Source organism: Somniosus microcephalus, chromosome 3 (genome assembly GCF_052327205.1).
Source record: "Somniosus microcephalus isolate GS21.2 chromosome 3, FLI_Smic_1.0, whole genome shotgun sequence".
NCBI classification, from domain to species: Eukaryota; Metazoa; Chordata; class Chondrichthyes; order Squaliformes; family Somniosidae; genus Somniosus; species Somniosus microcephalus.
Window position 1 is genome coordinate 90855205 of NC_140989.1, and position 144179 is coordinate 90999383.

Consider the following 144179-nt stretch of genomic DNA (forward strand, 5'->3'; position numbering starts at 1 on the left):
CCCACTCCCAGAGGGCATTACTTTAATTTAAATATTGTAATGAGGCTGGCACACTCTTTTTTCACCTCCATTTTGTTTTTAACTTCATGTGATTGTATTTCACACAATTTGGGAAACCCGACAGTTAAACCGAGGTGGGGCTGCTGCATCCAGGAGGTAAGTGGCTTTATACCTACCCCCTGGATCCAGGGTCCCTACCTCACCCACCCCTGTGAGCGGAAACCCCCCACGAGGCCTCCGATCGCCTTCCCAGGCCCCCCATCCCCACCGGGAGGCCTCCCACCCCCCACCACGAATGATGCTGAGGCCGGCCACAATCTTCCGGTGGCCGGCCTGATCCTCTTTCTCCCCCTGCCGACCACCCCACCCCCATCAACCCCCCCACAATCCCCGAACCCCCCCCCCACGATTCCCGACCTAGCCTATGCAAATCCCCAACGTCTCCCCCTGCCAATCCCCGATCCCCGACCAACACCCTCCCGATCCCCTGCCGATCCTCCAAACCCCTCCCGATCCCCGACCCCTTGCTGATCCTCCGGCTGAGCCCACCCCCCATCGGCGCCCCCCCGATCCCCGACCCTCCCCCGATTCTCGACCATGCCTCCCCCCTCCCAACGACCCTCCCCCCGATTCCCAACCATGCCTCCTCCGACCCCCGATTCCCGACCATGCCGACTCCCAACCCTCCCCCCAACCCCTGACCATGCCAACCTCCGACCCTCCCCCGACCCCACCCCCGATTCCCGACCATGCCTCCCCCCGACCCTCCCCCCAACCCCCAACCATGCCAACCTCCGACCCTCCCCCCGACCATGCCTCCACCGACCCTCCCCCGACCCCGACCCGACCCCCGATTCCCGACCATGCCGACCCCCGACCCTCCCCCCGACCCCCGACCATGCCAACCTCCGACCCTCCCCCCGACCATGCCTCCACCGACCCTCCCCTGACCCCGACCCGACCCCCGATTCCCGACCATGCCGACCCCCGACTCTCCCACCAAGCTCCCGACCATGCCGACCCCCGACCAGGCTGACCTCCGACCCTCCCCCCAACCCCCGACCATACCTCCCCCCTCCCCATCCCCTCCCCCCCAACCCCAGACCATGCCGAACCCCGACACTCCCCCGAACCCCCGAACATGCCGACCACCGACCCTCCCCGCAACCCCTGACCATGCCGACCTCCGACCCTCCCCCCCGACCATGCCGACCCCCGACCCTCCCCCCAAACCCCCGACCATGCCGACCCCCGGCCCGATTCCCCCTGATCCCCGATCCTCCCCCCAACCCCAGACCATGCCGACCTCCGAACCTTCCCCCGACCATGCTGACCCCTGACCCTCCCCCCAACCCCCGACCATGCCGATCCCAACCCAATTCCCCCTGATCCCCGACCCTCCCCCTGACCCCTGACCACGTCGACCTCCGACCCCCCCAATTCCTGACCATGCCGACCTCCGACCTTCCCCCCTCCCCCCGACCATGCCGACCCCCGACACTCCCCCCCAGCCCCCAACCATGCCGACCCCCGACCCTCCCCCTGACGCCTGACCATACCGACCCCCGACCCTCCCCCCCACCGATTCCCGACCATGCCGACCCCTCGCACCTGAGGCCTAGCCGCCCGCAGCCAGCCAGCCTCTCAATCTGGCTGGCTGCAGGCGAGAATCTGAGGTCTCACATTCAGATCAGGCCCTGCCGTTAAAGCCTCCCGGGTTTCCTGCCGCCTCAGGTGCCCCACGCCCCACCCGCAACCCTTGAGAAAATTCTGGCTGCTGTCTTTCAGAAGAGAAATTAAACAGAGGCCCTATTTGCTCTTTCAGAATGATGTAAAAGTCCCATGGCACTCTTTGCAGAAGAGCAGGGGAGTTCTCCTGTTGTCCTGACTAATATTTATCCCTCAACCAACATCACAAAAAATAGATGATCTGGTCATTTATCTCATTGCTGTTTGTGAGAGCTTGCTGCGTGCAAAGTGGCTGCTGTGTTTCCTACATTACAACAGTGACAATACTTTATTGGTTGTAAAGCGCTTTGGAACACCGTGGAACAGGGGGCCATTCAAGAGGGGGGAGTAAATAGAAATGTTGTAGTGGTAGGGGATAGCATTATTAGGGGGATAGATAGAGTTCTCTGCAGCCGACAGCGAGAGTCCCGAAGGCTATGTTGCCTACCCGGTGCCAGGGTTAAGGACATCTCCTCTGGGCTGGAAAGAAACTTGCAGTGGGAGGGGGTGGATCCAGTTGTCGTGGTCCATGTTGGTACAAACGACGTAGATAGGACTAGGAAGCCGGTTCTGTTAAAGGAGTATGAGCAGCTAGGGGTCAAATTAAAAAACAGAACCTCAAGGGTAATAATCTCTGGATTATTACCTGAGCCACAAGCGAATTTGGCTAGGACAAATAAAATTAGAGAGTTAAATGCGTGGCTCAAAGACTGGTGTGGGAGAAATGGGTTTTGCTTCCTGGGACACTGGCACCAGTACTGGGGCAGGAGGGAGCAGTTCCGTTGGGACGGGCTTCACTTGGCCAGTGCTGGGACTAGAGTCCTGGCGGATCATATAACTAGGGCTGTAGAGAGGGCTTTAAACTAACTAGTGGGGGGGAGGCTCCTAGAGAGCAAATAATAAAAATGACAACAGAGAAGGTCATAGACTTAGGTAGCAGTGGGGAAATTAAAAACCAGAGCATGCCAGGAAGGGGCAGAAGGTATGGAGTAAAAGGTAAAGTAATAAAAAGGGCAAAAGCAGGAACTAAGTGTCACAAAACATATTTGAAAGTTCTCTATCTGAATGCACGTAGCATTCATAACAAAATAGACGAGTTAATGGCACAAATAACTGCATATGGGTATGATCTTGTGGCCTTACAGAAACATGGCTGCAGGGTGACAATGCCTGGGAATTAAACATACCAGGTTATTTAATGATCAGGAAGGACAGGCAGGAAGGAAGGGGAGGTGGGGTGGCTATGTTAATAAAGGAAGGAATCACTGTAATACAGAGAAATGATATTGGGTCAAAAGATCAGGATAATGAAACAGTTTGGGTGGAGGTAAGGAATAATAAGGGGAAAAAAACACTAGTGGGCGTAGTCTATAGGCCTCCGAACAGTTGCAACTCTGTTGGACAGAGTATCAATCAGGAAATAGTTGAGGCTTGTAATAAGGGAACATCTATAATTATGGGGGATTTTAACTATCATATTAATTGGACAAATCAAATTGGGCAGGACTGCCTTGAGGATGAGTTCATTGAGTGTATTAGGGATGGGTTTCTTGAGCAGTATGTAACTGAACCGACCAGGGGGCAAGCAACCTTAGATCTGGTCCTGTGTAACGAGACAGGATTAATTAAAAATGTCCTAGTAAAGGATCCCCTTGGAATGAGTGACCATAACATGGTTGAATTCCATATTCAATTAGAGGGTGAGAAGGTTGGATCTCAAACAAGCGTGCTAAGCTTGAATAAAGGAGACTATGAAGGTATGAGAGCGGAATTGAGTAGAGTGGATTGGGAAAATAAAGGGTAAGATGATACATGATCAGTGGTGTACATTTAAGGAGTTATTTTACAACTTCCAAAAAAAAAATATTCCACTGAGAAGAAAAGGGTGTAAAAGAAAAGACAGCCATCCGTGGCTAAGTAAAGAAATTAAGGATAGCATTCAACTAAAAACAAGGGCATATAAGGTAGCCAAATCTAGTGGGAGGATAGACGATTGGGAAAACTTTAAAAGACAGCAAAAAATAACAAAAAGATTGATTAAGAAAGGGAAGATAGATTATGAAAGTAAATTAGAAAAAAATATAAAAACAGATAGTAAGAGTTTTTATAGTTATATAAAAAGAAAAAGGGTGGCTAAAGTAAATGTTGGTCCCTTAGAGGATGAGACCGGGAAATTAATGGTGGGAAATATGGAGATGGCAAAAACACTGAATTAATATTTTGTATCAGTGTTTACAGTAGAGGACACTAAGAATATCCCAACACTGGACAAACAGGAGGCTATGGGGGGGAGGAGCTAAACACGATCAAAATCACTAAGGAAGTGGTACTCGGTAAAATAATGGGACTCAAGGCGGATAAATCACCTGGACCTGATGACTTACATCCTAGGGTCTTGAGGGAAGTGGCGGTAGGGATTGTGGATGCATTGGTAATAATTTTCCAAAACTCCCTGGACTCGGCAAAGGTCCCGGCAGACTGGAAAACTGTTAATGTAACATCCTTATTTAAAAAGGGCAGTAGACAGAAGGCTGAAAGCTATAGACCGGTTAGCCTAACATCTGTGGTAGGTAAAATTTTGGAGTCCATTATTAAGGAGACAGTAACAGGACATTTGGATAATCATAATTTAATAGGACAAAGTCAGCATGGTTTTATGAAGGGGAAGTCATGTTTGACAAATTTGCTGGAGTTCTTTGAGGAAGTAACATATAGGGTGGATAAAGGGGAAACAGTGGACGTAGTGTATTTAGACTTCCAAAAGGCATTTGACAAGGTGCCACGCAAAAGATTATTGCTTAAGATAAAAAATCACGGGATTGGGGGTAATATTCTGGCATGGATAGAGGATTGGCTATCTAACAGAAGGCAGAGAGTTGGGATAAATGGTTCATTCTCAGACTGGCAATCAGTAACTAGTGGTGTTCCGCAGGGGTCAGTGCTGGGTCCCCAACTCTTTACAATCTATATTAGCGATTTGGAGGAGGGGACCGAGTGTAACATATCAAAGTTTGCAGATGATACTAAGATGGGAGAGAAAGTAGTGAGTGAGGAGGACATAAAAAACCTGCAAGGGGACATAGACAGGCTAAGTAAGTGGGCAGAGATTTGGCAGATGGAATACAATACTGGAAAGTGTGAGGTTATGCACTTTGGCAGGAAAAATCGTAGAGCAACTTATTATCTTAATGGCAAGAAACTGGAAAGTACTGAAGTACAAAAGGATCTGGGGGTCCTGGTGCACGAAACTCAAAAGGTTAGTATGCAGGTGCAGCAAGTGATTAAGAAGGCCAATGGAATGTTGGCTTTCATTGCTAGGGGGATAGAATATAAAAATAGGGAGGTATTGCTTCAGTTGTACAAGGTATTGGTGAGACCGCACCTGGAATACTGCATACAGTTTTGGTGTCCATACTTAAGAAAAGACATACTTGCTCTCGAGTCAGTACAAAGAAGGTTCACTCGGTTAATCCCGGGGATGAGGGGATGGACATATGAGGAGAGGTTGAGTAGATTGGGACTCTGCTCATTGGAGTTCAGAAGAATGAGAGGCCATCTTATTGAAACATATAAGATTGTGAAGGGGTTGGACCGGGTGGATGCGGGGAGGATGTTCCCGATGATGGGTGAAACTAGAACTAGGGGGCATAGTCTTAGAATAAGGGGCTGCTCTTTCAAAACTGAGATGAGGAGGAGCTACTTCACTCAGAGGGTGGTAGGTCCATGGAATATGCTGCCCCAAAAAGCTGTAGAAGCTACATCATTACATAAATTTAAAACAGAAATAGACAGTTTCCTAGAAGTAAAGGGAATTAAGGGTTATGGGGAGCAGGCAGGAATTTGGACATGAGTCTATGTTCGGATCGGACATGGCCCTGTGGGTAGCGGAGCGGGCCCAGGGGCCGTGTAGCCTGATCCTGCTCCTATTTCGTGTGTCTAATTCTGTTAGATTCAGGAGATGGTTCTGTGATAGTAGATTGGCGGTTAGGATCAGATCAGCCATGATCTTATTGAATGGCGGAGCAGGCTCGAGGGGCCGATTGGCCTACTCCTGCTCCTATTTCTTATGTTCTTATGTTCCACGTGAAAACCCCGTATCTGAGGGATATGGCTTCATTCTGTTACCAAGGGGCATGAGAAGACTACTGTTCATGCTCACTATGCTAGTATCTATTATTTCAAGAGGCTTTTCTAACTGCTATAGAAGGATAAGTGAGAGGTCTAATGAATGATATGTTATAATTGCTGGTTATCTTGTACTCTGGTATGAATGTAATTTGCTGTATTTTTAACTGTACCTACTTTTGTCAATAAATTTGACTAGTTGCTTTAGTCAGTCTGTGTATAATAATTCTGCTTATCTGAGTGGACTGAAGCTATAATGTATTTAAATTCCACTACACAATTTGTTAACATTGGGATCATTGTTAATCCCAGTGTCATAGAAACATAGAAACATAGAAGATAGGAGCCTCGAGCTTGCTCCGCCATTCAATGAGATCATGGCTGATCATCCAAACTCAGTACCCTGTCCCTGCCTTCTCCCCATATCCCTTGATCCCTTTAGCTTTAAAAAATATATCTAACTCCTTCTTGAATATATTTAATGAACTGGCCTCAACTGCCTTCTGTGGTAGAGAATTCCACAGATTCACCACTCTCTGGGTGAAGAAATTCCTCCTCATCTCTGTCCTAAAGTGCTTACCGCTTATCTTTAGACTGTGACCCCTGGTTCTGGACTCCCGGCCATCGGGAACATCCTTCCTGCATCTAGTCTGTCTAGTCCTGTTAGAATTTTATAAGTTTCAATGAGATCCCCTCCCATTCTTCAAAACTCCAGCGAGTATAAGCCCAATCGACCCAATCTCTCCTCATACGTCATTCAGTCTGGTGAATCTTCGCTGCATTCCCTCCATGGCAAGAACATCCTTCCTCAGATAAGGCGACCAAAACTGCACACAATACTCAAGGTGTGGTCTCACCAAAGCCCTGTACAACTGCAGCAAGACATCCTTGTTCCTGTACTCGAATCCTCTCGCTACGAAGACCAATATACCATTTGCCTTCTTAACCACCTGCTGCACCTGCATGCTTATCTTCAGTGACTGGTGCACAAGGACACCCAGGTCTCATTGCACTTCCCCTTCTCCCAACCTATTGCCGTTCAGGTAATAATCTGCCTTCCTGTTTTTGCCACTGTAATGATATCAGCAAATAGTGATGATATTTGTCTGTGTTTGATTACTTATGCCTTACAGCATATTTGTCTGTGTTTTTAATTACTTGTGCCTGACCAGCAGAGGTCATGTGAGAGACAAGCAGTCCAGGGGAGTTTTACTTTCAGTTTCATTCTAGATGCATCACAGCATAGTGTGTTCTGTAAAAAGCTGTAGAAAGTCTTGAACAAGACTTTAGATTAAACAACATTCTCTTTCAGAAATGAGTCTTTATTGAACCCAAAAAGAAATCAAAACATGGTGTCAGAAGTGGCTGAAAGAGAAAATATCTGAAGTTAAATCAGCTCTCCACAGATTAGCAAGCCAGAAGAGAACATCGTTGCTTACCATTAGAGAATAGCTAACGAAGTGAAAAATGGAAGATTTACACCCACCGGCGACGCTTCAATTGACAGGTAATGTGGCTGAAAATTGGAGAAGGTTCAAACAACGTTTAGAGTTGTATTTAGCGGCAATCGGAGCTGACGAGAAAAGTGATAAACAAAAATCGTCCGTGTTCTTACATGTCGTGGGTGATGCAGCACTGGAGGTATATAATAATTTCATATTTGCTGTTGATGGAGACAAAATGAAGCTAGATAAAATAATGGAACAGTTTGAGGCCTACTGCATACCTAAACGCAACGTGACCTTTGAGAGGCACAAATTTTTCACGTGTACAGAAAATCGGCGAGACAATTGATCAGTATGTGACTGAACTGAGAAACCGAAGCAAATCGTGTGAATTTGGGGGACTGACAGACTCGCTGATAAAAGACAGACTGGTGTGTGGTATTCCAGATAATGGTCTAAGGGAAAGACTGCTAAGAGAGCAAGATCTAGACCTGGGAAAAGCCATAGCATTGTGTAGGGCTACAGAGACTGTGAAGTTGCAGGCAAAGGAGCTGTTCAGTGACAGTAGCTGCAACGTGGATGCAGTGAGAAAGAACGGATACAAACCGTTTAACAAAGAGAGCGCCAATGTGAAAAAAGAGACGTGGCCAGCAAACGAAAATGAAAGAGACAATCGGAAGTCATGTAGTCGATGCGGTACACAGCATCCACCAAGAAAGTGTCCAGCATATGGTAAAACATGCAATAGATGCAACAAAAACAACCATTATGCCCGTTGCTGTAAGAACCAAGCGCAACAAAGCAAGGTCCATACAGTAGATGAAAGCGAGATAGAGGAATTCAATGTAGATGTTGTGTCTGAAAACAAAAAAGAAAGAGACTGGATGTTGACACTAAAAGTGAATGACATACACATTCCATTTAAATTGGATACTGGAGCACAAGTTAATGTGATATCAGAGACCGATTTTAAGAGAATTAGACCCAGACCAAAGTTACATGGAATACAAGTGAAAGTGACCGGATACTCAGGTACTGATATACCAGTGAAAGGAAAATGCATTGTCAAAGTAACACACAAGGACAGAGAGCACACGCTAGCATTAATCGTGGTGCCAAAGGATGTGCAAGCCATACTAGGGTTAAAAGCCTGTGAGAGACTGAACCTGGTAAAGAGAGTCCTCGTTGTGGAAAGCGAAGGAGTGACAGTCTATGATGAACTCATGAAAGAGTACAAAGACCTATTTAAGGGTTTAGGCTGCATTCCAGGAGAACACACGATCAGAGTAGATAAAAGTATGACACCGGTCATACATCCATGCAGAAAAGTTCCGTTTGCTCTTCAAAAGCAACTGAAGGCAGAGTTGGACAGGATGGAAAGCCTGAACATGATTCAGAAGATAGATGAGCCAACTGAGTGGGTGAGTTCCCTCGTCGTAGTGGACAAAAAGAATGGAAAGCTCAGAATTTGCCTGGATCCAAGAGATCTAAACAGAGCAATAAAGAGAGAGCACTTCAAGCTTCCTACACGTGAGGAAATCATGGCACAGTTTGCAAATGCAAAATATTTCAGCAAGTTAGATGCGTCCTCAGGATTTTGGCAGATGAAGCTGGACGAAGCAAGTTCAAGGCTATGCACGTTCAACACTCCATTTGGCAGATACAGATTCCTAAGGTTACCATTTGGCATTGCCTCAGCTCCTGAAGTGTATCACAAGACTATCCATATGATCTATGAGCACCTGGAGGGAGTTGATACATCAATGGATGACATCATAGTATGGGGAACCACGAGAACTGAGCATGACGAGAGACTGAAAAAAGTGCTGGAAGCAACAAGGAAAGCAAACCTGAAGCTGAATAGAGAGAAATGCCAGCTCGGGGTGACAGAACTGACATTCGTAGGAGATATCCTTAGCAGTGAGGGCATCAGACCAGATCCCAGAAAGGTGTCCGCCATTGAGAATATGCCAAGGCCACAATGCAAAAAGGACATGCAGAGGTTTAATGGAATGATCAACTACATGGGTAAATTCATATCCAACCTCTCAGAAAAAATAGCGCCACTGAGAAGACTAACTGAAAAGAACATAGAATGGGAATGGAATCATGAGCATGAGAAGTCATGGAGTGATCTAAAGAAACTGCTCACAGAGGAACCAGTTCTGAGGTTTTATGACCCAGCGAGACCCATCAAGATATCATCAGATGCATCACAGAGTGGGCTCGGTGTCGTTCTTCTGCAACAATATGACTACTGGCAACCTATTGCATATGCATCGCGCTCAATGACAGACGCGGAGACGCGATATGCTCAAATAGAAAAGGAGCTGCTCAGCATCACATACGCCTGTGAAAGATTTCACCAGTTTGTGGCAGGACAAGCAATCAGTGTAGAGACTGACCATAAGCCCTTGATTGCATTGTTCCAAAAGCCACTGAATAGCTGTCCGCTTAGAATACAAAGAATGATGATCAGGCTGCAACGCTATACACTGAATGTTGCGTACACACCGGGTAAGCTGATGTATACAGCAGACACGTTGTCCAGAGCTGTTGACCCAAGTGAGCCCGCAAACACCACAATGGATGAAAAAGTGAACGCCTACGTGGACATGATCACAAGTGCACTGCCCATAGCAGATGCAAAAATGGAGCTCATAAAGACTGAGACAAACAAAGATGAAACAATGAGACGACTGAGAAAAAGCATCTTGGATGGATGGCCCAACATGAAGCAAGACTGCTCACCTGATGTAGCAGAGTACTGGAACTGCAGGGCGGAACTATCAGTGGTCGAAGACATCATCTACAAAGGAAGTAAAATAGTTATCCCAAAGAGTCTGAGAAGAGAGATGCTAAAAAAGATCCATGGAGGACATCTGGGAATTGAAAAGTGTAAGAAAAGAGCACGAGAGGTGATGTACTGGCCACGAACCAACCAAGATGTGACAAATGAGGTGTCAAACTGCACAATATGCCTGAAATATCGAGCAAGCAATCCGGTAGAACAACTAAAGCCACACCCAGCACCAGACAGACCTTACCAGAAGGTAGGCGCTGACCTATTTGTATGTCAAGGGAAGGACTATCTTGTCATCACAAACTATTACTCCCTGTATCCAAAGGTTTGTAGACTGTACACCACCACTGCAGAAGCTGTGATAAGAAGTATGAAAGCCATATTCTCCAGACATGGCGTGGCAAGCGAGGTCTTCACAGACAACGGACCCCAGTTTAACAATGCAAATTTCTGACACTTTGCCAAAGAGTGGGACTTTGTCCACACAACGTCAAGTCCTCACTATCCACAGTCCAATGGATTAGTGGAAAAATCGGTCCAGACAGTGAAAAGACTGATGTACAAGGCGAAAGACAGTGGAACTGACTTCTACCAAAGCATGCTTGTATACCGCACAACGCCGCTCGAGTGTGGTATGTCACCAGCCCAACTCCTGATGGGACGTCGGCTAAGGTCAAACCTACCGATCCCGGAGAACCTCCTGAAAACAAAAGAGGGAGAGAAAGTGAGGAAGTTCAAAGAGCAACAGAAAGAAAAGCAAAAGTACTACTATGACAGAGGAACACAAAACCTACCTGAACTCCACACTGGTGACCAAGTAAGGTTGAAAGACAAAACAAACACATGGACTCAGAAGGGAACTGTCCTGAGTGAAGTTCAACCAAGATCATACACCATTCAGACAGATGAGGGTGCTGTTCTGAGAAGAAATCGTCGAGATCTTCTCATGGGACCAGCCACAGCAGGTCAAGAGACTGATACTGGTGAACAACCTGATCACGCAGCTGAGAACCAATCATCTGAGGCAACAACTCAGATTCAAGGACAATCAATCAGAAAATCCTCAAGACACGTGAAGCCTCCTGAGAGACTCATTGAGCAAATTTAAGGACTATTGTTAAAGAAGGAAGTAATGTTATCTTATTCTTTCTTCAAGTTCTGGTGTATTGACATATTTCAGGTGAACACACAAAGCAAGGGTAAAAAACCTTGATCATGATAATGATAATGTAAGTTCATTAAATGTTGTTAGTTAAAAGTAAAATACTTTTGTTTTAAGAAAGGGAGATGTAATGATATCAGCAAATAGTGATGATATTTGTCTGTGTTTGATTACTTATGCCTTACAGCATATTTGTGTGTTTTTGATTACTTGTGCCTGACCAGCAGAGGTCATGTGAGAGACAAGCAGTCCAGAGGAGTTTTACTTTCAGTTTCATTCTAGATGCATCACAGCATAGTGTGTTCTGTAAAAAGCTGTAGAAAGTCTTGAACAAGACTTTAGATTAAACTACATTCTCTTTCAGAAATGAGTCTTTATTGAACCCAAAAAGAAATCAAAACAGCCACCAAATTGGATAACCTCGCATTTATCCACATTATACTGCATCTGCCATACATCTGCCCAATCACCCAACCTGTCCAAATCATAATGGAGTTTCTCGGCATCCTCCTCACATCACACACGCCCACCCAGCTTTGTGTCATCTGCAAACTTGGAGATATTACATCTAGTTCCCTCGTTTAAATCATTAATATATATTGTGAATAGCTGGGGTCCTAACACCGATTCCTGCGGTACCCCACTAGTCACTGCCTACTGCTCGGAAAAAGAGCTGTTTATTCCAACTCTTTGCTTCCTGTCTGCCAGCAGTTCTCTATCCAAGTCAGTACCTTGCCCCCAATCCCATATGCTTTAACTTTACACGCTAATCTCTTATGTGGGACCTTATCGAAAGCCTTCTGAAAGTCCAAATACACCACATCCACTGGTTCTCCCTTATCTATTCTACTAGTTACATCCTCAAAAAATTCCAGTAGATTAGTCAAGCACAATTTACATTTTGTAAATCCATGTTTAATTTTTCCGATCCTATCACTGTTTTCCAAGTGCTCTGCTATTACATCTTTTATAATGGACTCTAGCATTTTCCCCATTACCGATGTCAGGCTTACCGGTCTATAATTCCCAGTTTTCTCTCTACCACCTTTTTTGAATAGTGGGGTTACATTAGCTACCCTCCAATCCATGGGAACTGTTCCAGAATCTATAGAATTTTGGAAGATGACCAGCAATGCATCTACTATTTCTAGGGCCACTTCCTTAAGTACCCTAGGATGTAGATTATCAGGCCCTGGGGATTTATCAGCCTTCAATCCCATCAATTTCCTTAACACCATTTCCCTATAAATACTGATTTCTTTCAGTTCCGCCCTCTCACTAGACCCTATGTTCCCCGACATCTCTGTGAGGTTATTTGTGTCCTCCTTTGTGAAGACAGAACCAAAGTATGTATTTAATTGGTCTGCCATTTCTTTGTTCCGCATTATAAATCCCCCTGATTCTGACTGCAAGGGACCTACGCTTGACTTCACCAATCTTTTTCTCTTCACATATCTATAAAAGCTTTTACAGTCAGTTTTTATGTTCCCTGAAAGCTTACACTCATACTCTATTTTCCCCCTCTTAATTAATCCCTTTGTCCTCCTTTGCTGAATCTTAAACTGCTCCCAATCCTCAGGTTTGCTGCTTTTTCTGGCCAATTTATATGTCCTCTCCTTGGATCTTATGCTATCCCTGATTTCCCTTGTTAGCCATGGTTGAGTCACCTTTTTTGTTTTATTTTTATGCCAAACAGGGATGAACAAATTCTGTAGTTCATCCATGCGATCTTTAAATGTTTGCCATTGCCTATCCACCGTCAACCCTTTAAGTAACATTCCCCAATTCATCCTACCCAACTCGCACCTCATAACATCATAGTTTCCTTTATTTAAATTCAGGACTCTACTCTCTGAGTCAAATACTTCACTCTCCATCTTAATGAAGAATTGTATCATATTATGATCGTTCCGTCCCAAGGGGCCTCACACAAAAAGATTGCTAATTAATCCTTTCTCATTACATAATACCCAGCCTAAGATGGCCTGATCTCTAGTTGGTTCCTCGACATGTTGGCCCAGGAAACCATCCTGTATACACTCCAGGAATCCCTCCTCCACAGTATTGTTACTAATTTGGTTAGCCCAATCTATATGTAGATTAAAGTCACCCATGATAACTGCTGTGCCCTTATTGCACGCGTTTCTAATTTCCCGTTTAATGCCATCCCCCACCTCAGCATTACTGTTTGGTGGTCTGTATACAGATTCCACATCATCAGAGCTAATATCCTTCCTTACTATTATGTTAATCTCCTCTTTAACCAGCAATGCTACTCTACCTCCTTTTCCTTTTTGCCTGTCTTTCCTGAATATTGAATACCCCTTGATGTTGCGTTCCCAGCCTTGGTCACCAGTGTAGGATTCTCAAAATTCGCACATTTCCCAAGTTATTAATAAGGGAACCCTGAAGGGAATGGCTTTTGGACTTTATGGCAAAAACTGCAAGGTTAAAGTAGGACCCTGCAGACAGGATGTCAAGTTCAAAAGCTTAAAACTTGACATACCTGGGCCTGTGGGAGACAGCTTTGATTTGTTATTTCAAAACCAGACAATGGAGGAGACAGAACACGCATTCTTCCCCTTAAACAAATCAACCCAGGAAAAGACTTAGGGCTAGATTTTCAGTTGCTTGCGCCAGCAGTTAGCGCCTTAAGAGAAGTGATTTTCGGGCGCTATGCGTGTAGCGCCTGGGCGCAGTGCAGTTTGCGCCCCGCCCCAAATTAAGTTGCCCGTTAGCGCCGGCGCAAAGTTTAGCGGCCGCCCGGATGCGCGCGCAGAAAATGACGTCACATCCTCGTGCAACGCCCTTTGGCCGCCCCGAATCCAAACTTCAGTCGGACCGCCCCATTGTGCGCCTGGCGTCCAGAGCGTTTGTAAAATGGAACGCAACACACCCTGGGGAGCGCAAATTAAAGGGCACTCGTACAAAAGGCACTCTGCATGTGTTGTGTGGAAGTCTCCAGTGTGTTGTTGTGAACGGTGTATTTATGGTTCCGGCCACATCAGTAGTACTCCTCCTCCTCCTCCTCCTCCTCCTTCTCCTTCCGTTTCTCCCCAGACTTTGCATTTGAAAAACATACATGCACCCTTCCCCTTTAAGAGCTCACTGGCACCAGAGTGTCTGCCGTGCGCTGCGCCCGAGCTCGGGTGTTGCGCTCTCCACCGCCGGCTTAGCGCCTAAAGATACTAGTGGAACGCCTCTTTTAGCGCTCCACCAACCTCTTAGGGCGAAGCCACTGAATTTCCGGCAACGGGGCGCTACTTTGGGGCGGGCGATAACTTCGGGCGGGCGCTAAGCTTAGCGCCCCAAAACTGTCTATACTGAAAATCTAGCCCTACGGGCTAGATTTTCAGTTGCTTGCGCCAGCAGTTAGCGCCTTAAGAGAAGTGATTTCCGGGCGCTATGCGTGTAGCGCCCGGGCGCAGCGCAGTTTGCGCCCCGCCCCAAATTAAGTTGCCCGTTAGCGCCGGCGCAAAGTTTAGCGCCCGCCCGGATGCGCGCGCAGAAAATGACGTCACATCCTCGTGCAACGCCCTTTGGCCGCCCCGATTGCAAACTTCAGTCGGACCGCCCCATTGTGCGGCGGGCGGCCGGAGCGTTTGGAAAAAGGAACGCAACACAACCAGCGCGGGCCCCGGGGGGCGCTAATTAAAGGGAACGTCCTCTCCAGTATAAAGGCCATCCTTTTTTCAGAAAACAGTCTTGTGCAACGCATTTCTGGAGACACAACAAGGAGGATAGCTAACTGGTTTCAAGCAGCAAGAGCCAGGTATTTTTGGACTCAGGCAACAGCGCTGCAAGTGGCCATTTGGAAATTAGAGTGTTTGCCAGGATTTGATGGGGGTTGCATGGGGTGCCAACGCGGAGCTGCAGCTCCATGTCCGTAGGGCTCGCAGACGCATTGTGAGAGGGGCAGCCCTGGCTAGAGGCAGAGGGGGCTACAGGCGTCGGCCACGTAGGCCTTACCCAGTCAGGCTATACCGCCAGCAGCGCTCCTACCTAAACATGAGTGCCGCGCGATGTGTTAAAAGGCTCCGATTCCGAAAGGGGGTGATTGCAGAGATCTGCCACCTGCTTCGCCGAGATCTGCGGCCAAAGCTCAGGTGCAGGACGTCTCTGTCGGTGGAAGTGAAGGTGACGGTGGCATTGAACTTCTATGCCACCGGCTCCTTCCAATACGCTGCTGGGGACATAGCAAACATCTCCCAGTACGGCGCGCATCGCTGCATCCGCCAGGTGACCGAAGCACTGTTCAGAAGGACAAGCCAATTCATCTCCTTCCCCATGGCCCTGGAGAGCCAGCATCAGCGCGCATTGGGATTTTCCAGACTCGGGGAATTCCCCTTGGTGCAGGGCGCCATTGACTGTACGCATGTGGCTTTGCGGGCCCCTCTGGAGCATGGCGAGCAGTATCGCAACAGGAAGGGCTACCATTCTCTGAATGTGCAGCTGGTCTGTGACCACAAGCAGCGCATCATGGCAGTCAATGCCAGCTTCCCAGGCAGCAGCCACGATGCCTTTATCCTGCGGCAGAGTACTGTGCATGACATGTTCCAGGCACAGCCTCCCCCAAGAGGATGGCTACTCGGGGACAAAGGCTATCCTTTGTGCACCTGGCTCATGACCCCGCTCCGCGCGCCCAGGACCGCTGCTGAAGAGGCCTACAACGAGAGCCATCAAACCACCCGCAACATCATCGAGCTAACTATTGGGGTCCTCAAGCAGCGGTTCCGCTGCCTTGATCGCTCCGGAGGAGCTCTCCAGTATTCGCCGGACCGGGTCTCCCAATTTGTGGTGGTTTGCTGCATGCTACACAACCTGGCTATCCGCAGGACTCAGGCACTGCCACCTGACGTTGGACCAGCACCTCAGGAGGAGGAGCAGGAGGAGCATGAGGAGGAGGAGGAGGAGGAGGAGGAGGAGCAGGAGTACGTTCCCAGGAGGGAGCGACCAGGGCCAAGGGCCGCACGACGCCACCTTATTACACGGTACTTCTAAGCCCCCTGTCAGGGAATGGCCAGGGGCCATGAGGGAAGATGAATGCAGCCGCTCCGCAAGCCCTCAGCCGGCGAAGCCAACAAACACTAAGAAGAACAACCATGGAGACTGCATGAATAAAGATAATTTTTTATTACACAAAAATGAAAAGCCCTTCCCACATGAATCCCCAAAAACAATAAACGGGCCCCACAAAAAGCCCAACAAACGACTCACTCCCACAAACTGGGGAGGAGCCACTCCACCTTTATTGAAACCGGGCCTCAACGTCGGCCTAACGCAAAAAAAAAGCCCTCCAAAAGCACAACCATGGGCAAAATAAAGATGGCCACCGCCATATTAAAGGAAAGCTGGCCACACCCTCTACTGAGTGGCCCGCGAGGGCGAGACCTTGGCCAGCATTTTGCCTCCCCTGCCCTGCCTGCTGCTCCTTCGCAAGCTCTGCCCAGTGGCTGCTGCGAGGCTGGGGGAAGGCGCCTGAGGCTCAGATGCCCTTCCGCCAGATGCCGCTGGGGGGCGGCCTACACGGCGTTTGGGCCTCGAGGGGCCGTCTCCTGAGTGGCGCACCTGAGCCTGGCCACCATCAGCTGCAGCCGCTTGCCCTTGACGCCCCAGAGGGGGAATGGCGGCGACGGATGGCGCAATGTGGGCCAGCTGGCGTCTGGGATGCGCTGGCTGGTGCTGTGGCGCGGTGGCACTCGGCCGGGCCCGCACTGCAGGATCCGCAGCAATCAGCCGACGGCCGGCTTGCTGGGATGGTCCAGCGCGGCGCCTGCCCTGGCGATGCCTGCCTGAGACAGCGCGTGTGGCAGCAGTGAGTGGCCCTGTGGTCCTGGTGTGCGCGCGCATCACATCCGCCAGGGTCTTGACGGCATCAGTTAGCATGCGGCCAGTCGCGGCAGTTGCTGCCCCGAACTCGCGCACACTGGTCGCCAGCGACTCGATGGCCTCAGGCATGCGCCCCACCACGCTCATGAGCTCCGTGTGGCGCCGGTCCGAGTCGTCGGCCATCTGATCGAGCTTCCGCACCTCCTCCGAAGTGAAGGTGTCCGGACTGGAGTCGCGACTCTCCCGCTGGGGAGGAGGGGGCCGAACTAGGGGACCCTTGCCGCGTTGGTGACGGCGAGTGTGCCGAGCAGCAGCACTCCCCTCTGATCCTTCCCCCCTTTGGGGGGAAGGCCGCGGGCCACGCGCACGGCTGCTGGGTGGCTGGACGCCACTGGTCCCAGAAGCTGCATTGCCCTGCGACAGTTCCTCCAGGCACTCGTCCAGTGAGGAGGTGTCAAGCATTTCCTCCTCTCCTGCGGGACGTGACTGTTCCCCCGAAGGTCCGGCTTGCTCCTCCTCCTCCTCCTGGTTGGAGGTGCTGTCACTGGCAGCCTCAGGGTCCTGGTCGTCACCAGCTGAAAGCAGGAATGCACAAGAGTAGCTTCAGAGTGAGGAGACGGCGTCAGCGAGGGAGTTAGGACTGGTGGGATTCAGCGCATTGGTGGGACAGTGGCAAAGGAGGTAGCTCGGATGGGCCAGTGCGACGCGAGAGGGCCAAAAGGCGAGGTCCTTACCATTGCCGGGCAGTGGAGGGTCGGATACACCGCACGCTGTGGGGACAATCACACGGGCTCCCATGAGCACACACACGCGCTCCTCCAGCCGAGTGAGCTTCTGCAGCTTGGCGCGGCCACCCCTGGCACGGGCCTGGCGATTAAACGCTACTTTAGCCTGCAAGAGAAAGGACGGGCTGTAAGTGCGCAGTGAAGCCCTGATGTAGTGTGCACTGCCTCCCATGGTGGAATAGCTTGGACAGAGTGAAGCCCTGATGTAGTGTGCACTGCCTCCCATGGTGGAATAGCTTGGACAGAGTGAAGCCCTGATGTAGTGTGCACTGCCTCCCATGGTGGAATAGCTTGGACAGAGTGAAGCCCTGATGTAGTGTGCACTGCCTCCCATGGTGGAATAGCTTGGACAGAGTGAAGCCCTGATGTAGTGTGCACTGCCTCCCATGGTGGAATAGCTTGGACAGAGTGAAGCCCTGATGTAGTGTGCACTGCCTCCCATGGTGGAATAGCTTGGACAGAGTGAAGCCCTGATGTACTGTCCACTGCCTCCCATGGTGGAATAGCTTGGCCAAAGTGCAGAGTGCCGAATGGCCATTTGATGCTCATGACTGTCCCAATGCTGCTGGCTGAGGGCTGGCCAAAAGGACTTTCAGGTCCCTTTGCCCATCATGTCAGGTGTACATGCAAGAATGAGGAGGAGACTGGAAAGGCTACTCACCCTCACAATCCTGGTCAGATCATTGTATTTCTTACGGCATTGTTTGTGGGTCCTGGGGGCCTCGCCGGTGAACGTCACCCTCTGGGCGATCTGCTTCCAGGCTTTGGTGTAGTCGTGGTGGGTTGGATTCCTCCCACTCTCTGGGAACAAGATCTTGCGCCTCACCTCCAGAGCTGTGACCATTATGTCCAGATCACCCTCTGAGAAGCGCAGGGCACGCTGACGGGCCTTCTCTGGCGTTGCCATGACTCCCTGGGGCTGAGCAGTAGTGTTGAGGCCTCTTTGCAAGGCTGCAGTGTGCAGGGCGTGGCAGCAGACCAATTCGTCCCTTCCCCCTTTAAGAGCTGGTCGGCACCACGGGGTCTGCTGTCAGTGCAAAAATGACCGCACCCGTGCTGCGCCCCGCCTGGGCGCTATCCCTCTGGACCGCCGGCTTAGCGCCTAAAGAGAGTAGTGGAACGCCTCTTTTAGCGCTCCACCAACCTCTTAGGGCGAAGCCACTGAATTCCCGGCAACGGGGCGCTACTTTGGGGCGGGCGCTAACTTCGGGCGGGCGCTAAAGCTAGCGCCCCAAAACTGCCTATACTGAAAATCTAGCCCAATATCTTGCACAAACCTAAAGCCCATCAAAACTCTGCATAAATAATCGCTTACAGTTCAAACTAGCTACCAAGCCAGGAAGACACCGATTAACATTATGCATAACTAACACTCAAGACATTAAGCCATTTAGCAATGAGACAACTGCCCCAAAACCAGTTAAGGTGAATGGCTATAATCACCTTAAGGAGCCCACCAAAAATCGGACAAAGAACTAACCCTGATTTGGCGCGCAGATAACAAACTCAAAAACGGTATAACTATAGGCCCACCCGTAACCAAAAAAGTGCATCTTCATTCGGAAGCCAACAGGAAGGCTCACGCAACATGAGGGGGCATGGTGGGGCAGGCTCGACTGAAGACAACAAGGCCGCAACCGCAGCCCTACACGAGGACCGACCATGAGCACCGCGGTAACAAAAGGGGCCGGGTAAACCATACCTTCAGATCATTACCACTACACAGGTAATGAACTAGGCCACCGCGACCGAGCCGACACCGAAGACCGCCAACTGAACCTCAGCCGCAACAAAACTCGACGACCAGACCACCACCGGAACAACAAAGCGCCAAAGTTTTCCACTCTACAAGCTAAGTTGCCCAACAAAGACTTTACTCTCCCTATTTCTAACTGAGAAAAGTGAGTACTCACCAGACAAATCCACAACCGCACCCAAACCGCATCAGTGGACTCCACCAAACTGAAGAACCTTCGCAGATTCTAAGACTAGTGCCACGTGGAGACGGCAGGCCCCAAAGGACACAAAGAGCGAACCCCAAAAACACAACTGGCTTAACTGACAGGATTTGAACTGTCAAGAAACCCCTGTTGGTGAGCATGATCCCTGACCCCTTTTAGCACAATTTAGTTAGATATTGGGGGTGGGACTGCGTAGGGGGATTATTAATGTGATTTTTCCCTCATTGTGCCGTGTGTTCCCCATTCCTAATTAAGTGTACACTTGAACGTCTATAACTACTCCAGTAATCTAAGTGTTATTAATTTTATTGTGACTCTAATAAAACACAGTTTCTTGCACCAAACCAGTTGTCTACTCCAATTTTGTATCGTAGCCTGTACCTAAGTCCAGAGTCTAGAACCAAAGGGTGTGGGAGCGATTCGAACCGCTCAAAACAGTCACAGGCAAAGCTGACTCAAAACACCACCCCCCTACACCCTGGAGCCATGTTTCCATAATCCCAATCATATCACATCCATTTACATCTATTTGCGCAGCTAATTCAGCCACCTTATTAAGAATGCTCCTCGCATTAAGACACAAAGGCCTAGAAATTGAGTGCCCTTAGCGCCGATTTTGCGGCGCTAGAGGGCCTAGCGCTGCATTTGGCGCCGGCGCCGAAATTGCCTGGGGCCCTTACGCCGCGGTAGACCGGTAGCGCTGCGCCGGCACCGATGACGTCATCGGTGTGCGCAGCGTCCCGGTTGCCATGCCGACGGGCCCCAGCGCCGAAATTCAGTTGCGGCCGCCTCGCCCGTGGCAGCCGCAACTAAGACTCTGGCAACCGAGTCTTCCCCGAGTTAGCGCCGGCGCATTAAGGTCGCGCGGCGGCCGGCCGCTTTCCCGTCGGCTGCCTGCCCGCACCTCCCTCCCCGGACTCCTCCACCCCCCCCCCGCGGAACAGATGCGTCTGGCCTGCAAGCCCGGCACTTGTCCGAGGTGCCGGGCTCATTTTTTCAATAATTGAACGGACAGCGGGCGGGTGCAGGCAGCTCCTCCTTAACTGAAGGAGGAGGCCTGCACTTCCCCAGCCTGCCGCACCGCATCGGGTGCCGCAGCGCCGGATTAGCGCCGCAATTCGGCACTCAGCGCCCATTGGGAGGCGCTCACGCCCGCCAGTAGCGCCGGCAGCCGTCTGGGCGCGGCGCTACTGAATTTTTGGCGCGCGCAAGGGAATTAGCGCCGGCGCTAAATTTCCGGCGCTAAAGCCCTGGCGCGGCGTCAACTCAATTTCTAGGCCAAAGGCCTAGAAATTGAGTGGGGTTAGCGCCCATTTTGAAGCGCTAGAGGGCCTAGCGCCGCAAGTACAGCCGATTGAGAAATTCACTTGGGCGCTGCCATCGGCATTAGCCGGTTGCGCTGCGCCGGCACCGATGACGTCATCGGTGTGCGCAGCGTCCCGGTTGCCGTGGCAACGCGCCCGAACGCCGAAATTGAGTTGCGGCCGCCTCGCCCGTGGCAGCCGCAACCAACGATTTTTCAAAAGTTCGCTACGGGTCTTAGCACCGGCGCATTAAGGTCGCGCGGCGGCCGGCCGCTTTCCCGGCGGCCGCCTGCCCGCACCTCCCTCCCCGGACTCCTCCAACACCCCCCCGCGGCACAGATGCGTGTGGGCCGCGAGCCCGGCACTTCTCCGAGGTGCCGGGCTCATTTTTCTCCACAGATCAACGGCCAGCGGTCGGGTGCAGGCAGCTCCTCCTTAACGGAAGGAGGAGGCCTGCACTTCCCCAGCCTGCCGCACCGCATCGGGTGCCGCAGCGGCGGATTAGCGCCGCAATGCGGCAGTCAGCGCCCATTGCGAGGCGCTGACACCCTCCAGTAGCGCCGGCAGCCGTCTGGGTGCAGCGCTACTGAATTTTTGGCGCGCGCAGGGGGACTTAGCGCCGGCGCTAAATTTCCAGCGCTAAAGCCCTGGCGCGGCGCCAACTCAATTTCTAGGCCAAAGCCTTCTAAAGGGTCTATGCACTCTAAAGGGCCAGAAAGCAGAAACACAGGTTTCAGATTATAAGGAGTGCGGTTTGTTTCCTGAGATTGTCATCAAACATTTAAATAAGAAAATGGTGCTAAGAACCCAGAATTGTAACATCATAAAGTGTACAAAGTGACTATATTTTGTAGATGCAACATTTGTTCAAATCAATGACAGTTTGTCCTTTCATGTGCTTTACCTACGTTTCATTTTATCTATTTTTGATGATTTGGCAAGGAAGGGTTAATTCATTCATTTGTAGCATGTGGGTGTACTAATTGAGGGTCAGTAAGGTAAATTCACGATCATACCGAGCTGGGTGGTGTAAAGCAGTTTGGAGAGTCAAATTTAGGCATCATTCACTCCTAGGCATGAACTGGGTGGTAAACCCCAGACAGTTTCTTAGTGAGGAATGAAATGAGGGGGTTAAGGATTCTCCTCGTTCATTAACATATATTTGTCGGGATACTGTAAACCCAGTGTTCTTACAGACTGCAAGTTCAGTTTTAAGTTGATGCTTGCATTTATCCAGTGCTGCAACATGACAGTGCATGGTTAGCATTCAGTGGGCTGTTTCTTTCATGGCAGGACTGCACAGGCTACGCTTCTTGGACTGTTTAGGATGAGTCACAGGTTATGGAGCAGGTACTTGGCATAGAAAAGTGTATCGCATTCTTAACATGGCATCCTCTTCCAGGTGCACCATGTCCTGCAAACAGTGGTAAGGCAGCAACCTGCTCCCAGGCTGCTGAATCAGCCACTATCTCTCCCATACAGCACAGCCTTCCTGTGTCTAATGCCTGCTCATCAAATTAAGTGGTTTTCTCTTAGGCAGCCTCCATTTCACCCTGATTTTGCAGTCCTCACCATTGAACAAATGCAAGGTTTAAATGCTTGGTGAATCCATTTAGCTGCTGCTCAGCTGTCTAATTAATTTCAATGCTTGATTGCCCAAATGTCTTGGCTCAGTTGGTAACACTGTCACCTCTGAGTTAGATGTTTGCGTGTTCAAGATGCACTCCAGGCCGTGAGTGCAAGAAATTATGATGACACTCCAATACAGTACTGAGTCCCCAATGCATCAAAATATAAAATCCTCATGACTTCAATCCCTTCATGGCCCTTCATAACCTCCTCCAGTCTTACAACCCCTACCCTGCCCAGAACTAGCCATTCCACCATGTATGGCCTCTTGTGATTCCCTTACCATTGGCAGCTATGCTTCAGTCACCAAAGCACACAGCTCTGGAATTCCCTCCGCCTCTCCACCTCCCTCTACTCCTTTACTACCTTCCTTAAAACCCATCTCCTTGATCAAGCTTTTGGTCATCACTCCTAATATCTCCTTCTTTGGCTCCGCCTCCATTTTTGTGCGATTATGCACTTGTGAAGCACCTTGGGATGTTTTTCTACATTAAAGGTGCCGTATCAATGCAAGTTGTTGTTGTTGTGCTGCGCTGTCGAGGTGCTTTCCTTTGTATATCACATTAAAGCAAACCATTGCCCTCCTATTCAGGAGGATGTTAAAAATTCCATGGCAATATTTGAAGAAGTGCAGGAAGTTCTCCTGCTCAACATTCTTCCATTAGCCAACACCACCAAAACAGATCAATTAGTTCTTTGTTTCCTTGTTGTTTGTGTGCAAAATAGCTGCGACACTACATAATTACAGTGACTGCATTTCAAAAATAACTCAGTGTATGTGAAGTATGTTAGGAGGCCCTGAGAGATGTGAGAAGGGACAATACAAACCCAAATTTGTTCTTTCTTTATTGGTGTCTGACTAACTTGATAGAATGTTTTGAGCAGGTCGATGAGGGTAGCACGTTTGATGTAGTCTACATGGATTTTAGCAAGGCTTTTGACAAGGTCTCACATGGCAGACTGGCCAGAAAAGTAAAAGCCCATGGGATCCAAGGAAACTGGCAAATTGGATCCAAAATTGGTTCAGTGGCAGGAAGCAAAGGGTAATGGTCAACTGATGCCTTTGTGTCTGGAAGGTTGTTTCCCATGGGGTTACGCAGGGCTCAGTACTATGTTCCTTGCTTTTTGTGGTATATATCAATGAGTTAGACTTCAATGTATGGGGCATGATTAAGAAGTTTGCAGATGGTCCAAAAATTGGCCGTGTGGTTAATAGTAAGGAAGCAAGCTGTAGACTGCAGGAAGATATCAGTAGACTGGTCAGGTGGGCAGAAAAGTGGCAAATGGAATTCAATCCGGAGAAGTGTGATGTAATGCATTTGGGGAGGGCTAACAAGGCAAGGGAATACACAATAAATGGTAGGATACAAAGAAGTGTAGAGGAACAGGGGAACCTTTGAGTGCATGTCCACAGATCCCTGAAGGTAGCAGAGAAGGTTGATAAGGTGGTTAAGAAGGCATACGGGATACATTCCTTTAATAGCCAAGGCATAGAGTATAAGAGCAGGGAAGTTATGCTAGAAATATATAAAACACTAGTTAGGCCACAGCTAGAGTACTGCATGCAGTTCTGGTCACCACACTAAAGGAAAAGTGTGATTGCACTAGAGAGGGTACAGAGGAGGTTTCTGAGGATGTTGCCAGGAATGGAGAATTTTAGTTATGAGAAAAGATTGGATAAGCTGAGGTTGTTTTCTTTCGAACAGAGGAGGCTGAGGGGAGACTTGATAGAGGTGTATAAAATTATGAGGGGCCTAGATAGAGTGGCTAGGAAGGACCTATTTCCCCTAGCAGAGAGGTCAATAAACAGGGGGCATAGATTTAAAGTAATCGATAGAAGGATTAGAGGGGAGTTGAGGAGAACTTTTTCACCCAGAGGGTGGTGGAGGTCGGAACTCACTGCCTAAAAGGGTGGTAGAGGCAAAAACCCTCATCACATTTAAAAAGTACTTGGCTATGCACTTGACATGCCATAGCCTACAAGGCTACGGACCAAGAGCTAGAAAGTAGGATTAGGCTGGATAGCTCTTCTGCAGCCAGCACAGACACGATGGTCCGAATGGCCTTCTTCTGTGCTGTAGATTTCTAAGATTCTATGATTCTATGACCCACAGCTAACCACCAAATAGCCCACCAGAAGTAATTTCTAGATTACAGAGTTACAGAATTCCATAATTATACACTGCACTTCTGCAGGGAAAAATAACAGTTTTACTATGAACAAAAAATGATTTATTTGAGTTATATCAAACACTTCATTACACTTCATCCTTTGTTTCTTATTTAGCTCATTTGCTATTTAATACCCTTAGAACCTATCTGGAAAAAAAGTCATAAAACTGCACTCAAAGTAATATGCTTATTTACCCATAGTTTCCTAAGTAATGAACCTGACAAAATCATATGGGATAAAGAAAGAAGGTTACAATAGGAAATACGGAAATAAATCAATGATAAAGAAAAAGCTAATTTTACAAAAATAAATAAACCCTGAAGAACTAGAGGATAGAAATTCCAGTGGTGCCATTGTGTTGCTGGAAGTGCAGCAGGGTGGAACTTCTGTCCTCGGCATAGGTCCCAACATGACTCCTTCCCAAATCCTAAGGGCAAGCACAGTGATTTGAAGCTGTGGAAGGCAGGAAGTTATTTTTGAAAAAGTAAAATGTTTGTAATGAACGAAGGAGGCCAGCAATTGGGTCGCTTCTTAGGTGAGCGACTAAATTTCTCTTGGAGAAACTGAGGCTGAGGGATGGGTCTCTATCGACAATGAACACTGCAGGGCTCAAAGCAGAATGGCAAGGGTGAATGGAAGGAAATGCCAACTAGTGTTAATGCCACCCCCAACATACAGTGCACATGGAAACAGTGCCAGAAGATGTTTACTTAAATTGCCAGGTCACCATGCTAGGAGAATGTAATAAGCATGTATGCGCCTATGGTGATTATGATGAAGTAGTGTCTAGCACCGAGATATGGCTGGAAAACGCACAGTGCTATCTCTCAGGACTACCACACAACAGTCTCTCATCCGAGCCCTCTGCATCCACCCAATGCCCCTACATGTGCCAAAATGCACTCAGGACCAGGGAAGTACCAGAGGAACACACATAAGCTCTCATACACATCACATGTATGATTATTAAAAAGTTGTTTGTACTGAAGTTGTGCCCTAATTGACATAGGTTCTGGAGCCTAAATGAGCATGACTGGGATGCGCACAGATGATAGTGCTGTCTCCGAGCAAGCCACGTTGTACATAGCCATGTGCATAAGCCGACACAACTTCATATCTATTATGTGACTGAAACAGTCTCACTGAGCTCCTGAATTCTACAGCTGTACCAGATGGTTGAGATGATAACTGCTTCATAGATACATCCTTTAATCTCGACACTAGAGTCAGGGTTTTCACCAATATAAAAGATGCCTTATTATTTGCCACAATTTTGTTTGCAATTACAGTTCCCAAACAGACACTAACTATAAGATTTTATAGAGAGCAGCATTGTTCCTCTTTAATCTCCACTATCTAGTTTGCTACGTTCTTGTACAGTGTCTAGATGAATCATTTTCTACAGTTATCTCATAGTTGTTCACTATGGCATACTGTAAATTATTTTCTGTTGTTTCCTCCGTGAAGATTCCCTAGTTTAAGTAATTCATCATCAATATTATCAATGGTTGTGGCCAAAATATTTCCATTTTACTGAAACTTTAATCCAAAAATATTGACATCTTAAAAAAAAAGCAATATACATGTGTTAATTTGAATAGCACCAGTTCCCAAGACAAACGTTTAGAAGAATTAAAATAACAGATCCACAATCCATAAATAGGATTGTCACAGCAAATGACTGGAAAGGAATTTTAACTCATCCTGAATTAGTATTCTATACTCAGGAGTCTGTTCTGCTATTGACACCATAGGAACATAAGAACATAAGAAATAGGAGCCGGAGTAGGCCATTTGGCCCCTCGATCCTGCGCCACCATTTAATAAGATCATGGCTGATCTGATCTTAGCCTCAACTCCACTTTCCTGCCCGTTCCCCATAATCCTTGAGTCCTCTGTTTTTCAAAAATCTGCCCATCTCCACCTTGAATATATTCAACGACTCAGCCTCCACAGCTCTCTGGGGTAGAGAATTCCAAAGATTCACGACCTTCTGAGAGAAGAAATTCCTCCTCATCTCAGTTTTAAATGGGTGACCCCTTATTCTGAAACTATGTCCCCTAGTTCTAGATTCCCCCATGAGGGGAAACATCCTCCCTGCATCTACCCTGTCGCGCCCCCTCAGAATCTTATGGCCTAGAAATTCAGTTGCGTTCGCCAGCCGTTAACGCCATAAGAGGGGTATATTTCCAGCGCTAGGCACTTAGCGCCCGGGCGCAGGCCGATCTGCGCCTACGCCCAAATTCAGTAGACATTTAGCGCCGGCGCAAAGTGTTTGCGCCCGCTCAGCTGCGCGCGCAGCTTATGACGTCATTTCGTCGTGCAACGCTGTTTGTGCGCCCCAAACCGGAAATTCAGTGGCGCCCGCCCAATGTGGGCGTGGCGCTATTAAGAACTGTGAAGTGGAACGCAACAGAGGCCCTGTGGGCCTCGGGGAGCGCTAATTAAAGGGCACTTACACTGACCTATAAAGCCCAGCCATTTTGCTGCAATGACTTTACTGCTTTGGATTTCTGGACAGAGACCAAGGAACAGAGCTTACTGATTTGGGACAACATAGGAGAGGTATTTTTGGCTTCTGGCCAGAGCTTTGACATTTGAATCATTGTGATTTCACTGTTTGCAAGTTTATTATGGGGGCTGTATGGGGTTCCAACCCTCAGTTGCAGCATTATGTGCGAAGGGCTCGCAGACACTGTGTGAGAGGGCCAGCCATGCCTAGACGCAGAGGGGCCATCAGGCGTCGGCAACGTAGGCCTTACCCACTCAGGCAATACCGGCAGCAGGTGTCCTATCTCACCATGACTGCGGCGCATTGTGTTAAGAGGCTGCGCTTCAGAAGGGAGGTGGTTGCAGAGATCTGCCAGCTGCTTCACAGAGATCTGCGTCCACAGCTGATGTGCAGGACGTCTCTCTCGGTGGAAGTGAAGGTCACGGTGGCTCTGAACTTTTATGCAAGCGGCTCCTTCCAAGCCGCTGCTGGGGACATAGCGAACATCTCCCAGTTCGCCGTGCATCGCTGCATCCGGCAGGTCACCGATGCACTTTTCGCGAGGAGACACCAATTCATCTCCTTCCCCATGACCCTAGAGAGGCAGGAGCAGCGTGCAGTCGGATTTGGCAGGATCGCGGACTTCCCCATGGTGCAGGGCGCCATTGACTGCACACATGTGGCTATGCGGGCACCTATCGACAATGCCGAGGATTACCGCAACCGGAAGGGCTACCATTCCCTCAATGTACAGCTGGTGTGTGACCACAGGCAGCGCATCCTAGCTGTCAATGCCCGCTTTCCAGGAAGCAGCCACGATGCATTTATCCTGCGCCAGACTACTGTGGCTGACATGTTCGAGGCACAGCCTCCACCAAGGGGATGGCTTATTGGGGACAAGGGCTACCCTTTGTGTACATGGCTCATGACCCCGCTCCGCGCGCCCAGGACCCCAGCGGAGGAGGCATACAACGAAAGCCATCAAGCCACAAGGAACATCATAGAGCAAACGATTGGCGTCCTCAAGCAACGGTTCCGCTGCCTGGATTGTTCCGGCGGATCTCTACAGTATTCGCCGGATAGAGTCTCCCAGTTCGTCGTCGTGTGCTGCATGCTGCACAACCTGGCTATCCGCAGGACTCAGGCACTGCCACCTGACGTTGCACCACCACCTCAGGAGGACGAGCAGGAGGACCATGAGGAGGAGGAGGAGGAGGAGGAGGAGTACCAGCCCAGGAGGGAGCCACAAGGTCCAAGAGCCGTCCGCCGGCAGCTTATTGAACGACACTTCTAGGCCCCCTGTCAGGAAATGGCCTGTGGCAATGAACGCACCTGAATGCAGCCGCTCCGCAAGCCCTCAGCCGGTTAACGCAACAACCACTTGAAACATGACACCTGGACATGCTGAATAAATAAAAAGCTTTATTTTACAAACTCAGGGCTCTTCCCACATGAAACAGAAAAACAGACGAGACCCCCAAAAAACAGTCAAAAACATCTGTCACTCCCACAACCTGGGGAGGAATAACAAAACATGCCCATCCAATTGGCCTTCATCATCGGCCTTACAAAAATAAGCCCCCCCTCCGCAACACAAACACCCCCATAAAAACAAAAAATGCCTTCATCTTCGGCCTTACCAAAAATAAGCCCCCCCCAGAACACAAACACCCCCATATAAAAAAAACCGCTATCACCACACTCTACTGGGTGTGCCGAGAGGGCGAGTCCTTATGCAGGCTTCTCCGGCCCCTGCCCGACCTGCTGCTCCGCCTCAACCTGGGCCCTGTGGGTGTGGCAAGGCTGGGGGAAGGCTCATGAGGGCCACAATGCGTGACGGCAGATGCCCTTGGGGGTCGGCCTAGACGAGGCCCGGCCCGGGAGGGGCCGGCTGCTGACTGCTGCAGCTGTGGCTGGCCAGCATCAGTCTCAGCAGCAGCTCGTCACACCTTGGCTGGGGGAGTGGCAGTGTCGGCTGCACCAATGGGGGCAAGCTGGCTGATGCCAGGCGCGCGCTGTTCACCAGAGACACTGGCACTCGGCTGGGCTGGCAGTGCAGCAAGCGCAGCAATCTGGTGGAGGCCAGACCGCTGTGCTGCAGCAGGGCGGCGGGTGCCCTGGCGATGCTTCCGCGCCACAGCGAGTGTGGCAGAAGTGAGTGCCCGAACTGCCCTGGTATGTGCCCGCATCAGATCTGCCAGTGTCTGGACGGCACCACTCATGGACTCGCGACTCGCGTCCTGCGCTGCCGCGAGTTGCTGGACACCCCTGTCCTGCGCTGCCACGAGTTGCTGGACACCCTTGTCGTGTGCTGCCGCGAGTTGCTCGACCCCCCTGGCCTGTGATTCCCCGAAAGCGACCACACTATGAGCCAGGGACTCAATGGCCTGAGGCAACTGTCCCACTACCCCCATGAACTCCTTGTGGCGCCGCTCCGATGCCGCGGACATCTCATCAAGGAGGCGCACCTCCTGGGCGAGGACCGTCTCCGGACTGGAGGGCGGACTCTCCCTCTGGGGAGAAGGCCGCCGAGCTGCCCGACCCTTCCCGCGTGCCTCGACCCCACTGGGCCCAGGAGCTACACCCCCCTGCAACACTTCCCCCTGCCTCTCCTCCAGGCCAGACGTCTCCCCTCCATTGCCATCCCCTGGCGCGGATGAGGGTTCCCCCGATGTGCCGCCTTCCTCCTGGTCCTCGTCGTCCTCCTCCTCCAAGGGCCTGGCACTCTGAGCTTCAGGGACCACCTCCTCCTCACCAGCTGAAAGCAGGAAGGCACAAGAGTAGCTTTAGAGTGAGGACAGGGCGTCAGCGAGGGAGGCATGAGTGGTGGCATTATGCGCATTGGTCGGACAGTGGGAAAGGATGTAGATCTGAAGCGCAAGGGCAACGAGAGAGGTCCAACCGGTCATGTCCTTACCAGTGGGTCCCAGTACAGGGTCCGCATCTCCAATGGCAACAGGGCCAGTCACCCGGCCACGCATGAGTCGAGCCACGCTCTCCTCCAGCTCACTGAGTGCCTGGTACTGGGGACGGCCTCCCCCGGTGGCAGACTGGCTCCTCAAATTCCGCACCAGCTTGGCCTGCAAGAGAAAGGATGGCCTCTAAGTACAGTGTGGTGCCCTGTTGCTCTGTGCACTGCCTCCCATGGTTGAATAACTTGGCCAGTGTGGTGCCCTGTTGCTGTGTGCACTGCCTCCCATGGTCAAATAGCTTGGCCAGTGTGGTGCCCTGTTGCTGTGTGCACTGCCTCCCATGGTCGAATAGCTTGGCCAGTGTGGTGCCCTGTTGCTGTGTGCACTGCCTCCCATGGTCGAATAGCTTGGCCAGTGTGGTGCCCTGTTGCTGTGTGCACTGCCTCCCATGGTCGAATAGCTTGGCCAGTGTGGTGCCCTGTTGCTGTGTGCACTGCCTCCCATGGTCGAATAGCTTGGCCAGTGTGTTAAGTGCAGAAAGTGCTATTGATGATCATGCCAGTGCCATAGCTGCGGGAGGAGGGCTGGCCATTAGGCCTTTGAGGTCCCTTTGCCCATAATGTGAGGTGCACATGCAAGGATGAGGAGGACACTGGAAAGGGTACTCACCTTCACCATCCGAGTGAGGTCGTTGTACTTCTTGCGGCATTGGTCCGCACTCCTGGGGACATCGCTGGTGGATGACACCCTGTGGGCGATTTTCTTCCAGGCTCTCCTGTACTGCCTCCTGGGAGCCTTCTTGCCACTGTCCGGGCACAAGATCTCTCTTTTCTTTTCCACACCATTAACCAGCACCCTCAAAGCATGCTCTGAGAAGCGCTGCGCTCGTTCACGGGCCTTCTCCATGGCTTCAGGCGCTATTTGGGTCCACCAGCAGTGTTGAGGCCTAGCTGCAGGGCTCCACTATGCAGGGCGTGGCAGCAGTCAAAGTCGACCCTTCCCCCTTTAAGAGCTGGCCGGCGTCAGGGTGTCTGCTGTCAATCAAAACATGACCGCACCTGCGCTGCGCCCGGCCTCGGCGTTATCAGTCCGCATCGTCGGCTTAGCGCCTGAAGATAGCAGTGCAACGCCAGTTTCAGCGCTCGCCCAAACTCTTGGCCAAATCTACTGAATTTCGGCGAAGTGGCCTACACTTTCCGGCGGGCGCTAACTTTAGCGACCGCCCGACTTTACCGCCCCAAAAGTGGCCAGACTGAATTTCTAGGCCTATATGTTTAAATAAGATCACCTCTCATTCTTCTAAACGCCAATGAGTATAGGCCCAACCTGCTCAACCTTTCCTCATAAGACATCCCCTTCAACTCAGGAATTAACCTAGTGAATCTTCTCTGAACTGCCTCTAATGCAAGTATATCCTTCCTTAAATAAGGAGACCAAAACTGTACGCAGTACTCCAGGTGTGGTCTCACTAATGCCCTGTATAGTTGTAGCAAGACTTCTCTCCTTTTATACTCCATCCCACTTGCAATAAAGGCCAACATTCCATTTGCCTTCCTAATTACTTCCTGTACCTGCATGCTAACTTTTTGTGTTTCATGTACGAGGACACCCAGATCCCTTTGTACCGCAGCATTTTGTAGTCTCTCTCCATTTAAATAATATTTTGCTTTTTTATTCTTCCTACCAAAGTGGATAACCTCACATTTTCCCACATTATGTTCCATCTGCCAAATTTTTGCCCACTCACTTAACCTATCTATATCCCTTTGCAGGCTCTTTGTGTGCTCCTCACAACTTGCTTTACCACCTATGTTTGTATCGTCAGCAAATTTTGCGCAACAGTACACTCGGTCACTTCATCCAAGTCATTAATATAGATTGTAAATAGTTGAGGCCCCAGCATTGATCCCTGTGGCACCCCACTAGTTACAGTTTGCCAACCTGAAAATTACCCATTTATTCCGACTCTCTGTTTTCTGTCAGTTAGCCAATCCTCTATCCAGTCTAATATATTATCCCTAACACCGTGAGCTCTTATCTTGTGCAGTAACCTTTTATGCGGCACCTTATCGAATACCTTCTGGAAATCCAAATACACTACATCTACTGGTTCCTCTTTATCCACCCTGCTTGTTACATCCTCAAAGAACTCGAATAAATTTGGCAAACATGATTTCCCTTTCATAAAACCATGTTGACTCTGCTTGATTGTATTGTGATTTTCTAAATGTCCTGCTATTACTTCCTTAATAATGGATTCCAGCATTTTCCCAATGACAGATGTTAGGCTAACTGGCCTATAGTTTCCTGCTTTCTGTCTCCCTCCTTTCTTGAATAGGAGAGTTACATTTGCAGTTTTCCAATCCGCTGGGACCTCTCTAGAATCCAGGGAATTTTGGTAGATTACAACCAACGCATCCACTATCTCTGCCGCCACATCTTTTAAGACCCTAGGATGCAGGCCATCAGGTCCAGGGGACTTGTCAGCCTTTAGTCCCATTAGTTTGCCTAGTATTTTTTCTCTAGTGATAGTGATTGTTTTAAGTTCCTCTCTCCCTATAGCCCCTTGATTATCAATTATTATTGGAATGCTTTTAGTTTCTTCTACCGTGAAGACTGATGCAGTAATATAAAAATAGGGAGGTATTGCTTCAGTTGTACAAGGTATTGGTGAGACCGCACCTGGAATACTGCATACAGTTTTGGTGTCCATACTTAAGAAAAGACATACTTGCTCTCGAGTCAGTACAAAGAAGGTTCACTCGGTTAATCCCGGGGATGAGGGGATGGACATATGAGGAGAGGTTGAGTAGATTGGGACTCTACTCATTGGAGTTCAGAAGAATAAGAGGCGATCTTATTGAAACATATAAGATTGTGAAGGGGTTGGATCGGGTGGATGCGGGGAGGATGTTCCCGATGATGGGTGAAACTAGAACTAGGGGGCATAGTCTTAGAATAAGGGGCTGCTCTTTCAAAACTGAGATGAGGAGGAACTACTTCACTCAGAGGGTGGTAGGTCCATGGAATATGCTGCCCCAAAAAGCTGTAGAAGCTACATCATTACATAAGTTTAAAACAGAAATAGACAGTTTCCTAGAAGTAAAGGGAATTAAGGGTTACGGGGAGCGGGCAGGAATTTGGACATGAGTCTAGGTTCGGATCGGTCATGGCCCTGTGGGTAGCAGAGCGGGCCCAGGGGCCGTGTAGCCTGATCCTGCTCCTATTTCGTGTGTCTAATTCTGTTAGATTCAGGAGATGGTTCTGTGATAGTAGATTGGCGGTTAGGATCAGATCAGCCATGATCTTATTGAATGGCGGAGCAGGCTCGAGGGGCCGATTGGCCTACTCCTGCTCCTATTTCTTATGTTCTTATGTTCTTATGTTAAAATATTTGTTCAAAGTCTCTGCCATTTCCCTGTTTCCTATTATTAATTCCCCAGTCTCATCCTCTAAGGGACCAATGTTTAATTTAGCTGCTCTCTTCCTTTTTATATACCTGTAGAAGCTCTTCCTGTCTGTTTTTATATTTTTAGCTGGTTTACTCTCATAATCTATCTTCTCCCTCTTTATTATTTGTTTAGTCATCCTTTGCTGGTTTCTAAAAATTTCCCAATCTACTGGCCTACCACTAATCTTTGCAACATTGTATGCCTTTTCCTTCAATTTGATACCATCCTTAACTTCCTTAGTTAGTCACAGATGGTTCATCCTTCTCAGGAGTGCCTCCCAAGTGCCAGGGCGAAGGGCATAATGAAATGAGAGGAAGAACTTCTGGGAAGGGAGAGAGAACAGCCAAAAGTTGTGGTTTACGTCAAAGCCAATGAGATAGATAGAAGTACATTTGAGAAATTGCAGAGGGAGTTTAAGGAGTGAGGTCCTAACTTGAAACACAAGACCTCAAGATCTCTGGACTGTTTCCTGTGCCACATTCTGGACAGATTAAGGAGAGGAAGATTAGGAAAGTCAATGTACGGCTGCATGGCAGGTGCAGGGGGGAAGTGTTCACGTTCTTCGGCACTGCAGCAAGTTCTGAAACAAAAGACGACTATACTGAAGGTACAGCCTTCACTCTAACTGAAATGGCACCAATGTCTCTGTGGAGAAGAGAAATAGAGAAGTGGGTGAGGATTCAAGCGAAAATGGTAGTGAGTGAGAAAAGCCTACATTTGAGACTAGAGAAAGTGAGCAGGATTAATAAAGCTGTAAGAATACAAGCTTATCTGAAATACATTTGTGAGAAAATATTATCAAAGGAGAAAGGCTAAGCAAGAAGCTTTGAGGTAGTGACAGATAAAAACACTGCACTAGAATAGAGCAAGGGATATCAACAAATTAAATTAGAAAAACAGAAAAAGAATAAGGGGCAACATTCCAAAAAATTGGAGTCAGAGCTGAATGGCCTGTCTGTGAATGCACAAATAATTCAAAACAGGACTGTAGAGTTCGAAGCATTAATAGCTAAAGAGTGATATACAGTAGCTATAATGGTTTAAAAGAAATAATTTGCATTTATATAGCACATTTATACAGCACATTTCATGTCCTCAGGACATCCAAAAGTGTTTTTTTTAATCCCAAGGTGTATTATTTTTGGAGTGTACTCACTGTTATTATGTCGGCAAATACAGCAGCCAATTTACACACAAGATCTTAACAAATAAAAATGAGATAAATGACTGCTTTGGTGGTATTAGTCGAGCGATAAATACATAGAAACATAGAAGATAGGAGCAGGAGTATGCCATTCAGCCCCTCGAGTCTGCTCCACCATTTAATGAGATCATGGCTGATAATCCAAATTCGGTACCCTGTCCCTGCTTTCTCCCCATATCCCTTGATCCTTTTAGCCTTAAGAAATATATCTAACTCCTTCTTGAATATATTTAATGAATTGGCCTCAACTGCCTTCTGTGGTAGAAAATTCCACAGGTTCACCACTCTCTGGGTGAAGAAATTCCTCGTCATCTCTGTCCTAAATGGCTTACCTCTTATCCTTAGTCTGCGACCCCTGGTTCTGGGCTCCCCTGCCATCGGGAATATCCTTCCTGCATCTAGTCTGTCTAGCCCTGTTAGAATTTTATAAGTTGCGATGAGATCCCCTCTCATTCTTCTAAACTCCAGCAAATACAAACCCAATTGACCCAATCTCTCCTCATACGTCATTCCTGCCATCCCAGGTATCAGTCTGGGGAATCTTCGCTGCACTCCCTCCATGGCAAGAACATCCTTCCTCAGATAAGGTGACCAAAACTGCACACAATACTCAAGGTGTGGTCTCACCAAGGCCCTGTACAACTGCAGCAAGACATCCTTGCTCCTGTACTCGAAACCTCTTGCTATGAAGGCCAACATACCATTTGCCTTGTTAACTGCCTGCTGCACCTGCATGCTTACCTTCAGCGACTGGAGCACAAGAACACCCAGGTCTCGTTGCACTTCCCCTTCTCCCAATCTATTGCCGTTCAGATAATAATCTGCCTTCCTGTTTTTGCCACCAAAGAGGATAACCTCGTATTTATCCACAATATACTGCATCTGCCATATCACCCAACCTGTCCAAATCATACTGGAGTTTCTCTGCATCCTCATCACAGCACACATGCCCACCTAGCATTGTGTCGTCTGCAAACTTGGAGATATTACATCTAGTTCCCTCGTCTAGATCATTAATATATATTGTGAATAGCTGGGGTCCTAGCACCGATCCCTGCGGTACCCCACGAGTCATGCCTGCCACTCGGAAAAAGACCTGTTTATTCCAACTCTTTGCTTCCTGTCTGCCAACCAGTTCTCTATCCAAGTCAGTACCTTACCCCCAATCCCATGTGCTTTAACTTTGCACGCTAATCTCTTATGCGGGACCTTATCAAAAGCCTTCTGAAAGTCCAAATACATCACATCCACTAGTTCTCCCTTATCTATTCCACCAGTTACATCCTCAAAAAATTCCAGTAGATTAGTCAAGCACGATTTACCTTTTGTAAATCTATGTTGACTTTGTCCGATCCTGTCACTGTTTTCCAAGTGCTCTGTTATTACATCTTTTATAATGGACTCTAGCATTTTTCCCACTACCAATGCCAGGCTTACCGATCTATAATTCCCCATTTTCTCTCTACCAACTTTTTTAAATAGTGGAGTTACATTAGCAACCCTGCAATCCATGGGAAGTGTGCCAGAGTCTATAGAATTTTGGAAGATGACCAGCAATGCATCTACTATTTCTAGGGCCACTTCCTTAAGTACCCTAGGGTGTAGATTATCAGGCCCTGGGGATTTATCGGCCTTCAATCCCATCAATTCCCCGAACACCATTTCCCTACAAATATTGATTTCATTCAATTCCTCCCTCTCATTAGACCCTATGTTCCCCGACATCTCTGGGAGGTAATATGTGTCCTCATTTGTGAAGACAGAACCAAAGTATGTATTTAATTGGTCAGCCATTTCTTTGTTCACCATTATAAGTTCCCCTGATTCTGACTGAAAGGGACCTACGCTTGACTTCACCAATCTTTTTCTCTTCACATATCTATAGAAGCTTTTACAGTCAGTTTTTATGTTCCCTGAAAGCTTACTCTCATACTCTATTTTCCCCCTCTTAATTAATCCTTTTGTCCTCCTTTACTGAATCCTAAACTGCTCCCAATCCTGTAGGATTTCGCAATAATTTTGAAATTTTCTACAGTTCCGAAGATTGATTTTTGATTAAAGAATACCTGGGTAGAATATACCTTTAAAAATCCAGAGATCAAAATGGCCATCAGACCTCATGGCAGAAGACAAAAGGACTGGAAAGGCAGCCTGTGTGTCTGTGAAAAAGGGATAATCAAAGATGGCTGTCCGACCTCGTGGCAGCACACAGACTGTGTACATATGAAAAGGGACAATCAATGATGGCTGACAAAGGATTTAGAAAAAACCCCAGCCCTGAAACAATGGAGTAGTTAAACTGCCAATCAAAGGCAGTTCAGAGAGTTTCCCTCCCTGCAGGTCAATCGATGTTTGTTTACACTAAACTGCTACTATGTTGAACCACTTGAGACTGCCAATCAATTGCAGTTGGGTGTGACCACAGGACAATCAGTTTGTTTACACTAACCTCCAAGAGCTGTTTACTCAGCCATTAAGGAAATAGACATGGTTTTTCAAACTGAAACAGTTTCATTCAAACCCATCATGATGAATGGGAATACATTCAAAACCTCATCACAATGAATGGGAATACATTCAAAAACCCATCACCGGGAAATGGGTAATTCATCCAAAACCCATCACAGTTAATGGGGACATCGGATCCCTTTTGTTTAGCCCAGATGCATCCGGATTTGGGCGGGAAGGTTTTGGCCCCAAATGGGGTATAAGATAGCTTCTCAGGAAGTGATCTCTCTCTCTCTGCAGCCTTGCCTCCGTGTCCTGCCTACCAGCTCAGAAGCCTGCCTAAAGGAGTGGAATACCAGCAGTTTACTTCTAAATACTGGGGTGTTCTCTACTCCGGGGCAGTGAAGATCTAAGACCGCAAGGGCACAGGGCAGGCATTCATTGGTGAGCATACCTTTTCTGGCCCATTACAAGGCAACTTAGAATAGGTATAGGGGTGGGAATTAAGGGGAATTTTGTTAAAACTGTAATTTTAGTCAATTTTCCCTCATTGTGTCTGTTTCCTCCTCCCCTATTAAGGGTGTTGCTCTAAGCAGAAAAGTGCTGTAGTGAACACTAAGAGTTCTGTATTAAAAGTGCCATTAAAAGGGTGTTGCACTAAGCAGAAAAGTGCTGTAGTGAACACTAAGAGTTCTGTATTAAAAGTGCTATTAAAAGGGTGTTGCACCAAGCAGAAAATTGCTGTAGTGAACACTAAGTAGCTGTATTAAAAGTGCTGTATTTAAGTAACAGTGTTGTACTAAGAAGTAAAGTGCTGCATTTAAGTAAAGGAGTGTTCTACTAAGCAAGAGAGTGCTGTGGTAGGTGCTAATTACTGTGAGAAGTAAAGTGCTGCACTAATTAAAAGTGCTGTATTTAAGTAAAAGTGTACTGTGAGAAGTAAAGTGCTGTATTTAAGTAAAAGGGCATTGCACTAAACGAAAAAGTGCTTTAGTGGACAATAAGTGTACTGTGTTAGGTAAAGTGCTGTATTTCAGCATAGGTGTGCTATATTGTTTATTTTCAATTTGTTTCTTTTTGTTTCAATAAATACTGGTCTGTTTTGCACCCAAGCACGAGTCTCGGTGTTTTTCTGTCTACATCGCTACCGAATAAGTCCAGCGGTCAGAACCAGGAATAGGGGGGCACATCGAAACCGCACGGGGGTCCCTGGAGCAGCTCAGAGGCTTCTGACTGGCCAGAGACAATTACCCCAACCTCGCTTGTATTAATTCCTACAATCCTCAGGTTTGCTGCTTTTTCTGGCCAATTTATATGTCCTCTCCTTGGATCTTATGCTATCCCTAATTTCCCTTGTTAGCCATGGTTGCGCCACCTATTTTGTTTTATTTTTATGCCAGAGAGGGATGAACAAATTCTGTAGTTCATCTATGCAATCTTTAAATGTTTGCCATTGCCTATCCATCCATCAACCCTTTAAGTAACGTTCCCCAATCCATCCGAGCCAACTCGTGCCTCATACCATCATAGTTTCCTTTATTTAAATGCAGGACCCTAGTCTCTGAGCCAAATACTTCACTCTCCACCTTACTGAAGAATTCTATCATATTATGATCGCTCCTCCCCAAGGGGCCTCACACAACAAGATTGCTAATCAATCCTTTCTCATTACATAATACCCAGTCTAAGATGGCCTGATCCTAGTTGGTTCTTAGACATATTGGTCCGGGAAACCATCCCATATACACTCTAGGAATTCCTCCTCCACAGTATTGTTACTAATTTGGTTAGCCCAATCTATATGTAGATTAAAGTCACCCATGATAACTGCTGTGCCCTTATTGCACGCATCTCTAATTTCCCTTTTAATGCCATCCCCAACCTCCACATTACTGTTTGGGGGTGTGTATACAACTCCCACTAACGTTTTCTGCCCCTTGGTATTTCTCAGCTCTACCCATACAGATTCCACATCATCAGAGCTAATATCCTTCCTTACTATTGTGCTAATCTCCTCTTTAACCAGCAATGCTACCCCAGCTCCTTTTCCTTTTTGCCTGTCCTTCCTGAATATTGAATACCCCTGGATGTTGAATTCCCAGCCTTGGTCACCCTGGAGCCATATCTCCATAATCCCAATTATATCATATATGTTTACCTCTATTTGCGCAGCTAATTCATCCACCTTATTACAAAAGCTCCTCGCATTATGACACAAAGCCTTCAGGCTTGTTTTTATAACACTCTTAGTCCTTTTAGAATTATTATTTACTGTGGCCCTGTTTAATTTACACCCTTGATTTCTCTGCCTTCCACTTTTGCTTTTCTCCTTCCTGTCTTTTGCTTCTATCCTTGCTTCCCTTTCCTCTGTTTCCCTGCACAGGTTCCCAACCCCCTGCCATTTTAGTTTAAACCCTCCCAACAGCACTAGCAAATACTCTCCCAGGACATCGGTCCTGGTCCTGCCCAGGTGCAAACCATCAAGTTTGTACTGGTCCCACCTCCCCCAGAACCAGTTCCAATGTCCCAGGAATTTGAATCCCCCCCCACCTTGCACCATTCCTCTAGCCATGTATTCATCTGAAATACCCTTCTATTTCTACTCTGCCTAGCACGTGGCACTGGTAGCAATCCTGAGATTACTACCTTTGAGGTCCTATTTTTTAATTTACCTCCTAACTCCCAATATTCAGCTTTTAGGACCTCATCCCATTTTTTACTTATATTGTTGGTACCTATATGCACCACGACAGCTGGCTGTTCACCCTCCCCCTCCGGAATGCCCTGCAGCCGCTCTGAGACATCTGTGACCCTTGCAGCAGGGAGGCAACATACCATCCTGGAGTCTCATTTGCGGCCGCAGAAATGCCTATCTATTCCCCTTACAATAGAATCCCCTATTACTATAGCTCTACCACTCTTTTTCCTCCCGTCCTATGCAGCAAAACCACCCATGGTGCCAGGAAGTTGGCTGTAAGATTTGCAAAATTCCCACATTTTCCCCAAAGTTAGTAATAAAAGGGACCCTGCATGGACATTTCAAAAAAAGGGTACCCAAAAGATGGCGTCCGCACCTCGTGACCAAAAGCCTGCAAGATTTTAAAAGCTTGGACTCTGTGGCAGCACAAGCAGCTTTTGGGGAAATCGAAACCTAAAATGCAGTTTTTGTGAAAAAGGACCTTGTATTTTGAAAAGCAGACAGCAAACATTGAATATGCATTGAGCCAGATCGTAGACAGATCAAAACCAGTCAGGCCTATACTTGAGGCCATCAAGTTGTCTGCATAAATAATCGGAAACAGCTTAAGGAAGCCATCTAGGCTGGACAGGCTGATTAGGATGCATTAATAACAATACAGCTCGGACATCAGGCCATTAGGTGCGATAAACGGCCATCTAAAAACAGTTAGTTTAGATTGCTACAATCATTTAAACCAGCCCGCCAAAATTGGAACAATCAATTAACCTGATTTGGCGCACAGCTAAGGGCCATTCGAAAGGAGTATAACTGTAGGCCCTCAGTAGCAATCACTCTCTTGCTCTTGTTCTCTTGCTCTTGCCCTCATCCCTGCTCTCGTGGCTCCGGCCTCTTGGGCTGCCGCCGCTCGTACTCGTGCCCTGGCCTCGTGGCGGGTTCTCTCCTCGCTCCCCGTAGCAGAGTTTCATCAGCTAAGGACACCACACCAATTGCAGGGGAGGGGAACGAGAACTCAGTCCATAGCCATCCAGGACGCCCAGGCTGCAAAAAGGGACGAGACGAAAGTGAGTAGGCAGTCCAGGACTTCTATAGTAACCGAACGAGATGAGACGAATCGAGACGAAGAAGGTAACAACTCGATAAGAGCAGAGCAGGGCAGTAAAAAATGTATTGATGAGGCCAAGCGTCTAGTTATAAGCTGGTGCTTGGTGAGACGAACAATTTGGTGAGTACTGCGAAAACGCAGGTGTCCATGCCACGACGAATATACTGGCGTTTTAACGCTTGGATAGGAAAATCTAAGCAGTTAAGACTGCCCACTGCCCTATAGGCACAACGTTGCCACCGATGACCGCCCGAGGGAGAAGAAGAGGAGAACCCATCGCAACGAGATGACGACGGCAGCGGAGGGGAAGAAGGTGTTTCGCAGCAGCAGCTCCAGCACCGCGCCCCTGAAGACCACGTGGTGACGGGGTACCTAAGAGGACAGAGAACCAAACCACAAAACCTGAACTTGTTGGCTTTGCTTTGGATTGGTGAGCATGAATTCTGGCCCCTCGTAGCTTAATCTAGTTACGTATAGGGGGTGGGATAAGGATAAGGGGATTGTTAATATAGTTTGTTTTCCCTCGATGTGCCATGTGTTCCCTATTCCCTGTATAAGTATAGTTATTTGGTATTTGCTTGTATTTTTATACTAGTAATTTCTCGTAAGACTGTTAATTTCTGTTTTAATAAAATCTTGGTTTTCTTACATCCAAACCACCTGTCTACTTGAGTTTTTCTGTATCGCCACCTGTACCTAAGACCGGTGTCTAGAACCCAGGGGCGTGGGAGCGATTCGAACCACTCACAAACAGTCAGGGGCATAACTGACTGGGCGCACGCGCCACCCCCTACAGAAATGACGACCGCGGCAGGACACCGGCAACAGGGCTGTGATACGGTAGACAATGGTTCAGATGAGCAAACCATGATGGAGGAAAGGATTTCTGATGATGTGTTTAACAAGGTGAATATCACAAAGAAGTGGATCACCACTCTGTTAAGGGCTGGGCGTCCGGTAGATGCAGCAGCTAAGTGGACAGAGGGAAAGGAACACAAGAAGTCCTTAGAGAAGGCAGTTTGGCTGATGTGTTTCAAAAAGCAGGTCCAGCTTTTGGATAGGCTCGTTGCAGCACAGGCAGCCAAGTTAAGGGAGTCAGCCCTGGAGATCCAGGATAAGGCTCTTGCAGGGGAGAAGTTATTAGTAGCTTTGCAGGCCCTGAATCAGGAGAGAGTGCATTTAATGGGAGAACACAAGGCCCAGTTGGAATACCTACGGTGCCAAGTCACCGAGGCCAAGGGAAATGAGTTAAGGCTGCGGGAGAAGAACGCCCACTTGGCAAGGCATATTAGGGAACAGGAAGAGAAAGTACAGGAGGTAAAGGCAGCTTACAAGCTAGCGAGCGAACAGGGGTTTGAGGAGGCAGACCACGGCCCCTGTAAAGAGAGGATAGAAAATCTGAGCCGGGCCCTCCAGAAGGCAAAAGGCATGGTATGCCTCATAAGCCCAAAGGCAGGTCAGGCGGATTTTATGGGGAACGAGGGGAGGACAGTTCCAACGTCACTGGTAGTGCCTAGGGACGACCCAGTTGAGAGAGAGGAGACCTCATGACCACCACCCGTAGCACCAAATTTCAGCGAGGTTTGGCAGCAAGCGGGGGTGGAACCAGGGGTGGAGTCAGAGGGGGAGGCGGAGGTAGAGCAACCCCCGCCCGTGAAGTCGGAGCTGGGACCGATGTGCCCAGCACAGCATCGGAGGCTCGGGCCACCCATTGATGGCGACGATGAGGGACCCCTCCAAAACCAGTTCGTATTACCCTTTAACACCCAACAGCTTAGGGCTATGGTCAACCATATCCCAAAGCTCTCCGAGAAGGGAGACCCCTCGATCCACTTCAGGGAAGTAGAGCAGGCACCCAGCATCAACGACTGCGATGGCGCTGAGCAGGCCAAGATGATGCTATTCTGCCTGGAGAGTAGTCTCCTCCAATCCCTCTCTGACGAGTGTAAAAGGGAGCAGAGCGGGTACGAGGAGCTTAGAGATGCGGTTCTGGAGGTCTTGGGGATGAATGAGGGAAGTCCTTTCTCCCGTGTGGAGAAGACGGTCCAGCTCCCGGGGAAACCCCGCAGGCTTTTGCGGAGCGGCTGTGGCCGGTGTACCGGAGGACCTGTCCGGGGACGCCGGACCGGGGGTTTGTGAACGGGGATCTTCTGGCCCATTGGCTCCGTTGCCTGGTGGCGAACAGCTTGCCACAGGTCCGGGCCAAGGCAGAAGTCTGGTTCGACCCCAGAAATCCCCAGACCACCGAGGTTACGGTGATCAGGCAGCTAACTCTAGCCTACAAAAATGGTAGGGGAACCGATGCACACCCACCCAAGGGGAAGGTGCATGAGGTAAAACCTGGACCGGGTAGGAAAGAGTAGCCCCCGCAACACAAAGACAAATTGTTACGGGTGCGGGAAGGGTGGTCACTGGCGGAAGGAGTGCAAAAACCCTTGGAAGGATAACAAGGGAAAGAATTCCACAGCCCCAGCCCAAAAGGCGGGGGCAGGAAACCCTCCCACCGAGGTCGAGTCACTTTTGGACGCCATGAGGTCCTTACTGACTGGCCAGGGGAGAGTAGCAGCCGCCACCGGTGCTCTGACCCCGTCAGCCCCATCCAACCCACAGCCCTGACTAGAGCCAGCGCAGCCTGTTTACCTGTGTTCTCTCCGGTATGATGAATGGAAGAGACCCCTCTTGGAGGTGGAGGTGGAAAAGATGACAGGGATCTATCTGTTAGACATGGGGGCATCATGCACCGTGGTCTACTCAGCTAACCCCACCACTTCGCCTCTATCTAACGGGATCCCATACAGCCTGTCGGGGTTCACAGGTAAAGAACAGGCTGGCTCGTTTTCCATCCCGCTCGCCATTCGGTTAGGACCGCTCCGCTCCAAGTGGACCTGTGTCCTGATGAAATGGGAAGTGGAGGGTGGAAGAGGGGTCCTGGGAGCTGACTTTATTGTAGGCCATGGGGTCCTAGTAGATTTGAGGAATCATTGCTTATGGGGGGCAGGTACAGTAAAGAAAGGTGAGGTAGTAGTGATCCCAGGAAAGGAAGGGAAGGGGACCCTGTGCACCATGAAGCCCAAAGAGGGTTATAACCTCGAGCTTATGGTCAGTAACACCCCACAGGAGTTCCAGGCATTTGTGCAGGCCCACCTGGCCACATTTGCCACTCACAAACATGACTGCGGGAGGGTTAACAGGTTTGAGGTCAGCGTAGATGGGGACCCCATGGCCCGACCACAGAAACAGTATAACCACCCCAGGGAAGCAGAGCCAGACATGGAAGCAGCCATGTCCTCGTTAGTACAGCAGGGAGTTCTGAGGCCGATAGCCACCCACGTGAATTCTCCATTATGGCCGGTCAGAAAGCCGGACAATTCCTGGAGGGCCACGGTGGTCTATTGGGTGCTCAATAGTAACATCCCAGCCTGTGCACCCACAGTAGCAGCAGTTGCCGACCTGATAGGAAGTATTCCAGCATCCGCGACCACTTTCACGGTGCAGGATATTTCCAATGGGTTTTGGTCCATCCCTCTAAGGAGGGAGGATCAGTACAAGTTTGCCTTTACGTTTAAAGGGCAACAGTACACGTGGAACTGCTTGCCTCAGGGCTTCCACAACAGCCCCAGCATTTTCCATCAGTGCATGGCAAACAGTTTGAAGGATTTTAGCCAGCCCAGACAGTTGGTTCAATATGTGGATGACCTGCTCCTGTTCACCGATTCGAAAGAGGAGCATGGCCCACTATTGGCCGAACTGCTGGAGCTGCTAGGGCAGATGGGTTTCAAGGTAAACACCAAGAAAGCGCAGATCGGCCAGCAGGAGGTGAAATTCCTCGGCCTGACCATGCGCACTGGAGAAAGGGCCATAGATAAGGCTAGGAGAGAAGCGGTACAAGAGTTACCGGTCCCCAACACAGTAACGGGTGTGAGGTCGTTTCTAGAGCTAACCGGGTACTGTAGAGACTTTATTGAGGACTATGCAGCCACCGCAGCCCCTCTGCTCCGACTCCTACACAAGGGAGTGGAGTGGCTTTGGGGTGAGGGTTGCCAGGCAGCATTTGTCAGGCTCAAGAAAGACTTGCAGACCACACCAGCTCTAGGGGCCATAGATGGGGGGTGATGTGCCTTCAATAACTCAAAGGCAAGGAATTTAAAGGATTCAACTAAGGCTGTTAATCACTAAGAACATAGCAGCATTACAGGTCTTCCCACATCGGGCGTCTGGTAGGAATGACTCATCCAGCTCCTGAGACCTTTATATGGCAAAAGACAGGGGCGTAGCCAATACACACAATAGGAACAAAAGGGGGCGGTTCACACAATACAAGCAGGTGAAACACACAGGTAAATCACATAGGCTGATGAAGGCATATATTTCATCACATTCACCCCTTCTACAGATTTAGTCTGCCCGGGGGTGTGATAGTCCTTCCTGAACGTTGCAACAGTACCTCGGGTTCCGACCAGGAGTCCGTGGTGCCCTCCTGGGCATACCCATGTGTTGGGGTTGTTGCAGGTACTGCTGGGGGTGGTGAGGATACCTCTGGGGATGGTGGAGGTTCTTCTGGGGGTGGTGGTGATGGGTCGTCGTCGTCGCTTCCTGCCGAGGCGAGGTCCTTTATGGACACGGTGTCTTCACGCCCGTCGGCGTGCTTGACGTACGCGTACTGTGGGTTTGCGTGGAGTAGGTGTACTGCCTCCACGAGGGGATCCGTTTTGTGGCCCCTCACATGTTTCCGTAACAGGACTGTCCCTGGGGCGGAGAGCCACGAGGGTAGGGATACTCCTGAGGTTGATTTGCGGGGAAAAACAAACATCTTCTCGTGAGGAGTGGCGTTAGTAGCAGTACACAATAGCGACCTTATCGAGTGGAGTACGTCTGGGAGGACCTCCTGCCAGCGGGAGGTGGGGAGGCCTTTAGACCTTAGTGCTAAGGTGACTGCCTTCCACACTGTCGCGTTCTCCCTCTCCACTTGCCCATTACCCCGGGGGCTATAACTAGTGGTCCGACTCGTGGCTATCCCCTTTGACAGCAGATATTGGCGCAGTTCATCGCTAATGAACGACGCCCCCCTGTCAGTGTGGATGTAGTTGGGCATGCCGAACGTGCAAAACAGGTTGCCGAGGCACTTGATGACCGTGGCACTGGTCATATCTGGGCAGGGGTAGGCGAATGGGAAGCGGGAGTACTCGTCCACAATGTTGAGGAAGTACACATTGCAGTCGGTGGAGGGGAGTGGTCCCTTGAAATCTAAGCTCAGGCGCTCGAATGGCCGTGTAGCTTTGATCAGGTGGGCTCGGTTGGGCCTGAAAAAACGGGGCTTGCATTCCGCACAAGTGCGGCAGTCCCTGGTCATAGACCGGACCTCCTCGATGGAATAGGGCAGGTTACGGGATTTTATAAAGTGGAATAGCCGGGTGACCCCCGGGTGGCAGAGGCCATTGTGGAGGCCCTGTAGCCTGTCCCCCTGGATGCTGGCACACATCCCTCGTGATAGGGCGTCGGGGGATTCGTTGAGGGCCCCTGGCCTATATATTATGTCGTACTCAAACGTGGAGAGTTCGATCCGCCACCTGAGAATTTTGTCGTTCTTGATCTTCCCCCTCTGTTTGTTGTTAAACATGAAGGCTACCGACCGCTGGTCGGTAAGCAGGGTGAAGCGTTTGCCAGCTAGGTAGTGCCTCCAGTGCCGCACTGCCTCCACTATGGCCTGGGCCTCCTTCTCTACCGAGGAGTGCCTGATCTCGGGCCCTTGGAGGGTTCTTGAGAAAAAGGCTACGGGCCGCCCATCCTGGTTGAGGGTGGCTGCTAAAGCGAAGTCGGACGCATCGCTTTCGACCTGGAAAGGGATGTTTTCGTCCACTGCCCGCAGCGCGGCCTTCTCAATGTCGTGTTTAATGCTGTTGAAGGCGGCGTGGGCCTCGGCCATGAGCGGGAAGGACGTTGATTTCAGGAGGGGACGGGCCTTGTCGGAATAATTGGGGACCCATTGGGCATAATAGGAGAAGAACCCCAGGCACCTTTTCAGGGCCTTGGGGGTGTTTGGTAGGGGTAGCTCCCGTAGGGGGCGCAATCGGTCGGGGTCCGGACCGATTTCCCCGTTTTCCACCACGCAGCCCAGGATACAGAGGCGCGTGGTGCTAAAGACACACTTATCCTCGTTGTAGGTGAGATTGAGTCTGAGGGCGGTTTTCAGAAATCTCGCGAGGTTCGAGTCGTGGTCTTGCTGGTCGTGGCCGCAGATGGTGATGTTGTCTAGGTATGGGTAGGTGGCTGTTAACTGGTTCTCATCGACCATGCGGTCCATCTCCCGCTGGAAGACCGAGACCCCATTCGTTGCCCCAAAGGGGACTCTGAGGAAGTGGTAGAGACGTCCGTTCGCCTCGAAGGCGGTGTATGGACGGTCCTCCGTCCTAATGGGGAGCTGGTGGTATGCTGATTTTAGGTCGATGGTGGAAAACACCCGGCATTGCGCGATTTGGTTAACCATATCCGCTATGCGGGGCAGAGGGTAGGCGTCTAGCTGGGTGTATAGATTAACCGTCTGGCTATAATCTATCACCATCCGCTTCTTTTCACTACCCTTAACTACTACTACCTGGGCGTGCCATGGGCTGGTACTGCATTCAATGATACCCTCCCGCTTGAGTCTTTCTACTTCCGACGCAATGAACCGTCTGTCCTCCCAGCTGTACCGCCTACTCTTGGTCGCTATGGGTCGACAATTGGGTGCGAGGTTGGCGAACAGAGAGGGCGGCTTGACCTTCAGGGTAGCCAGACCGCACACTGTGAGGGGCGGCTGGGACCCACCGTAGGTAAGCGTGATACTTTGGTGGTGGCACTGGAAGTCCAGATCCAAGATCACGCTCACACAGAGATCTGGCATTATCAATAGTTTAAAATCTCTGTAATCATTGCCTTTTACTGACAACATAACCGCGCAGAAACCTGTAATTTTTGAGGTATGAGTCTTATCGGCCATGGCGATTTTGCCCTGTGTGGGGACTATCGTTAGTGAAAGTCGTTTTACCAGGCTAGGATGAATAAAGCTTTCGGTGCTCCCGCAGTCAATCAAGCATTTAACCTTGTTCCCGTTTACCTCTATGTCCATCATCGATTTAGACAACGGATGCGGCCTGGACTGATCCACTGTGATCGAGGCCACCAGTGGGTCCTGGAGGTCCGTGTAGTCGGGGCAAGATGGTGGACTCCATGAGGGTGGACAAGATGGCTTCCAAGATGGCCGCTCCCACGGCGCGCATGCGGCGGTGGTGGAGTTGGAGGCGGGGTTCCCTCTGCAGACTTTGCTGAAATGTCCTTTCTTCCCGCATTTAAAACAGGTGGTGCCCTTCGCTGGGCACAGATGCCTGGAGTGTTTGTCCTGGCCGCAGAAGTAGCATTTCGGGCCCCGATGCATTGCGGCAGTAGTGGGGCTCCTGGGTGGAGGCTGGGGCTCCGATGGTGCTGGACTGGCCTGAGACCTGGGAGGTGAAGATGGCTTCCAAGATGGCGGCCCCCACGGCGCGCACGAGGCGGAGTGGGCCACGTGGCCAGGGGAACAGGATTCAGAGTTCCTCTGGGCCATATCCAGCGATCGCGCTATATCTATAGCCTGTTTTAAGTCCAGTCCCTCCTTTTCAAACAGTTTCTGCCGAATATAATTTGAACTGAGGCCCGCAATAAGGGAGTCTCGAATCAGCTCCTCCGTGTATACGATGGCAGACACGGCCTTATAGTTACAGTCTCTGCCCAGTACTTTTAGGTTTAGTATAAAGTCCTCTAGTGACTCACCATGCCGCTGCATGCGAGTAGTCAGAAGATGCCTGGCGTACACCACGTTTATTGGCCGCGCGTAGTGGCCCTTCAGGATGGTGCAGGCCTCCTCGTAGCTGGTGGCATCTTGGATGAGGGGGGAGACCCGATGGCTCACCCAGTTTCACAGGATTCCCAGTTTCATGTCTCCGGTAGCGGTTTCGGCTGCGGCTATGGCAGTGGATGAGTTTGCAATGAAAAATTCGAAACATTGGAACCAGTGTCCGAACTGTGTGGCTGCGTCTGAGGCATGGGGGTCCAGATCCAAGCGCTCTGGTTTCAGGAGTCGATCCATCCTGGTGTTTTAGTGATTAAAATTGATGTGCCTTCAATAACTCAAAGACAAGGGCCTAGAAATTCAGTTGGCTGCGCCAGCCATTAGCGCCTTAGGAGGAGTAGATCTCGAGCGCTAGGCGCTTAGCGCCCGGGCGCAGCGCGTCTGCGCCTCGCCCCAACTTCAGTAGACATTTAGCGCCGGCGCAAAGTCATTGCACGCGCTCATCTGCGCGCGCAGATCATGACGTCATTTCGTCGTGCAACGCCCTTTGTGCGCCCGGAACCGGAACTTCACTCGCGCCGCCCCATTGTGCGCTTGGCGGCCCGAACGACTGTGAAGTGGAACGGTACACAGCCGAGGCGGGCCGCGGGGAGCGCAAATTAAAGGGCACTCCTGCAGTAGAAAAGGCAGCTGTTTTGCAACACTCCTTCTTTGGGAGGAGGAGGAGGAGGAGGAGGAGGAGGAGGGGGAGGAGGAGGAGGAGGAGGAGACCACATAACAAACTGATGGAGAGAAGACCTCCCCAAAAACACAAATACACTCGTCTCGGCCTGTCAAAAAAACAAATCCACCCTCCCCCTTTAAGAGGTCACCGGAGCCAGAGTGTCTGCCGGCAATCAGCAGCTCGCCGCACCTGCCCTGCGCCCAACTTCCGGTGTTAGCGCCCCGGGCTGCCGGCTTAGCGCCTAATGATAGTCGTGCATCGCCTGTTTTAGCGCAGCAGCAACCTCTTAGGGCGATGCAACTGAATATCGGCGAAGGGGGCTCGACTTTGCACCGGACGCAAACTTTAGCGGCCACCCGACTTTACCGCCCCAAAAGTGGCTATACTGAATTTCTAGGCCAAGGAATTTAAAGGATTCAACTAATGCTTTTAATCACTAAGAACATAGCAGCATTGCAGGTCTTCCCACATCGGGCGTCTGGTAGGAATGACTCATCCAGCTCCTGAGACCTTGATATGGCAAAAGACAGGGGTGTAGCCAATACACACAATAGGAACAAAAGGGGGCGGTTCACACAATACAAGCAGGTGAAACACACAGGTAAAACACATAGGCTGATGAAGGCATATATTTCATCACAGGGGGAAAGAGTTTTTCCTGGAGGTGGCAGCCAGCGGGGATAGCCTGAGTGCTGTGCTGCTGCAAGAGCGTCACGGCCGGCTATGGCCGGTGGTCTACTCCTCCCAGATACTCACAGATGTGGAGAGGAGCTACTCCAACTGTGAGCGGCACCTCTTGGCCACACATTGGGCTGTGAAAAGATCATTGATCTTCACAGGCACCTCTCCCATCACCCTCCTCACCCATCACACACCCACCCAGATGCTTCTGGATGGGAGGATCAAGGATGGAAGAGTGAGCAGTGCCCGCATTGCCCGCTGGACCTTGCTCCTCTCACAGATGGATCTGAAGGTGAAGGGTCTCTGTGAGCCAAAGCTCGCAGCCAACCTGGTATATCCTGGGACAGCCCACCGGTGTTCCATTGAAGGGGTTTGGGAAGTAAACATAGGTTTACGGGCCGGGATACATCCCACAGGCCGCGAGATCTATGTAGACGGTTCCAGCACGGTATTTGCTGGCGAGCATCTCATGGGGTGTGGAGTTTATGACCCAGCGGCAAACATTGCCCTGGCGATTAAGCTCCCCAGCACCATGAGCGCCCAGCAGGCTGAACTGTCCGCGGTGGTGTACGTTGTTACACACCCCGAAATCTTCCCCACCCACTGCATGATTTGCTCGGACAGCATGTTCACGTGCAATTCGTGTACAGAGTACCTAGCCATCTGGTCCCGCCGCAGATACACCTCTGCTGATGGGAGTCCCTTCACAGTAAAACCCCTGCTGGAAAAGATCCTAGCAGCAGTGGGGGAGGAAGGGAAGGTTTTCATCCACAAGGTGAAAGCCCATTCCTCCACAGAACCCCGCGGCCAAGGCAACCAGCAGGCTGACTTGCTCGCAAAGGAGGGTGCCCGCACAGGCACTTTCTGGGACCCATTTGGGTCCAGACCCATGGCGGCGGTCAGAGGTAGGGACAGGACCCAAGGGTGTGTAGGGGTAGCGTTAGCCCCAGAACTTAAGACGGTCCAAGTCCAAAACCCCGTCCTCAAAGTAGTCCTCGGTGCAGTCACCGAGGGAAAAGGGGTACAGTGTCCGTACGGCACAGCAGCCCTCTCCGTCAAAGTGGTTATGCTGTTCCGGAGGAACAGTGGGTTGTGCCGCAGCAGCACCAGAGGGAATTCCTTCAACTGGCCCATGAGGGTCCAGGAGCGGGACACCCCGGGCCTGAGACCACCTGGCAGCGGGTGGAACAGGCGGGATGGTGGCTGGGATTCAGGGACGATGTCCGCGAGTTCTGTGCAGGCTGTCTTGTGTGCGCTGCTAACAACCCTGACCCCCACAAAAGGAAGGTACCTATGGGACACGTCAGGAGGGTAGAGGGACCATGGCAGTCGATACAAGTCGACTACATCGCGCCCCTGCCCACCGCCCAGGGAGGCTATAAGTACTGCCTAGTCCTGGTGGACGTGTTCACCAAATGGGTAGAGGCCTTCCCCTGCAGAACAGCCACAGCTCTGGGTACTGTCAGGATCCTGGTCCGGGAAGTGTTCTTGCGGTGAGGACTACCACACTATGTGGAGTCTGACCAAGGGAGTCACTTCACCGGGCAGGTGATGCAGAATACCCTTATGCTGCTAGGCATTGAGGGGAAATGGCACGTGGCCCACAACCCACAGTCATCAGGGATTGTGGAAAGAATGAATAGGACCCTAAAAGAAAGGTTGAGGAAGGAGACGGTGGACTCGCCCCGTAAATGGGCCGAGGTCCTACCATTGGTTCTTATGGGGATCCGGGCCAGCCAGTCTAAAAGCACGGGGTACTCCCCGTACGGGCTAATGACCGGCAGGGTTATGCGGACCCCCACTCATGTACTAGCCCCGGTGCTCACGGAGGGTCTGCTCAGAGAGGTAAACTGGGACAGGTTCGCCCGAAACCTTTTTGAGCACCTGAAGCAGGTCCACGAGCAGGTGGCTGGGAACATGGGCAGGCGGTTGGGAACATGGGAATGCAGCATCGGAGTAACCGATTGCTGCTCAAACCCAGAAAGCACCACGAGTGGGAGGTAGGAGATCAGGTCATGGTGAGAAACTATGCCCGAGTAGGAAGTTTGGAACCATTATACATGGGGCCCTACAGCATTGTAGATAAAGCCAGCCCCATGGTATACGCCGTTCAGGTGCCCCGGCGTACAAAATGGTTTCATATCAACCAGTGCAAGCTGTTCAGACCTGAAAGGGGTAAACGGCCAGTTGGGGGAAGGTCTGAGGCTAAAGATCCTCAGCCTGCAGCAGGAGCGAGTTCACAGACTGCACAGGCAGGCGCTGTGGCTTGCTTAAAGGGAGGGGCCACCCCGCCCATCGATTGGGACACTCCCCCACTCCTCTGGGATCCAGACGAGGGGGAGGGACCTGAGGGCGAAAACCCCACCCCTAACCCAGGTGTAGCGAGGGAGGGACCTGAGGTCGAAAACCCCACCCCGGACCCAGCCATGCGACCTGGGGGCGGAGACTCTCAGCTCGCAGCAGCAGGCTGCGAAGAGTTACCTGCCCCTAGCCCAGGTTCGGGAGGTGTCAAGCCTGAGGGAGCAGTGGTTCGGGTTAAAGGCCCACCGGCCAAGAAAGCCCCACCCGCCAAGGTCCCTAGAAGGTCCCAACGGACGCCCCAGCCGAGAAAGCCATGGTCACCAGCTCTCCAGCTACCAAGGGCCGCCCTTCGAGTCAGGGGGAGGTCCCAGGACAGAGGTCCTCAGCCAGCAGCCACGGGCTGCAAGGGACCAACAGTGCAGGACGGTGCAGCCACACTGGAGGTAGCAGTGGGCCGCAGTCCAACCAGGAATTAGCCTGGCCGCCCGGAGACGGGCGGCGGATGTATATAGTTTAGGTAATGTAAGGTATTTAGCTTAAATTTGGGTGTTTTAGCTTAAGTTAAATAAAGTGATGGGTAGTTTTAATTAAGTAAGGAATCTGCTAAGAGTGTATATATTTGGGTCGAGGTCGCGGGACCCGGCCATGCTTCACCAAGCCAGAGAATCTCTTGGGGACCTGGCTGCATGTTTTTGTATCTTTTTGCAGAAAGACTTTCAGGATGAAGGGGATCGTAATCCTACTCGCCCTGATTGGGATGAGGCGACGTGGGGGACTCGCACATCTACGGGCGCTCGGGAGAAAAGGCTCCGGTGGTGACTGCCGGGAGCGGCGAACAAGGCATGGAGGGACCTGCCGTCTACGCCCACGAGGGAAGATGGCCCAGGTGGTTGGGATCCAACTCCACCCGGTACTCCAGCCAGACCGGATTCACCTATGGGGAAGCCTCCCTCCCCTGCCCCAGCGTACACGTTGTGGCCTCACGGATCGGGGTCACTGAGGGGAAACGCGTGTGCCTGACTTGCACAGGACAGATTCCCCTGGGAAGATGGAGGTGGCTCAGGAAACTGAGCACGGACATGGGGGATCGCACCGCCGAATGGGAACGGATGGGAAACGACACCCACCGAATGGTCACCAGGACCCAAGAAGGGACTAGTGTATGTTGGGACAAGTGGTGGGAATCGGAACAGGGGATCTACGTCTGTATGTGGGGGTCGGAAAGGGCCTGCCCTACGTGCATATCTATCATCTTCTCTGCAGCCTGGCAGGATAAGGGGAAGGGAGTAGAATGGGATTCCCACCTACACACATGCATAGTCCCACGGTACCCAGCCCCAGTTAAAGCCACTGAGCTAGTGGCGCGCGCCCGAAAGCCCTTGCCCACGACTCAGGCAGCAAGGACACACCGAGAGGGGTGCCCCACCACCACCAAGGGAACAGGGAATAGGCTGGTATTGGTGCCTACGGATCAGGTACTGTACCAGGGGGTGCACTACGCGGTAGCCTCCGTGATTTTAAATCTCACCGAGGTACATTTACCGGAGTGGTGTCCCAAAGAAACAGAGCAGCTATACCAGGCCCTATTAAAGGACATGTTCAAGACGTTTTATGAGTTCGATTTCGCTCATGTGGACAAAACCGAACTGTACACCACACACCGAGAGTTTTTGGGTAATGCAGGGAGACAAAGAAGGGGAGTATGGAATTATGTTTTTACTGCGTTTAACACTGGGTCCTCTGTCATCAACAGTTTGGATGACATAGAGTTACAGACCCAGATAAACGGTTTAAAAACACATTTAAGGAAAATATTACTGGATGAGAACAAAGTAGTGGGCTCGGAGTTGCATGAGGACCAGGCCATGACGGTCCATTTAAAAGAAATCATAGCAGAGTTGGAAAAGCACGCGAAGATGGTAAATGCTCTCATAAGGGAGGACAGAAATGCTTCTGACCAGGCTGCGCAGAATGAGGTGTGTGTGTTATATGGGGCATGGTTGCTGGGCGAAGGCCGCAGTAATCTGGAGGATTTAAAACAGGGTTTAGTCCCCTCCTGGATCAGCAACAAGCACCTCGCAGCCCTCCACCCGTTTGAGAATGCATTAAGCCCGTGCCAACTCCGGCTAGCTTCCGAGGCCTACCCAGTCCCCGTGGATTGTGGACAGTCCAACCACACGATCATGGGAGTAGTAGTTAGGATGCCGGTCATGGGTAGGACAGCCCGACCCGCACCGGTATACACGGTGGAGAACATTGGAGTCATTCAAGAGGGTGCACACATTTGTTTCACAGCGGTCCCGCCTTACATCATTAAGTGGGAGCATGCTATAACAGGTATTGACCTCTCAGGGTGCCGGAGCCGGGGAGCACACATAATCCTGTGTCCCCAGCACTTGAATGCCTATTCAAAACTGCAGTGTGGGTTCAGAGCTGCTGGCACGAAACCTATAAATTGTACCATGGAGGCAATGGCACAAGGCCATGTTGTCCCGCAGGTAACATATATAGGAGGTGGGACATATTGTGTCACCACCGGCGCGTCCCACTACCAGCATAGACAGCATAGCTGGTGTCTGGTTAGTGACAGCAGTTTCTGTTTTAAACCTGAGGCAGAAGTTCAAGTGACCCAGGAGTGAATTGTCCCCATTCCTGAACCCTCCACTGTTCACCTCACTGTGAAGGAGAATTTTACGAATTTGCAAAAGTACATAGCGCACTTCGGCTACGAAATTCCCCCTCTCCCTGAACACCTTAACAAAATACTCAAAGCCGTTTTAGTTTCGCAGAAACATTTTACACTCTAGAGCAGAAAACAGTGGAGATAGGGGCCAAGATATTGGATATTGTGATTCCACCCTGGTGGGACATTTTCAATAACATAGAGGTCCCTTCGTGGAACAGACTGGCTTCCCACATTCTTGTGGTTTGCCAATTAGGGATAGTGTTGTATCTAGTTTGCATTCAATGTAAGGGAAAAGGTCAGTTGTCAGAATTCCGAAACCAGAAGTTCTGGAAGGAACATTATGTGAAGGTAGAGGGAGATACGCCTGTTTGAGTTTTTTCCTCATATTTTTGATTAAAGATTGTTGTTTTTTTTGTGTTTGTTGTTTTTAATAAAGTTTTTTTGTTTCTTTGCGACGCGGTTAATAAATATGTATGTGTACCAAGTGGTGCAGGGGTGTTGGACCCCCTCCATGCTTGGACATGTGTAAAACACTACATTTTCGCAGAATGGGAAGTGCATGTGTCGTGGGTATATTAGATAGGTAATTACAGGAGAAGGTTGACTATGGAGGGTCAGAAAATTTTGCTCACCTTGTAAGAAAGATACTTCAAGCAAGTTTTAGTATCACAGGGGGAATGTAAGATTCGCAAAATTCCCACATTTTCCCCAAAGTTATTAATAAAGGGGCCCTGCATGGACATTTTAAAAACAAGGGTACCCAAAAGATGGCGTCCGCACCTCGTGACCAAAAGCCTGCCACTCTGTGGCAGCACAAGCAGCTTTTGGGGAAATCGAAACCTAAAATGCAGTTTTTGTGAAAAAGGACTTTGTATTTTGAAAAGCAGACAGCAAACATTGAATATGCATTGAGCCAGATCATAGACAGATCAAAACCAGTCAGGCCTATACTTGAGGCCATCAAGTTGTCTGCATAAATAATCGGAAACAGCTTAAGGAAGCCATCGAGGCTGGACAGGCCGATTAGGATGCATTAATAACAATACAGCTCGGACATCAGGCCATTTGGTGCGATAAACGGCCATCTAAAAACAGTTAGTTTAGATTGCTACAATCATTTAAAACGGCCCGCCAAAATTGGAACAATGAACTAACCTGATTTGGCGCGCAGATAACGGCCATTCGAAAGGAGTATAACTGTAGGCCCTCAGTAGCAATCACTCTCTTGCTCTTGTTCTCTTGCTCTTGCCCTCGTCCCTGCTCTCGTGGCTCTGGCCTCTTGGGCCGCCGCCGCTCATACTCGTGCCCTGGCCTCATGGCGGGTTCTCTCCTCGCTCCCCGTAGCAGAGTTTCATCAGCTAAGGACACCATACCAATTGCAGGGGAGGGGAACGAGACCCGAGTCTATAGCCATCCAAGACGCCCAGGCCGCAAAAAGGGGCGAGACGAAAGTGAGTAGGCAGTCCAGGACTTGTATAGTAACCGAATAAGACGAGATGAATCGAGATGAAGAAGAAGGTGACAACTCGATAAGAGCAGAGCAGGGCAGCAAAAAATGTATTGATGAGGCCAAGCGTCTAGTTATAAGCTGGCGCTTGGTGAGACGAACAATTTGGTGAGCACTGCGAAAACGCAGGTGTCCACACCACGACGAATATACTGGCGTTTTAACACTTCGGTAGGAAAATCTAGGCAGTTAAGACTGCCAACTGCCCTATAGGCACAATGTTGCCGCCGACGACCGCCCGAGGGAGAAGAAGAGGAGAACCCATCGTGACAAGATGACAACGGCAGCGCAGGGAAAGAAGGTGTGTCACAGCAGCAGCTCCAGCACCGCGCCCCTGAAGACCACATGGCGACGGGATACCTAAGGGGACAGAGAACCAAACCTCAAAACCTGCACTCGTTAACAGTTGGCTTTGCTTTGGATTGGTGAGCATGAATTCTGGCCCCTCATAGCTTAATCTAGTTAGGTATAGGGGGTGGGATAAGGATAAGGGGATTGTTAATATAGTTTGTTTTCCCTCGATGTGCCGTGTGTTCCCCATTCCCTGTATAAGTATAGTTATTTGGTATTTGCCTGTATTTTTATACTAGTAATTTCTCGTAAGACTGTGTTAATTTCTGTTTTAATAAAATCTTGGTTTTCTTACATCCAAACCACTTGTCTACTCGAGTTTTTCTGCATCGCCGCCTGTACCTAAGTCCGGTGTCTAGAACCCAGGGGAGTGGGAGCGATTCGAACTGCTCACAGTCAGGGGCATAACTGACTGGGCACACGCGCCACACCCGCCACCCCCTACATGGCTACTGCTGCCTTCCCCCGATAAGCCATCTCCCATAACAATATCCAAAGCGGTATATCTGTTTGAGAGGGGGATGGCCACAGGGGCCCCCTGCACTACTTGCCTGCACCTACTACTCTGCCTGGTGGTCACCCATTCCCTTCCTGCCTGTGCAGCCTTTACCTGCAGTGTGACCAACTCCCTAAACATGCTATCTACAATGTCCTCAGCATCGCGAATGCTCCAGTATGTATCCATTCGCAGCTCCAGCACCACAATGCGGTCTGCCAGTAGCTGCAGCTGGATACACTTCCTGCACACATGGACACAGGAAGTGGCCCTAATTTCCCACATAGTGCAGGAGGAGAATGCCACAGGGCCGACCTGTGCTGCCATGACTTGAAGGGACAATTACTAGTCATAGCCCTTTTCGCGCTACCCCAGATCAGGCGTATTCCCCAGACGTTCACCTTCAACTAAAGTTAAAGATAGCTGAATTCTATAAGACACTTAATTGGGTCTAAATGTTCAGACTATCTCTCCCTAAAGGAAAGGAACGATGTAAAGATGCTACCATCCTCTGGATAGCACTTTTAATAAGTTTAACTAGACTGTAACCTTCCAGATATTATGAGGGTCAGGAATACCCCCCAGAATTCTGCAAATCCTTACAAAAGAATGTAGAGAAATTGAGTTCGCGAGATTGATACAGAAATACTACGTGAGACAATTCTAAAAATATATAAATTTATTTAAGAGCTGACATACAGTTAACAGCTGTTGATTCAATCGCAACTTTTACAGTCAAAATACAATTAGCTTACGCAATCTTATTCTCAGAGATCCTTATTCTCAAATCTTACGTTTGTTACATTTCCACTCTTCTACTTATTCTTAATCCAGAATATCCACCAAAATCAAATACCTTGATTACCCGAAACTCAAAGTTGTAGGCTTACAGTGTTGTTCTGAAGCCGAGAATCGCTTGCCCGTTTCCAGCAACTTCTGACTGTCTATCTGAAAAAGCTCTATTTTATACCTTTTTTTTAGTGGTTTATCCTTTGAAGTTTTCTGCTGATGTAAGCTAATTATTTCTAGTCATCTCTCAGTTGACTTTTTTCTATTCTTACTGTCAATTTAGCTGCTGCATGCATAATTATGTCTCTACCTTTAGGTGTTCCAAATACTTATCAAAAATGGCTACAGCACATTTATCTCTTTGATGTCATTCTTATCGAAGGCCTTCCATTCAATTCTTAATATTGGCTTAACTGGTTATTAGCAGACGTTGTGTCTCCGTGGTGTTCCAAGTTCAATACAAAAACCATGTGATTGCTTGGTGTCATCTATTGAAGTCATATCTTCAAAGTGTTCTGTTGGTATCATATTTACAACATGTAAATTAAAGACACTTCACCTAGGGTGTTTGTTTTCTAGCTATCTCAATGGTTGTATTAAGAATTATGGTCTCCTGTCTTTCAGGTTTAACATAAAAACTATTTGACCAGCAGGTGTTTCTTTTCCTTGATGTCATCTTTTCAAAGGCACATGCCTCTTTTAATGTTTCTGTGTTTCTGTTCAACGTGTTAGTTTTATGACACTTTACTTGGGTCATTCCATTATGTTTCTCCCAAACTCCAGACCTTCTGGAAGCGCCAAACTGCTATTTCAATAGGGCCATTGTTTTAGTATTTTTAACCAACTCCCATTTCAAAGCTTGTATGGTGTTTTACAACTTTTGTGTAATCAAACCATCCCATCTCAGAAGCCTGTATTAACACAGCTTGTGTCACCGAGGCTTTCCAGACTTTTAAACCCAGTATATCATATATTAATAAAATCAGAATTCTCTTCATATGATGGTGTATTTTTCTGAAATATGGCTTATTCCTTCACAGACTTACCCTTTAATTAATTCAAATTAAATTAAATCAAATCAATACCACCAACTACACTACAATTAAATGATATACTCAAGGACCCTTGTTTACTAGCACTCCCCGCTACACAACAGGGACCTTAGAAACTATAAACCACAAAAATTACGTTTGGGAAAAAGCGAGAAAGAGAGAGATACTCACCAACCAATCACTTACCTGCTTTCTGGTGATGTCACACTTCGATTACTTTTTACTTCTTTACACTCACCAGTCCGTTGTAGCCTTGGCTCACCTTTGAAATCTCCTGAGGTTTGGCGCTCTCCAGCCGCTCACACTCACCTTTGAAATCTTCCGACGTTTGGCGCTCTCCAGCCGCTCATACTCACCTTTGAAATCTCCTGAGGTTTGGCGCTCTCCAGCCGCTCTCACTCACCTTTGAATTCTCCCGAGGTTTGGCGCTCTCCAGCCGCTCACACTCACCTTTGAAATCTCCTGAGGTTTGGCGCTCTCCAGCCGCTCACACTCACCTTTGAAATCTCCTGAGGTTTGGCGCTCTCCAGCCGCTCTCACTCACCTTTGAAATCTCCTGAGGTTTGGCGCTCTCCAGCCGCTCTCACTCACCTTTGAAATCTCCTGAGGTTTGGTGCTCTCCAGCCGCTCTCACTCACCTTTGAAATCTCCTGAGGTTTGGCGCTCTCCAGCCGCTCTCACTCACCTTTGAAATCTCCTGAGGTTTGGCGCTCTCCAGCCGCTCTCACTCACCTTTGAAATCTCCTGAGGTTTGGCGCTCTCCAGCCGCTCTCACTCACCTTTGAAATCTCCTGAGGTTTGGTGCTCTCCAGCCGCTCTCACTCACCTTTGAAATGTTGACCAAGGCATCAGAACTCTCCAGTTGTTTTTCAAACAGTGCACCTGAGCAAGCAGACAGGGCCTTAGTTTAATTAAACAACTCATCTGAAAGACCACGGGCTAAAAATTGAGTAGCGCCCCATTCGGGGTGCCAACTATGTCTGGGCACTACTTTTAGCGCCCCGGAACAATTAGTGCCCCTGTGATGGAAATTGAGTGGTTGCGCCCCAAGAGGGAAGCGGGGCGCTACTGGAAGCGAAGCCGCATCCCTCTTGGGGCGCTGCGAGTCAATGTCGTGGCACATCGCACCACGGTATTGCAGGCCTTCCTCACCTTCTTAAAGGGGAGGGGCCTTGCGCAGCACGATCTGGGGCCCAGCTGGGCCCCTGGGGATCAGGAGTGCCAGCAAAAGAGCCTGGCACTCGAGAAGTGCCGGGCTCTTGGAGGGTAGCCGGCACTCCGCTGGTGGGGCCGTTCAGGAGGCCAGGGATGGGAACGCAGGCAGGTACTGGCAGGCGGCCAGCAACAAAAATGGCCGCCCCGCACCTCACCTTTAAATTGTGCCTCCCCGGCCGCAGATAGGCCCTCCTGACCCCATCGGACATAGCGTCCGGCGGTAAGTCAGGGGGTGCTCCTGAAGATCGCGGCCGCGGTGCGAGCGGGATGCTGCACACGGCGATGACATCATCACCGGCAGTGCAGCGCCGCGAGGTGCTACCGGTTAGTGCCGCACTAACCTCCCGCTGAATTTCGCGGGAGGCGTGGGCGGCACCGCACCTGGGCGCTAGTTCCTTTGTGCCCCATTATAACAGGAGGCGCAAAGCAACCCAATTTTTCCCCCACCATCTCCAAAGATGTGCGGGTTAGGATGATTGGCTATGAAAAATTGACCCTTAGTGTTAGGGGGATTAAATACGTGGGGTTACGGGGATAGGGTGGGATTGGTGTTGGTGTAGGGGTTACGGGGATCGGGTGGGATATGTGTCGGTGCAGGCTCGATGGGCCGAAATGGCCTCTATCTGCACTGTGGGGTTTCTGTGATTCTGTGATTCTGTGATCTCTAACAATGCAGGACTCCCTTACTACTTCACTGAAGTGTTAACCCGATTATGTGCTCAAGCCTTGCAACAGAGCTTAAACCACAACCTCAGAGATGAGAGAACTGCCACTGGGCCAAGCTGACACTGTTCAGGCAGGACTTGGAACTTCATCTTCCTGGTTACAACATTTTCAGGAGAGCTGGGGAGGGACAATAGAATTGTAGTAGCAATGTTAGTAAAGGATCCTATCAAAGTGCTAGAATGTATGGATGTCCTAGGAGCTGTGTGGTAAGGCAGAATCCATATGGATAGAGTTAAAGAATGGAAAGGGAAATGGTCCAATTCTCGATGTGCATTACAGGCCACCAAACAGTCGAGATGAGATAGAATAGAAGATCAACAAGGCAAGAGATAATGGAATAAAGATATTGGATGTTTCAAAGTGGAGAATGCTTTTTACTTCCTAGAGCAGAATGACCCAGCCCAACAAGGAAAGAAACATCCATTGAATTCATTCTGGGAAATGAAGTAGGGCAAATAACTGATATGACAGTAAGAGAACAATTAGAAAATAACAACTACAGCACAAAACAAGCTCGACACAAGCTCGAGGAACAGCACCTCATCTTTCGATTATGCACTTTATAGTCTTCCGTCCTCAATATTGAGTTGAACAACTTTAGATCATAGCCATCGCTCCCATTTTCTTGGACAGCAGGTTCTGGTAATGGTTCTGCTGCAACCATCTACACCTTTACTTATCCCATTACCACCCCTTTTGCCTTGGCCCATCATCCATTTTATAATTTAATCACTCCTGCCTTCCATCCTATCAACAACTTTAATCATTGTTCTTTCCCCACTCCACCATTTCCCCTGGCTCTGTAATTGCTATGAACTGTTAAATCTCTAACTTCTTCCAGATCTGACAAAAGATCATCGACATGAAACATTTTCTCTCCACAGATGCTGAGTGTTTCTAGCATTTTCTGCTTTTATTACAGCATAGCTGGGTTCAAAATAAAATAGAAAAGGATAATGGCCCAGAAATTCGGGTCGGGGGCTTCCCGCGGGTGTAAGCCCCTGACCTGCACTTACCTTGCGCGCCGGCAGTTGAGCTGTAGGGCCCCGTGGAATTCCGCTCCGGGGCCTGGCCAGCTGCCGGCGCGCTGTGCTTGCGTGTCCCAGGGGCGTAGTTAGTGCGATGCATCCCCTGGGATCACGTGAGCCATGGGCAGCCAATCGGAGGAGGGAAAAGCCCATTCATAAGATTGACAGGAAGACCTGTCAAAACTTATGAATACTACGGCCCCAAAATGCAGTAAACCTTCAAATAATTTTTTTTTTAAATCACACTTTTTAAATAAACTATAAATGACATTAAATAACTATTTTAAACAATAATTTAAATTTTTGAAAAAAATAATTTTATATTCTAACGGGGCTAAAAATAAACTTACCTTGCTTTAAAGTATTTAAAAATAATAAACCTGTGGAAAAAATGTTTTAATTTTAATTAATTGACCACTTACCTTGTAAAAAGCAGGCCTTATGCCTGCTTTTTATATTTCTAAATACTGCAGGCTTATGATCCCGGGAAAACCTGCAAAAAAAACCTAAGTTCAAAGCGCACGCGCAGCCTCTCCTGCGCGCGCGTTCGACCTCTGAACCTCTTTGTTCAGAGGATCGGAAGTGCCGTTTTCCCGCGCATGCGCAGTGCATGCAGAAAACCGGCACTTCCATTCGGCCTATGGGTGAGTACCCCGTGCGTACTCACCCGTGGAGACCCGAATTTCTGGACCAATGAAGGGTTAAAGATAAAGGGGAAGAAATTCATTATAGCCCCGTATGAGGCGCTAACTTTTAATAGTTGAAAACATTAGCGCCAGGTGCTAATGTCTTTCAACTTTTAAAACATTCGGTTTTGCACTCCAGGAAGGAAGTGGAGTGCGAAATCAAGCGCTCCACTTCCTTCCTGGAGCGCAGCAGTCAGGGCGGTAGGTGAGCAATGCTGCACAATGGGCCGTGCAGGGCTACCACGTTGGAAGGCTCCTTCCCTCCCTTAAAGGGAAGGGCCATCACTGCAGGTTCTGCAAGGAAAATACTTACCTGGTCCCCGACGGCAGCCACGATCCCGCCTGATCAGCCCGGTGCACTTCAGCAGAGTGTCGGGCTGATCGATCGTTGGTGAAGAAAACTGAAAAAAACCCAGAAACAGCATTTCAGATTTTTTGTTACTTACCTCGGCCACCTCACCTTTAAGTATCGCCCCCGAAGCGCCCGGCCCCCCGATGAACGCCTCCTGCAGCTGCCAGTGTTGTCGCCCGACAATGCTGCAGGGGACGGAACCGAAGTTCGGGTCCGGGGTGATGCGCACAGTGATGACATCACGATCTCCGAGCGAAGGAGATCGGGGCGCAACGTCATGCCGCCACTGCAAACCTCCCACCGAATATAGCAGGAGTCGATCTTCTCGCCGCACTCGGGCGGTACTGCCCCGTTATCGCTCCCCCCCCCCCCGAGGTGATAACGGGAGGCACAAAGGTATCCAATTTCTCCTGCAAAGTTGCTGCACTGAAAAAAAGCAAAGTTCCATCAAAGAAGAAAGAATCTGGCCCAAATTAACTGGGGAGAAAAGTTAGCAAACAGGCCAATCAATTGTGGGAAATCTTCAAATATGAGATGCAAAGAGTGTTACTATAAAGTGAAAAAAGGTGTGCATCAAACAATAGAGTTCTGCAGATAAATAGAGAGATTAAAAGTGAAACTTATAAGGAAGGCATATCATAAAATGCCAGTTAACAATACTAAAGAAAATCATGAGGAATATAAAAAGTGTAGTGGGGAGCCGAAAAGCAAGAATGGAAGGGATAAAAGAGACTATGAAAAAGGCTAGTGGATGATATAAAAGGAACTAGTAATGGCTTTGATAAAAGAATAGTTAGAGTAGAACAACTCAGAGATGAAGAATCTAATTGAGGAGGATATGACAGAGATATTAAATAAATAATTTGCATCAGCTTTTACAAATCATGGTGGAAGATTACTGGAGGAGGATATGGAATCATTTTTAGAGAAAACTGTAGGAAAATAATTTGTTTTGAAACAATTTGAACTCAGGGTGGATAACTCACAAGGCTCTGACCTCATGCACCTTAGGTTGCTGAAAGAATTCAGAGAGGAGATAGCAGAGGCTCCAACTACAATTTTTACATCTGCCTTAAACATACAAATTGTGCCATGTACACTGCTGTTTAGGAAGGAAGAGAAGGATAAATCATGTAACTGCAAGAAAGTTAGTCTACTGTCAGTCGTGGGCAAATTCTTAAAATCCATGTGGGTGATTTTAATGCTGCCAGCCACCCAAAGCCAGCAGGGTCCTGCTTTAAACAGGAAGATCAGGGTCCAATGAAATCTCTATCTGCACTGTGGGGTTTCTGTGATTCTGTGTGAACTGCGATTTTAACTCAGGCCTGAGCGAGGAAGTTGCCGTGGCTTTCCCACCAGGCTGAAGAGTTTGGAGCAGCCGGGAACATGAAGCGGCCCAAACAGATCACTACTTTCCTTTGTGGAGCCATCAGGAGCAAGAGTGCTTTTCCTCGGCCCACTAAAATAGCAACAAAACATTCCTTTATTTGTGCAGCTTTCAATGGTACCGTTAAGGACCGCTGATTAGGCTGCGCAAGACTCAGTTACACTAGGTGGAGCATGCGCGGTGCTAGCTCCACCTATTTGTACCGCAGTTTTGCACTCAGGGTCCGACAACCGGTATAGGATGCCGATTTGCATATTTACAGAGCCTAACTCTTGTTTCAGGCAAGTGACCTTCGCAAGCGATATCTGAGGAACTTCAGATTGGGTGCAACACATCACAATGTAAAATACCCATTTTAAAGGGGCAAAACAAGTTAAGTTTTTCCCCTGTAGCGAACAGAAGAAATCTGAACCCCTCATACAATTGTTCACCCTCACTGTCTGAACTGTTTGTCTCACACAGTGTGTGTTGGAACACCTAGGCTGATTAGTCTTGTTACACTGAAGTATCTTCAAACCATTTATTAATCCATAGGACATTGCTTGCTGATTATAGTAAAGTGACTGTACATATACAATGTGCAATAATGCTGGAATGAAAATTAACTGAATGAAACAGATAAAAGACTTAACTGTAAACTCAGCAGGATGTAATGTCATCCATTTAGCTATCTGTGTACTGCACCAAAAGCTAAAGTATAGATTGCAATAGTTGGTTTACTTATCTATCACTAGTATTGGGAGTTTCCTGGAGTGAGAGATATCTGAATGAGATAAATAAGTATTCTTATCTGGAATTAGTCTAATTTACATTGCGTTCTCTACAGCCAGGTTTAATACCTTTCATATATGAGAGACAGAGCTGCAGATATGAAGGACATTTCTAAATCATAAACAGTGAGGACATTTTTTGAAAATCTGGCCATTATATTCAGAAAGGTTGCCATCACCTATACAATAAAATAACCATCAGTTGTAGCTATTATCAGTATTTTTGATAGGAGAAACGTTGTAGATTTATATGTAGCCAATTTTAGGGTACAAGGGATAATAGTGGAATACATAAAAGTAATCCATTTGATGTACAGCTGTTGAGCTGTTATTAGTAATAAGTATGTGAGTCTCTGTCTTGAACCTATTCAGTTAGCAGCTTCCAGCTCCTACATTGAGTTCTCCAGACACATAAGCCTGCTGAATCAGCCCCTGGTGTCTTGTGCAGTTACTCTTTGTACATTTGCAGTTTTGGGAGCATCTGTACTGAAAAGAACTTTTAAAGACAGCAATTCACTTTCATTGCTTTTGATGCACATTAAACATGATCCCAGATATATTTTATACTAAAAACAGTACATACTGTCCTCTATTGGAACAAATTCTACGGATCTTTTAAAATACTTGATTTTGTACTTGTAGCAACAAGTAGGAATTTTGGACTCCAAAGGCAGCATGCATTAATAGTTTTAAATATACTTTGATATGATCTGCTACTTACCCACCTAATGTTTTAATGAACCACTACTATATTTTTTCACCAGATTTTCCTTTTGATCTGTCTAGCAGGCTTCCATTTATTGCTTCAATGTGCCCCAATAGTTTTTACTCCAATCACCCACCTTAATAAATGGTCTTGATTGACAAGATGTGCAGTCAATCAAAGCCCTTCAAGTTACAGAGAAAGGCCTTTAGTGCTTACCGAACAAAGGGATAAAAGGATGATAGTTATAAGGTAAAGACAGAGAAAGAAGACAAGCTAAATTTAATTGCTTACCTTCTTTTCAATGTTCAACATTTGTTCTGTCCAACTTGTAAATCATTGTCGAGATATATCACAAAATATATTTGGGGCTTCTTCACCTGAATGAAATCCTTGCATTTAATGTGGCCTCTCACCTTGTGAAGTAATATATATACAGCATTTAGATTTCTACTTTTGGCATTCCAGTAATATATTTATTTTAATTATATGAGAGTGTTAATACAGTCACTAGGAAGTGTGGAGTTCACTTGATTGTCATAAAGTTCTGATAAAAATAGTGTTATTCCTCTAACACCTACAATAGATGTTGGGCTAGATTTTGAGTTGCTTGCGCCAGCAGTTAGCGCCTTAAGAGAAGTGATTTTCGGGCGCTATGCGTGTAGCGCCTGGGCGCAGCGCAGTTTGCGCCCCGCCCCAAATTAAGTTGCCCGTTAGCGCCGGCGCAAAGTTTAGCGGCCGCCCGGATGCGCGCGCAGAAAATGACGTCACATCCTCGTGCAACGCCCTTTGGCCGCCCCGAATCCAAACTTCAGTCGGACCGCCCCGTTGTGCGGATGGCGTCCAGAGCGTTTGTAAAATGGAACGCAACACACTCTGGGGAGCGCAAATTAAAGGGCACTCGTACAAAAGGCACTCTGCATGTGTTGTGTGGAAGTAAGCAGTGTGCTGTTGTGAACGGTCTGTTTATGTTTCCGGGCACCAATTATTATTATTCCTCCTCCTCCTCCTCCTCCTCCTCCTCCTCCTCCTCCTCCTCCTCCTCCTCCTCCTCCTCCTCCTCCTCCTCCTCCTCCTCCTCCTCCTCCTCCCCAGACTTTGCATTTGAAAAAAATACATGCACCCTTCCCCTTTAAGAGCTCACTGGCACCAGAGTGTCTGCCGTGCGCTGCGCCCGAGCTCGGGTGTTGCGCTCTCCACCGCCGGCTTAGCGCCTAAAGATACTAGTGGAACGCCTCTTTTAGCGCTCCACCAACCTCTTAGGGCGAAGCCACTGAATTTCCAGCAACGGGGCGCTACTTTGGGGCGGGCGATAACTTCGGGCGGGCGCTAAGCTTAGCGCCCCAAAACTGTCTATACTGAAAATCTAGCCCGTTATGTTCATCTCCTTTCGCAAGTCCTCAGATAATGAAGCAGTCTGTGCCCACATGCTTCAAGACCTGAACAACATATAGGTTTGAGCTGATAAGTAGCAAGTAACATTCGCGCCACACAAATGCCAGGCAATGACCCTCTCCAACAAGAGAGGGAGTCTAACCACCTCCTTGACATTCAATGGCATTACCATCATTGAATCCCCCACCAGCAACATCCTGGGGTCACCATTTACCAGAAACTTAACTGGACCAGCCACATAAACACTGTGGTTACAAAAGTAGGTCAGAGGCTGGGTATTCTGTGGCAAGTGTCTCACCTCCTGACTCCCCAAAGCCTTTCCACTATCTACAAGGCACAAGTAAGGAGTGTGATGGAATACTCTCCACTTGCCTGGATGGGTGCAGCTCCAATTATACTCAAGAAGCTCGACATTATCCAGGACAAAGCAGCCCGCTTGATTGGCACTCTATCCACCACCTTAAACATTCACTCCCTCCACCACCGGCGTACCGTGGCTGCAGTGTGTACCATCTACAAAATGCACTGCAACAACTCGCCAAGGCTCCTTCGGCAGCACCTCCCAAACCCACAATCTCTTCCACCTAGAAGGACAAGGGCAGCAGGCACATGGGAACACCACCACCTGCAAGTTCCCCACCAAGTCACACATGCTGACTTGGAAATATATCGGCCGTTCCTTTTTCATCGCTGGGTCAAAATCCTGGAAATCCCTCCCTAACGGCACTGTGGGAATACCTTCACCACAAGGACTGCAGTGGTTCAAGAAGGCGGCTCACCACCACCTTCTCAAGGGCAATTAAAAATGGGCAATAAATGCTGGCCTTGACAGCGATGCCCACAACCTGTGAATGACTAAAAGAAATAGAGTGCACCACAGCCAAACTCCAATCCTGACATCCACACATGCACATTTTCCAGCATGGATCACTTGACAGCAGTTGAAGGTGGAAATTTTGGCTGATCCTTTTCCTCTTTCCAAACCTTGGAATAATGAGGTCAATAATAGTGCCCTACCAACACCAGAATTGGTATCAGCTTGCTGAGCGCAGCTTGCGAATTGAATTTAGGACCTTCCTGGTCTACATGGCTCAGTACTACATTAGGCAGTATATTTATCCACTCAGCCCTCAAAAGAACTTGTTTGACGGAGCTTAGAAGTAGCAGCATTTCTATCTTCAAATGTAGTTGCTTAGGTTGTTTACTAGCTTTCCACTGACTACTCTGCAGATCCTGATAGGGATACCAACACTGGTTGGATATATTCCTCGAGGTTTCATTACATGGCCTCTTGCGTACAACCGCCCTGCCCCCATGCTCCCGCAATTGGTCACCCAACATGTCCATCCTTGTGGTGCCCTGCCTTCTCGCACCAAATGGAAAGCTAACAGACTCTTCATTACTCGATTGGCTAATTCTTGACTGTCAGTCAAACAGCCTTTTCCCCATCTCCAATATTTTTATCACTAATAAATAAAAGTGTTCAAGTAAAATGAAAATAATATGTCCTTGAGATTAATCTTTAGTTCTTGGAAACACCAGAACAATCCTGGAGGGTTGAAATCCTAGGTTCTGACCTAATTTATTTTCAAAGAAGTATCAAGCCTGTCACAAGACAATTGGAGTTTATAAATAAATTTTACCTGAGTTTACATTAGAGCCGTCACAAATTATAGTGAAAAAACCAAACTGGAAGCAGCAATAGCAGGTTCTAAGATATACATTCTTCCTATTCAAGAAACCAGCAGCGTGTAAACCTGATCTAGTGTGTGCCTTGCTCAAAGTTTATTTCTCAATTTTTTTCTCACCAAATATATTGTAAGCTGGAATTTTAAATGCATGTTTATTTCCTGAAAAAAAAACTTGGTTAACTATTTTGCATTTGGGAAGGAAGAACCGATGATGGATTGGTATATTTTGGCGTAACGTTCATCACTGCAGAAAAGAGCCTAGAAATAGTTGATATTAGCACAGGAATATTTGCTATGTTTGTACTATATTCCTTTGCCCACTGTTTTAATGGAGACATTATCCTGTTTATTTTAAGTGCTCATAGACTAGTGATGCATGCAGTAATTTCCAAGCTAAGATTTCTGAAACATATTTTCATGAAAAGTGTCCATTAAAAGCAGAACATGAACTCGTCTGATGTAATCGCAAATTAAGCTCAGTTAAGGAACTATTAGGTAAAAATTCCACTCCCAGGGACACACTGGTCATGAGAGGCAGAAAACTGGGGCAGAAGCACTGTGAATCCAGACAGAACCAATTCACCAGCACTGAAGCCCACAGACTCCATACCATTAGTTAATCGCTCTGAGAATAGCCACAGCTGCACTCAGGCAAAACTCCACCATGACCCTTGCCATTGGGATACCAACCCCAGTGACTGCACATAGGAGTGATGCTTGCCAACTATCCTTCTTTTCAGAGGACCACGAGCGGGACCCATGAGACCTGAGTCCGCAAGCTCTGTAACTAAGAATTACCTCAGTCATCTACTGCTGATACTCTCATCCAGACCTATGTCACCTCCAGACTCGACTATTCCAATGTTCTCCTGACCAGCCTCCCATCCACAACTCTCAGTAAACTTCGGCTCATTCAAAACAAGCTACCCATATTCTATCCTGCACCAAGTCCTGCTTACCCATCACTCCGATCCTCACTGACCTACATTGACTCCTGGTCCCCCAAACTTCAAATTTAAAATTCTCATCCTTATGTTAAATCCCTTCATAGCCTCACCCCTCTCTAAATCTCTAACCTCCTCCAGTTCTACAACTGCCTCCCCTCAAACCCTCCATTCTTCGGACTCTGTCCTCTTGTAAATCCCCCTTCCCTTTGCCCCACCATTGGCGGCTGTGCCTTCAGCCACCATGCTCAGGAATTCCCTCCCTAAACCCCTCTGCCTCTCCATATCCCTCTCCTCCTTTACAACCTTCTTTAAAACCCACCTTTTCGACCAAACTTTTGGTCACTCCTCCTACTCTCTTCTTTTTTGGATCAGCATCCATTTTTTTGATTATTCCTTTGTGAAGCACTTTGGGACGTTTGAAGGCACTGTATAAATACAAGTAGCTGTTGTTATTATCAGCAGTATTTTGCTGCATTTCTTCTTAAAGCATGTGCCTGAAATTTTCTAACAAGCCTCTTACAAGACTCCTTAGTGAAAATCAATATATACTCAGTGCCTGAAATTCCCAGGATTGTGGAGGGCGGAAGTAGGGAGGATCCCAATGATGGAGATTGCCATTTTCTCCTTTTCTTTTAAACAAGTTGCAGCTTATTTCTAAAGGTGAATCTGGGGCTGTGGTTCTGGATCACTGGAGTAAAATATCATACTTTCTCAGAAGTTAAGCAAAGAATCAGTTCTATATGATCATTTCTTACTTTGGTGACCCATCAATCAGTGAGACGCTACCAAGCAAATAGTTAAGTATCTGATGGCTGGCTGACTATCTATCATAGTCCAAGTGATAGAAGAAATTGGAAACACCAATATATTGTGATGTTTCAGCACTGCTGAAATCAGGTCACACAGCTGGTATCTGTGGAGACAGCCTCGTAAATACTGTAACACAATCTTTGCATCCGTTTTTATTTTGTTTAATGTTCATGTGTGGACTAACAATGTGAGAGAATGGGTCATTCTTCCATTTTATATTTACTGACAGTACTAAATCATTCGTTGTCACTAGAAGATACGATAGGCAGCTTTCTTTTTTCTGCTGGGTGCTGCAGGAATGGCCACACAACGAACAAAGGCTGCTTCCCGGTTTGATGATGACTCCCTCCATGCTCTTGCGGAGGCAGTAAGAGGACACACGGAGGTCCTCTTCCCTTCAGATGGATGGAGGAGGCCTCCTCAGCACACAAAGGCAGCCTGGCTGCAAATTGCTGAGGAGGTCAGTGCAAGGTTGGTCTTTACACACACCTGGGTGCAGTGTAGTAAAAGGTTCAATTATCTGCTGCACTCAGCATAAGTGAGTATAACATCACACTTACCTTCAATCTGCTTCCCATCTCTTCTCATCCCCAGCACTCTGCATTGGCAACCTACTCCTGCACATCCCAACTCACCCTAACATCCCTTGCACACTCACCCATCCCTCTGTCTGTACTGAATCACTTCACCATCTTACTATGCACCCCTCACACTCGCTCTCACTGTTCTGCAATGACAACAACTAACAATGCACAGGGAGGGACCTTGGCATTGGCACCTCACTCCACCATTGTCTCCCTCTAAGCATCTATGTTATCCATTCTATACTCTCACTCCATCAATCTCGCTGAAACTCCACTTGTGTCCCTCATTGCAGGAAAAGAGAGCCAACAATAAGAGGGAGAGGGGGAGGACAGGAGGAGGCCCACCATCCGTGGCGAATCTAACAAATGCTGAGGAGGCAGCTCTGGAGATCGTTGGAGGTGCAGAGGAGCTGGAAGTGGGGGATGGAGAGACAAGCACAGTACAGCAAGCTGGCGACAGAATTGATTTCCAACCCTCTGATTTTGCATTCATGAGTGACACATATGGGATCTGATGTTCATTGAAATTGAGTTTTGATCATCTACACAATGGGATGTGTCTGCAACCTACATATCATATGTCTAATTCATGCCTTTACTCCCTCACAGGACCATCGAAAGCCCCCCTCCCCACGGTCCAGGAGGAAGAGCAGAAGGACTCCTCCGAGGAACCTCCAGCCTCTGAGGGAGCAGCATCAGCAGAAATGAGCACATCCAGCACCAGCGCAGAGACACACACCTCGGTGGGTCATTTCTGAGATAGAGTAGTGTTGTCACCTGGTGTATCACAGCTCACAAGTGTAGTGTATGTACCTTTAAGGGGAGAACTACTTTTTACAGCTCCTGTATACTGTAGTACCGGCAGTGAACACACCTGTATATAAACCCTGAGTAGGGATCTGTACAGTTAGTTTTAGAGTAACCCTCATCCAGTAAACACCTGTTGATTGTTCCCTGCAGTCTCTTGTCTAATTATTGAAGGACACACAACATCAAGATACACGGATCTAACAACAAGTGAACAGGAGCAGATGGTGGAGACAGAAACAGCAGTGGAGAGTCCTCATCGGAGGCCGCAGGGCACTCCTACCTCTGCTCAGCTGCATGTGGATGCTGTGCCTCTGGGGCCATCCAGAAAGGAGCTTCAGGAACAAGTGCAGGAGGCTCTGACTGGGTTTGCAAGCACGGTAACTGCAAGTGTGCAGAGAATGGAGGAGTCCATGTAGGATGGCAACCTTCACAGAGGACATAAATCACCAGGCACAAACCAACATGGTGACTCTTCTAGATAGATGGTCAGCTGTGGAGGATAGATCGGCATCTATCGTGGAGAGGAACCAGAGGTACATGGACATTCCCGTTATGAGGATTGTCAGTACAGACTGTCAGTACAGAGACAGGTCCACATGACCCCTCTGATGTGCAGCAAAGTGCTCCGCAGCTACTTGCTAGCAGTGAAGTGCGGGTGACCCATGAGAGGGATGGTGGTGGTCGAGAACAAGGAAGTGGAGACTCCTCTCCAAGCCCTCGCACTCCCATGCCACTGCCGAGCCCTTGGTCAGAGCTCCAGATGTCTCACCCAACAGAGATGGCCGTCTTTCCCCTGCACAGCCGCAGGAGGAGCAGACCTTGGCGGAGCCCTCCAGGGCTCCCAAACCCAGAGGACGACCGCCAAATGCATCTAAGCAGGTGCAGCATGGAAGTGAGCAGGCTGCCTCTACATCTACTGAAGCCACAGGGGAAGCACCACATAGAAGCACGCATAAGAGAAGACTAAAACACAAATAGTCACAAGGATAGTCACTTGGGTGTTTTTGTATTATACCAAGTAACATTTGTGATCTTTGGCCTAAAAATTCGGTTGCTTTGCGTCTCCCATTAGCACCCTAAGAGGGCACTAATGGGGCGCAAAGCAACTAGCGTCTGGACGCGGCGCTGCCAACACCTCCCGCGAAATTCAGCGGGAGGTTAGCAGCGGCGGTAACCGTTAACGCCCCGCAGCGCTGCTCCGCCAGCGACGACGTCATCGCCATGAGCAGCGCCCCGCTTGCGCCCCAGCCACGATCTTCGGTAGCGCCCCCTGACTTACCGCTGGACGCTATGTCCAACGGGGTCAGGGGGGGCCTACCTGCGGCCAGGGCGGCGCAATTTAAATGGGAGGTGCCGGGTGGCCATTTTTGTTGCTGGCTGCCTGCCTCCTCTGCCGTCCCCAGCCGCCTCTGCAGCCCCCCCGCGAGTGCCGGCTGCGCTTGAGTGCCGGGCTCTTTTGCCAGCACTCCAATCGCTGGTGGCCCAGCTGGGCCCTGGGTCGCGCTGCGCTAGGCCCCTCCCTTTTAATAAGGGGAGGAAGACCTGCAGTACCGCATGGCGCTGCAGCACGTAGTGCCGCAACATTCACTCGCAGCGCCCCAAGAGGGAGGCGGGGAGCTTCCATTAGCGCCCCGCCTCCCTCTTGGGCTGCTACCAGTGAATTTCGGCCGCGGGGGCACTAATTTTTTCGGGGTGCTAAAAGTAGCACCCCAACAAAGTTAGCACCCCAAAGGGGGCACGACCCAATTTTTCCCCCTTTATTTCTATTGTATTAAAGTAATGCGATGTCAATGATTCAATGCGTTGCCCTATGTGTGCTCAGAATTGGAAGTGGCACAGTGCAGGGTGAGGGTGCCTTTCATCTGCAGTGATGGAGAGGAGAGTGATAGGAATGCACAGTTCATTGTTCAGATGCTGTATTGTGGAATGGAGGTCCTGCCAACCCTCATGTGCATGTGCCTGCCACATGTATGTGCTGCGTAAAGTTACGCGAATCTGGTATGGATTAGTCCATCCTTTGCCTCACAGCCAGCAATGAACTCATGTGCTGGTAGCACTGGGACAGCCGCCTCCGCCAAGTGTTCCTCATCTGCAGCCTCATTTGACTCTTCTTCCTCCTCCTCCGAGGAGGAGGCTGTGTGCTGTGCCAATTGTTCCTCAGGCAGCGGTAAGCCACACTGCAGTGCGATGTTGTGCAGGGCACAGCAGACCAGGATAATTCTGGACATCCTGGCTGGTACGTACTGTAGGGCTCCACCAGTTCTGTCCAGGCATCTGAATCGCATTTTGAGCAAGCCAATGGTTGCTCTATGATGCTTCTGGTGGAAATGTGGCTCTCATTGTAACGCTCCTCAGCTTCGTTTGGTGGCCTCCTCATCAGTGTCATTAGCCACATCTTCAGGGGATAGCCCTTGTCTCCAAGTAGCCATCCGGAAAGTTGTGTTGGCGGATTGAAGAGCTGAGGCACAGTGGACTGCCGCAGGATGTAAGAGTCATGGAAGCTGCCAGGGAACTTTGCGCACACATGCATAATGTTCTTCCTGTGGTTACATACCAGCTGCACGTTAAGGAAGTGGAAGCCCTTGCGGTTCACAAATACTGTTGGGTTGTGATGGGGTGCCCTGATGGCCACATGGGTGCAGTCGATGACGCCTTGCACCATTGGGAAGCCTGCCATATTGGCAAACCCAACCGCCCACGCGGTAACACTTGCTTCATCTGTTGAGAAGTGGATGTAATTGGCCTCTGGGCATCAGTAACCTGCGTGATGCAGGTGTGTGCGGCCAACTGGGAGATGCCGCTAATGTCTGCTGCTGATCCCTGGAAGGACCTTGACGCAAAGAAGTTGAGGGTGGTGGTGACTTTGACAGCCACTGGTTAGGAGTGCCCACCCGCTCCTCTGGGCTGCAGGTCTTGGTGCAGCATTGTGCAGATGTCTGCGACTACCTCTCGCGAAAGTCTCAGCTTCCTTTGGCACTGCTGCTCAGTCATTGTTGAGGAAGCTCATCCTCTGCCTGTAAAACCTGTGTTGGGGTATCTCCTGCGGTGAGGTGCAGCCCTGCGCTGACGGCCTCTGCTCTGTGCAGCATCAGGTGGGTGAGGAGAAGGTTGGCACTCGTGTTGTCGGTGCTGCTGGTGTGCCTGGTCCTGCTGCTGCCGTGGCTGCTCATCCTCCGAATCTGAGGACCAGGATGAGAGAGTGTAAATGGTTCCCATTCTGCTGGTGAAAATGTCACTTGAGGATGAAATGTTATAAGCGGTCAGTCAATGTGGAGAGAGGTCATTCCAAGGAGGTCACAGTGTATATAGATCTCACAACACACACTTACAACCTCAATACACCTGAAATATATCTTCCAAATCCTGAAATCAGAAAGTTCTGGCATTTGAAATTGAACTGATGTGGCAGGTTAGCTTTTATGCTGCCGTTGCAGCTGTGAACTATTCAGCTTGTTGGATCACCCGACACAATCAGCTGGCGTATTTGTCAAACGCCGCCCTCTGAACGCTGGCAAAATCGCGGCCTCTATGTCTCATAGATGTATTTAATTTTGTTGATTTCTCTCATGACTGCTACTATCTCATGCTAATATCACTTATGCCATTTAATCATTTCTGTTCTCCACTTAAGCACGTTACAGGTGTGTGTGTGTGTGTGTGTGTGTGTGTGTGTGTGTGTGTGTGGTTCATCAGTAATATCTTCCTAAACGGTCAACACCGGAAACATTAAGATGTCGGTTCACTCCACAGATGCTGCCAGACCTGCTGAGCGTTTCCAGCATTGTCTGCTTTTGTTATAGATTAAGGGATGGAAATTCCTGTAGGCTCGTCTTCGGGCCTGACATGGGTGCCATGCAAATAGCATACGGGAGGCCCGAGGCTGGCCCACAATTAGGCCGCAGGCCTTATTAACATTATTTGGCCAAACTACCAGCGCCTGTCGCACCTCCATAGGCACATCACCCATTTTTAAACGGTGAACATGGGGCTACTTTCCACTGCTGGTAGCTGCCCGGGGGGGGGGGGTGGAGGGGGGGGAGGTGGGAGTGGCAATGGGTGGGGGGAGGTCGATCGCGATTATTGTGGAGTCGGATAGGGGGCATTCCTACTCCTGCTGACAACGCAGGAATTAATTTAGATTTTTTTTTTAAATGACCATTTGTTGGCAGTTGCTGTTTAATCCACGGCAGCTGCTGAAAAATCCAGAGCAGAGCAGGCCCGCCTCCTCTGGATTTGGCTAGCAGGCCTAACGCCTGTTTTAGACAGCTGCCTGGGATGCCGGAAAAACGGTCCAACCCAATATTGGGTCAGATGTTTTTCAGGTGTCCTTTGGACATGGAACATTGGTCCCCAAAATTGCCTTTCTTCGTGTCCATTGTACACCCATAAAATGGCCCCAACAAAGGTCCAATTTCTAGCCCTAAATGTGCTTTATAACCACTGGAAGCAAACTACTGTAGTTTACATGTAATCACAAAGTAACTTTGGTTCATTCCAGAATGATTTACATTGGAAGCTTTGCCTCTTCATTTGAAAGAATAAATCTTGTATTTCTTCCTTCTGTTGATGTAAAACTGGGAAAAAATGGAATCTTTAACTTGCTTTTCCAAGGGGATGGTTTCTCTTCAACTAAAATGAGAATTATATGTTGAGCTGGCAGAATATAATGGCACCATCCCAAGGAAGGCAGGACAATATGGATGCATTTTAATAGCAAGGAGGTAGATGGTAAAAATACTCAGTTTGTCATTTTATTGTTAATTTCCCTTGGAAATTCATTAGTTATTTGAATTCAATATGGCCAGCTATTAGTGAAGAGTATGATTGCTGGCCACGAGTGGTGGGGTTGCAGAGGGGAGTCATCGGCCAGGTGTAGAGCGGATAGCCCTTGTCTCTGAGCAACCACCCTCGGGTTCGACGTGGTGGCTGGAAGATTGCTGGCACAGTGAGCTGGCACAGGATGAAGGCATCATGACTGCTGCCAGGATTGCAGGCATTCACCATCATGATGTGCTGGGCATGGTCGCACACCAACTGCAAATTAAGCGAGTGGTAGCCTTTGCAGTTACAGTACATCAGAGAGAAGACAATGGAGACCCCTTTCCTGGAGTACAGAGCCTCTGACCACCTGGATGCAGTGATGGACTGCAAGATGTTAGCTATGTCGCCTGCTCCAGCCTGGAAGGATCCACTGGCGAAAAGATTCAGGGCCACGGCCACCTTGAAAGCCACTGGCAGTGCTGTCATTGCCCTGCTCTGAAACTGCAGGTCTGATTCCAAGAGGTGACACAGTTCTGTGACCACCTGCTTGGTGAAGCAGAGCCTCTCAATACACTGCTCCTAGCTCAGGTACAGGTAGGCAATGTGTTCCCTAAAGACCCTAGGTGGGTAAGGTCTCCTGCTGAGAGCCCTCCTCCCCTCCTCCTCCTCCCTCTGTGAGCAGCTTGTCTTTGCTGCCTCTGCTCCATCTCCCTGCCATGCTGCAGCGCGAGGGAGATTGCAAGTACAGCCCCCATGACTGGCAGTAAGTGGTGTAGTCAGAGGCTTCCCTTTAAGAGCGAATGCCTTCCCATCATCCAACACCACTCCCTGCAGACTTTCCCAATTTTTTAAATGTCTTACCCCCAAAGCACTACTCAAATAAACAGTACAAAACCAAAAAGCAACTTGCCACAAAGCTGCATAGTGTACCTTTCAGTAGAGCTGGCGGGGGGTCCCTCGTTCAGCTGTACAGGTTTAAGAGACAGTGTACAGTGGAGCGGCAACATCCAAAATGGCTGCACGATCTGCCTCATTTGAATTTGTTCGCCACACACAGGCAACGGCCACGCTATCACCCTTCCCAAGATGGCAACCAGCGTGACCACAACTGCAACCTCAAAGCAGGGAAATGACAGCACTGCCTGTAGCTGTCAAGGTGACCATGGCTCTTAACTTGTATGCGTCTGGCTCCTTCCAGGTTGCTGCTGGAGATATAAACTACATCTCACAGATTGAAGTACACTGCTGCATAAGAGAGATCCCTGAGGCTTTCTATACACAGAGAGAGAGTTTCACCTCTTTCGTTCTTGCCAGAGACAAGCAGGTGGAGTGAGCACGAGGTTTTGGACAGATTTCAGGCTTCCCCGTGATGCAGGGAGCTGTTGACTGCACACACATTGCCTTGCAGATGAAAGCCCATTATTCTGGCAGCAGTCAAGATTCCTTCATTCTGCAGCAGTCTCCTGTATTTGACCCACCGTATGGCTGCTGGGCCATAAGGGTTATCCACTCATGACATGGCTCATGACACGTGCACAGCAGGCCTACAATGAGAGCCATGCTGCTACAAGGAACATTATAGAGCACACCATTGGTGCCCTCAACGCGTCCACTGCCTGGACCGCTCTGGAGGAGCCCTGCAGGACTCAGCCGAGCGGATATCAAGATTTGTGGTAGTATTCTGCACAGTAAACAACCTCACCATTATGAAGGAACAGCCCTTGCCCCCACCTATCAGGTGAGAAGCTGAGGAGCAGGAGCACAAGGAACAGGAGGAGGAGAAAGTGAAGGAACAGGAAGAGGAAGGGAGGCTACAACGTAGACAGCCCCTTTCTGCTCGGGATCTATGTGATCTGTGGTAAACCACTGTTGTTAGTATTGTTGTTCACCACTGTTGTTAGTACTGTTGTTCACTGTTAGTACTGTTGTTCACTCTTGCATATTGTTGTACTTGTCTGTGCATGCCTCAGCTGACTCCGCCCCTGGCTCCACCCTCATGGCTGGATATAAAGGTGGCTGCTCGGCAGCCCCCGGCCCTTTTGGATACCAGGCAACCACAAGAGGTATGCTCTGTTCTTTGGTAATAAAAGCCTGTCTGTTACTTTCTCAACTTCCAGTCTTTTGTAGCAATTGATAGTGCATCAATTTTATTACCAAAGTTAAATGTTGGCTACGAATGCTGATCAACCGATGGCGCAAAACGCTGAGCAGCAGGCGCTGCTGCGAGCCCTCAGACAAACATGCCTGGACCTAGACCCCCAAGAAGCGGGTTCGTCGACTAAATTCGCACAATGGCTGCGTTGCTTTGAGGCGTATCTGGAAGCCTCGACCGTGACTCTTGATGAAAATAAACTGAAAATCCTGGCCTCGAAGGTGAGCCACCAAGTCTATACTTTAATCCAAGATGCGACGACCTACGCGGCGGCTATCGACCTACTGAAAGGGCAGTATGCACGCCCGGTTAACACGGTCTATGCCAGGCACCTTTTAAGATCTCGCAGACAGCAGCCCGGGGAATCGGTGGAGGCCTTCCTACGGGCACTGCGGGTACTCGGACGCGGCTGCGACTGCAAGGAAGTATCGGCCGCGGCACATGCGGAGGGACTGATACGAGACGCTTTCGTTGCGGGTCTAAGGTCCGACTACTCCCAGCAGAGGCTGCTGGAGAAGGGTGAAATAGACCTGACAAAGGCAGTGTCCCTTGCGCTCTCGCTCGACGTGGCCCACAGAAATATGGACGCTTTCTCCCCTAATCGCCCCGCGCCGTGGACGCCGCAATCTTGGGCCATGGGACCGCCACCTCTGACTGCTGCAGCAATGTCCAAGGCACAAAAATGCTATTTTTGTGGCCAAGCTAAACACCCTAGAGCACGCTGCCCCGCGAAGAATGCTACCTGCTCCGGCTGCGGGAAGAAAGGTCACTACGTTAGCGCCTGCAAAGGGAAGACCGCTAACGCCAGCAGCGCCGCGTGCGAACCGTGGGCGCAGCCATCTTGCCCGCCATCTTGGGCTCCCCCAGCCGCCTGGGGATCGGGACCGTGGGCGCCGCCATTTTGTCTGCCATCTTGGACGCCTCCGACTTCGGTTACGGGGGACCCGGACTCCACCACCGCCTCATCGGACGACCGCATCGACGCGCTTGAACATACGCTGGCTTCCGTGACGCTGGATCAATCTCTCCCGCATCAACTGTCCAGGTCCATGATGGACATTACGGTAAACGGCCGCGCCACTACCTGCCTTTTTGACAGCAGGAGCACGGAGAGTTTTATACACCCCGACACGGTGCGCAGTTACTCTCTCCCGGTCCTGCCGACGCGTCATCGCATCTCTATGGCTTCCAAAGCCCAGTCAGCGGAAGTTGGTGGCTACTGTATGGTGACTCTTTCAGTGCGGGGTACTGAATACAAAAATTTTAAACTTCTGGTCCTGCCCGATCTCTGCGCTGCCGTCCTACTGGGGTTGGATTTTCAGTGCCACCTTAAGAGTGTCACTTTAGCGTATGGTGGACCCCTCCCCCCTCTCACGGTCTGCAGCCAGCAGTTTTTAAATCGCCCGCCGCGCGCCATTTACAGCCTCTCCACCCTTAAAGTCCCCCCCCCACTCCTTGTTCGCTAACCTCACCCGCGACTGTAAGCCCATTGCTACCAAAAGTAGGCGTTACAGTGCCGGGGATAGGGGTTTCATTAAATCCGAGGTAGCGAGACTCCTGAAGGAAGGGATTATCGAGAGCAGCAATAGCCCATGGCGAGCACAAGTGGTGGTGGTGGTGAAGACTGGCGGAAAACAGCGCCTAGTTATTGACTACAGCCAGACGATCAATCGCTACACCCAGTTGGATGCATACCCACTCCCCCGCATATCTGACATGGTCAATCAGATGGCACAATACCAGGTGTTCTCGACGATTGATCTGAAGTCGGCATACCACCAGCTCCCCATCAGGGCTGAGGACCACCAGTACACAGCTTTTGAAGCTGACGATCGGCTCTATCACTTTCTCAGAGTTCCCTTCGGCGTCACCAACGGAGTTTCTGTCTTCCAACGGGAGATGGACCGGATGGTTGACCAGAACGCGCTCCAGGCCACTTTCCCATATCTAGACAACGTCACCATCTGCGGCCACGACCAGCAGGACCACGACGTTAATCTAGGGAAATTCCTCCGGACGGCCCAGCGGCTGAATCTCACATACAACAAAGACAAATGTATGTTTCGTACTAAGCGCCTTGCTATTCTTGGCTGCGTAGTGGAGAACGGAGTCATCGGCCCAGACCCCAATAGAATGCGCCCTCTTATGGAGCTCCCCCTCCCCCACTGCCAGAAAGCACTGAAGAGATGCCTGGGGTTTTTCTCTTACTATGCTCAGTGGGTGCCCAACTATGCAGATAAAGCCCGACCCCTCATCAAGTCCGCCTCCTTCCCCCTGACAGCAGAGGCCTGTGCAGCCTTCACTCTCATAAAAAGCGATATTGCGAAGGCCACAATGCACGCTGTGGATGAGTCCCTCCCTTTTCAAGTGGAGAGTGACGCATCCGACTTTGCCCTAGCTGCAACCCTTAACCAGGCGGGGAGACCCGTGGCCTTTTTCTCAAGGACCCTCCAGGGCCCCGAGATTCGACACTCCTCTGTCGAAAAGGAGGCCCAGGCCATTGTGGAAGCCGTGCGACATTGGCGGCATTACCTGGCCGGAAAATGATTTACCCTGCTCACTGACCAGCGTTCAGTAGCTTTTATGTTTCATAATAAGCAGCGGGGCAAAATCAAGAATGACAAGATATTAAGGTGGAGAATCGAACTCTCCACCTACAATTACGATATCTTGTACCGGCCCGGGAAACTCAATGAGCCCCCAGATGCCCTATCACGTGGTACGTGCGCCAACGTGCAGGTTGATAGATTACAGACCCTCCACAATGACCTCTGCCACCCGGGGGTCACCAGGTTCTTCCATTTTATCAAATCCCGTAACCTGCCCTACTCCATCGAAGAGGTCAGGACCATAACCAGGAACTGCCAGATCTGTGCCGAGTGCAAGCCGCATTTTTATAGGCCAGACAGAGCGAGCCTGATCAAAGCCACGCGCCCCTTCGAGCGGCTGAGCATCGATTTTAAAGGGCCCCTCCCCTCCTCTGACCGCAATGTGTACTTCCTCAATATAATTGATGAGTACTCCCGTTTCCCGTTTGCCATCCCTTGCTCGGACATGACCAGTACCACGGTCATTAAATGTCTGAATGACCTCTTCGCATTGTTCGGTTTCCCTAGCTATATCCATAGCGACAGGGGCTCATCTTTTATGAGCGACGAACTTCGGCAGTACCTGCTCGCGAGAGGCATTGCTACAAGCAGGACCACCAGCTACAACCCCCGGGGTAACGGCCAGGTGGAAAGGGAGAATGCGACAGTCTGGAAGGCAGTCCTTTTAAACTTAAAATCTAAGTGCCTTCCGACCTCCCGCTGGCAGGAGGTCCTCCCTGCAGCGCTCCATTCCATTCGGTCGCTGCTCTGTACACCCACCAATGCCACTCCTCACGAGAGAATGTTCTCCTTCCCCAGGAAGTCCACGTCGGGGATTTCGCTACCAACATGGCTGACTTCTCCAGGACCCGTCCTACTGCGGAAGCACGTGAGGACCCATAAGGCGGACCCCCTGGTCGAGAGGGTGAGCCTCCTCCACGCCAACCCGCAGTATGCTTACGTGGTGTACCCGGACGGGCGGGAGGACACAGTCTCCATTCGAGACCTCGCACCTGCGGGTGCTCCTGAAACACCCTCTTCGCCACCCACCGCTACTCCTGCCTACCCCCAGGACACAGTCCCCGCACGAGACCTCGCACCTTCGGGTGCCTCTGAGAGACCACCATCGCTACCTCCCATTACCCGCGCTCTGACCCCTGTAGACGGCATGCAGCAGCCCCAGGATCCGCCACCTGCTACACCTCCTCTGAACGAGACACCGGGTTCAACGTTGGATGCTGCACCATCACCGCCGCTGCTGCGACGCTCAGGACGGCTCACAAGGCCTCCTGATAGACTTCAGTACACGAATTTTTAGTGCACTTCACCCCGCCGGACTCAATTCTAAACAAGGGGTGAATGTGGTAAACCACTGTTGTTAGTATTGTTGTTCACCACTGTTGTTAGTACTGTTGTTCACTGTTAGTACTGTTGTTCACTCTTGCATATTGTTGTACTTGTCTGTGCATGCCTCAGCTGACTCCGCCCCTGGCTCCACCCTCATGGCTGGATATAAAGGTGGCTGCTCGGCAGCCCCCGGCCCTTTTGGATACCAGGCAACCACAAGAGGTATGCTCTGTTCTTTGGTAGTAAAAGCCTGTCTGTACTTTCTCAACTTCCAGTCTTTTGTAGCAATTGATAGTGCATCATGATCAAATTATTCATGAGTGATACCAATAACTTAAACCACAACTCCCCATTCACCAACAGTCCCACACTCCTTACCATTCCCCTATCACTGACCATTATCCTCTTTCCCACAACAGAAAAATAAAAACTTCCAGAAAATGCACATTCCAATCCAATTTTATAAATTCAATCATTACATAATGCATACAAAATTAAATTAATCACCCTTGTGCATTCCTTTAGTGCCTGTCTTCCATGTGTCTTTGTCTTTCCTAGTGTGCCAATGAGGTGTTTCCCCAGTGGCTACAGCATGGGTGGTTGAAGGCTGTTGAACTTTGAATCAGGAGACTACAGATGGCTTTGGAGGGCAACCTCAAGCAGCTCTGGGCCTAGAGGGCCCATCTTCAGAGTTCACTATCTCGGCCTGGGCTGGCTGACTGACAGGCAACAGCAAGGGCACTGGCAAATGGAAGGGGTGTCAGCAGGAATGCTGTCATCCTGAGAGAGGACAGCAGGTTCCTGTTCCATGGAGCCACTGCCACTCTTTTGGAGTGGCACCTCAGCAATCCTACTGATATGTTAGAGAACAGATTGATGGACTGCTGTGATGCCTTGGAAGCCCCTTTGAATAGTGGTATCCAGAGCCATGACGCCAGCAGTCTGAGCTTGCAAAGCAGCACTCAAACCTTTTGATGGAAGCTGCTTGTGCTGCAATGGAATCATGATATCGGCCATCACACACTGCATCATGGCTTTCTGGCAGGCTTGCCAGTGCACCAAGCATTTGGTTGTGTATGCCCATCACACCCCTTCTACACCCTGGGCCATCGAAGTCCTCACATGACTCCACTGCAGTCGAGCTATTGTGCGACCTTGCCCTCCAGTGAGCTGGCACCTGCACTCTCCTTCACCCCTTCACCCTACCGCCCTGGCTCCTGTGCACATGTACAATAGCAAAATACTGCAGATGCTGGAAATCTGAAATAGCAATAAAAAATGCTGGAAAAGCTCAGCAGGCCAGGCAACATCCGTGGAGAGAGAAATAGAGTCAACGTTTCAGGTCGAAACCCTTTGTCAAGACTGAAAAAGCACAGGAAATGAAACAAATTAAAAGTCTCTTCACTTCTTTCTTGTTCTCTCCCAGCCCCCAAACTGGCCTGTTAATTTGTTTCACTTCCTGTGCTTTTTCAGTCTTGACAAAGGGTTTCGACCTGAAACGTTGACTCTATTTCTCTCTCCACAGATGTTGCCTGGCCTGCTGAGTTTTTCCAGCATTTTCTGTTGTTATTCCTGTGCACATGTGCCTGGTGTCTCACCGTGTGTAGATCCCTCCTCTATCCTAGCCTCTAAAATACACACAGTGTGAGTCTCTGAGCTGGTAGCTGCGAGTGCAAGATCGAGTGACTGCATCTCTTCTTCTTCACTGTCTTCTTCCTTTTCCTCCTCTGACTGAGAAGGTTCCAGTTCTTGGGTATCTGAAATGAAAAAGGGACAAGGGTTGGGTTGTGGTGAGGGGAGAGGAGAAAGTAAGAAGTGCATATTTACACAATCTGCAGCTTGTGATTGGAAGAGATTGTGGGATGACGGGGAAGTGGGAAGAGAGAAGGAGGATTAGGTATGCAGATACCCTCATCATCGATTCCTCCAGCACCACCAGTGGCCACGGCCTCAGCGATGCCCCTTCCCTATGATGGCAGCACCCTCAATGGGGGTTAAAGCATGCAGGCGTGCTTGTCCTCCTCCAGTTCTTTGCTGATGCCTGTTGTTATGCGTCACCTTCTCCTGCCAGAAAGAGGGAAGTTTGTCGGTGAGTGTCCTGCAATATGTTTGGATGATGTGTCTGTCATGGTTGAATAGCTGACAGTGTGCGAGCCGTGAATTGTAGATGCGAGTCTTGCAACAGTGCTAAGTGTGTGAGGGTGAGGTAAAGCATATGAATTGAAGGGTTGAGTTCTGATTGATAGAGATTGTTGGTAGGTGGGTGATGGGGGTGTAGAGAATTGAGCAGTTGGTAGGATATGCCATTTGAAGATGAAGTCACTCACCTTAATAACTAATGCCAGATTGTTAAACTGCTTCCTGCACTGCATCCATTTCTTGGAACAACACTCCTGGCATTGACCTCTGCCACTATTTCTTCCCACTGCCTCCTGAGCATATGTCCAGAGGGCCTCCTGCCCACCTGTGGATAAAGGATATCTTTACTTCTCTCCACGTCTTGCACCAAGACCTCCAGTGCATTGTCAGAAACATTTGGTGCTCACTCTCTCGCATGTTCAGCCATTCTTCAAATTATCACAGCACAGATTCACTTTTCAAAAAACTCCCAACACCTTTTGCAGCCACAATGCACCTCCCCTTTAAGAGGTGCAGGCTGCCTTTAAGTAGAGCCAGCCACTTGCGATATCAGGTCTTCTCTGATGCGTGCAGCCAATGAACAGCGCGCATAGCGTTGGCTACACGCAGCAATCATTTCAAACAGCAGGTAGCACGAATTTAACGTGCTGCCTGCATTGCAGTGAACGGGCGCGGGTTAATTGCAGACCGCGATCCCCAAACCCGTGTTCGGTGGGTGATCCAATTTAACTCCCACGGTCTTCCCTGTCGGGATTTTGCTGAACTTAAAAGCATGTGGAAACAAATACATGGAGAAATAAAACTCTTCCTGTTGGTAATCCAGGCAAACAGCAGAAGGCAATAATTAATTAGAACATTCTATGACCAAACGAAACAACTGATCAGCTTCCCCTAGAACAGGAATTATTATTTCCTAATTGCATTAAACATCATTCCATTTGTGGTGATAAATTAAAATACAATGGTGTATTTGGACTTTCAGAAGGCTTTCGATAAGGTCCAGCATAACAGATTGGTGTGCAAAGTTAAAGCACATGGGATTGGGGGTAAGGTACTGACTTGGATAGAGAACTGGTTGGCAGACAGGAAGCAAGAGTTGGAATAAACAGGTCTTTTTCCAAGTGGCAGGCAGTGACTAGTGAGGTACCGCAGGGATCGGTCCTAGGACCCCAGCTATTCACAAGATATATTAATGATCTAGACGAGGGAATTGGATGTAATATCTCCAAGTTTGGAGATGACACAAAGCTGGGTGGGCATGTGTGCTGTGAGGAGAATGCAGAGAAACTCCAGTATGATTTGGACAGGTTGGGTAATTGGGCAGATGCATGGCCGATGCAGTATAATGTGGATAAATGCGAGGTTATCCACTTTGGTGGCAAAAGCAGGAAGACAGATTATTATCTGAACGGCAATAGATTGGGAAAAGGGGAAGTGCAACGAGACCTGGGTGTCCTCATGCACCAGTCGCTGAAGGTAAGCATGCAGGTGCAGCAGGCGGTTAAGAAGGCAAATGGTATGTTGGCCTTCATAGCGAGAGGATTCGAGTACAGGAACAACGATGTGTTGCTGCAGTTGTACAGGGCCTTGGTGAGACCACATCTGGAGTATTGTGTGCAGTTTTGGTCGCCTTATCTGAGGAAGGATGTTCTTGCCATGGAAGGAGTGCAGCGAAGATTCACCAGACTGATACCTGGGATGGCAGGAATGACGTATGAAGAGAGATTGGGTCGATTAGGCTTATATCGTTAGTGTTTAGAAGATTGAGAGGGGATCTCATTGAAACTTATAAAATTCTAACAGGACTAGACAGACTAGATGCAGGAAGGATGTTCCCGATGGCGGGGGAGTCCAGAACCAGAGATCACAGTCTAAGGATAAGGGGTAAACCATTTAGGACTGAGATGACAAGGAATTTCTTCACCCAGAGAGTGGTGAACCTGTGGAATTCTCTACCACAGAAGGCAGTTGAGGCCAATTCATTAAATATATTCAAGAAGGAGTTAGATATATTTCTTAAGGCTAAAGGGATCAAGGGATATGGGGAGAAGGCAGGGACAGGGTACTGAATTTGGATGATCAGCCATGATCTCATTAAATGGCGGAACAGGCTCGAGGGGCCGAATGGCCTACTCCTGCTCCTATCTTCTATGTTTCTATGTTATCAAATTTCTGGCAAGTATGAAGTCAGCACTTTTTTCCCAAATAGACATTATTGGTTCCTTAACTAAGGTTTCAGACAGTATTGAGGTACAGCTTAAAATATTAAATGGTAAACTATGCTTTATATTAAAATGAATTTAAATATGACATCCCAAATGTTATCTCCCCACATGCACTAACGATCATTTTGATTTAAATATACAACATAAAATCTTTGCATTTACACAATTTTGTGCTGTTTTCTCTTTTAGCTCAATGTAATTTGAACCAAAGCCAAATTGCAGTCCAATAAGTTCTGCCATGTTAATAATAGCGATATGAATCACAAGGACATATAAATGAAGCATGGACCTTACTCACATGTGCACTATGTGTAGTGTCCGAGTATAAATAATACACGGACTGCAGGAGAACAATAATAACAGGTATTTACTGAACAGAGGGTAACTCTTTTGGTTGTACCCAAAAAACCCAAATTGGACTGTACACAAAAGTTCAACTAAAACTTAACAAATCAAATTAAAATTTGGTTTTCCGGGTTGATGATGCACTCCAGTCCCCACGGCGCCCACCGGTCGCGGAAATACTCAAGCGCACCGGCGGACACCGCGTGCTCCATCTCCAGGGCCACCCGGGCGCAAACATGGCTGCGGAAGAGAGGCAGGCAATCCGGCTGGACGACCCCCTCGACCGCCCGCTGCCTGGACCAATTGATGGCTCTTTTAGCCAGGCCCAGGAGCAGGCCCACAAGGAGGTCTTCCAACCTATCCGCTCCCCTCCGCACCGGGTGACCGTAGATCAAGAGCGTGGGACTGAAGTGCAACCAAAAGTCGAGGAGCAGCCCCTTCAAGTAGTGAAAGAGGGGCTGCAACCTCTCACACTCTATATAAATGTGAAACACGGACTCCTCCAGGCCGCAAAAAATGCAGGCGGCCTGGGAGTCCGTGAACCTACTTAAAACCTTATTGCACGGAACCGCTCCATGCAACACCCTCCAGGCCAAGTCCCCGATGGAACAAGGGAGGACTCCCGCATAGAGAGCCCTCCATTGGGGACCACCGCCACCGCCAGTCGGCAAGACGCCACGCCAAGGCATGTCCGGATGGTAGACGAAGATGGCAAAGTGGAGGGTGTGCAGGAGCAGCCCGTACAGGAAACCCCTCCGCGCGGAATGAAAAGGCACGGAGGGTATTTCCTCGAGATGGCTCAAGTTGTGAGGTGCCGGCTCCCGAGGGGAGTTTCGGGGCCGGGCGCTGATGAGGAATTCCGTCCGAACGGGGGTAAGCTCGGACGGCATCGCCCCACGTGCTTGAGCCGCCTCGATACACCTAGTGGAGTTGGGGCCCAGTGCCGCTTTCACCGATTCGATGGCTTCGACCGCGAGCCGGACGTTGGCCCAGGACAGGCACCGTGCCAGCTCCTCCGGCGCCATCCAGCCCGCTCCTCCGCCATCGAGCAGGCCCCCGACTCTGGTCACCTTGCCAGGCACAGCCCTGCCCTCCGCCAGCCGCCCGAACCCGCGTTCGTGGAGGTGCGGATTCCTGAGCAGCGGTCCCGAAGGAGAGCCGCCGCTCCTGACGGGGGAGAGCTCCACCTGGAAGCGACGTAGTTCCAAACCCATAGTAGTTCCTGGTAGAAGACAGGCAGCTCCCGCAGGCCGGCACGCCTGCCGCCGACTTTCGCAAACAGGAGCTGCGTGTCGTAATTGAGGCCGTGCAGCTGGCTGAAGAAAAACGTCGCCAGTGCACACCATCTCGGAGGATTCTCGACGTACAGGTATCTCTGCAGCGTCTGAAGACGGAAAGTCGCAGCCTGGGTGCGAAGGCACACCAGCGCCTGACCGCCCTCCCTAAGCGGGAGACACAGAACCGCGGCAGAGACCCAGTGTTTCCTTTTGTCCCAGAAGAAGTCGATGAGCTTCTTCTGCATCTTGGCGACAAACGCAGGGGGAGGGATCAAAGTGACCAACCGGTACCACAACATGGCGGCCACCAGCTGGTTTATGACCAGCGCGCGACCCCTGTAGGACAACACTCGGAGCAGTCCTGTCCAGCGTCCTAGGCGAGCGGTGACTTTGGCCTCCAGCTCTTGCCAGTTCGCCGGCCAGGCGTCCTCGGCAGGGCTAAGGTAGACCCCCAAATAGAGGAGGTGCGTGGTGCTCCAGGCGAAAGGCCTGAACTCCTCCGGCAGGGAGTCCACCCGCCACTGACCCACCAGGAGTCCGGAACATTTCTCCCAGTTGATCTTGGCGGAGGATGCGTCCGAGTAAATCTGCTGGCATTCCCGCATCCTCCGCAAGTCAGCGGGATCCGTGACCGTGAGGAGCACATCATCGGCGTAAGCCGAGAGGACCACCTCCACGCCCGGCCCTTGCAGAGCCAGTCCCGTCAACCTCTTCCGCAAGAGGCGCAGGAATGGCTCCACACAAACGGCGTATAACTGACTGGACATGGGGCATCCCTGACCCACCCCCCTCCCGAAGCGAAGGGGCGCCGTCAAGGACCCGTTAACCTTAATCAGACACTCCGCGGCGGTGTACAGAAGTCGGATCCGGACGACGAAATGCGTCCCGAACCCAAATACGCGCAGAGTCCCGAAGAGATGCTCGTGATCCACCCTGTCGAATGCCTTCTCCTGATCCAGGGAAAGGAAGGCGACCAACAGACCAGCCCACTGGGAGTGGTGGACCAGGTCCCGGACCAGATGGATGTTATCGTGGATGGTCCGGCCCGGGACCGTGTAGGACTGGTCGGGGTGGATCATGTGGGCCAGCACGGTGCCAAGGCGAGCAGACATGGCCCTGGCAAAGATTTTATAGTCCGTGCTGAGGAGGGAGACCGGGCGCCAGTTCTTAAGGAGGCGGAGATCGCCCTTCTTAGGCAGCAGGACAATGACCGCCCTGCGCCAAGAGAGGGGCATCTCCCCGGTCGCCAAACTTTCCCCCAGGACCCGCGCGTAGTCGCCCCCCAAGACGTCCCAGAACGTCCTGTGGAACTCCACGGTCAGCCCGTCCAGCCCCGGGGACTTTCCCCTAGAGAGCTGGCGGAGGGCGCCGGCCAGCTCCGCCAGGCTTAGCGGAGCGTCCAATTTTTCGGCGCCCTCCGGGCCGACCTTCAGCATGTCCTCCCACAAAACTCTGCGCGCATCCTCGCTGGACGGATCCGGAGAGAACAGAGCCCTGTAGTAGGCGCGGGTCTCCGCGCTGATTCCCTTCGGATCCGAGACCAGAGATCTGTCGTCGGCCAACAGCCCCAAGAGCTGCTTACGGACCCCCCGTCTTTTTTCCAGCGAGTAGAAGAAGGGGTAGCCGCGGTCCAGGTCCCGCAGGAGCTGGATCCGCGACCTCACGTACACGCCTCGGGACCCGACGAGCTGCAGGTCCTTCAGCGTGCCCTTCTTCTCTTCGTACACCTTCCGCAGGGCCTGGTCCTCGACGACCTGACCGAGACGGGACTCCAGGTCGAGCACCTCCTTCTCCAAACGCCCGACCCGGGCCTCCCGCCTCTTGGTCGACCCCTTCACGTACTCCTGACAGAAGAGATGGATGTGAGCCTTGCCCACATCCCACCATAGCCTCAAGGAGGGGAAGCCCCCCAGCTTCCTTCGCCAGTCGGCCCAGAACCGACAAAACGAATCCCGGAACCGCGCGTCCTCCAGCAGCAGGTTGTTAAAATGCCAGTACGCGGACCCCCCCGCGCGCATGCAGCGGAGCAAGCTCCGCCCACACCAGGTGGTGGTCCGTGCACAGCACCGGCCGCATGGAAGCCGCCAGAACGCAGGAGACGTACGCCCGGGAAATGTAAAGGCGGTCGATTCTGGACCTTCCTCCCCCAGACCTCACGCTAGTGAAGGCGCTGGAGTCGGGGTGGAGGTTTCGCCAGACGTCCACCAAGTCGAAGAACCCGACCAGGTCCCTCAACTTCTCTATCGCCGCCGGGCTTCGCGGGGGACCCGAACGGTCCCTCGCCTCGAGGGTGCAGTTAAAATCCCCCCCGAGGATAACGCACTCGCCCACGTCGATGGAGCCCAAAAGAGCGGACACTTCTTCGAAGAAGCGCACTTGCTGCGCACCGGTCTAAGGGGTGTACACGTTCACTAGATGGAGCGGCACGCCCCCCAGATGAACAGTGACCTGGAGCAAGCGGCCCGGCATGTGCTCCTTGACCCCCAAGATCTCCGGCTGAAAATGCGGGGCCAGCAAGATAGCCACCCCGCTGGAATTGTTGGAGAGGTGACTCATGCTGACCCCTCCTTGCCACTCCAGGAGCCACGTGGCTTCGTCTCCCGGAACGGTGTGGGTTTCTTGCAGGAAGCACACCGCATACTTCCCGTCCCGAAGGACCGAGAAGTTATTGAATCTGCGGCGCGCCTCCCTGCTGCCGTTGATGTTGAGGCTGGCTATGGTTATCTTCACGCCAGAAACATAGTGCAACCTCCACCTACACCTAACGGGGGGAGGAAGCGCAGCCGCTGGTCAGCCGCCACTTCCTCAACAGCCCAGTGAGAAATGTTCTGAGCCGACGCAGCTCGAGCGGGTTCGCACCCTCGTCCGCGCCCATGATCTTAACGGCGGCGCGGATGGATACGATGAGCAGCGCCAGCTCCGACCACCTGTCGAGGGCCAGCCAGACCTTATTGCGCCGACCCAGGCACGTGGCCATAAAATCCCAGTGTTCCCTTACGGGAATGAGGGGAGACTCGGCAAGGGGCACGAGGTCATCCATTGCCTCGTCGGCGCTGGAGTCCGAATCGTCCTCCGTGCCCATCATCGAGTCCCCATCCTCCTCCAGGGGGTCGTCACCAGCGGCCGACCCGTCCGCCGCACAGTGCGCAGCGAACGGCTCGGCCACACCAGCCAGCCCCGCCTCCGCCCGGATCCCACCCCCAGGATTGACGGCAGAGGATTCCTCCCTGGGCTCCTCTAGGGGTGCTGGGCCAGAAGACGGCAGCGGTTCAGAGCTCCCCTCCACCCCAGACGCCGGAACGACCGGAGAAACCGGGGAGAGAACAATTCCCAGCTCCTCCAGTACGTCCGGCACCAGAGACGCAGCAAGGGGGCCATCCTCCTCCCCGCCACCAACCTCCAACCCAGCGGATGGGGTTTTTTGAATTAAAACCTCTACCAGGTCGAGCAGCCCCTGGGAGATGTCCGGGTCGCATTGGGCGAGTTCATTATCCTTGAGCTCGCCCGACCCAGACCCCAGGCCGCCCGACCCGGCGAGGGGTAACGGCACCGATAGAATGTCAATTTCCACCGCGGGTTGTTCCGCGACCCCCCCCCATGGGCAGGGTCTCGTCCCCATCCCCGGGAGGCACGCGCCGGACAGACACATCTGCCTCAGCCTCCCGAGGGACAGGCGATCCCTGCCGATCGCTGGTGATGACGACAGCGGGGGGGGGGGGCGCAGTACCCGCGGCGGGCGACGACTCCCCCTGCTTGGAGGGACCTTCCTCCTCCCGGTCCTCCTCCTCTTCCAGGGGGTCACGCCTTCTTTTTAGCATGGAGGGAGCGAGGGAGACCTCCATGTCTGCAGAGGCCTCCTCCTCAGCTCCCTCCGGTGGAGCAGGTTTGTCAGGTTCCTCGGGCCCGAGCCCGACCGCAGGTATCGGCGTTTCCGCAACAGCGGTTGCGACCACAGGCTCGGGCACGAGGCCCCTCCCACTCACGTCCACCCCGATCAACTCCGCGAGGAGCGCGGGTGTAAGGGGCTCAAGGGGCAAGGGCTGGCCCTCCACGGGGGGACCTGCGCTAAGGTGTTTTGATTTTATCCGCGCCTTCTTTCCAGCCGGACGCGCTCCCTCCCCCCCGCCGGAGGCCTTGGTGGCATCGGCCTCCGACGTCAACCGCGCATCAGACGTTCTCGACGCGCGGGCAGATCCAGGGGGAGGAGCGGCGGCGGCGCCAGTCTCGGCCGCACGAGATGATCCGGCGGCCTTGGAGGTGGGGCAGTTTTTCCTGATGTGCCCCACCTCCTTGCAGGCGTGGCACCGCACACCATCCGACGTCCAAAAGACACGATAGGCGGTCCCCTCGTGGAGGACGATGAATGCCCCATCGGTGTCCTCCTCCCGCGCCAGCTGGATAAACAGCTGGCGCCGGAAGGAGAAGACGTGGCGAAGGCTGGCCTCCCGGAAGCCGAGCGGGATGGGTGTGATCCCCGACCTCACCTCCCCAAGTTGGCATAAATGGGGAAGGAGGAGCTCACCAGGAACATAGGGCGGGACGTTGGAAATGACGATCCTCTGCGCGGTGGCCTCGAGAGGATCCACCGGCAGGAAGGTCCCGCCCACGGTGAGCCCCTTGGCGACGGCCAGGGACACCGCCCGCTCCAACCCCAGGAAGAACACAGCCTTCCCATACATTTTTGAGGCCGCTACGACGGCTGAGGGGCCAACAACCCCAGCCATGGCTTTAACGCAGGCCTCAATGGTCATAGTGGGGTGAGTGTAGCTCTTCACCCCAAGCTTTTTGGTTATTAGTCTAAAAGGTGACGAGGCAGCAGAAGCAGTGGGAGCAGTTGTGGCTGTGGCTGCCACTCCCGCATAAGTCCTGGCTGGCCCTGCCACCGGCGATGAAGCAGACGCCATTATGGGGTGGTTTTTAAAAAAAAGCCACACCCACCCCAAGTCACAGGCCTGAAGGTGTTAATGGCCTCGGGTTAAAAGTCCTCCCTTGAGCAGAGGGTGCTGTTAAATTGAAGGCACACCTCTCCCCCTATTGATTGGAATTGGGAGAGGGGCCTTCTCCCCTCTGCTCAAGGGGCAATTAATAAAAAGATTAGTAGAGGTGCCTCTTGAGAGAGAGAGCAGAGAGAGACAAAGAGAGAGAGAGAGGGGGGGTGAGAAGGAGGGAGGCCGCAAAGGCAGGGTCACCACTCAGGATGGCGGGTGGGTGGGTGTTGGCAGGGGTGCACTCTCCTGATGGAAATTTAAAGTCTCTAATAGTGGTGGTCTTCTGGCAGGGGGAGAAGATGTCTTCACCTGGGAAAGCTGGAGATGCCCAGGCTCAGTCCTGCACCAGGTCTTAACGATGTAATTAATGGAATTAACCACTTCACCTCGGCAGCTCAAACTGTCCCAGGTCAGGCAATAGAAGGGATGCTTATTAGTGGTGTGTGTGGCCTAGTTTTTAACAAGAACCACACACACACACACACAGACACCCCTTGATGTTCCGGCCTTGTTTCTTCTTTTCTCCCCCCACCTAAAATACAAAGTCTTTGGGAGAGTGCCCCAAATAACACCCACCTGTAGATATTTTGAAAGATGATATTCCTCCCTCCTTCCGAACAGTTGGTGTTGGTTGATGATGGTTTCTCTCCCCTCTCTCCCTCTCCTGAAGTGGAGGCCAATTTGGGGAGGCAGTAATGGGAAAGGCCTCTCTCCTGGTTGGTGTTGTTGCTGGCCTCCCTTCTCCTTCTCCTCCTCCGTCCTCTCTCTCCAGGCACCTCAGTTGCTGTGATGATGGTGGAGGTGGAGGTGGTGGTGGTCCAGTGTTCTCCTCCTCTGCCTGGTCAGGGGACCACCACTTTAGTCCACTCTCCTAGTCTGGCTGCTCCCTCTGCTTGTGCTTGCAGCTGCACAGCCAGCAATGCTGTGAATGAGGTACAGAGGGTAACTTAAGACTGAAATACAGAAGCCTGCTATGGCTTTATATACAGGGGTGGTCACTGCCGGTACTGCAGTATAGAATCAGTTCTTCTCTTAAAGGTACATACACAACAATTCCTCCCCTTTTAGATAAACAGTACATAACATTCATTTAACAACTAAATAATAACTAATTACATTTACAATTTTCTCTGTACTATATACATCAACTGAAATAATCATTTATAAGTTCAGTCTTTGAGGAGGCTTCCTGATCCTGACTGGATAGCACCTTGCTCGAGTATCCTGTTCTTACGGCGGAGTTGATTCTGGCTCATTGTCGTTGGTTGGTTCGTCAGCTTCCAATACCACTGCTTCTGAGGTAGACGCAATCTGTACTTCGGGTTGATTACCAGGTGCACCTGCTCGTGGTATGGGTTTGGCTTGTTCCTGTGACTCTAGAATCTGGTCAGCATGGCGTCTCACGATGCTCTCTCCAACGTCCACTGTGTACATTAGTCGTCCCTGCTGTGTGCATATCGCTCCTGGCTGCCATTTTTCTGTTCGGTAGTCGCGGGCCAAGACTGGCTACCCTATCTTGAAGCTCCTGGTTGGCTTCTCATTTATGTGCTGGAATTGCTTATCCTCAACATCTTGTCTTATGTTTGGTTTGAGCAAATCCAGGTGACATCTTAGCCTTCGGTTGAAGAACTTTATGGCTGGAGCTTGGTTGGTGACTGCATGTGTCGCATTCCGGTAAGCAAACAAGAAATTATCCACCTTGTGCTGTAGTGGTATGTCGTCATTATGCATTGCCTTTATGGCCTTTTTAAAGGTCTGAACAAACCTCTCAGCCAATCCATTTGTGGCTGGATGATATGGGGCAGATGTGTAATGCTTCACCCCATTATTCCTCAGAAACTTCCGGAAATCCTCTGACACAAACTGTGGCCCATTGTCGGAGCAAATCTGTTCTGGCAAGCCATTCCTGGCGAAGATGGTCCGTAGGACTGCAATAGTTTTCTCTGTGGTGGTGGAGGACATTTTGATGACCTCTGGCCATTTCGAATGGGCGTCCACAGCGATTAGGAACATTGAGCCCATAAATGGACCAGCAAAATCAATGTGTACCCGTTGCCATGGAGATGAGGGCCACTCCCATGGATGTAGCGGGGCCTGTGGTGGAGCGTTTTGGACCTTCTGGCATCCTGTGCATCTCTTGGTCATATCCTCGATTTCTTTATCGATTCCCGGCCACCATACAAACGCCCTGGCTAGGCTCTTCATTTTTACCCCTCCCAGATGACCCTCATGAAGCTCATTGAGCACTCTATCTCTCAACTTGGGTGGAATTACCACTCGGGATCCACACATCAAGGTCCCCCGGCACACTGACAGCTGTTCTCTCCTTGATGAGAATGCTGGCAACAGTGAGTTGCCATGTGCTGGCCACCCCTTCACCGTCAAATCATAGACCCGAGAGGGTGTCGGGTCATTTCAGGTTTCCTTCTCTATACTTGAGTTTGTAACAGGTAGACATTCGACTATGGTCGCATGAAATATCTCAACAGGGTCCACTGCAGGTGCTTCCTCTACCGTAGGCAACGGTAGGTGCGACAGCCCATCAGCGTTTCCATGCTGTTTTGTATCCTTGTACTCTATGTCGTACTGATGTGCCCCTAGAAAAAGTGACCATCTTTGCAGCCGTTGCGCCTTCATCACCGGAACGCCCTTCTTTGGGTTAAAAATGGAGACCAGGGGCTGATGATCAGTCAGTAGGGTGAATTTCTGCCCGTGCAGATAGTGATTGAACTTCTTCACCCCCCACACCAGGCTGAGGGCCTCCCTGTCAAACTGGGCGTAGTTACGCTCGGCTGAGGTTAACGAGCGCGATGCAAAGGCTATTGGCCTCTCTGAACCGTCAGGGAATTTGTGTGACAGCACCACTCCGATGCCGTAGGGAGACGCATCACATGCTAACCGAATCGGTAGTGTTGGATTGTAGTGGGCCAATACTTCTTTTGAAGTGATTAGGCATTTACATTTCTGAAAGGCACACTTACACTCATCACTCCATTTCCATGTTACTCCAGTTTGCAGTAAGGTGTTCAGTGGGTGCAGAATTGTAGAAAAATTCGGCAAGAACTTATGGTAGTAGTTCACCAACCCGAGGAACGACCTCAGTTGCGACACATTTTCCGGTGCTGGAGCCTTGACTACAGCCTCAATCTTGTCTGGCGACTTATGCAACCCTTCCTCATCAATCATGTGGCCACAATACGAGATTTGTCTCCTGAAGAACTCGCATTTGGGGCGGTTGGCTCGTAGCCCATATTCCTGTAATCTCGTGAACACCTGCTCCAGGTTGGCAAGGTGTTCACTGTCATTTTCGCCTGTAACCAGGATATCGTCCAAATAACACTGGGTCCCCGGGATCCCTTGCAGGACTTGTTCCATCGCCCTCTGCCAAATAGCCGGGGCTGATGCTACCCCGAATACCAGTCGATTGTACTGGTAAAGGCCTTTGGGAGTGTTTATCGTGAGGTATTTCCTAGACGCTTCTTCCACCTCCATTTGCAGATACGCTTGGGCCAGATCAATCTTTGTAAAGCGTTTCCCTCCAGATAGTGAGGCGAAAATATCTTCTATCCGTGGAAGTGGATATTGTACTGTGTGCAGGACTGGGTTCACAGTTACCTTGAAGTCCCCACAGATGCGAACCTTCTTCGGTTCCCCAGGCGTGCTGTTCAATGATTTCTTCATTACAGGAATGATGGGTGTGGCCCACTCGCTCCAGTCTACCTTGGACAGCACACCCGAATGCTCCAGACTCTCCAGCTCTGCTTCAACGGCTGGGCGGATTGCGTTATCTTCGATTTTTATCGTTGCCGTTATTCCTTTTAGAGTCCCAAGTCCTTGTTGGAGCACCTCTTTCGCGTCAGATAGAATTTTTGACAGTCGTCCAGGTGTGACGTTGTGGTAAACCACGTTCACTATCGTATCACTGTTAGTAGTTAGCACTGTTCACCACTGTTCGTTATAACTGTATCACTGACCACTATTGTATCACGGTACGAGGTCGCCTCTTGCCACACTGCTATACCTGGGATGACCATTGCCGACTCCGCCTTGGCTCCACCCACCAGGCCAGGTATAAAGGTGAGCGACTAGCTGGTATTCCTCCTGCTTGGATCGGATCACCCACAAGAGTGGGCTCTGTTATTTAGTCAATAAAAACCTTTAGTCACCTTCGTAACTCTTCGCCTTTTATTGGAGGATTGATAGGTATATCAGACGTCATCATCCTTTTTATCAGTCACAGTTAGCGCCTGAATGGAATGCCAATCCAATTGTATTTTTCGGATCCATTCACATCCCAATAATGGTGGTCCTCCATCTGGTAGTATATATAGATACAGTTTCTGTGTTTCCTTGCCGTTGTATTCAACTGGCACCCTTACTTTTCCTCTGGGGTAGACTTTTTGCCCCGTGTATGTCTTCAATACAATGGACGTGTCCTTCAAGGGTATGTGTGAGAATAGCTGCTCATATTCTTGTTGATTCATGACAGTTAGGGCTGACCCTGTGTCCAATTCCATCTTTACTGGGGACCCTGCTATCATGAGGGTGACCCAAATGGTTCGGTGATCCTCCTTTGCGATCACGTTGTGTAACTTTAGACAACTTAGTCTCCTGCTCCCGGAGTCCTTATCACTCTCCTAATCTTCCGAACTACTGTCTGTCAATTTCTTTACTTTCTTGTACTTTTCCTTAGTAGTTCTTGTAGTGTTGGTTTTCTTTCCCGACCTGCAGACTCTTGCTATGTGTCCCATTTTCCCACATTGCCTGCATACTTTGTCCTTAAACCAGCAGTCCTTCTGCTCATGGGTTGTTCTGCCGCAGCGATAGCACTTTTCTGCTCCATACGCCATTTTGTTAGCGCTGTATTCTTGTGGTTTCTGTTGTATTTCCGCAGCTCCCCGTGCTGCTGCTTCGTAGGATACTGCCATGCTGAAAGCCTGTTCTAGCATCAGGTCCTTTTCCGAAAGTAGTCGTTTCTGGGTTCCTTCACTCTGGAGCCCGCAGACAAACTTATCCCGTAAGGTATCTGCCAGTCCTGCTCCGAACTGGCAGTGCTTCGATAACTTGCGTAGTTCCGTAAGATAGTCAGCATTGCTCTCATCTTTGTGCTGGTTTCTTTTATGGAACTTGAATCTTTCTGCTATCAGCCGTGGTTTAGGGTTTAGGTGTTCCTGTAAGATATTAACAATCTCTTCAAAACTTTTCTCCATTGGTTTAGCTGGGGTAATTAAATTCCGCAATAGGCCATACGTTCTCGCGCCCATCAAATTTAATAATACCGACGCCTTCTTTCCATCGGCCACCTCATTTGCCTTGCAGTACACTTCAATTCTTTCCACATACGTGGTCCAGTCTTCTAACTCGTTGTCGAAAGCAGTGATACTGCCACTTTTCGGCATCTTGGGTGATTTAAAATGGCGCCTCCCGCGCTTTTTCTTCTTCACCAATGGAATAAAATGGCGCCTCCCGCGCTTTTCCTTCTTCCCCTTGCTGCCACGTTGCTCCTAGCGTTCTGCAGGGTAATGGCGGCGACCCGTGGCTTCGGCGCGTCTCACTTTTCCTTCCCCTTGTTTTATTTTCGCTACGCTGCCCGGTTCTTGAGCACCGACCGCGCCCTGTGCGCTCCACCCTCTCTCTCTCTCTCTTTTACTCCCGACGACGCTGCACGGCCCCTTTGCAGAGCTGCTCGATCGAGCTCGAGCCCGCCGCAATCTGGAAGGGTCAGCACACTACCTGCTACCAGCACGATTTGCTGGAACACCTTGACTGGGGAGACAAGCCCAGCTCTCCACAGCCTCTCCTGCAACTCTCCGAACTCCGATGGATCCTTGGGCGATTGCCCGCGGCCGACGCCCGTTGTTCTGACTTCGACCTCCAAGAAGCTTCTTCGCAGGGAAAGATCCCCGTGAGGTGATGCAGTACTGCAGGTGAGTTCGAACCTGTTCGTCGCCAATGTAGTGTCCGAGTATAAATAATACACGGACTGCAGGAGAACAATAATAACAGGTATTTACTGAACAGAGGGTACTCTTTTATTTGGACCCAAAAAAAACCAATTCGACTGTAAATAAACAAAAGTTCAACGAAAGCTTAACAAATCAAATTAAAATTTGGTTATCCGTGTTGATGATGCACTCCAGTCCCCGCGGCGCCCACCGGTCGCGGAAATACTCAAGCGCACCGGCGGACACCGCGTGCTCCATCTCCAGGGCCACCCGGGCGCGAACATGGCCGCGGAAGAGATGCAGGCAATCCGGCTGGACGACCCCCTCGACCGCCCGCTGCCTGGACCAATTGATGGCTCTTTTAGCCAGGCCCAGGAGCAGGCCCACAAGGAGGTCCTCCAACCTGTCCGCTCCCCTCCGCACCGGGTGACCGTAGATCAAGAGCGTGGGACTGAAGTGCAACCAAAAATCGAGGAGCAGCCCCTTCAAGTAGTGAAAGAGGGGCTGCAACCTCTCACAATCCATATAAACGTGAAACACGGACTCCTCCAGGCCGCAAAAAATGCAGGCGGCCTGGGAGTCCGTGAACCTACTTAAAACCTTATTGCATGGGACCGCTCCGTGCAACACCCTCCAGGCCAAGTCCCCGATGGAACAAGGGAGGACTCCCGCATAGAGAGCCCTCCATTGGGGACCTCCGCTACCGCCGGTCGGCAAAACGCCACGCCAAGGCGTGTCCGGACGGTAGACGAAGATGGCAAAGTGGAGAGTGTGCAGGAGCAGCCCGTACAGGAAACCCCTCCGCGCGGAATGAAAAGGCACGGAGGGTATTTCCTCGAGACGGCTCAAGTTGTGAGGCGCCGGTTCCCGAGGGGAGTTTCGGGGCCGGGCGCCGATGAGGAATTCCATCCGAACGGGGGTAAGCTCGGACGGGATCGCCCCACGTGCTTGAGCCGCCTCGATACACCTAGTGGAGTCGGGGCCCAGTGCCGCTTTTACCGATTCGATGGTTTCGACCGCGAGCCGGACGTTGGCCCAGGACAGGCGCCGCGCCAGCTCCTCCGGCGCCATCCAGCCCGCTCCTCCGCCATCGAGCAGGTCCCCGACTCTGGTCACCTTGCCAGCCACAGCCCTACCCTCCGCCAGCCGCCCGAACCCGTGTTCGTGGAGGTGCGGATTCCTGAGCAGCGGCTCCCGAAGGAGAGCCGCCGCTCCTGACGGGGGAGAGCTCCGCCTGGAAGCGACGTAGTTCCAAACCCATAGTAGTTCCTGGTAGAAGACAGGCAGCTCCCGCAGGCCGGCACGCCTGCCGCCGACTTTCGCAAACAGGAGCTGCGTGTCGTAATTGAGGCCGTGCAGCTGGCTGAAGAAAAACGTCGCCAGTGCACACCATCTCGGAGGATTCTCGACGTACAGGTATCTCTGCAGCGTCTGAAGACGGAAAGTCGCAGCCTGGGTGCGAAGGCACACCAGCGCCTGACCGCCCTCCCTAAGCGGGAGACACAGAACCGCGGCAGAGACCCAGTGTTTCCTTTTGTCCCAGAAGAAGTCGATGAGCTTCTTCTGCATCTTGGCGACAAACGCAGGGGGAGGGATCAAAGTGACCAACCGGTACCACAACATGGCGGCCACCAGCTGGTTTATGACCAGCGCGCGACCCCTGTAGGACAACACTCGGAGCAGTCCTGTCCAGCGTCCTAGGCGAGCGGTGACTTTGGCCTCCAGCTCTTGCCAGTTCGCCGGCCAGGCGTCCTCGGCAGGGCTAAGGTAGACCCCCAAATAGAGGAGGTGCGTGGTGCTCCAGGCGAAAGGCCTGAACTCCTCCGGCAGGGAGTCCACCCGCCACTGACCCACCAGGAGTCCGGAACATTTCTCCCAGTTGATCTTGGCGGAGGATGCGTCCGAGTAAATCTGCTGGCATTCCCGCATCCTCCGCAAGTCAGCGGGATCCGTGACCGTGAGGAGCACATCATCGGCGTAAGCCGAGAGGACCACCTCCACGCCCGGCCCTTGCAGAGCCAGTCCCGTCAACCTCTTCCGCAAGAGGCGCAGGAATGGCTCCACACAAACGGCGTATAACTGACTGGACATGGGGCATCCCTGACCCACCCCCCTCCCGAAGCGAAGGGGCGCCGTCAAGGACCCGTTAACCTTAATCAGACACTCCGCGGCGGTGTACAGAAGTCGGATCCGGACGACGAAATGCGTCCCGAACCCAAATACGCGCAGAGTCCCGAAGAGATGCTCGTGATCCACCCTGTCGAATGCCTTCTCCTGATCCAGGGAAAGGAAGGCGACCAACAGACCAGCCCACTGGGAGTGGTGGACCAGGTCCCGGACCAGATGGATGTTATCGTGGATGGTCCGGCCCGGGACCGTGTAGGACTGGTCGGGGTGGATCATGTGGGCCAGCACGGTGCCAAGGCGAGCAGACATGGCCCTGGCAAAGATTTTATAGTCCGTGCTGAGGAGGGAGACCGGGCGCCAGTTCTTAAGGAGGCGGAGATCGCCCTTCTTAGGCAGCAGGACAATGACCGCCCTGCGCCAAGAGAGGGGCATCTCCCCGGTCGCCAAACTTTCCCCCAGGACCCGCGCGTAGTCGCCCCCCAAGACGTCCCAGAACGTCCTGTGGAACTCCACGGTCAGCCCGTCCAGCCCCGGGGACTTTCCCCTAGAGAGCTGGCGGAGGGCGCCGGCCAGCTCCGCCAGGCTTAGCGGAGCGTCCAATTTTTCGGCGCCCTCCGGGCCGACCTTCAGCATGTCCTCCCACAAAACTCTGCGCGCATCCTCGCTGGACGGATCCGGAGAGAACAGAGCCCTGTAGTAGGCGCGGGTCTCCGCGCTGATTCCCTTCGGATCCGAGACCAGAGATCTGTCGTCGGCCAACAGCCCCAAGAGCTGCTTACGGACCCCCCGTCTTTTTTCCAGCGAGTAGAAGAAGGGGTAGCCGCGGTCCAGGTCCCGCAGGAGCTGGATCCGCGACCTCACGTACACGCCTCGGGACCCGACGAGCTGCAGGTCCTTCAGCGTGCCCTTCTTCTCTTCGTACACCTTCCGCAGGGCCTGGTCCTCGACGACCTGACCGAGACGGGACTCCAGGTCGAGCACCTCCTTCTCCAAACGCCCGACCCGGGCCTCCCGCCTCTTGGTCGACCCCTTCACGTACTCCTGACAGAAGAGATGGATGTGAGCCTTGCCCACATCCCACCATAGCCTCAAGGAGGGGAAGCCCCCCAGCTTCCTTCGCCAGTCGGCCCAGAACCGACAAAACGAATCCCGGAACCGCGCGTCCTCCAGCAGCAGGTTGTTAAAATGCCAGTACGCGGACCCCCCCGCGCGCATGCAGCGGAGCAAGCTCCGCCCACACCAGGTGGTGGTCCGTGCACAGCACCGGCCGCATGGAAGCCGCCAGAACGCAGGAGACGTACGCCCGGGAAATGTAAAGGCGGTCGATTCTGGACCTTCCTCCCCCAGACCTCACGCTAGTGAAGGCGCTGGAGTCGGGGTGGAGGTTTCGCCAGACGTCCACCAAGTCGAAGAACCCGACCAGGTCCCTCAACTTCTCTATCGCCGCCGGGCTTCGCGGGGGACCCGAACGGTCCCTCGCCTCGAGGGTGCAGTTAAAATCCCCCCCGAGGATAACGCACTCGCCCACGTCGATGGAGCCCAAAAGAGCGGACACTTCTTCGAAGAAGCGCACTTGCTGCGCACCGGTCTAAGGGGTGTACACGTTCACTAGATGGAGCGGCACGCCCCCCAGATGAACAGTGACCTGGAGCAAGCGGCCCGGCATGTGCTCCTTGACCCCCAAGATCTCCGGCTGAAAATGCGGGGCCAGCAAGATAGCCACCCCGCTGGAATTGTTGGAGAGGTGACTCATGCTGACCCCTCCTTGCCACTCCAGGAGCCACGTGGCTTCGTCTCCCGGAACGGTGTGGGTTTCTTGCAGGAAGCACACCGCATACTTCCCGTCCCGAAGGACCGAGAAGTTATTGAATCTGCGGCGCGCCTCCCTGCTGCCGTTGATGTTGAGGCTGGCTATGGTTATCTTCACGCCAGAAACATAGTGCAACCTCCACCTACACCTAACGGGGGGAGGAAGCGCAGCCGCTGGTCAGCCGCCACTTCCTCAACAGCCCAGTGAGAAATGTTCTGAGCCGACGCAGCTCGAGCGGGTTCGCACCCTCGTCCGCGCCCATGATCTTAACGGCGGCGCGGATGGATACGATGAGCAGCGCCAGCTCCGACCACCTGTCGAGGGCCAGCCAGACCTTATTGCGCCGACCCAGGCACGTGGCCATAAAATCCCAGTGTTCCCTTACGGGAATGAGGGGAGACTCGGCAAGGGGCACGAGGTCATCCATTGCCTCGTCGGCGCTGGAGTCCGAATCGTCCTCCGTGCCCATCATCGAGTCCCCATCCTCCTCCAGGGGGTCGTCACCAGCGGCCGACCCGTCCGCCGCACAGTGCGCAGCGAACGGCTCGGCCACACCAGCCAGCCCCGCCTCCGCCCGGATCCCACCCCCAGGATTGACGGCAGAGGATTCCTCCCTGGGCTCCTCTAGGGGTGCTGGGCCAGAAGACGGCAGCGGTTCAGAGCTCCCCTCCACCCCAGACGCCGGAACGACCGGAGAAACCGGGGAGAGAACAATTCCCAGCTCCTCCAGTACGTCCGGCACCAGAGACGCAGCAAGGGGGCCATCCTCCTCCCCGCCACCAACCTCCAACCCAGCGGATGGGGTTTTTTGAATTAAAACCTCTACCAGGTCGAGCAGCCCCTGGGAGATGTCCGGGTCGCATTGGGCGAGTTCATTATCCTTGAGCTCGCCCGACCCAGACCCCAGGCCGCCCGACCCGGCGAGGGGTAACGGCACCGATAGAATGTCAATTTCCACCGCGGGTTGTTCCGCGACCCCCCCCCCATGGGCAGGGTCTCGTCCCCATCCCCGGGAGGCACGCGCCGGACAGACACATCTGCCTCAGCCTCCCGAGGGACAGGCGATCCCTGCCGATCGCTGGTGATGACGACAGCGGGGGGGGGGGCGCAGTACCCGCGGCGGGCGACGACTCCCCCTGCTTGGAGGGACCTTCCTCCTCCCGGTCCTCCTCCTCTTCCAGGGGGTCACGCCTTCTTTTTAGCATGGAGGGAGCGAGGGAGACCTCCATGTCTGCAGAGGCCTCCTCCTCAGCTCCCTCCGGTGGAGCAGGTTTGTCAGGTTCCTCGGGCCCGAGCCCGACCGCAGGTATCGGCGTTTCCGCAACAGCGGTTGCGACCACAGGCTCGGGCACGAGGCCCCTCCCACTCACGTCCACCCCGATCAACTCCGCGAGGAGCGCGGGTGTAAGGGGCTCAAGGGGCAAGGGCTGGCCCTCCACGGGGGGACCTGCGCTAAGGTGTTTTGATTTTATCCGCGCCTTCTTTCCAGCCGGACGCGCTCCCTCCCCCCCGCCGGAGGCCTTGGTGGCATCGGCCTCCGACGTCAACCGCGCATCAGACGTTCTCGACGCGCGGGCAGATCCAGGGGGAGGAGCGGCGGCGGCGCCAGTCTCGGCCGCACGAGATGATCCGGCGGCCTTGGAGGTGGGGCAGTTTTTCCTGATGTGCCCCACCTCCTTGCAGGCGTGGCACCGCACACCATCCGACGTCCAAAAGACACGATAGGCGGTCCCCTCGTGGAGGACGATGAATGCCCCATCGGTGTCCTCCTCCCACGCCAGCTGGATAAACAGCTGGCGCCGGAAGGAGAAGACGTGGCGAAGGCTGGCCTCCCGGAAGCCGAGCGGGATGGGTGTGATCCCCGACCTCACCTCCCCAAGTTGGCATAAATGGGGAAGGAGGAGCTCACCAGGAACATAGGGCGGGACGTTGGAAATGACGATCCTCTGCGCGGTGGCCTCGAGAGGATCCACCGGCAGGAAGGTCCCGCCCACGGTGAGCCCCTTGGCGACGGCCAGGGACACCGCCCGCTCCAACCCCAGGAAGAACACAGCCTTCCCATACATTTTTGAGGCCGCTACGACGGCTGAGGGGCCAACAACCCCAGCCATGGCTTTAACGCAGGCCTCAATGGTCATAGTGGGGTGAGTGTAGCTCTTCACCCCAAGCTTTTTGGTTATTAGTCTAAAAGGTGACGAGGCAGCAGAAGCAGTGGGAGCAGTTGTGGCTGTGGCTGCCACTCCCGCATAAGTCCTGGCTGGCCCTGCCACCGGCGATGAAGCAGACGCCATTATGGGGTGGTTTTTAAAAAAAAGCCACACCCACCCCAAGTCACAGGCCTGAAGGTGTTAATGGCCTCGGGTTAAAAGTCCTCCCTTGAGCAGAGGGTGCTGTTAAATTGAAGGCACACCTCTCCCCCTATTGATTGGAATTGGGAGAGGGGCCTTCTCCCCTCTGCTCAAGGGGCAATTAATAAAAAGATTAGTAGAGGTGCCTCTTGAGAGAGAGAGCAGAGAGAGACAAAGAGAGAGAGAGAGGGGGGGTGAGAAGGAGGGAGGCCGCAAAGGCAGGGTCACCACTCAGGATGGCGGGTGGGTGGGTGTTGGCAGGGGTGCACTCTCCTGATGGAAATTTAAAGTCTCTAATAGTGGTGGTCTTCTGGCAGGGGGAGAAGATGTCTTCACCTGGGAAAGCTGGAGATGCCCAGGCTCAGTCCTGCACCAGGTCTTAACGATGTAATTAATGGAATTAACCACTTCACCTCGGCAGCTCAAACTGTCCCAGGTCAGGCAATAGAAGGGATGCTTATTAGTGGTGTGTGTGGCCTAGTTTTTAACAAGAACCACACACACACACACACAGACACCCCTTGATGTTCCGGCCTTGTTTCTTCTTTTCTCCCCCCACCTAAAATACAAAGTCTTTGGGAGAGTGCCCCAAATAACACCCACCTGTAGATATTTTGAAAGATGATATTCCTCCCTCCTTCCGAACAGTTGGTGTTGGTTGATGATGGTTTCTCTCCCCTCTCTCCCTCTCCTGAAGTGGAGGCCAATTTGGGGAGGCAGTAATGGGAAAGGCCTCTCTCCTGGTTGGTGTTGTTGCTGGCCTCCCTTCTCCTTCTCCTCCTCCGTCCTCTCTCTCCAGGCACCTCAGTTGCTGTGATGATGGTGGAGGTGGAGGTGGTGGTGGTCCAGTGTTCTCCTCCTCTGCCTGGTCAGGGGACCACCACTTTAGTCCACTCTCCTAGTCTGGCTGCTCCCTCTGCTTGTGCTTGCAGCTGCACAGCCAGCAATGCTGTGAATGAGGTACAGAGGGTAACTTAAGACTGAAATACAGAAGCCTGCTATGGCTTTATATACAGGGGTGGTCACTGCCGGTACTGCAGTATAGAATCAGTTCTTCTCTTAAAGGTACATACACAACAATTCCTCCCCTTTTAGATAAACAGTACATAACATTCATTTAACAACTAAATAATAACTAATTACATTTACAATTTTCTCTGTACTATATACATCAACTGAAATAATCATTTATAAGTTCAGTCTTTGAGGAGGCTTCCTGATCCTGACTGGATAGCACCTTGCTCGAGTATCCTGTTCTTACGGCGGAGTTGATTCTGGCTCATTGTCGTTGGTTGGTTCGTCAGCTTCCAATACCACTGCTTCTGAGGTAGACGCAATCTGTACTTCGGGTTGATTACCAGGTGCACCTGCTCGTGGTATGGGTTTGGCTTGTTCCTGTGACTCTAGAATCTGGTCAGCATGGCGTCTCACGATGCTCTCTCCAACGTCCACTGTGTACATTAGTCGTCCCTGCTGTGTGCATATCGCTCCTGGCTGCCATTTTTCTGTTCGGTAGTCGCGGGCCAAGACTGGCTACCCTATCTTGAAGCTCCTGGTTGGCTTCTCATTTATGTGCTGGAATTGCTTATCCTCAACATCTTGTCTTATGTTTGGTTTGAGCAAATCCAGGTGACATCTTAGCCTTCGGTTGAAGAACTTTATGGCTGGAGCTTGGTTGGTGACTGCATGTGTCGCATTCCGGTAAGCAAACAAGAAATTATCCACCTTGTGCTGTAGTGGTATGTCGTCATTATGCATTGCCTTTATGGCCTTTTTAAAGGTCTGAACAAACCTCTCAGCCAATCCATTTGTGGCTGGATGATATGGGGCAGATGTGTAATGCTTCACCCCATTATTCCTCAGAAACTTCCGGAAATCCTCTGACACAAACTGTGGCCCATTGTCGGAGCAAATCTGTTCTGGCAAGCCATTCCTGGCGAAGATGGTCCGTAGGACTGCAATAGTTTTCTCTGTGGTGGTGGAGGACATTTTGATGACCTCTGGCCATTTCGAATGGGCGTCCACAGCGATTAGGAACATTGAGCCCATAAATGGACCAGCAAAATCAATGTGTACCCGTTGCCATGGAGATGAGGGCCACTCCCATGGATGTAGCGGGGCCTGTGGTGGAGCGTTTTGGACCTTCTGGCATCCTGTGCATCTCTTGGTCATATCCTCGATTTCTTTATCGATTCCCGGCCACCATACAAACGCCCTGGCTAGGCTCTTCATTTTTACCCCTCCCAGATGACCCTCATGAAGCTCATTGAGCACTCTATCTCTCAACTTGGGTGGAATTACCACTCGGGATCCACACATCAAGGTCCCCCGGCACACTGACAGCTGTTCTCTCCTTGATGAGAATGCTGGCAACAGTGAGTTGCCATGTGCTGGCCACCCCTTCACCGTCAAATCATAGACCCGAGAGGGTGTCGGGTCATTTCAGGTTTCCTTCTCTATACTTGAGTTTGTAACAGGTAGACATTCGACTATGGTCGCATGAAATATCTCAACAGGGTCCACTGCAGGTGCTTCCTCTACCGTAGGCAACGGTAGGTGCGACAGCCCATCAGCGTTTCCATGCTGTTTTGTATCCTTGTACTCTATGTCGTACTGATGTGCCCCTAGAAAAAGTGACCATCTTTGCAGCCGTTGCGCCTTCATCACCGGAACGCCCTTCTTTGGGTTAAAAATGGAGACCAGGGGCTGATGATCAGTCAGTAGGGTGAATTTCTGCCCGTGCAGATAGTGATTGAACTTCTTCACCCCCCACACCAGGCTGAGGGCCTCCCTGTCAAACTGGGCGTAGTTACGCTCGGCTGAGGTTAACGAGCGCGATGCAAAGGCTATTGGCCTCTCTGAACCGTCAGGGAATTTGTGTGACAGCACCACTCCGATGCCGTAGGGAGACGCATCACATGCTAACCGAATCGGTAGTGTTGGATTGTAGTGGGCCAATACTTCTTTTGAAGTGATTAGGCATTTACATTTCTGAAAGGCACACTTACACTCATCACTCCATTTCCATGTTACTCCAGTTTGCAGTAAGGTGTTCAGTGGGTGCAGAATTGTAGAAAAATTCGGCAAGAACTTATGGTAGTAGTTCACCAACCCGAGGAACGACCTCAGTTGCGACACATTTTCCGGTGCTGGAGCCTTGACTACAGCCTCAATCTTGTCTGGCGACTTATGCAACCCTTCCTCATCAATCATGTGGCCACAATACGAGATTTGTCTCCTGAAGAACTCGCATTTGGGGCGGTTGGCTCGTAGCCCATATTCCTGTAATCTCGTGAACACCTGCTCCAGGTTGGCAAGGTGTTCACTGTCATTTTCGCCTGTAACCAGGATATCGTCCAAATAACACTGGGTCCCCGGGATCCCTTGCAGGACTTGTTCCATCGCCCTCTGCCAAATAGCCGGGGCTGATGCTACCCCGAATACCAGTCGATTGTACTGGTAAAGGCCTTTGGGAGTGTTTATCGTGAGGTATTTCCTAGACGCTTCTTCCACCTCCATTTGCAGATACGCTTGGGCCAGATCAATCTTTGTAAAGCGTTTCCCTCCAGATAGTGAGGCGAAAATATCTTCTATCCGTGGAAGTGGATATTGTACTGTGTGCAGGACTGGGTTCACAGTTACCTTGAAGTCCCCACAGATGCGAACCTTCTTCGGTTCCCCAGGCGTGCTGTTCAATGATTTCTTCATTACAGGAATGATGGGTGTGGCCCACTCGCTCCAGTCTACCTTGGACAGCACACCCGAATGCTCCAGACTCTCCAGCTCTGCTTCAACGGCTGGGCGGATTGCGTTATCTTCGATTTTTATCGTTGCCGTTATTCCTTTTAGAGTCCCAAGTCCTTGTTGGAGCACCTCTTTCGCGTCAGATAGAATTTTTGACAGTCGTCCAGGTGTGACGTTGTGGTAAACCACGTTCACTATCGTATCACTGTTAGTAGTTAGCACTGTTCACCACTGTTCGTTATAACTGTATCACTGACCACTATTGTATCACGGTACGAGGTCGCCTCTTGCCACACTGCTATACCTGGGATGACCATTGCCGACTCCGCCTTGGCTCCACCCACCAGGCCAGGTATAAAGGTGAGCGACTAGCTGGTATTCCTCCTGCTTGGATCGGATCACCCACAAGAGTGGGCTCTGTTATTTAGTCAATAAAAACCTTTAGTCACCTTCGTAACTCTTCGCCTTTTATTGGAGGATTGATAGGTATATCAGACGTCATCATCCTTTTTATCAGTCACAGTTAGCGCCTGAATGGAATGCCAATCCAATTGTATTTTTCGGATCCATTCACATCCCAATAATGGTGGTCCTCCATCTGGTAGTATATATAGATACAGTTTCTGTGTTTCCTTGCCGTTGTATTCAACTGGCACCCTTACTTTTCCTCTGGGGTAGACTTTTTGCCCCGTGTATGTCTTCAATACAATGGACGTGTCCTTCAAGGGTATGTGTGAGAATAGCTGCTCATATTCTTGTTGATTCATGACAGTTAGGGCTGACCCTGTGTCCAATTCCATCTTTACTGGGGACCCTGCTATCATGAGGGTGACCCAAATGGTTCGGTGATCCTCCTTTGCGATCACGTTGTGTAACTTTAGACAACTTAGTCTCCTGCTCCCGGAGTCCTTATCACTCTCCTAATCTTCCGAACTACTGTCTGTCAATTTCTTTACTTTCTTGTACTTTTCCTTAGTAGTTCTTGTAGTGTTGGTTTTCTTTCCCGACCTGCAGACTCTTGCTATGTGTCCCATTTTCCCACATTGCCTGCATACTTTGTCCTTAAACCAGCAGTCCTTCTGCTCATGGGTTGTTCTGCCGCAGCGATAGCACTTTTCTGCTCCATACGCCATTTTGTTAGCGCTGTATTCTTGTGGTTTCTGTTGTATTTCCGCAGCTCCCCGTGCTGCTGCTTCGTAGGATACTGCCATGCTGAAAGCCTGTTCTAGCATCAGGTCCTTTTCCGAAAGTAGTCGTTTCTGGGTTCCTTCACTCTGGAGCCCGCAGACAAACTTATCCCGTAAGGTATCTGCCAGTCCTGCTCCGAACTGGCAGTGCTTCGATAACTTGCGTAGTTCCGTAAGATAGTCAGCATTGCTCTCATCTTTGTGCTGGTTTCTTTTATGGAACTTGAATCTTTCTGCTATCAGCCGTGGTTTAGGGTTTAGGTGTTCCTGTAAGATATTAACAATCTCTTCAAAACTTTTCTCCATTGGTTTAGCTGGGGTAATTAAATTCCGCAATAGGCCATACGTTCTCGCGCCCATCAAATTTAATAATACCGACGCCTTCTTTCCATCGGCCACCTCATTTGCCTTGCAGTACACTTCAATTCTTTCCACATACGTGGTCCAGTCTTCTAACTCGTTGTCGAAAGCAGTGATACTGCCACTTTTCGGCATCTTGGGTGATTTAAAATGGCGCCTCCCGCGCTTTTTCTTCTTCACCAATGGAATAAAATGGCGCCTCCCGCGCTTTTCCTTCTTCCCCTTGCTGCCACGTTGCTCCTAGCGTTCTGCAGGGTAATGGCGGCGACCCGTGGCTTCGGCGCGTCTCACTTTTCCTTCCCCTTGTTTTATTTTCGCTACGCTGCCCGGTTCTTGAGCACCGACCGCGCCCTGTGCGCTCCACCCTCTCTCTCTCTCTCTTTTACTCCCGACGACGCTGCACGGCCCCTTTGCAGAGCTGCTCGATCGAGCTCGAGCCCGCCGCAATCTGGAAGGGTCAGCACACTACCTGCTACCAGCACGATTTGCTGGAACACCTTGACTGGGGAGACAAGCCCAGCTCTCCACAGCCTCTCCTGCAACTCTCCGAACTCCGATGGATCCTTGGGCGATTGCCCGCGGCCGACGCCCGTTGTTCTGACTTCGACCTCCAAGAAGCTTCTTCGCAGGGAAAGATCCCCGTGAGGTGATGCAGTACTGCAGGTGAGTTCGAACCTGTTCGTCGCCAATGTAGTGTCCGAGTATAAATAATACACGGACTGCAGGAGAACAATAATAACAGGTATTTACTGAACAGAGGGTAACTTAAGACTGAAATACAGAAGCCTGCTATGGCTTTATATACAGGGGTGGTCACTGCCGGTACTGCAGTATAGAATCAGTTCTTCTCTTAAAGGTACATACACAACACTATGTAATTTGCTTTCTTGGGAAAAAAATCCAGGAAGTAGAATAAGCTATTGCTGAGTCACTGCAGAAGTTAATTTTGCAGCACAAAGTTTGAGATTGTGCTGAAAAACAATGGGGAAAGATTGGACCCCACTCTGCCTGTTTTTTGGCTGTTTAACAGCGCCAAAAAGCACCAATTTAATGGCACTGTCCCTCACAACCCAAGGACCCCAAATTGAGTCAGATGATTCTTCAAACGTTCTTGGTGGTCGCCTAAAACAGGTGTTCAGCCCCTTACATATCTAAATAAGGGTCTGTTTTAGGATCTCTCTCCTAATTGGACAGCGCTGAGTGGATGGAGCAAGGGCTCTGCCTTAGGATTATTCAGCGCTCGCTGTGGCTAAGTGGTGGCCACCATAAAAAATTACACTTTTAAAAAAAAGTTTGATGTGGAGCCAGATGGAGCAGGAGGACTCCTCCCAGCTCCACAACACTCCCGAGGGCTGCTGCTGGCCAGACGGAGTAGGAGGACTCATCCCAGCTCCACAACACTCCCGAGGGCTGCTGCCGGCCAGACGGAGTAAGAGGACTCCTCCCAGCTCCACAACACTCCCGAGGGCTGCTGCCGGCCAGACGGTGTAGGAGGACTCCTCCCAGCTCCACAACACTCTCAAGGGCTGCTGCCAGCCTGCGATCGGCCTCACTCCCGTTGTCCTACCAGTTTCCCCAGAACTTATCTGAGGGCTGCTGCTGGCGAGGAACAAAAACTGAAATTGATTCCCTTGAAATGGGCCAGCCAGTTCTAGAGGCTCGATAGGGCAGCTTGCCCAAATTATTGAAATGAAGCCCGAGGCCCACTTGAGGGTGAGCCTCGGGCCTTCCAGTTCAGGTGTGCAATGTTCATTATGTGCCAGGAAACAGACCATAACCAATTTCTACTCCAAATAGCCAGATATTAGAGGCATGGTGCTCATTACTAGGTCTCTGCCGATTGTTCCCCCTCGTACCTCGCAGAAAGATAAGTACTTTGCTGAAAGTACTCCCAGAAACCTGCAACTATTCATGCAAGCATGTAAATTGGTGTTCTGGTGGTTTGAATTTGGGGGAAATCTTTGAAAATTTGGTATTTGTTTTTAATATTACAGCTTCAGTTTGGGTTAACATTAACTCAGCATCTGCACAACAAGCAGAGGCCCCACACATCTGCATTTCCAGTTATCTCTAACTCTCACCTCTCTCTGCAGGACAAGACAGTGTACAACACAAAGGAGAGAAGCAAGACTGGGTGTCAAACTCATGGTGTTGTCAGAGCTGGAGCAGCGAGCGCTCGAGACTAATGGCCTCTCCAGAGCTGCCAGGGTAGGACATTTTGAGGCTGGGGGCTTCTGTGAACAAGATCCCTGACTAATACTTGTACCCCCTTCATGAACCATTGAAAAATGCAATACTTCAAGCTGCATTGTGATGCCTGTCATCTGCTACTGCCTCTCAGTGCCATCCTAGCTCTTGCCCCTTTTCCCTTTCATCTAAGACTCTTCTCAGCAGCTCCAGCCGTAAAAGAAGACACCTCAGAGGAGCTAAATCCTTCTAAAGAGGCACTGTCACACGCTGCATCTCTCCCAAATACCAGCATCGAGACCGGCACCATGGCTGGGTTAGAGATTGAGGTAGAGCGGCCTGCATGTGGTGATGCATTCAGCACTAGTGAGCAGCAGCAGATACCGGTGGTGTCACCCAAGTAGTGATATCAGGTATTGGAAGGCTTGGCAAGGAGTTTCACCACCTTGGCTGAAAGTATAGAGGAGTCCGCTTCCAGCCTGTGTGGTGTCATCCCCCAGGGCATCAGCTCTACCTGCAGAGCCTGGTATCAATCAGAGCCACCACCAAGGATGCTGCAGCCAGGCCCTCACAACAGGTGTCATGGCTACCATGCAGGCTCCGGGCTCAAATCTCTGTTCCGCCTTGGAGAGGTAGACAGCTACCTTGGACAAATTGATGGAGCAAATGGATAGGGGTTTTGAAGATGTCACTCATCTCTGCAGTCACTGGAAGTGATGAGCCACAGCCCCACGGGAGTGGCACAGTGGGAGCAGAATGGATTGCTTCTTTGTCAGAAAGTTATTGACATGGAGGTTGGCTGAATGGTTTCAATGTTCTTCATTGCAAAATCAAGGGAGTGGTAAAGGGGCAATGAGGATTGTTAATGCTGAGGGTTTTTTTTAACTTTATTTTTAATCTGCGGGTCGCTTTCCACTTTGACATTTTTATTTCATGGCCAGTAGAACAAAAAAGGCACTTTCAATCTGAATTTACCACTGCCCTATTTGTCACCACTGAAGACAGTGGGAAATAATATCATTAACATTACTGGCCCATATCCTGCTGTGTTCTCGTATTAGTACTGCCCCATTGCCAGCCTGCCAAATCCAGCGCTAACCCTCTACTGTCAGCAGTGGAAGGGGAAGGAAAAGTTGCAATGTGGGCACAGCTGGGTTTTGCTGCACACTAATACTTGGCATAAACGTTGTCTGTGCTGGTGCAATAGAGTTTATGATACTATGCCAAGATGTGACCTCACAAGTGATTTATCTGCTCAGATTCAAGCTGAAGGATTGTGAGTAATAATTGTCGGTCTATACACAATGGGACACTACAGTGATTTACTTGGTTATTGAAAAGGTGAACTGTAAATGTTTCCTGACCAACAAACTGTTACGAACTTTTTTGATTGCCTTCATTATCGTAACATCATCTCACTATTCCTGGAACTGTAATTGCCAACATTTCTTCATATATCGATGTTCTAATTAGTCTAGATTTAATGATGGTCCGATTGTCATCGAGCAATGTGCTACAAAATAATATTAATGGTCCTGTGAATGTAAAAGTCCCATTGAAACAAGCAAATAACAATTAAGTCATCATCGCTTGTAAAATGCTGCAGTAAGAGCTTAGATTTTAATTGTGTTCCAAATTGGAACAGTTAGAAAATTGTTACAAATCAGTGATATTTTTAGCACAAGGACGGTGATAGATCCGAACAAATCAATACGAGTCCATGCATCATATGTTATTAGCCTGTCATAGTAGATGCTCCAATTTAAGACAATATCAACATTGGCTATACATCATCCCCTTCAAACTGATGTATAGGTTTAAAGTAAATGCATCCTGGATGGCATAAATCTATCTGTACTATTTCTTTACTTTCATGTATTAAATGAATGAAGCAAATGAAAACAGATGTTTATCAGCAACACTGATCATTTATATATTCAATTTAATAATTGAGTGAACAGTATATACTTATTTGCATTCAAACTTGCTAATTTCAATTTGAATTCCCACTGCAATGGGACGTGAGCAGCAAACTCTGTTGCTTTATTCAAGTTCAACCCTATCATCAGCATCAGGTGCTGAGGTGTGGCAGCCCGGCCCACCTGAATGTGGGCATCAGCGAGTGGAAGCAGAGAGCAGTTAGGACATGCTGCACCAGGATTACAGGACCTTTACCACTGAGGAAAGTACAAAGTGGTGAAATATGTGGAGTGGCCACTGGCGAAATGAAGAACGTTGTGGCACAGAAATGTAACATCACTTGTACCAGCCTCTCTCTCTATCCGAAAAACATCTGATTACCAAAGGAAAAGGATGCTCACTTCAGCATGTTGGATCAGCTTTGCTGAGCAGGTTCAAGCAGGCCAGAGCAACTAATCCTCCTCAGCTATCTGACCTCATCTAGCTGGAAAAGGCGAATGAATTCACCAGAGAATAAAGAATGGACCCTGATTTCTGGTTCCCCTGTCACCAATCTTGTTATCAGTGAAGTACAGGTTTAGTAATCTTCAATATCAATATTTTGCACAGCAGTCAGAGAAATTAAGGGCTGAATTTTCTGGGGTGGTGGCAGGTGAGATCGGTGACAGGTCGGGTGGGAAAGTTGTTATTTTTGACAGCGGGTCAGGAACCCGCTGTCATCTTGCTCCCACGTGCCTTTCCCCCAGGCGCATCTGTCATCACGGAGCCGACCCGACCAGCAGCGGCGGGGGACCCAATTTAAGAGCCTTTTTCACTTACTTTTTAAATTTCCCTGCATGGTCACGGGATTCACGTAGCTTGGGAACCCCGTCTGTCAACCTGAAGCGGGAGTTCCGTGGCCATTGCTCCAGCTGACAGCATGGAAAGCAAACCAAAATAAGACTATGTTGATTACATCAGCTAACAGATTGATGGAGATTCTGTTCTGCTACTGGGAAATGTTAATTCCAAAATTCCTGAAGGGATATGAGTGCTGAACATAAGAAATAAGAGCAGGAGTAGGCCATATGGCCCCTCGAGCCTGCTCCACCATTCAATAAGATCATGACTGATCATCGACCTCAACTCCACTTTCCCGCCCGATCTCCATATCGCTTGATTTCCCCTAGAATCCAAAGGCGGCCCTCCTACCCTGGATGGTGAGGGAAATACATTTTTCACTGGTCATTCTTGGCCGTTGCCTTCCAACTCAACAGTAATTGCAGTGAATTGATCTGCACTATAAAAAATGACAAATACAATTTAAATAAATTTTTGTGTTGTTTCTGGTCAGGTTTTTCTCACAGTACTCTGTAATTGTCCAGTTAGAGATTGAATCAAATCATCAACCGTAACAATTTCATTCTCATCACTTATTCCATTGGTTCAATTTGCTTTCAGTCCCTGAATATAACTAATTAAATTTTTCAGTCTGAGACTTTGGGGGTGAAATTCTGCAGAGGTTCTCTCATTTGTCCATTGTTAACTTCAACGGAAGAGCTGCAGAAATCCCAGAAACACATTGTATGTAACACTGCTTGTCAGGGATTCCGCAGCTCTTCTGCTTAGCTTGCATAAGATTGTAAATCTACCCCTTTACAATTACATTTAAAATCTGCTTAATTTTATGTATTACCTATACACACACATCTTTTATTTATACCAGTTACTGATACAAAAGTCTGAAGAAGTGTTTCCTAATTTCGCTCCTGAATGGCCTAGCTCTGATTTTAAGGTTAGGTCCTCTTGACCTGGACTCCCTCACCAGCAGAACAAGTTTCTCTCTATCTGGCCTATCAATTCCTTTCAAAATCCTAAAAAGCGGAATCAAATCACCCCTTATTCTTTCATATTCTAGGGACTGCAAGCCTAGTTTCTGTAATCTCGCCTTGTAATTTAACCCTTGGAACCTTGGTAACATTCTGGTGAATCTGCGCTGCACTCCTTCCAAGGCCAATATATCCTTTCTAAGGTGTGGTACCCAGAACTGTACACAGTGCTCTAAATGTGGTCTAAACAGGACTTTGTATAGCTGTAGCAAAACTTCCTCCCCTTTATATTCTAGCCCTCTAGACATAAAGGCTAACATTCCATTAGTCTTTTTGATTATTTTTTTTGTACCTGATTACTACATTTTAGTGATCTGTGTATGTGGACCCCTAAATTTGTTTGGACCTCCACTGCTCCTAGCGTTTCACCATTTAAAAAATGCTCGGATCTATCCTTTTTTGGTTCAAAATGGATGACCTCACCCTTACCTGTGTTGAAATCCATTTGCTGCAGTTTTGCCCATTCACTTAATCTATCAATGTCTCTATAATTTTATGCTCCCATCTACACTACTTACTATGCCACCTATCTTTGTGTCACCGGCAAAGTTGGATATATGACTCTATTATTTGATCTAAGTCATTAATAAATATAGTGAATAGTTGAGGCCCCAGAACAGATCTTTGTGGGACACCACTAGTCACTTCCTTCCAATTCCAGTATATAGCCATTATCTCTACTCTCTGTTTTCTACTGCCTAACCAATCTCCTAACCAGGTCAATAACTTGCCTTCGATTCCATAAGCTTTAGTTTTAGCCATGATCTTATTGAATGGCGGAGCAGGCTCGAGGGGCCGATTGGCCTACTCCTGCTCCTATTTCTTATGTTCTTATATCAGTCTGTTATGTGTATTTTATCAAGTATACTTTCCTTTAAACAAATATTAACATTGTTTTACCCTAGATGGAAAGTGTTACAATGTATCTTTATCTTATAGAGGTACCACTTTTTAAAAGCAAATTTAGAAGGTAACATTATTACAATCAGAACTAAGTGATTGTTCTTTTGGCTAATGTATTATTCTGCAGTGATTAAAATGACTTGCTGTGTAACTTTCAGGGTGAATTTATTACATTTAATAAGTTATTGAATTAGTATCATAATTAAAGTAAACAATGAATAACAACAGAAATAAAGAGACAATTTTCAAAAACATTCAGGTTCTGTGTAGCAAGGAAGTAAAATGGACTGAGACAAAGGCTGCGATTTCCCCTACCTGGGTGGGTCCGTGGCGGCCAATGTCGGTGGCGGGTCCCAACCCACTGATGGCTCCATCCTGGCCTCTGAAATGAATTTCCCCTGATTGGGCTTGTTAAGCTCGCCCAGCGCATTTCCCGGCCAATTGAAGGAAGCGGGTCTGAAGATGTCATTTGATGACACGTCATCAACTGGTTTCCTTAAAGGGACCATGCGCAAATTTACTTTCATAGTTGTGCTGTCAGTGATCTACAGCATTGAGGTGCTGCAAACACTGACAATGACTGCACAGATGTGGACGGCTGCACCCAGGCTTTCCCTTGATTCCCTCCATATGCTAATGGAGGGAGTCACAGCACACAGGGAGGTTCTCTTCCCTTCCAATGGGTGGAAGAGAGCCACCCCAGGAGACCAATGTAGCCTGGTTGCACATTGCACAGGAGAGCATAAGTAGGGATGTTGTCAGGAGGACCAGGCTGCAGTGGCGACAACCTTTCAATGATCTAAGTAGATCACAAAACTTTACTGCAAAGCCACACTCAACCTCATCCTGCTGTGCCTCTCATCACATCCCTATCATTCTGCCTCCCCTATCCTATTCCTGCACATCCTTACTCACACCAATTTACCTTGCACCTCCACCCATCCCTCTCTATCTACATTATCACTTCCATATCTCACTAGCCACCCCTCACACTGACCCTCATCCTAGTCCAATCATACCAACTAACAACACACAAGGGTAGGCACTTGTGTATTTTAGCCAATATTTATGTGAAGTTTCTGCTAATGTGCCGTCAAACATTGAAATCTTTATTTTCAACACTTTCTGGTCTTGGACAGATTTGTGTGCACCTTTGGAAGGTGAATGGTGAGACATAACAGTACCCCCCGCAATGGTGATGAGTGTGAAAGGAATGGCTTGGGCATTGTAGGGATACTTTATGGTGTTGGTGTGGAGTGGTGCCAACCTGGCACATCATGTGGCAGCCAGTGTATGCAGCATCAAGTGAAGTAAATCTAGCCATGGTGAGGCCATCCCTGGCATCCCGGGCAGCAATGTGGTCAGGTGCTGATGACCTCTGTCCTGTGTAGCATCAGGTGATTGCGGGGAAGGTTGGTGTGGTTGTTGGTGCTGCTGGTGTGCCTGGTGATGCTGGTGTTGCAGCTGATCATGGTCAGATTCTGAGGACCAAGGTGAGAGAGTATAAATCGTACCCATGCTGATGTAATAGATGGCAGGTGAACCTGAGATGACATAGAAACATAGAGAAATAGGAGCAGGAGTAGGCCATTTGGCCCTTCGAGCCTGCTCCGCCATTCAATATGATCATGGCTGATCCTCTGTCTCAGTACCATATTCCCGCTCTCTCCCCATACCCCTTGATGCCCTTTGTGCCTAGAAATCTATCTATCTCCTTAAATATATTCAGTGACTTGGCCTCCACAGCCTTCTGTGGTAGAGAATTCCACAGGTTCACCACCCTCTGAGTGAAGAAATTTCTCCTCATCTCAGTCCTAAATGTCCTACCCCGTATCCTGAGACTGTGACCCCTCATTCTAGACCCTCCAGCCAGGGGAAACATCCTCCCTGCATCCAGTCTGCCTAGCCCTGTCAGAATTTTATACGTTTCAGTGAGATCCTCTCTCATTCTTCTAAACTCTAGTAAATACAGGTCTAGTCAACCCAATCTCTCCTCATACGACAATCCTGCCATCCCAGGAATCAGTCTGGTGAACCTTCGCTGCACTCCCTCTATGACAGAACTGATCTGTCAATGGTGAGAGAGGTTCTTCCAATGAGGTGACACTCGATAGAAAGTTTGCTCCAAACACTTGCAACCTGCATAAAGCTCATTCTGCCTTCCAAATGCAGTAAGCAACAGCTTCTGAGCTTGGAAAGTAAACAGCTGTGAGATGGGAGCTGTAAAGCACATTTCCAGCTGTCAAGCAATGAGATGATTCAATGGCCATTCAACGCACACCCTGCTCACCTGACGTGATCCCCGAGTAGCATGGATCCTGTTGGTGAGCTGGTAAATTCTAAAGGTGAGCTGGAAATAGTTCTTAATCCTCTGTTAACAATGTCATAATGATCTGAGTTCCCTCCCCCGCCGCTGCCTGTTGGCTCTGCTCAGCGCTGACAGACCCAACATTGGGAAAGGCGCATGGCAGTGGGTTGATAGCGGGGTCCTGACCCGCTGCCAAAAAACACTTTCCCACCCGACCCGCCACTGATCCCGCCCGCTTGCCCCCCTGAAAATTCCCCCCAAAGTCATTTTGAGAAATTAGACATTTATAAAAATCAGATGACATTAAAGTCATACAATTCACAATGCTAATGTATCCATTATATCTTACTACCTCTTCAAATGCCCTTCTAATAAAAGAGACATATTCTTGTACAGTTAGTTACATTTTATATCAGGCCACAGCAAACTTACTGTACAATGTACACAACGGCAACCTCCTACCAGCTGCATTATTGCTCATTCATTAATCAATTCTTGATTCTAGACAACTGTAATATTCATATCTGTAAATTGTGAGGCTCTGCTCTTTAGACCCATCCTCTGTGAGATCCCCAAACCTTGGGACAGTTTGTAGTTATACTATTTACAGGTTAATTTAATGACATAATGAGAATAGTAGCATACTTTGGCAATGGAAAATAAGGTGCAACAATGAGATGGCCTGACAATCTGTGAGGAACCATATTATAATGTGATTTTATTAATAACAATTATAATTCTTGCAATATTAGATCATAATCTAGATCTATTGTATAACTGATCCATTGACTCGGGAACAGTACCCGTGGATTGGAGGGTAGCTAATGTTACCCCACTATTTAAAAAGGGGGGTAGAGAGAAAGCAGGGAATTATAGACCAGTAAGCCTTACATCGGTTGTGGGCAAAATGCTAGAGTCCATTATTAAGGATAAAATAGCGGAGCACTTGACAAATGGGGAAAGGATCGGACAGAGTCAACATGGATTTACAAAGGGTAAATCGTGTTTGACTAATCTGCTGGAATTTTTTGAGGAAGTAACTGGTAAAATAGATGGGGGAGAGCCAGTGGATGTGGTGTACCTTGACTTCCAGAAAGCCTTCGATAAGGTTCCACACAAAAGATTATCATGCAAAATTAAGGCTCATGGGATTGGGGGCAAAGTATTAACGTGGATAGAGAACTGGCTGGCGGATAGAAAACAGAGAGTTGGAATAAACGGCTCGTTTTCAGAGTGGCAGGCAGTGACCAGCGGGGTGCCGCAAGGATCTGTCCTGGGACCCCAGCTGTTCACAATATATATAAATGATCTGGATCAGGGAATTGGATGCAATATTTCAAAATTCGCTGACGACACTAAACTAGGAGGAGGGGTGGGCTCTGATGAGGATGTCAGGAGGCTACAGTGCGATTTGGACAGGTTGGGGGAATGGGCGGATACGTGGCAGATGCACTATAATGTGGATAAATGCGAGGTTATCCACTTTGGGGGTAAAAACAGGAGGGTGGATTATTATCTAAATGGCAATAGATTGGGAGATGGGGAAGTGCAGAGGGACCTGGGCGTTCTTGTGCACCAGTCACTGAAGGAGAGCATGCAGGTGCAACAGGCGATTAAGAAGGCAAATGGTATGTTGGCCTTCATATCAAGGGGGTTCGAGTATAGGAATAGGGATACCTTACTACAGCTGTACAAGGTGCTGGTGAGACCGCATCTGGAGTATTGTGTACAGTTTTGGTCGCCCCATCTGCGGAAGGATGTTCTTGCCATGGAAAGAGTGCAGCGGCGATTCACCAGGCTGATACCTGGAATGGCGGGAATGACCTACGAGGAGAGATTGAATAGTTTGGGCTTGTACTCACTGGAGTTTAGAAGATTGAGAGGGGATCTCATCGAAACATATAAAATTATGGCAGGCCTGGACAGGCTGAATTCAGAGAGAATGTTTCCAATGGCAGGGGAGCACAGAACCAGGGGCCACAGTCTAAAAATAGCGGGCAAATCATTTAAAACAGAGATGAGGAAGAATTTCTTCACTCAAAGAGTGGTGAGCCTGTGGAATTCCCTGCCACAGAGGGCTGTGAAGGCTAATTCAATAAATATTTTCAAGAGAGAATTGGATATATTTCTGAAGGCTAAGGGGATTAAGGGTTACGGAGAAAAGGCGGGGACGGGGTACTGAACTGGTAAGATCAGCTATGATCTCAGACGAAGATCAGCCATGATCTCATTGAATGGCGGAGCAGGCTCGAAGGGCCGAATGGCCTACTCCTGTTCCTATCTCTATGTTTCTATGTTTTCCAACACAGTCCTGTTACATCGGAATACCATTCTGGTTTGCTTTCATACAGAGGCAAAATTAATGTTCTGTGCCTGTAGCACCGTGGTACTGCAGCAGATGATATTTTTTATAAATGAGACGTATTGCACTTTAATTTAATAAAGATTCCCAATAAACATAGCCAGATTGCTTCCCCCATTTCCTTCAGATATTTCCCATAACAATAACATCAGTAAACCTGTGGCTAAATGCTCCACAAATTGCACGACATGTGCCATTAGTTCACCCAATGTCTCAAAGCAGCTTTGCCTTTTTGGCAACAGACATATGTTATTTCTTGTATATAGAAAAGGGTGTTTGTGCTGAGCACATAAGGGTAATAAGCAGGCACTTGTCCCACTGACCACACAAACAGTGGACCTCCTTGTATATTACAAGCTCCTGCATGGATTACTGTAGGAATGAAATAGCTGGTCCAGCAGCAGATTTAAAGAGCTCCTGCTGAGCCTTCAAGGGCAATTGACTAGTTTTAAAAGGAGGAATAATTGGTATTTTCTTTTGTGGTCAGCAAACATAACCCTTCATTCACCCTTGCCAAACCAGGGTATAGAATCATACAATTATAAAATAGTAAAATCCGGTCATTAATTGGAACCAGATGCAAACTGCGAAAGGTTTTTTTACTTAGTGGACAGTGCTATGATGAAGTACCCATGGATCTTAACAATAACTTGCTCTGTTTTCTCAGAGTTTGGCAGGAATGCTGAAAACACCATTTTGAGGACATGTCTGTGTAATGATCAGTAACCTGCCATTCTGGAATGGTACACTAGGTGGTGCTGTATGTATATAAGAGTGGGCTACCCACAATGCACCATGCTACCCACAAGGCAGCAGTCAAGATGGATGCCTCTACAGATACTGTACCTAGTCCACAAGTGCTCAATAAAGTGTCTAGCAAAAGCTAGCTGTTCTTAATAAAAACGACTAGTTATTAATGAACATAACATGGTACCAGGATTGGTAAGATCTGCTGAATATTGTGCAATGCGACATGGAGAATTTGAAGCCACCAGAGCATTTGAAACTCAGAGGAAATATCGACTACAATTGACAGACTTTTAAACAACAATTCGAACTCTACATTGCTGCCATTGGGTACGGTATGAAGCCAGACGCAAGGAAAATAGTGTTGCTGCTCACGGTTGCAGGCCCACAGGCGATAGAGGTATTTAATACATTTGTATTTAATCCAGAGGAGAACAGAGGAAAATTAGATGATGCGTTAATGAAGTTTGATACACATTGTTCTCCCAAAAAGAATGAAAACTATGAGAGGTACATCTTCTGTTCTCGGACACAGCAGCAAAATGAGACTTTTGATAGCTTTATAACTGATCTGAAACTGAAAGCACAGACATGTAATTTCTCTGAGCTGAAAGCATCCATGATTCGTGACCAGATTGTGTTTGGTATTCATGACAAAAAAATCAGGGAACGTCTGTTGAGAGAAACCGAACTAACATTGGAAATTGCTGTGAATATATGCCAAGCCAGCGAGCTAGCTCGAAAGCACGCGAAGACTTTCAGTGAAATCAATAATGATGCGATTGTAATGAGTGATAATGCTGCTGTAGGTGCTGTGTCCTACAAGGGGAAGAAACGTGGGCAGAACAGAAATGAAAAGCAATCGGAGGATGAAATTTTTAATTGTAAATGCTGTGGTTACAAACACCAGTTAAGACAATGCCCAGCATTTGGAAAAATGTGCACAGAGCGTAATGGAAAGAATCACTTTGCCAAACAATGTTTTTCAAAAGTAAAAACAAAGAAAGGGCAACGAGTTAATGTGATTGAGGACACTGATTTAAGTGAGACATTTTTTGTACAAATGGTGTCATGTGACAATGTCAAAAATGACACAGAAAATGTGCAGCCCTCAGATATGGACAATGCTGAACATAAAATTAATGCAGTAAAAGAGGACAAATGGATTATCCCACTGCAGATAAATGGAGCATTAGTTACATTGAAACTGGACACTGGGGCAAAAGCAAACTCAATCAGAATGAGTGACATTAAAAACATGTAAGAAAAGCCCAAAATACAGAAAAAGTCAGTACTACTGAAGGACTATAATGGACAGAAAATAGGTAGCTTAGGTGTATGCAGACTTAAAGTGACAGTCAAAGACAAAGTGCATCATCTCATGTTTTCTGTTGTGGCTGAAGGACTTGATTCACTACTGGGTGACAAAGCTTGTGAGGACTTAGAACTGGTCAAGAGAGTATACTGTATAAACTGTGCCATAAGCAGACCAGATGACTCAGTGGATTCTGTAGTAAATAATTTCCAGGATGTGTTCAAAGGATTTGGAGTTCTACCATTCACTTACAAGATCCAGCTAAAGGAGGATGCTCAGCCAGTGCTACATGCTCCACGAAGAGTTCCAGCACTCCTGCGTGACTGGCTCAAGAATGAACTAGACAGAATGACCACACTAGGAGTCATCAGGAAAGTCGAAGAGCCAACAGACTGGGTTAACTCCATGGTATGTGTAAAGAAAAAGAACAATGATCTAAGAATATGCATGGATCCAAAGGACTTAAATGCAAACATAAAACGTGAACACTACCAGATTCCCAAGCGAGAAGAAATCACCAGTGAAATGTCAGGTGCCAGATACTTTACAAAGCTCGATGCCTCACAAGGATTTTGGCAACTATAACTGGATGAAGAGAGCACCAAATACTGTACCTTCAACACACCATTTGGCAGGTATTGTTTCCTCAGAATGCCTTTCGGGATAATATCTGCATCTGAAATCTTTCATAGAGTGATGGAACACATAATTGAAGGTCTGGAAGGAGTTCGGTTCTATGTTGATGACATCATCATCTGGGGCTCCACACTGAAAGAGCACAATGAGAGACTGACTAAAGTGCTACAGAGCATACGCCGGAATGGACTGAAGCTCAACAAAGCCAAGTGTCAGTTTGGCATCCAGGAAGTCACTTTCCTAGGAGATAATCTATCTGGTGAAGGAATAGAGCCAGATATGGAAAAAGTAAACGCCATACTCAAAATGCCCCGACCCACTGACAAAAAAGGAGTGCTATGCATCATGGGGATGATAAACTTCATTGGAAAGTTGATTCCTAACTTGTCAGCCAAGACAGCCTGTCTGCGAGACCTGCTACGTAAAACAAATGAGGTCGCATGGACAGAAAGACATGAACAAGAGTGGATAAACCTCAAAACAGTGCTGACAACCACACCTGTACTCACCTTCTTTGACCCAACAAAAAGAATCAAAGTGTCAACGGATGCATCAAAAGATGGCTTAGGTGCAGTCTTGCTACAAGCAGAGGGTGAAGATTGGAAGCCTGTTGCCTATGCCTCCAGGTCTATGACTGATACTGAGTGTCGATACGCCCAGATTGAACAGGAATGTCTAGGCTTGGTAGTTGGACTAGAAAAGTTTCATGGCTACATATATGGACTTCCCACCTTCACAGTTGAGACAGACCACAGCCCACTGGTTGCCATCATAAAAAAGAACCTGAATGAGATGTCTCCAAGGATTCAACGACTCATGATGAAGCTGCAAAGATATGACTTTGAACTGATATACACACCAGGCAAATACATAGTGTTAGCAGATGCACTATCCCGAGCACCCACAATGAGTCATGTGAGCTCTACTGAAGAAGACGTGGATGTTCATGTGAGTATGGTCACTGCTGCGCTGCCCATGTCAGACACAAAATCAAAGCAAATAGCAGAAGAAACAGTAAAAGACACAGTATTACAAACAGTAATAGAGAACATTCATCATGGTTGGCCAAAAGGTTCCTGTCCAAAATATTTTCACATAAGGTCAGAATTGAGTGTCGCAAGTGGACTATTACTAAAACAGAACAGAATAGTCATTCCACAGGTTTTACATCAAGACATGCTCAAAAGGATTCATGAGGGACACCTCGGAATTGAAAAATGCACAAGGAGAGCAAGAGACACTGTTTATTGGCCTGGCATAAATAAGGACATTGAGAACATGATAGGCAAATGTGAGACATGTCAGAAACACCAAAACAAACAAGCAAAGGAACCAATGATAGCAGCTGACATACCAACAGCACCATGGCAAAAGGTTGGTATGGACCTTTTTCATTTAAATGGTAAACACTATCTAATAGTGATTGACTACTATTCTAACTATCCTGAGATGGCGCTGCTCTCAAGCACCACAGCAAGCAATGTCATAATGCATGTGAAATCCATCTTCGCCAGACATGGAATTCCCAGGATTGCCGTTAGCGACAATGGCCCGTGCTTCAACTGTAAGGAGTGGCAACAGTTTGCAGCACATTATGACTTTCAACACATCACATCCAGTCCTTTGTATGCTCGGTCGAATGGTAAGGCAGAGAAAGGTGTTCAAGTTCTCAAGCAGCAACTGAAGAAAGCGACAGAAAGCAAGTCTGATCCTTATCTCGCCCTGCTGAGCTACCGAGCCTCACCTTTAGACTCTGGTTCTTCCCCTGCTGAACTCCTAATGGGTCGCAAGTTGCGTATCACGCTAACCTGCTGTGCAAAAGAAAAGCAGAGTAAGGAACTGAGACAGAGACTTCAACTGTTAAAGCTGAAACAGAAATCATACTATGACAAGTCATCCAAAACTCTAAAACCATTGACAAAGGATGATGTTGTCAGGATTGAGGATCCAGATGCATGGAACAGGAAAGCTACAGTTCTTGAGGAAGTAGGACCAAGGTCATACACTGTTAGAACTGAGGAAGGACAGATTCTCAGGAGGAACCGCCATTCCCTCCTAAAAACACAAGAGACTATCGAAGAGCAAATCGATGACAATGCCGCAACTGAATCTTGTCACTCACCACCAGAACAATCTAACACAAATACACATACAGGCTCTCATGAAAACACATCAGACTTACCTGTGCTGAGAAGATCCACACGTGAAGTAAAAAAGCCTGATAGGCTTAATCTTTGAGTACAAAGAAAACTACATTGAAAATGTATTGACTGTTGAAGATGTTTATGTTGTTATGATTGATTGATATTGATTGATACTGATTTTGTTTAACCTCAAAGAAAGGGGGATGTAATGATCAGTAACCTGTCATTCTGGAATGGTACACTAGATGGTGCTGTATGTATATAAGAGTGGGCTTCCCACAATGCACCACACTACCCACAAGGCAGCAGTCAAGATGGATGCCTCTACAGATACTGTACCTAGTCCACATGTGCTCAATAAAGTGTCTAGCAAAAGCTAGCTGTTCTTAATAAAAACGACTAGTTATTAATGAACATAACAGTCTGAGTATTTATATGACACTTTATCCAGCTTACACTGTCCAGCAAATGTACTTGTATTAGGTCAGCTTGTAGCAGGAAGTGAATGGATGGCACTTGATTAATAAATGGAGTCAAGTGGAGGTTAATAGTGGGTATGATGTTTGATTGGCAAGTGGGAAATGTATTAAGTGGTGCTTGTGCATATTTCATAAAACTATACTTTTACAAACATCAATCTGTATACCATTTGGGTCACAGAACAGGACTTATTTTGAAGTAGTGTTTCACAATTGGAATCCAATCATCATTGGAACAATAATAATAATGTTAATCATAATGGTAAGAAGTTTGGTGTTATTTTTCATTCCTTTCACCACCATTATGCCATTAACTGTTCTGACTATAACTGTTCTAATATGTTCCATTAAAAAGGAGCACTAGATGTTTCTCTCAAAATGCTGATGTATGTTTTTCACTGCTGAGTAAAGAATCCCTAGGTTGTTAAATGCTTTGTAGTTTTACAAAGAATCATCCTCTGCGACAGATGAAATTATCAAGGTTCAAAATATTGACTCGCTGTATCAGTGGGGCAGTATTTGCAACTAAAGGCTCAGCAATGGTTTCCAACCATCAGTACCTCAATACTAGGGGCATTGGTATACATAAAGTAAGACAATTGACAATCCTTATCAATAAGTGAAAGGGTAAATAAATGAGAAATATACTAAATCAGAAATTAGAGTTCAAATGTGTGAGGAAGAGGAAAACTAAAACTGGTCTAGAAATCAAGCGAAAGTGCATGCATTAAATACAGTGGTGTAGAATTTTTGAGAGGGCTCCTCCCTATCTCCTGCCATAACTTCCACTCACAGCTGCTGCACAGGTTTCCCAGGGGCTGGGATAACCGGCAGTGAAAGAGAGGCAGGAGCTGTCAGCTCAAGAAGGTTAGTGCTTTTGCCAGCAATCAGCTCCAGCCGGCCCCTCAAGACAGCCTTTGGCCTCACGTCTGCCAATCACAGCCTCTCTCTCCCTCCTCCCGATTGCCGACCTTTCCCGCTCCGGCATTGATGTCCTCTGGTCCCCCTGTGATGTCCGATTTTCCCCTGTGATTTCCCATTTTCCCTCCGCGATTTCCGATTTTCCCGCACTAGATCCAATTTTCCCCCTCGGCGATGTCCTCATTTTCCCCTGCTGTATCCGAATTTTCCTCGCCCCCTGCTCCCCCCCACTCCCCATGATAAGAACATAAGAAATATGAGCAGTCATAGGCCATTCGGACCTTCGAGGTCACTCCGCCATTGAATAAGATCTTCGACCTCAACTCCACCTTCCCACATTATCTCAATATAGAATCATACACCCCGAATTTGCAGACCTCAGTGGGTCTGTGGTGGGTGACGTTGGTGGTGGGTCACAACCCCGCTGCTGGCTCCATCCAGCTCCGTAAAATGAATTTACGTTGATGGGGCTTGTTAAGCCCGCCCAGTGCATTTCCTGGCCATTTAGAGGAAGTGGGTCTGGTGATGTCACTTGATGACACATCATCAGTCGGTTTCCTTAAAGGGACCATGTTTAAATTTATATTGACATTTGTGCTGTTGGCGTTCTACAGCATTAAGGTGCTGCAAACACTGACAATGACTGCACAGGGCTGCACCCAAGTGCTCCCATGACTATTTTTCCTACTGAAGTGGATAACTTCACATTTCCCACACATTATATTTCATTTGCCATGTTCTTGCCCACTCACTTAACCTGTCTATATCCCTTTGCAGCCTCTTTACATCCTCCTCACAACTTATTTTCCCACCTAGCTTTGTATTGTCAGCAAACTTGGATACATTACACTCGGTCCCCTCATCAGCGATGTCCAATTTTCTCCCCCGCCACGATGTCTGATCTTCCCCAGCTGCGATATCCATTCTTCCTCCCACCACACTGTCCAATTCTCCCCACCCCACCCCCCCCACCCCCAAGCAATGTTCAATCTTCCCACAGTGCAATGTCCAATCTTCCCCCCTCCTGATTGCTGGGGGCTGTCCACAAGGGTTCCCAGTTGTGGCCTCCTGCCGCTGGTTTTCCCTCCCAGCTGCCGGGCATGAAATGAACCAAAAAATGGTAATGACGTCCTGCCGTTAAATTCGGCAGGTCCTCCGCGCGCCAGCCTTGTTGGTTTCTTTGGCTGTTTACAGCTTCCCCTGCACTCTCCCCACCTCCTGCCAATGAGTTAGAATAGGAGAATGTAGAATAAGTCTTTCTTTCATCATATTTGAGGTGTAGCTAAGCATAGATGGGGTTAATTTAGTAATCCCACTTATTAAAGCCATAAGAACGGGGTGTTTGTAAGTGCAGAAGAAATGCTGTTGCAGTAGAAATTGTCCCTTTGAGGATGATATTGTAGATATAATGAAAGAAGGATTTCTGGATTATGTCAGCCTGTGTGATTATGTCTGCCCTTTACGATGCCTGACTGGGAGTGAATCATTCCGTTGCTAACAGTATAATTGAGAAATGCTGCACGCTACAGTGTCATGTCTTGCAGCACTAACCACAAATACTCACCAGAAATTAGTTTCAACAATAACTCTAAATTATAACTTGTTTAAGAACCCTTCAAACAAAAAGTTAAATGGTATATATGTGTATAGATTTTTATATACGTTCATATTTTTTTGATACATTCCTGGGATGTGGGCGTCGCTGGCAAGGCCAGCATTTATTGCCCATCCCTAATTGCCTTCGAGAAGGTGGTGGTGAGTCACCTTCTTGAACTGCTGCAGTCTGTGTGGTGAAGGTACACATTGTTTGAATAGGGACAATTGACAACAATTAATTAAAACTATACAACTATTTATAACTTAACTACTGTTGACATTTTGGAATTGAATTGTAATATTTCAAATTTTTAAAAAGTAATGGATCTCATTAATTTAGTGACAATAATAATTATTTCCATTTTATTGGCCCAAACCATTCGAGTCTCAACTCTTCTTCATTGCTCGTGGAGGCACTGAAGTCCCTATAGGCTTTGTCCACAGGAAGGTGGAAGGAAATTGAAATATTACAAGTGGAATAATGCTACAGTGAACCATCACATGGCCCAAAAGCATGACTGTGAATTGGCCTGGTAAGAAACTAATGTTACAATTTTAATGCAGAAATCAATATATTTTTTAAATTCTGCACAGCAAAGCAGTATGATAAGCATAAAATAAAAATAAATCATGATGTGAGATAGACTCTGTGGGGGCGATTTTCTGATGTCGGAGGAGGCGGGTTTGGTGGCAGGAAAGGCGGGAAAATGAGAATCAATGAGGGCGGGTTCAGAACCCGCCTCCATGAGATATTGCCGAGGCCTGATTGGAGGTCGGGAAACGGTACCGCCTCCAGCTGGCCACCGTGCTAGTTGACATCATTAAATGCTCGTTAAGAGCCTCTCTAAGCCTATTTTAAGAGGCCCTTGTGATTTTCGAACATTTCGGCGTGTTCCACGACCCTCCTAAACCACGCCAGCTAAACCTGGCAGGTTGACTCGTGGGTGGTCTCCTCACAGTTGCAAGTCCAACAATACATCGTTTATTTCATCAAGGATTACTTGCAGGTGCGCGAACTTTGCTTTAAAAGGTCTGTGAGCACTTATTGATGGCCTGCCGAAGTCGGGGGTGCTGAAGCTTGAATCTATCAACTGTGGGACCTCCTTAGAAGATCCTCTCCCCGCTTGTAATGAGTGCTTCCCCAATGGAAGCATCTGCAAGCAACATGGGAACCATTGATTTTCTTTCTCCATGGACCTCAGATGAGGATGAGGAGGAGGAGGAGGAGGAGGAGGAGGAGCAGGAGGAGGTCAGAGCGCCGGTGTATCGACCAGCAGCAGTGGCAGCACGCGAGCACATGGCTGCCCGGGATGCAAGGGATGAACTTATCATGGCCAGATTTGCATAAGTTGCCCAAGTTGGCACATGTCCTTGGCACCATCCTGGCTCCATCCTAAGACATCATTGACAATGGACATGACTCTCTGGCCTCCTTTCACTCTGGCCACTAACCTGACAACGCAAGTGAGCGGAGCTCGCAAAGTGGATCTGCCTAAGGTGAAAGAACAGGGCTTAGAAATTCAGCCGCGCCACTTTTGGGGCGGTAAAGTCGGGCGGGCGCTAAATTTAGCGCCCGCCGGAAAGTGGAGGCCACTTCGCCGATATTCAGTAGCTTTGGCCAAGGAGTTTGGGCGAGCGCTGAAACTGGCGTTGCACTCCTATCTTTAGGCGCTAAGCCGGCGGTGCAGACTGATAACGCCGAGGCCGGGCGCAGCGCAGGTGCGGTCATGTTTGGATTGACAGCAGACACCCTGACGCCGGCCAGCTCTTAAAGGGGGAAGGGTCAACTTTGTCTGCTGCCACGCCCTGGATAGTGGAGCCCTGCAGCTAGGCCTGAACACTGCTGGTGGACCCAAATAGCACCTGAAGCCATGCAGAAGGCCCGTGAACGAGCGCAGCGCTTCTCAGGGCATGCTTTGAGGGTGCTGCTTAGGGGTTTGGAAAAGAAAAGAGAGATCTTGTGCCCGGACAGTGGCAAGAAGGCTCCCAGGAGGCAGTACAGGAGAGCCTGGAGGGAAATCGCCCAGAGGGTCTCAGCCAACAGCGATGTCCCCAGGACTGGTGACCAATGCCGCAAGAAGTACAACGACCTCACTCGGATGGTGAAGGTGAGTACCCTTTCCAGTGTCCTCCTCATCCTTGCATGTGCACCTCACATTATGGGCAAAGGGACCTCAAAGGCCTAATGGCCAGCCCTCCTCCCGCAGCTATGGCACTGGCATGATCATCAATAGCACTTTCTGCACTTTCCACACTGGCCAAGCTATTCGACCATGGGAGGCAGTGCACACAACAACAGGGCACCACACTGGCCAAGCTATTCGACCATGGGAGGCAGTGCACACAACAACAGGGCACCACACTGGCCAAGCTATTCGACCATGGGAGGCAGTGCACACAACAACAGGGCACCACACTGTACTTAGAGGCCGTCCTTTCTCTTGCAGGCCAAGCTGGCACAGAATCTGAAGAGCCGGACTGTCACCGGGGGAGGCCGTGTCCAGTTCCAGGAGCTCAGTGACCTGGAGGAGCGCGTGGCTCGACTCATGCGTGCCCGGGTGGTTGGCCCCGTAGCTATTGGAGATGCCGACCCTGTGCTGGGCCCCAATGGTAAGGACATGACCGTTTGCACCTCTCTCGTTCCCCTTGCGCTTCAGATCTACATCCTTTGCCACTGTCCCACCAATGCGCATAATGCCACCACTCATGCCTCCCTCGCTGATGCCCTGTCCTCACTCTAAAGCTACTCTTGTGCCTTCCTGCTTTCAGCTGGTGAGGAGGAGGTCCCTGAAGCTGAGAGTGCCAGTCCCTCGGAAGAGGAGGACGACGAGGACCAAGAGGAAGGCGGCACATCGGGGGAACCCTCATCCGCGCCAGGGGATGGCAATGGAGGGGAGACGTCTTGCCTGGAGGAGAGCCAGGGGGAAGTGTTGCAGGGGGGTGTAGCTCCTGGGCCCAGTGGCGTCCAGGCACGCGGGAAGGGTCGGGCAGCACGGCGGCCTTCTCCCCAGAGGGGGGAAGTGTTGCAGGGGAGGGCAGTTGCTGGGCCCAGTGGCGTCCAGGCACGCGGGAAGGGTCGGGCAGCTCGGCGGCCTTCTCCCCAGAGGGAGAGTCCGGCCTCCAGTCCGGAGACGGTCCTCGTCCAGGAGGTGCGCCTCCTTGATGAAATGTCCGCGGACTCGGAGCGGCGCCACACCGAGTTCATGGGGGTTGTGGGACAGTTGCCTCAGGCCATTGAGTCCCTGGCTCATAGTGTGGCCGATTTCGGGGACTCACAGGCCAGGGGTGTCGACCAACTCGCGGCAGCACAGGGCGCGAGTCGAGAGTTCCTGAGTGGTGCCGTGCAGACACTGGCTGGTCTGATGCGGGCACAGACCAGGGCAGTTCGGGCACTCACTTCTGCCACACTCGCTGTGTCACGGAGGCATCGCCAGGGCACCCGCCGCCCTGCTGCAGCACAGCGGTCTGGCCTTCACCAGATTGCTGCGCTTGCTGCAGTGCCAGCCCGGCCGAGTGCCAGTGTCTCTGGCGACCAGCGAGCGCCTGGCATCAGCCAGCTTGCCCCCATTGCTGCAGCCGCCACTGCCACTCCCCCAGCCAAGCTGCGACGAGCTGCTGCAGAGACTGATGCTGCCCAGCCACAGCTGCAGCAGTCAGCAGCCGGCCCCTCCAGGGCCGGACCTCGTCTAGGCCGACCCCCAAGGGCATCTGCCGTCACGCATTGTGCCCCTCAGGAGCCTTCCCCCAGCCTTGCAACACCCACAGGTCCCAGGTTGAGGCGGAGCAACAGGTCGGGCAGGGGCCGGAGAAGCCTGCACAAGGACTCGCCCTCTTGGCACACCAAGTAGAGTGTGTTGCCAACTGTTTTTTTATATGGGGGTGTTTGTGTTCTGTATGGGGGGGGCTTATTTTGGTAAGGCCGAAGATGAAGGCAACTGTTTTTTTATATGGGGGTGTTTGTGTTCTGTATGGGGGGGTTTGTCTTGGTTAGGCCGAGGATGAAGGCCAATTGGATGGACAAGTTTTGTTATTCCTCCCCAGGTTCTGGGAGTGAGATATGTTTTTGACTGTTTTTTGGGGGTCTTGTCTGTTTTTCTGTTTCATGTGGGAAGGGCCCTGAGTTTGTTAAATAAAGCTTTTTATTTATTCAGCTTGTCCAGGTGTCATGTTTCAAGTGGTTGTTGCGTTAACCAGCTGAGGGCTTGCGGAGCGGCTGCATTCAGGTGCGTTCATTGCCACAAGCCATTCCCTGACAGGGGGCCTAGAAGTGTCGTTCAATAAGCTGCCGGCGGACGGCCCTTGGACCTTGTGGCTCCCTCCTGGGCTGGTACTCCTCCTCCTCCTCCTCCTCCTCCTCATGGTCCTCCTGCTCGTCCTCCTGAGGTGGTGGTCCAACGTGAGGTGGCAGTGCCTGAGTCCTGTGGATAGCCAGGTTGTGCAGCATGCAGCAAACGACGACGAACTTGGAGACTCTATCCGGCGAATACTGTAGAGATCTGCCGGAATGATCCAGGCAGCGGAACCGTTGCTTGAGGACGCCAATCGTTTGCTCTATGATGTTCCTTGTGGCTTGATGGCTTTCGTTGTATGCCTCCTCAGCAGGGGTCCTGGGCGCGCGGAGCGGGGTCATGAGCCATGTACACAAAGGGTAGCCCTTGTCCCCAATAAGCCATCCCCTTGGTGGAGGCTGTGCCTCGAACATGTCAGCCACAGTAGTCTGGCGCAGGATAAATGCATCGTGGCTGCTTCCTGGAAAGCGGGCATTGACAGCTAGGATGCGCTGCCTGTGGTCACACACCAGCTGTACATTGAGGGAATGGTAGCCCTTCCGGTTGCGGTAATCCTCGGCATTGTCGATAGGTGCCCGCATAGGCACATGCGTGCAGTCAATGGCGCCCTGCACCATGGGGAAGTCGGCGATCCTGGCAAAACTGACTGCACGCTGCTCCTGCCTCTCTAGGGTCATGGGGAAGGAGATGAATTGGTGTCTCCTTGCGAAAAGGGCATCGGTGACCTGCCGGATGCAGCGATGCACGGCGAACTGGGAGATGTTCGCTATGTCCCCAGCAGCGGCTTGGAAGGAGCCGCTTGCATAAAAGTTCAGAGCCACCGTGACCTTCACTTCCACCGACAGAGACGTCCTGCACATCAGCTGTGGACGCAGATCTCTGTGAAGCAGCTGGCAGATCTCTGCAACCACCTCCCTTCTGAAGCGCAGCCTCTTAACACAATGCGCGGCAGTCATGGTGAGATAGGACACCTGCTGCCGGTATTCCCTGAGTGGGTAAGGCCTACGTTGCCGACGCCTGATGGCCCCTCTGCGTCTAGGCATGGCTGGCCCTCTCACACAGCGTCTGCGAGCCCTTCGCACATAATACTGGAACTGAGGGTTGGAACCCCATGCAGCCCCCATAATAAACTTGCAAACAGTGAAATCACAATGAGTCAAATTTCCAAGCTCTGGCCAGAAGCCAAAAATACCTCTCCTATGTTGTCCCAAATCAGTAAGGTCTGTTCCTTGGTCTCTGTCCAGAAATCCAAAGCACTAAAGTCATTGCAGCAAAATGGCTGGCCTTTATAGTTCAGTCTAAGTGCCCTTTAATTATCGCTCCCCGAGGCCCGCAGGGCCTCTGCTGCGTTCCACTTCACAGTTCTTAACAGCGCCACGCCCACATTGGGCGGGCGCCACTGAATTTCCGGTTTGGGGCGCACAAACAGCGTTGCACGACGAAATGACGTCATAAGCTGCGCGCGCAGCTGAGCGGGCGCAAACACTTTGCGCCGGCGCTAAATGTCAACTGAAGTTGGGCGTAGGCACAGATCGGCCTGCGCCCGGGCGCTAAGTGCCTAGCGCTCGAAATCTACCCCTCTTATGGCGCTAACGGCTGGCGAACGCAACTGAATTTCTAGGCCCAGATGCCATAACGCTAACATTTTGGCATCAAATCATTTTAATGCTTTCCAACAGAGATGGCATTTCATTAATACACAGAGACAGTCTCCCAATCTGCACACAGATCTGGAGGTTATATCCCTTGCCAGCTGAACCCACACAGCCTTCTTTGGGAGGCCTTTTCCTCCCAGATGAGTGGAAGAGCACCTCCCTGCTAGCTGTCACCCCCTCAAATAACATTTGCAGCGCCTCTCCGACAGCCTCATGGAGGCCCTTGCCTTGGAATTAGACAGTGGTTTCTCAGAATATGTTGCAGGTGGTGCAGCATTGACAGAAATCCTGTGGAATGAGCCAAGGGAGCAAGAAGCCATAAAATCAGACTGGAAAAGTGATGTCAACAGAAGCGAGTTTCAGTCCCAAAACACTAATTGACCAAGGGCATCCCATACCTCTGAAATCAAGTGGCCAATTATGGGAAAATCTCAATTTTTTGAAACCTATCAGTTGAGGCGAGTTTCAAACCCACCCAAACCGAAACCCGCCTCCAACTCGCCTCCAGTAGTTAAATCACCCCCTGTTGTTCAGAACTTTGACGATTAGCAGATTGATCAACTTAGTTCTCATGTTACACTGCAATATTATCTATAAGCAATATTTTTCCCTATCTAATTGTAATTTGTTTCTGTGTATATAATCCTAAAAATAACATATAAATAATGAAGTGGTTTGTTCTTCAAACCTATATCTTTAAAACCACTTCATGCCACATTGGTATTGTATGTGCAAACTGAACTTCTTTTCCTTCCTTGATGCAACAGAAGGAATTTGTATTGATATAAACACTTTCTGCATTCTCAGAACACCCCATAGTGCTTCACAGCCAATGAATTACATTTGATGTAGAGTCACTTTAGTTATGTGAGCAAATGCGGCAAGTAATTTGCACACAGCAAGATCCCACGCAGCATTGCGATGAATGACACAGTTAATCTATTTTGATGACGTCACGATTATACAAATTATGTAAAAGTTAGTCAAGCACAGCATCTTAAAGTTAATCAGAAGAATAGTCCCTCTATCATAATATAGAAACTCACTCAAACGTGCTTCTGTAAAGATTCCACCTAAAGCTGATCCAAGGAAAAGCAATCCCTGACCACAGCTTGATTTTTCTTATCACGTCAGAGACCCTGTAGCTGGGTCTTAATTGTCAGTTCTTACAAAAAGGCACATCTGACCATGTTTGCAGAAACAGATTCTGAGCACCTTCAAACCTCCAGCTGGTGACAGTCCTGTAAATGTGTGACAGATGGGTTTATGAAAAAAAAGCTAAGCTGCTCTAGTGGCCGTCTATAGCAAAACCTGTCGTCAATGTGCTGTCTGAGGAGCATGTCATGGTTACACAATCATACTGACATGAACATTGTGGAATTATATTCTGACTAGCACCAAAGGGCTTTATGTTATGTGCATACTTAGTACTGGTGCTGACATTGTTACTTATTTGTGCTGTATTATGAAAATATGATTTAATTTGCTTTGCATTGTTCCGTTTTAATATTGTCTCTCGCAACCAAAGGCAAGAAATGATCTCAGAGCAAGCACCACGCTGCATTGGCTTCTTAAGTTTTTTTTAATCATAATCATTTTATCATTGAGTCACCATACAGCAATATGCATGAACCTTCACTGACAATATGGGGAAATATTGAACAGATTGTAGTAGAAAATGTCTTTCCCACTGAGCTACATTATCTGTATCTCTTCCAGACAAATTAATAGATTGCCCTGCAATAAGTGGCCACCTGGTATCTTTTTCTAATCCTGAAGGCACATCACTTTTGTTGACTTTCCAGGTCACCATGCATCAAAGGTGTTCAATCTATGTATTACAATTGGAAGAGAACGTATTTGTTTGCAGGAATGAACTGAAGGGATTGTTCATCAACATTTTGCAGAAGTCAAATCAGCACTTTTACTAAGTTTGAAAGAGAAAGATTTAATTCCAGATAAATAATTTGTTTTCGCATCTGTAAGTGAGACACCACTAATGTCAGCGTGACAAAAATATTTCAAAAAGCCATGTGTAATATTCTGAATTTATAAGCTGTGCCTCTAGTGTCATTTACAATTGTTCTGACTTGACAACTTCCTGTGTGTCATTACCAAACAATGTTGCAATAATCATTCTATCAATGTATTTTCATTGCTGTTAACATTCAACTGCATTTTCAGAAGTGTACCATTTTAGTCAGATGAAAAATGTAAGTGCTGATTTTTTTCTGCTCTGTACCCATGAGTACTCAGTTCTCTGGCACAATGTGAATGCAAGAACTCCACCCTCAGAATCGGACCAGGATGAGCCCCAACACCAGCAGCAGCAGCAACACCACCACCAACCTTCTCCTCAACGGCCTGATGCTCCACAGGAGAGAGGGCATCGCGCAAGGTTGCAGTGCGCCAGAGGCGATACCCCCAACACAGGGTGTACAGGCAGAGGCTGAGCTTCCTGAACATGACTGAGCATGAGTGCAAAAGGAGGCTCAGGCTATCGCGCCAGGTCATCACAAACATCTGCAGCTTGCTGGAGCAAGACCTGAAGCCCAGAGGACCTGGTGGACACGCCTTACCAGTAGCTGTCAAAGTCACCAGCGCCCTCAACTTCTTTGCCTTGCACTCCTTCCAGGGATCTACAAACATTTGCGACATCTCGCAATCGGTTGCCCGCAGGTGCATCACAGAGGTCACCAATGCCATATTTAACAAGTCAACCAATTATATTAACTTTGACACTGATAATGTCAGTGTTACTGAGCAGACATTTGGTTTTGCTGCTCTGGTTGGCTTCCCACGGGTGCAGAGCGTTATTGTCTGCACACATGTGGCCATCAGGGCACCCCATCATAACCCAGGAGTGTTTGTGAACCACAAGGGCTTCCACTCCCTCAATGTGCAGCTCGTCTGCAACCATAGGAAGATCATCATGCATGTGTGCACCAAATTCCCTGGCAGCTGCCATGACTCTTTCATCATGTGCCAGTCCACCCTCCCTCAGCTCTTCGCACCTCCAGACAGACTTTTCGGCTGGCTGCTTGGAGACAAGGGCTATCCACTGAAGACGTGGCTCATGACATCCTTGAGGAGGCCAAGTACTGAGGCTGAGGAGAGATATAATGAAAGCCACATGTCCACCAGTTGTGTCACAAAGCAAACAATAGGCAAGCTGAAAATGCGCTTCAGATGCCTTGACGGATCTGGAGGAGCCCTTCAGTACACACCAGCCAGGGTCTCCAGAGTAGTCGTGGTCTGCTGCGCACTGCACAACAAAGCGCAGCAGCAAGGATTAGCGCTGCATGAGGAGCAAGGCTCTGAGCGCACAGCCTCTTCAGAGGAGGAGGAGGAGGAGTATCAGCTGAAAGGTGAGGAGGAGGAGCAGGAGGAGCCTGTGGTCCAGATGCCAGCAGCGCCCAAGCACATTGCTGCCCGGGAGGCCAGGGGTGGCCTCATCATGGCCAGATTTATGTAACTTCCTGCATTACGCCCATATGGCTGCCACATGATGAGGCAGGTTCCCCTCCCCCACCCTGCCCCAGCAACACCATAAAGCATCCCTACAATGACCAGGCCATTCCTTTCACACTGACCCCCATTGCTGGAGGTAACGTTATGTCTCACCATTCACTCCAACTCACTAAGCCACTACCAATGTAGCACACAAAAATGGGCATGACTGGAAAGTGGTGAAAATAAATAATTTTATCTGTGACATAAGAGTAACAGAATCTTAGCAGAAACACTTCTTTAAACATCCATGTGCTTACCCTTGTGCATCTGCTTCTGTGTCATCTTTCACTTACGCATGCTTCTATGAGGTGCAACCCCTGTGGCTTCAGCAGCAGTAGAGGCAGCCTGCTCACTTCCTTGCTGCGACTGTGTAGACACTTTTGGCAGACATCCTCTGGGATTTGGAGCTTATGATGGTCCCGCCAAAGTCTGTTTCTCCTGCGACTGTACAGGGGCAGACTCGGCCATCGCTGTCCGAGGGGGCATCTGGGGCTCTGACTGAGGGGGAGGCAATGGGGGAGAAGTGTGAGCAGTTTAAGAGGAGCCACACTTCCATGTCCCCTCTCACCATCATCCCTCTCCTGGGCCACCTGCACTTCCCTGCTCGCAAGGAGCTGGAGAGCACCTTGCTGCACAGCAGTGGGGCCATGAGGACCCAAATGTACATTTACATCCCTCCTAGAGAGGAGGTGTCCATAGATAGCATGTCCTCATGTGAATGCCGCATTAGCTGCTCCATGAAGGTGGCCATCCTATCCATGGAAGTGCCTACTATCGCCATCACCTGCAGCACGGTGCTGCTCATGTTGGAGATGGGCTCCTCAGTTGTCTGCACATTTTAAGACATCGCAGTTGCAAAACCTGTCAGAGGCCCCTGCACTTCTTCCTGCACCTCCAGGAATGCCCTCTTTCTCAATGGCCCCTGAGGCTCAGCATCTGTATGCAGCTGAGCAGAATTGGGAGCATCCTGTGCCCTCCAGCGAGCAGTTTCCACTGCTGTCCCTGTCTCCACCATCTCCTCTTGCTCACTTGTGACTTGTGAGACATCAGGTGACAACACTACTCTATCTCGCATAGGGCCCACCGAGGTGTGCGTATCTGCGCTGGTGCTGGGTGCGTTTATATCTGGTTACAGTGCGCCCTAAGAGGCTGGAGGCTCCTCTGAGAAATCATCTTCCTCTTCTTCCTGGACAGTCGTGGGGTTCTTGATGGACCTGTGGGAGAGTAAAGAGATGATTTAGAAATGTAATATCAAGAATAGGTAACAGTACCATTATGCACATAATGGGCATTCACTGGCTGCTGACATCAGTCCCCATATGAGTGACTGCTGTATGCCATGTGGCTGTCTGAGATGTAATTCAGTCACCAGGTTGCTGAGCTGTCCCCCTCTCTCCATCTCCCACCGCCAGCTGCTCTGCAACTCCTGAGACGTCCAGGGCAACCTCCTCTGCTGGAGTCTGTGATGAAATATGTCATTCATCAGACTCTGTAGTTAACTACATATATTGTATTGCCTGCTCCGGTGTTTTACCTTGTATGGTGTATAGTGCACCGCCCCCTTTGTGTGTCAGCTCCGCCCATACCTGGCCCTACTTAAGACAAGCCCAGGCTTGTCTTGCAGCAGAACAGCAGCATGCTAGGTGAAGCTAGGTGAAGACACAGGCATCTTTTCTTTGCTAATAAAAGCCTTGTTTTATTCAGTTAACTTTGAGTCTTGAAGTCATTGAGGCACATCAGAGTCAACATGGCCACTGATGGAGGGCCATCTCCGGTTCTCTCCCTCTCCCTCTTATTGTGGGCTCTCTTCTCCTGCAAGGAGGGAAAGAAGAGATGTTTGAGTGAGAGTGATGGAATGAGTGTAAGGAATGTGTGGGTTACATCTTTAGAGGGTGTGTATGATGGAGTGGGGTGCCAATGCCAAAGTGCCAATGCAAAGTGGCCTCTTTGTGTGTTGTTAGTTGGTATGATTGCATTAAAATGAGGGTGAATGTAAGGGGTGGCTAGTCAGATGGGGATGTGAGAATGTAGATAGAGAGAGAGGGATGGGTAAACATGCAAGTTATGTTGGTGTGAGGAATGATGTGCAGGAGCTTGGCTTGGGATGGGGATGTGATGAGAAGTACAGCAGGATGAAGTTGAGTGTGGCTTTGCACTCATCTTTCCTGATCTCATGAGATCATTGAAGCACTTCCAGCACTGCACCAGGTCCTCCTCACCACATCCCTGCTGTCAGTGATGTTATCAAACAAATGCTTAAAACACTCTTATCAAAATCCTCTCTCTGGTATTTTGACAAAAGTGTTAACATTTAAAATAGCAGAAAGAGGAGTTTTGTATGAACACCTTAAACATCTGTATTATAACATTGCTGCTGATAATTCCTAGTCTATAGCTTCCATTCATTGAGATGCTATTACTCAATATATATAAAATTTTCCTGTACATTAGTCCTGTAGTTCTAAAGCTATGTTCTGGCCTCTTTGAAGAGAAAGGCTTGCACTGTGTTTTTCCTTCCTTGGAGGGGAGGTTACTCGTTGGTGGCCAGTCACAGGGGTAGCCTTCAACACCTGAAAGCCTCACGGTGGTATTCATCTTGGGAATCAAATCCCCTTTGTCCTCAGGCTCAATATATCCCAGATGCATAAGCAAAATACTGCTGGAAGTCTGAAAAGAAAACAGAAAATGGAGAAAATACTCAGCAGGTCAGGCAGCATCTGTGGAATTTTCAATACCCGGGCGGGTCGGGTGCGGGTGGTCAGCATGGCAGGTAGGGACTCCATTCTTCTTTTCATCCCGTTCCTCAGGGCGACTTTCCCTTAATGGTGCCTATTAAGGCAGGCCTGCGCGTTTCCCGGCCCTATTAAATGGTGTGGGTCTGATGATGTCATCGATGACTCATTTCCAGCCGGGATATTTAAAGGAGCCTTGGCCCATCAGAAGGGAAGAGGAGCTCCCTGCGTGCTCTCCCTCCCTCCACAAACAGATGTAGAGAGTCATCCGAGAACCTGGGTGCAGCCCTCTGCCTCTGTGTGCAAGGCTGAGCAGTAAACAGATGCTGAAATGCACAGCCTGTACACTCCTAGATGAACCTTCAAATGCAATGTGGCCAAGGCTCCTTTAAATATCCCGGCTGGAAATGAGTCATCGATGACATCATCAGACCCACACCATTTAATAGGGCCGGGAAACGCGCAGGCCTGCCTTAATAGGCACCATTAAGGGAAAGTCGCCCTGAGGAACG